The sequence below is a fragment of the Channa argus genome, chromosome 6, assembly GCF_033026475.1.
Source record: "Channa argus isolate prfri chromosome 6, Channa argus male v1.0, whole genome shotgun sequence".
NCBI lineage: Eukaryota > Metazoa > Chordata > Actinopteri > Anabantiformes > Channidae > Channa > Channa argus.
In genome coordinates this window covers 26,339,022-26,482,550 of record NC_090202.1, presented here as the reverse complement: position 1 = coordinate 26,482,550, position 143,529 = coordinate 26,339,022, and the positions used below count along the sequence as shown (strand labels likewise).

Sequence of the window (143,529 nt, the reverse complement as noted above, 5' to 3'; positions counted from 1 at the left end):
ATTCTGCAAACAACAAAACTCATCAAATTCAGTCACTGGCTGCATCTTTTGCAGTTAGTCCCACTTTGCACCTTCTTTCCTGCCAAGGCATCGATCTGACTAAAACACTGAATTATCTGTCACTATTTCCTAACAGCTCATAGGATGTTAAGTTGATGACTTCAGAAAGTACAAGATAAATTAATGTATGTTGTTATTCAGATTCAGCCAAACACTTTAATTGTTTATTTGATTACCATCTATTTTAACACTTCTCCTACCTCTTTTATTGAAGAAATGTATTCTGGCACTGGTTTTTGAGCTGGACTGGAAAAAAGAAAATTAAACGAAAAACAATCAGCAAAATTTCAGGACTGTTCCTTTTGGTTCAGATGAGCACAATAATAATAACCTTCAGCTGTTGTTAATGTCTCAGAAGTTCAATTCTACCAACCAGACCTGCAGAGTCAATTATAATGCAGCTTCCTAACCCTGTAATACAGAATGTACAGTAACCTTAAACTTCATTCATAAGTTCTTCCTCCTTTCTCTTGGGTTTGTGATTCTAAATAAGAACTACGTTGTCATTTTATTGTCTCTTTTTGCCTACACAAGATTTTGTGTCTAAAAACTGGAACTTTTTCAAAATCCAAACTCTGTACATCAGCAGGTTGATCCATGACTCACGCGGCAGTGTTGCCTGGCTCTGTTAGCACACGGAGGAGGAAAAATCCCTCCTGATTGGGCTCATAGGTGGAGGGGATGATGATATAACGACCCGGTGGAAGGGAGCCAACTAGAACCACCTCCCGACGAGAAGAGTACTCGGTGTAGAGGAGTGGGCGCAGTCCATTCAGGTCCTCAGGGGACAGGTATGTATTCTTAGGGTGGGCCTGCAGAAACAGCAGATAAATACATTAACACTGCAGGTTCCTGTACAGCAGGGGTGCTTAGTCCAGGTCCTCGAGAGCCACTGTAGGGGAAGACAAAGTGATTTGGAAGCATCCATCTTTTGATTGACTGAACACACCTGATGCAGGTAATCGACAGTTGGTAGTGAAGAAATAGTTAGAGAATTGGCTGCTGTCCAGCAGAAAGTACCTCTTTTTGCCTCTGCTGTACACTGACAACAGTATTGGCTGTGAAAGTGGCCCAACTGGCAGTGTTTGCTTTAACGTTTCTTTGCCCTTGGACAGACTTGAACCCTGGATCAGATTAAAAGCCTAATGCTCTGCTTTTGAGCCATCCAGGGTCTCAGAAACATTCTGCACATTCCCCTCACTCACATCATGTACGTGTGTTCTCCACCATATAGGTTGCAGTCGTTACAGCCCTTGTTCAATACTATATTAAGATCTTATCTTTTATCTCAGGTGTGAATGCTGGTGGTCAAAATTAATGTCATTTGCTTAACAGTCAAATTGTGCAATTTTCTGGATAACTCTTTAGATGTAACACGTATTCCCACAAACATCCCTCTCTCAGTGATGACATGAGGCATGATGAATTGAGATATGAATAAACTCATGAATTCTGGTCTGAGTGCCAGCATTACGCAGAGTCACAGATACGATATGAACCTGATCTACAACCACATATTTAAAAAAGAAAAAGAAATTTGGAAGCAAAAAAATTGCATTTTGGCAACTTCACCACATAATGTGACTGTATCCATTTTCATTAACTCATAACTTACAACATGTGCTCCTGTGTGTTGTGCTCTGTGTGTGTGTGTACCGGGTATACATGCAGGGCTATGGAAAGGATTATGCCTCTTCGACGCTGGTATTTCTGCATCAGAGCCAAAACGAAGGAGCACATCTTCTGAGAATCCGCTCTGCTGCTGTCCACCTCTGATAGTATGAAGTAGAACTGAGGATTCTGCCAGAACAATGCTGGAAACACACACACACACTTTTTTTATGACACCTTTCTTTATTAGGGAATGTATGAGTATGAATGTAAACAACTTCCTTATTCCATTCACCACATACACTTCAAATACATCAATAATAGTATTTAGACACACTAACTAATTTCGGATATACACAACATCCATACTGAAATTAATGTAAGGAAAAGTCTCTGTGTGTGTGTGTGTGTGTGAACATTCATCTGCTTATATCATCTTCTGTGTAAATGGCTCAGAGATATTTGTGCTTTGGGCTGAAGTTGACATATGCCAATATTTAAACTTTAATTCCACATTTGTTTCGCTCTTAGTGATCAATGTCAAATCCAGTTAGAACTCGATCTGGAACTACGGGTTTCAAACTTGTTTGTGATTTGGTTATGACAAGAAATGGTTTCATTTAAATTTCAAGCTTGAGCATCACATTAAATTGTTCAACATTTATATATTTGTGCTTAAATTTTGAATTATGTTTGAGTTTGTCACATAAGTGTAAAAATTTCAAGTGTGAAGCAATTTGCTAAATCGCCATAACTGGTGATCTGTGACTATGTGTTCTTATCCTCATCAATCTTGTTCAATAAGTCTCTGTCTGATCACATCGGCCTAACATTAAGCATAACTCAGACCACACCTACACAGAGAGGACAGGTTTGTGGAACCACATCTGTATGAGCAAACTTGTCTCAACTTGATGTGAGTTGTATGCAAATGTTAAAGCAACAAAGGATCTCTAACATTGTACAAACAAACCTCAGCACAAAGAGAAACTAACAATGAAAAGGAATCATGCTGTGAACGCTGTAGCTCAAAATAACAATGCAAGACCTGCAAGTAAAGATTGTGTGCAAATAAAGGTGCAGCTGCAGTCTGTCTGGACAATAAAGGGAGACAGTATAGTTAATAGGACTAAAAATGCAAGCAGATGTCAGAAAAGGGGGTTCTTACTCAAAACATTTTCGTCATGAAACATCATGCGTCTCACCTCCTTCGGGTGGACCTCCGGCTGAGATATTTGGCACCCAGTTCCCATTATGCATTACGCAGGACCACGGCATCACGCTGGAGCCTGGTTCACACTCAGTCAGGTGGCACACCTCCACAAGCTCAAAGTTCTGTCTGAAGTCAGACACCGACATCCTGATGGAGAGAGAAACAGATCATGGACCAGTCTTCCCAAAGGTGTCGAATACACTCCATAATTGAAATAACTTTGACTTCCATTTGCAAGACAAGTTTTGATATGGTGATATGTTCTTTCCAAGCCATTGGAAAAACATTCCAGCTCTAGCTCATGAAGAAATCTGTGTTGAAAAGATTATCAGGACCATCAGGTTTAGTAATAATCAGGTACAGAACTGAGACTCTGAGTCAGTCAATCAATATAATAACAGAGTCAGAAGTGAGCAGCATACAGCCGCTGGGTTTAGGCTGTTTTGTGTTGCCTTCTGTCACAATGTGACACCGTCTGCATTGTTTCCCTTTGTCAAAGCACGTTGTTTGCGTGATAAGCTGGTTGATCTGTGTTGGTTTTGTATCATGTTTGCAGAAGGCGGAGATTAAGACACCTGTCACAGAGACGCTCAGGTGCACCAGCACATCACATAACTCACCAGAACTCCCCGTCATCGCAGCTGACACTTTTCAGTCTTTTCTTCTCCTCGGCGCTCACGGTGTTCCACTCTGAACTGGGAAGTGGATCAGACCTTAAAGATAAGCAGTGAAGATACTCTCTGAGTATTGGTATTGATAAAAGCTATCAAATATTTTTGTATTCAACTTCATATTCTTGTCGTTATAAAGTGTTGTGTTTACGGACAGATGGCTTAAGTGTTTTTATTTTCATTTGGATTTTATAAACATTTTGACAAGCAGAAGAAATAAGAGGTCACTGATATGTGAAAACCTCAATTAAAATGGAAAGACTGAGAAAATTAAATTCAAATGTGCATCAACAGAGAAACACCTTCTATGTTATGGAGTTTCAGAGGGAGAAATAGCATTTAGTTTGCATGTTCAAGAAGCATGTTTAGTCAGATCAATTGAAAACCTGTCTAATTTGGCTCATAAATGTTCACACCCTTTAGTGTCACTCCAGGCCCCCTCCCACTCTGTGTTGCCCCAGGGGTTGAGGATTCGCACCAAATCCACATAGCCATTGTTTGTCTTCACCTGGCAGGAGAAAAGAAAAACTGAGTTTTAGCTTCTGCTCTTCCAGGGGCACTGCACAATTTGCTGCACCTGTGTGCACGTGTCTATACAACTTTCAGGATCGTTTGTGTACTTTTACCAATATCATCTATGGATGATGAGTTAAGCTCTGTGAGATATAAAGCATGTGAATGTATTCACTATATGTAGGGACAGTTACCCTATCTACTGCAGTCAGAGAGTAGGCATGTCTGAACAGGATCCCTTGGTTAGTCCTCTTCTCCAGATCCCCCTAAAGAGTGGAAGAAATGCAATCCATTCAAACTCAGGAGAGAAAAACAAAAGACATGACTCATCACAGTGAAGCATTAGTGGGAACATGCTCATGGTTTCCCAGCAAGTTTATTGCAAGTATACATTATTTGCTGTTAACCCCTTCACTGTACCTGGGAGTTGGCACAGTTGATGAGAGCTCCTTTTGACAGCAGGGGTCCCAGGTAGGCAGGCAGATCTTTGGGTAGCAAGCTGACGTGCAGCATCTCAGCCACCCCGCCCGTCATGTCAACCATGGCCTCGTGAGAAAAGCCCATGTCCAGTGCTCTGTAGCCGCCTTTCAACCTAGAACAGCAGAAGCTCATTTAACACTTGCTTCAAAATGTGACAGTAATTTCTACTTCACACAAACAGGTTCACTCACTTGGCGTAGGCCTTCTCCAGCAGCGAGCTCCAGAACTCATTCGTGTCATGGGAGCTGAGATAGATCAGCTTATTGTCCACAGTGGGCAACAAGTCGTCTACAATCACCTCTTCCCACTGCCCGTACTGCCAGAACTACACAAAGAGAAGGAGGTGTTTTTGATGCAGCGCTTTGACCAACTTTACCAAGCCTGTAGAAAGTATGACGTCCCTGTGAGCTTTACCGATTGTCTACAACCTGTCATCACAAACAAAATGTTGTCTGGAGGCTCATAAGCCTGTAACTACGAGTAAAGTATGAGTTCTTCTTAAGACTGGGAATTAAAAGTGGATTAGCAAAGGTCATGGTTCTGTTCCTGATAGACGTCAGTATTTAGGTATAGACATCAGGTATTTACCCTGAAGGTGAAGCAACCATTGTATCCATTCTGGAAGCTCTGTGCTTGAGGCACCACCTTGTTAAGGAGAGAGCGATTCATGGAGAGTGACGCAATAGCAGACAGAAACCAGCAGTCACCTAGAGAAAGGAGGTCGGAGACATAGGTCAGGGCACATGTCTGTCCAGATTGTCAGGAACCGTTAATAAGCCTCTGTCATCTACAGGCATCATCTTTCGACAAAATAGTTTCCAGTAACTCACAGTGCACCAGCCAGTTGATTCATGGCACAGAAAATATAACAGTAAGTAAAATAACTGACTAAAAGTTCAGAGTCGCCACAGCGGATCATTTGTCCGCATGTTGATTTGGCACAGTTTTTATGCCAAATGCTCTTCCTGACGCAACCCCTCGGGATTCAGTGCCTTGCCCAGGAACACTTTGACATGAGCGACCCTCCGACCCTATGGTCGGTAGGCAGCCACTCTACCAAGTGAGCCACTGCCAACCCCTCGAGTATTACTTCAAATTATTTGGTCAAGATCAAGTACTAACTGCATGCAGAGGAACTAACACCTATGATGAACTCATTTTAGATTTATGTAAACCACAAACAAACTTTCAAAGTTGAAAAATATGACAAAGGTCAAATGCTATTTGTTTTTTGAAAATCGAGTACAGGGCCACTGCATTTGTGACTTTGTAATGCAACTGTTCCCAGCTGGGCCTTGAACGCAGCGAGGCTGTAGAAATCTAGCGGAGGATACAGCACTATCTCAGTTTCCCTTGTGATTCACTTTGCAATTTCCACAGTGTTAACCAATCTCTTAAATGAATGTGTGGGACAAAAACATGATTACTACATTATAATGCTTTATGTGTAACTTTTTAGCTATTACATGTTATTTTTTGTAACTATAAAGTTAATGCTGTTAACTCATCAGTCTTGTGGGCAGGTATCCATTAGGTTTTGCAGGCTCATCAGGTCTTTAATATCCGTATTGTGTAACACTGCAGTAGCTGTCTACTTACACAGTTTTCCTTGGCAGATGTCCAGGCGTGTAGCTCCATCTACTATGAACTGAGGTGAAGAACAGATTTCCTAGAAACAGCAGGGAGGGTAAAAATTGGTTGGAATAGGGAGGGGGGCCGAGGCAGGGGAATATTATAGAAGAAATGAGGAAGGAAAGGGGGGAGGGAAACAGTCAGATGATGAGAAATTAAGCACCGTGCCAACGGGAGCAACAGCCTAATATTCAAATACAGCTATTAGATTGATGTGGCATAAACTTGGCACAATACTGCTTTGGTTCTTCAGAAGAAATGTTTGTAACATTGCACATTTTTGCAGTACGTTTCCATTAGTTTTTAAGGGCTTTAAACCAGTTTCCATCACCACAAACATGATTGTGATCAGTGAATTTTGTTTTCTGTGACGGTTGTGGGAGAATATCTTACACAATCACACAGGAAGAGCAACGTTTGTTTATTCTCTGTGCACTGTTGTCAAATGCATTTTTTTTGTGTGTGTATTTTTGTAGATGAACAATCAATAATCTTAATTTCCTTTTTTATTTTCTAACTGATATGCATCAGTTGGAGGTGAGGAAAGAAGCAACTTTCCGTGCAGTTACTGAAAAAAACGACATGAAGGAGGATGTCAGGTTGGTTTTAGTAAGGTCGACCTAGAGATTTTGAACTGGCAGCTGTAGATGTTCTGTTGCGGCTCACTGGGGCTTGATGAGCTTCTCTTGATTCCTTAGATCAGTCACTACAAGTCCCTACTTGATTCAACATAGCACAAAAACAACTTATATAACATGTTGTTATGAACCCAGGGAACTTTATATACGTGTTACATACGTATGCTTTCATATTACACGTCAAACAGGATCGATTTGCATACAGATGAGTTTGCTGGTTAATTAAGTGTCTAACGACAACACAACAAGAACCTTTAAACTGAGGAAAGTAATTAAAGAAACATAACAGGGGTCATTGCTAACTGAAGGTAACATAATCACACTGTTCATAACATAATAATAATGTGGTTACAAGAAGAGACTGACAGTGTGAAAATATACTATGTTAACTATTATGAGGTATCCAATGCTGTTTGCTTTGACTTTGTCATATAAAAATAAGTTAGTGTGTTAAATGTTCCATTAGCTGCCAAAAACGAACCCTCCACATCTTATTTATATTTGTTCAGATTAGTTAAGCATGTTTGCACAAAGTCGTCTACATACAAAACTCCAGTCATTGCAACAAGTACAGTGCAGTGAGTCATCCAGGGTGCAAACATTCACAGTGCAGTAAAATAATGAGAAACATGCCAGCTGAGGAGGAGAAAGAGTAGGACGTTCTCCATCGGTTCTGACAGAAAGCCTTCAAACGAACTTGAGAAAGTCTGTGACGAAAATGATTTTCTCCCTGAACATGCTGCGAAGATGGCAAAGAAAACTCCCTCTGCAGCTTCAATCATTACTTCCGCTAAGATTTAGTTACTTTAACCTGTGCTCCTGCAGATCTGTGCAGTGCCAGCAAGATAAATGTGTCACCTCGTCTAAACCAGAAAGTCCACGCCTTTGATAAATGGAGTCTAGCAAACCATGAAGATATTCTGATTTAGTTCAGTAGAAGAAGATAAGAAGCTGATGGTGTGTGTGATGCACTTTGCAGTTAAAAACAACAGTAATCACGTCTGGCATTGCAAGAACGTAAAATGTGTCTCCTGATGCCTGATGCCTTTTTCAAAGCTTCACTCTCTTTCTTTCCATTCGGTTGTCGTGCAGGAATTGGCCATTGTTTCTATGTCACGTAATTAAAAAATTACTGTCCAGAGGCAAAATACTGCAGTAGTCTTTCCAGCTTAAATAAAGGTGAACAAAAGAGGAGTTTCTCCTCTGGCACAAACCTGTAACTGTTAATAATAAACATTAAATGGTGTCTGACACACAGGAGGATCCGAGAGTGACTCACTGATGGTGATTTGTGGCGTTATGTCAGTTTTTAGAATAAACAGCTTCATGCTGTGTCTGTATTTACCTGCATTGTTTAACTATGACAACCTGCAATTACAAGTAGTCAAACAGGCATAAAGTGTGTAGATTACAATGTCGCTGCTACACTGCACACATTGTTAGTGTTACATTAGATAAATAAATCTGATAATGATCATCTTCCTTATACAGCCTAATCTGTAGACAATCACTTTGCCTACTTCAATGCTCATGATGCATCATATGTTATAAGTGCTTTACTGCTGTTTTACATGTTGGGCTGTGTAGTTTGCAAAGCTATTTCTAACTTTCAATGTTGTGCAGTAAAAAGTACAATTACTACATATGGATGCAGTAGAGTACTAGGAGTGCAGTACTTAATTACTTAACACCTCTGTCAAATGTTGCATGGATAAGCTCCACCCGGACCAGGAGCAACTGCCTGACGCTTCAGAGCATCTGAAAGATGCAAATATGCTGAATAAAACGCTTCTAGCTCCCCAGCAGGACAGTGGACTTCGCTCTGTGAGTTGGCTTTACCTTCGGTCGTTTCCACTTTACCGCCGGCTGCATCTCCAGCTCTCCCACAGGGAAGTAGTAGTCCACGTACAGTCCGTCACTGCCCACGGAGTTGACTTCCCTGTCCGCCGGAGGACCCCGGGCCCGCATGTCCCTCAGCCAGAGACGGGACTGCGAGCCCAGCAGCTCGTCGGAGCAGACCGAGTCCACGTCGTCATCCAGCGGAGGAAAGGAGCTGGAGGACAATCTCGAAGACCTCCTCATCTTTAATGTGGGTTCTACTGAAGTTCTAGTGCTCTATGGACTGAGCTTCATACTGCAGGATTAAATACAAAGAAGCCACGCCCTCTCTGACACAGGTAAACGCTCACCTGAGCGGAAGGTGTGTGTGGTTGGTGAATTCAGTCCTGCAGGATTTTCCTCGTCGTGCCAAGACCGAGTCATTAAAAACAAGACAAGCGACCTTACGAAGGTTTAATGAGTTCATGTAAGCACTTTTCTGAGAATCTAAGGAGCAGTGGAAAAAGTGATCAATAACTATAACAACAGCAACAATAATGATACTATATTATTATTAAGTACAAGTACTTCCTGTTAATTGCATATCATTGTGTTTTTAATATTTACTGTAAAACATTAAACAATTGAAAAACCGAGGTAAAAATATTTAAAAAATGTCTGGCTTCAGGTTTACCATCAGTTTAATTTATTAAGATGATTTCATATTAGGAGAAATAAAGTTGTGTTTCTGACTTTTCTCACACTGAACAAATGCTGGTTATCATTTTAAATTGGCAGTGATTTAAATTAAACCCCTTTTTCAACCATTTTGAAACGTGCCCCTCATTTTAACATTTTTCCTCATTGTTTATTGTTACAGACCACCACCATAATTCAACGTGAGGGATATGAACAAGGGAGTTTTACAAGTAATTTAATATCATGTGGCACAAGCCTGTAACTGTTAACAATACATCATGTCGGACTCACTGCTGGGTCTTTTTTGAAGATCTGTTGGCTTTTAGTATCAACAGTTTCTGCAGTGTTTAACTATGAAAACCTGCTCTTACAGATAGTTATGTGTTGGATCACAATATTGAGGTGTTTTATTGGAACGTTGCTGTTTCCTCGTTTCATAGAAATTACTGGACAATATTTAAGACATCCATTTTAAAAAGGAAACATTTCAGAAATCAAACCATTTCTCTCATGAACATATTTTGTTTTGTGCGGATGAAGGTGTCAGTGCTGATCAGTAATTAACAACCTCTAGAGATCTGAGCATGTTGATCCCATAATAAGAGGATTTCTCTGTGTAGAGCAATTGGAGCCTTTTGTCAGAACGACCTCTGGTCACGTACTGTAACAAACCTATTCCATCAGTTTTTTGCCTGATCCTGGACAAGTGCAGCTGTAACTCCACTAAGTAGTTGCTGACCTGAGTCATGTTCAGATCATCTGTTTCATCATCATCATCACCCTGACACCATCAGGATATTTCTTTTCTGGCAAGAACTTCACATTTCTGGAGAAAGGAGTCAACCACCTCTAATAAAACTCTCTGCTGATAAAGAAATAAACCTGATATATTGAAGAATGTTGAGAGAGCAGCAACACAAAAACAGCCAAACACAGACAAGGGCTGTAAATGATAAGTTATTTTTATTGAGAACAGAGTGATTTTGAAAAAAAGACCTGTTAAATCTGTGATGAACTGTGTGTGTGTGTGTGTGTGTGTGTGTGTGTGTGTGTGTGTGTGTGTGTGTGCGCTTGAATCACTGAGATGTAGCCATGATGCTGGACACACCTGTGAGGAGAAAAAACACAATATCAACAAATGACCAAAAACAGACTCGGTATGAGACCTGGCCAAACGTCTGTATGAGATATACTGAATAAAATCACGTCGACTGTTCAGAATCTTCAGCTACAAACTAGAGATGGACTGTGTGATGCACTTATTAGCATTAGGTTACAAACATTGCTAATATTCTTTGTTACTCTTAATCAATTAATTAGGCTAGAAAAATGCAAACGATTTATGGACAACACACAAACCCAAGGTGATGTAATCATATTGCTTCTTATTCGTTGGGTTTTTGTGGAAAAGCCACCGACATTTAATTTTGCACTTAGTTGTATTTTGACTGCTTCCTATGGAGAAAATCACTTCCTGTCACCCTTCAGCTGTTTTTGCCACAGCAACACGCTGACAAAGACAATAACACACAAACCACCTATTGGATAAAAACATTCTCCTCATTTTTTTTTTTGTTAGTTTAAACAGCAGCACTCACTCTCAAAGTCGATCTTCTCCACAATGTTCTTGGGCTTGATGCTCTCCTCCTGGTTATAGATGAAGATCTGTCCGTCCTCGTTTTCCGTCCAGCCGTATTTATTCATCCACACCTTCACCTGAGTGTCTGGAGGATCAGAGGGTAAGACGATCTGTAAGTTTTGTGACTGTGAGGAAAGTTTTTATTTGCTTTTCGGTTGAGATCTAATAGAAATACGGATTATTGGAGTTTTAAATCAGATAAGCTTTCCCACAGGGAAGGTTTTACTGGTGGAGGGAGATATTGAAGATTTAGTTGAGCTCTCTGGCAGGTTTGGATTTTTCTAGACTTGGGTCAAAGTTCTTACCGAGCGGGTCTCCCAGCATCTCAGCCAGTAACCGGTGCTCAATGGTCTGGTAGGTGATGCCCACTACATGGCAGATGACTGCAAAGGAAGACAAATTAAGTGGGCAACGTTCCATATTGGCGACGTTTAACTAAGCATTCTTTCAGCTGAGATTGTTTCCTAGTTTCTTCCAGAAAAATGAAACAATCCTCTTGTATTTACTGTAAGGACTAACTAAGACTATGGTGAGTCACCAGGTGATACTCACACTTGCGAACAGAGTCTTCGAAGCCAGCAATGCCATCGATGAGCTCTCTGTTCTCCTCAAGACTCGTCTATCAAGCAGGACAAACAAGATGTGATTATTAAGACAAAAAAGTTAAGCTGTTGCACAAATCTGGAAAAGCAGAAGAGTGAGACAGGTGTCAGAACAAGAATGACAGATGTTGAAATAAGGAACTAAGGATGCCCTGGGCTGATCAGCAGGGACTGCGTTCAATGATGGATTAGTATAAACCCTCTGCAAGTCTAGGTTCAAAGCAAATATCACCAAGTATCATCTTAGAGTGAGAAACATTTCAGTGGCCAAACACACACACACACACACACACACACCCCATAGTAGCCTATATTTTCAATAGCCAACTAATTTATTAATATCAGAAATGTGAACTCAAGCTGGGTGTGTAGCTGAAAATAATAACTGAGAGCTTAAGAAATCTTTATATAAACTCTAACAGGAAAAGGTTTAATTCAATAAATTCTGTCTTTGTCCACAAATTTGAACAAAGAAATCATTTCTGACCGAGATACAGCAGAAAAAGATGACTGGTGCAGATCTGAGAACGGTTTGGTCGAACACGTTGGCTGTGCCTAACCCATGAAATATAAGGAAATGATGTTGGATTTCCTTTAATTCCTCAGAGCACAAATAATATTACTCATCCATTTTCTGGCAACGCGAGGAGCAGCATGACCAGTATCAATTGTAGCAACATGCAAAGTAAAAAAAAAAAAAAGTCTGCAGATTATTGTAATAACTTGTCCAGAACAAAGGTCACACCCAGTGTACAATTGCATTTACACTCAAACCCTGTACATCAAATGAGCTGTTACTTAACTAATCACATCAAACATGTGTAGACCATAATGAATAAATACAGCTGAATTATTAAAGTAACACTTTCTTTTAACAGCACACGTAAAGCTTTCACAGCCTTTGTAGCTGTAATCTAACGAACACGTTGAGCTAAACAACGTTCTCCCTGGACCAAGAGGTGGAAAGGTAGAGAGACTTGTCTTTTTAACCTCTACTGTTACCTCGATTGCATTTCAGCTTCTACAAATCCTCAACTCATGTAAAAAGTTATGTATGTCTATATTTTCGTTCAGTTGGATTATTTCATCATCAGACATTTGTCTGATGTTATAAAAGTTATAAAAATAAACTGACTTGATTTTTCTGATCCTAACAGATGGTGACAAGACAGAGACAGAGGATGTCATACACACTGGCCTGATTGAGAAAGAATAATTTAGTAAATCTGTACATAACTACAGCCATGGTGTGTGTGTGTGTGTGTGTGTGTGTGTGTGTGTGTGTGGGTCTTACCCAGAAGCTCTGGAAGTGGCAGGTCTCCAGCAGGTTTCCCAGGTAGAGGATCTGTCTTATGGGGCGTTCCTCTTGCTGCGACACTGTAGTCAAGGAAAGGCCCCCTGACTCCCTGAGCCCCAGCCACCCACCCACCCCCCACATACACACACCTCTCCAAGTCCTTCTTCTGGCTCTCATACACCTCCAACCTTTCCACTTCTCCTTCCTGATAACCCCGACTTGAAAGGGTTCATCCTAAACCTACTGCAGATGTTTATGAACACGGTGCCATTAACCATTATGCCGTGATACTGCGACGCAGAACCTTACGCATGTTTGCACCAAAAGGATACATGTGTCTGGTCAATCATGCACTTGCAGAGAGTGAAGTCTGTGTGTGGCAGGTTGGTCAGAGCCTTCAGCAAAATCTGTGAGGTCACCTGAGTCTGGAAGTAGGCTGGATTAAACTGGTACCTGCAGAAACAGATTCAACAGTTAAACTCTTCTCTACTGAGCACTAGAAATCACGTACACGTCTTTCTTTAGTCAATATTTATAATATCAAAAAATACTAAGTGTGGCAGAAAACAGTGGGAAAATTTGACAGTAAAACTAAACACAAACATCCTAATATTTGGAACGCCACAAAAAGTCATTGAGATTAACGCGTTCGGTAAGAAGATCGTGTCAGCCAACAGGATGACACAACAGAACTCTTACGGACTATTCTGGTTACTGTGTGGGTTAACTATTCTATAGGTTTCTCATTATTTATCATTCAAGATATCATTCAACATTATTTGCCTACATCTGAATTGACGGTGACATCTGGTTCCCAAACAGTGACAGTGTGACTTACAGCTTCAGGACAGCCAGGTTGGCCTCCAGGTCGTAGGAATTCTCTCTAGCTTGTGTCTCCACATAGCGCTCCAACGTCGCAAGGTTTTCTGGGTTGTACCTGAGAGGACGGAAAAGGTCATCAGCTATGATGTTTCAGCAATGGATACAATTACTCTACATCGCAAGTTTTAGGTTTTCAGGACCCTAATTTAGTATATTTGGGTAAATTTTAAACAAAGCAGTTATTGCCAAGAATATGAAAATTATCTTAGGAAGTATAATAAGGGAACATTTTAATTTTGATGACTATTAACTTGCAGCAGATACAAATGTGTTAACTTTAATGTATGTCTGGAGAGAGATTTTTTTAGATGCCATATTTATTGTTGAATTGTTTTGTTGGTAAACTTTATATGCAAGAGAAAATTCTTTCCCACCGTAATAAAGGCCCTAGACACGGAGAACAATATGGAGTCAGGTAACTTTATTTATAACTGTATGTAGAAAATTGAACTGTGCAAGAGAAACATTCCAACAAGCTATACAACAAATGAAATTCAGACTCTCTGAAAGAACAATATAACTGAATGTCCTCAGCATATAAGTGATCATACACATGCTTCTGTTAATGCTGAATAATCTGAGCAAGAGGTGTCATATACAATACCAACAGAAAGTGACCTAAAACTGATCCCTGTGGAACTCCACATGACAGAGGCATTGAGTCAGACAGGATCTGGTTTACCAGAAAAAAGTTCTAATCGGCTACATACAAATAAAACCACTGAAATACAGAGCCAGACAAACCATAAACATTTTGGAGACAATTTATTAAATTTGCGTGGTCAGCTGTATCATATGCTGAGGTTAGATCCAGTAAAACCAACAGTGCGTACTGGCCCGAGTCCGCCACCACTAAAATGTCAGGTGACACTTTATGAAGGGCTGTCTCTGTTAAGTGCATTTTGCAGAAACCGGACTGAAACGTGTGCAGAAAAGTAGAAAGTTGTTGGGATACCAGATTTTTCTAAAATGTTTGACATGAAAGGCAATTTAGAAAAGGGCCTGTAGTTTGTAGAGTCAGAAGGATCCAGGTTAGGCTCTTTAAGAATGGGGTTCCCTACAGCCTGGTTAAAAAGGGAGGGGACCGTGCCAGGAGAAAGAGAAAAATGTATCACAATTACCACACGAGGACCAAGTGAATCAGTAGCATTTAAAAGTAAAGTGTTTGGAGCAATGTCAACAAGGCTGGAACAAGGTTTCATGTTTCTTTAATACAATCTTAATGCCCTGTAGGCCGACAGGAGAAAAGCAGGACCAAGTTTGGAGAAGAGAACCTCTAGGTGTGTGAGGAAGGACAAATAGTGTCCCTGATGTCCAAAGAAATGTTAAAAATTTGTTACAATCAGCTGATGACTATACAGGCACTAGCGGAGCTGAGCGGAGGACATTTTTTAACGGCATAAAACAGGACTTTAGGATTTTCTAATTTGCAGATATTACATTGGTAATAATCTGATTTGGCCTGTTTCATCATGACATTAAGAGATGTGATCAGCTCCTTAAGGTGTAATCTGTGTACTTCAAGTTTAGAGGGTTTCCACAAGCGCTCACAGATTCTCCTAAAGCTAAACATGCTGTCATTTAGCCAAGGACAGTGTTTCTGAGGAGAAATCAGGCCATGTTTAAAGTGGTGTCACATTATTTGAACACACAGTGATTATTTAATGACTCAGCATCAGTACAGACATTAAAAGAACTGGGATCAGATAAGGACAAAACGTATCAACAGCAGCTAGATTGTGATCACTTTGGATGGTGGAAAAAACACAACTGTGATCACTCACTTGAATATCTTCGATACAGGGCCAAAACACACAGGCCCAAACTGAATATCCAATGTATGGGGCTTTGTGTGTGTGTGGGACCAGAGACACGCTGTTTAAATCTAAAGGACTCATTAAAACATATTAATTCTACTGCCGTTGATGACACCGTGATAGTGTCATCCACGTGGATGTTAAAATCACCAAATAGTAACACAGACTCCAATTTGATAAGAGTGGATAAAAACCTCTGTCACATCAAAACACACGCGCAGGACCAGCAGGTCTGTAAATTTAAACATAATAAAAATACTTTGTGGTGCCAACTTCAGCCATTTGGTGTCCAAAAGAGCTGAAGGGGTGTTCGTCATAAGAGTGTTCATGTTTGCATAAGAGTGACAAAAACTCCTGAAGTTGACGAATCACGCAATAGAACTTTTGAACAGGCTTAGCGCTGCTGGCTATGAAGTGAACGTTAGCTCAATGCATTAGCAAACAGGCTAAGCTGCCGTTAGCTTATACACCGAGTTATCGATCACCACAGTCATCCGTACCTATCGATTCCTCGCAGGAGTTTCCCCACGTTCGCCCTCATCTGTTCGATAGACGACGACATTTGGTCCAAAGCGTTGCGGCAAACTTAAAGGTAAAAACCCAAATTAACTCCACACGTGGGCCTTCGAGTAAAAGCGGCACCGGGGCGAGGAAGAGAGAGGCCGGAAAAGAAACAACGACGCACCGGTGAACCGGAAAATGCACGGGCCCAGATCATCGAGGGACCACTGTTGCTGGGACAGCTTTGCTAACGTTTAAAAAATATATTTTTAATTCAAATGGACATGTGTTTTACATTGAATGGCACTCAATTGTTTTGGTTATTCAAAACGTATTCCCTCTGGCGCTCATTTTACTTTTTGTAATATGTTGCCGCTTCTACTCGGAGGCCCACCTTCAATGAGATTCAGTACGCTACACCGCCTCTTAGTGGTAATAAAGCGGAACTGCAACACTAAAAAAAGTAAAATTGGCGCCACTGCAGAGTACTGAGCATTACTAAATTTCCGGTAAGTACTTTCAAAATTCAAATATGATACTTTGACAAATAAACGCTGATGATTAAACTATGATTTCTTTTCTAAATGTGGCAAGTAGACACTAGGACTCAGACTGATTAAGAGAGAAAGGTGATCAGATGTGTGAGGCCTGCTGCTGCTCACTCTGCTGTTAAAAAGTTTAAACTTTTTATTTTCTTGTAGGTAAATACCCGAAGAATTGTTTTAAACCCATATCTTTAATGGGTCTGCTGTAACTTTTATAGGTCAACAAGCTGAGCAGTTTTACTACCTGTGTTAAGGTCTGTTGTTTGACCAACAACATATCATGTATGTTTCTTTCCTGATGTGTATTGTAACCGTGCTTTGCTTGCACTGACGGCTGTATTGTATACTGTGATGAATTTTGTATATTGTTGTATTATGTTTAGTTTTAAGTGGCAGCATTTAGTGGGAGTTCACTCACTTTTGCATGTTTTGTTGTTGTATGGTTGGTGGGGTCCTTATTTAATTTGATGCTTGTTTGTTATTTGGTTAATGCACATGGAGGATACTCCCAGCACCCCACCTGTGGCTGGTTGGTCTCCCAGCTGTAATGCGACTATCTGTTTTCTTCTTTTCTTTTAATTTTAAGATTTAATTCAGTTCTTTGTTTTTATTAAATAGACTGACTGACACAGACTGTTGTGGGGTCTTTGTTGAAGCCCCTGTGTTTGATGTACACACCTAATATGGACTGTGATCAGAAGGCTCCACTCTGCATTTTCCACTGGGAATATTACAGATATTCATTCTGACATAGAAACACACTGTAACATAATAACACAAGTGTTATTTTTTTCCCCCACATTTTTGTAAAAGATGTAATTTGCTTTTTTAAGGTTTTTAGTTTTTTGTATAAACTAAAGATTGAATATTAAAATGGTACACTAAAAATAAATACAGTTAAAGTGTCTTTACATCACATAATTGTTCTTTTAACCTCTAAACATATTTTAGTTTTTTGTCGCATTTTTGTACATTTCTAAGCACTTTACTTTGAAACTATGTACCGGACGTGTATGTTTCAGTCTCTGCATTAGCGTGCATTTGACTTATAGTCAAAAACTCATAGTCGCAGTTCCTCGTATTGGCCGCTAGAGGGTAGTAAACCACACTATTATATATGCACCAAATATATCTAGTTTTGCTTTATTGTAAGAATTAATATCTATGTCTCCATAAGGTCTATTACACAGAATAATGTGAACCTTTTATAACTGGAGCTAAAAAAATACTTAAAAGTATAGTAAATGTAATAGTAATAATTGCTGGAATGGTTTTCTCTTTATTAAAGATGCCTGTAGCCTAATTTTTGTGCCATACTTAAGTATACAGCTGTACACACAACTTATTAAAAAGTAAACAGTTGAGTTAAAGATGAAGAAACACTTTAAGATTTATGTACAATAGTGAGGGGAAAAAAACACTTTGTTCATGTACTCTTAGTATTAAGGGTATATAACTTTAAGGGTCTTTGAATTTGTAAAAAAAACTAATTGATAAAACTGGAACTGTCTTGGAAAAAACAAAACTTTAATAGTCTGATATGCGTTTTTTTTTTAAATAAGACAATAGCCAACACAATCACTGGCTGAGTTGAGAGGAAATATTCGTACGTTTCTTTAATGAACCGTTGATTCATAAGTGTGGTTGTTACAAATACAAATACAAAGCTCACTTGTGCAATGCACAACGCTCTCGAGAGGTCCAGCAAAATGTCCTTTTTATGTTTTTCTGTCTCTAAGGTTTTAATGTTTACGTTTTTCTTATTTATGTCGCTTTATTTTTGAAAGAGTTGCCCGGAAATGATCCAATGAGTTTTTGTTATTATTGACGATGAATTGACGAACGTAAACGCGTTGTAGTTCCTCGGTTTGTCCACCAGGGGGCGGTAAACACTCGGTCGCTTTCTCTTTAGCATTGGCATTGGTAGAAACCCAGCCTGCGTTAGGACGTAGCAGTTTGTCCACAGAAAGTCAAGATAAATCCACTACTGTGAGTCATTGAGAGTAAGTAGAGTTTTTTTTTAAAAGATTTATAATTTCTTACGGCGATTCTGAATAGCTAAGCATTTTCTGTCTGTGTGTTTGCACGACATCTCCAGGGGCTAATTGTGCCTTAAAAGAAGACAAACAGTTAGGTCCCAAAGTTTGAGACAACTGTGGATATGGGACATATATTAATCTCTAAATATTCATAAAAGTATGTGATAATACGCTTATTGAAGTTGCTTATTAGACCGGGATGAACTGTGTCTTTAGGATTTAAGTTGAGCTCTAGAGCCTTTTTGCTTGTACCATCAAATCTGCACAAACCTCTTATGGACTAGAAACCAGAGGACAACACAGGGAGAGAATTCAGAATATTCAGTTAATGCACCCAACGTTACTCAACAGTTACGGAAACGTTTGTGACTTTCTGCAACTGAAACGTTCAGCAAACGTTGTCCCACTAGATAACCAACCGACTTATGGCTAACGAACTAAGGCCATCGCAAATATCAAATTGACCACTGCTGTCAAGTGCTAGAAAAGCTGGAAAATTGACCTGAAAAGTGGTTAAATTTGAACTTTTATGAGGTGTATGAACCCTGACATCAGAACGGCTGAAAAATAAAAGCATCAGGTAGTATCAGTATAAGGTTTTGGACTGGTCTAGTTAAAGTCCAGACCTCAACCGAATTGAAATACTGCGGCGGGACCTTCAGAGAGCTGTGAAGGTCCCGCCACAGAAATCCAACACCCCAACACCTCAATGAACTGAAGCAAAGCTGGAAAGAAGAATGGGCCACAGTTCCTCAGCAACAATGTGAGACTGATAAAGTCATACGATTACTTCAAGTCAGTGCTTAAAGTAGGATCAACAAGCTGCTGAATCATGGGGGGTAATTGGTATTACCCACACGTTTGTTTCTGTTTGACTGAAAAAAGTTACATTTTGTTCTCCATATTGAGACTGTGCTTCCTGAATAATCAGACTTTGTATTTCCTCAAAAAAAAAACATAATACAAAATGAGGGGGTACTAACTTTTGCACCTGACTGTAACATGCAAACTGTAATGTACTATAGTAGTAGTATTTTATTCAAATTTGTTCTCACGTATACCCATCGATTTTCGCACCTAAATGATTGATGATTGCAACATATGAATAACAAAGTGTGTTAACATGGCAAGAAGTGAACTTTGCAGCATTTGCCACTTTGTCAGTCCATAAATATATTAGCAACCATTACACCATAACACCTACGCCTGCATTAACACAGAAATAAAATGACCTTTAACCATATTTTCTTTTGAGCTCTATCCAGTGCCTGCAACAGAGAAATCCTGTGTACTGCTCAAGACCACTTCAGCAGAAAGCTGCTTGCTGAAACAGGTCCGTTAAACGTGGGCTGACAGTTGGTGTTGCTGTGAAGGCAGATCGTCGTCCCTTGCATGGCAGTTTTCCCCTTCACTATTTCCACTCTGGGATCAGTAACGTTGTTAAATGGCATCTGAAGAAAATGCCCTGTTTACCGGAGCAAACCGTTTGCAGCCTTGAAGCTTAACGTGACATGTGATCAAAGCTAACATAGCACCAGTTTACCCCAATGGTTGTGGCATTTCACAAAACCATCCCACAGTTGATGGACGACACTGTTCGACCACAGGCTCAGCAAAGTGTTTTGTTTTGTTTTTTAATCAACAAAAGGTGTCAGAGCATAACTTGGCAGCATAATGCAGCAAACGACTAACATAATGTGACTTAATGTAGAACAACAGAACAGGGTCTGATATCATATTGGGCCACAATACCGGTATAACATAACCTAATGTGCCTTAGAGAAATGCACCGCATGACATAGTACGGCAAAGTATCATTATGTGACAAAACATGAATTTAGGTTAACATAACATTAGCGAGGGGACATCCTGACTCTTCTCCGTTCTCAGCCTCCATTTTGTTATTGGACTTAAAAAATGTTCATTGACATTAGGGTGTTGCAGCCGTTTCTTTCCCAACGCGGAACAACGTGGTGGGACTACGGCAAACTCTGGTTGCATTTGTTGATGCGTCCACGGTGGCACACGTGTTCCTTCCTTCAGGGCCTTAAATTGCACTGTTCATTTGAACATGCTCACATTTACACCTACAGATAAGTTGGAGACCCGGGGAGACACAGACTGCAAATTACTTTCAGTTTCGTGTACCTCATTCAGTTGTTAACCTAACCTAATAACCTTGCAGGTCCTGCTCCCTTGGCTCAGTTGAGGTTGAGGCAGTTATTTGTGGTTAACTGGCCTGTGTTGTGTGTCTGTCGCATGTGGGTGTTTGTGAGCCATGTGGTAAAAACAAGAGTGTAGGCAGAGAGCTGGTTCGGCTTCATAGCAGACGATAAATGTCAAATGATGAAGATGTTATTATGTGAGGGCAAGATATCTTCTTTTTTTTAGTTGGTTTTGCATTTAGCCATTTAACAAACACAGTAAAACACCCTCAGCGGCTTTATTATCCATTTAATGCGTATAGAGTTCATTCAGGAAGTTTTTAAAACCCCCTTCGCTTTTTAGAATGTGTCAAGGTGCAACCTGAAACTAAAGTTATTTAAATTCTTTTTTTCCCTTATTAATCTGCACCTCATAATGACAAAGGGAAACTGATTTTTATCAAAAATAAAAACATACTATGATATGTACATAAGTATTCAGACCCTTTAGTCACTACTTTGCTGGAGCACCTTTGGCAGAACTTTCTGCCTTGAATCCTTTTAGATATGATGTGACAAGATGTGCACACCTGCGTTGGGGATTTTCTGCTATTATTCTTTGCAAATCCTCTCCAGCTCATTCAGGTTGGACAGGGACTTCCTGTGGACAGCCATTCTCACGTCTCTCCAAAGATGTTCAACAGGGTTTGCAGGGTTTGCCATGTTGGAAGGAGAACCTTTGACCGTTTTCTAAGGTCCTGAGCACTGTGGAACAGGTTTTCATTGAGGATATCTTTGCACTTTATTCCATTCACCTCTTTCTCAACCCTGAACTGTCTCCCAGTCCCTGCTGCTTACAAACACCCCCACAGCATGATGCTGCTGCAACCCTGCTTCACTGTAGGGATGGGATTGGGCAGGTGATGAGCTGTGCCTCGTTTCCTTCGGACATAATGTTTAGAAGTGAGGCCAAAAAGTGCTGGTTTCATCACAGTCTGAGAGTCCTTCAGGTGCTTTTGTGCAAACTCCAAGCAGGCTTTCATCTTCCACTGAGGATAGGCTTCCACCTAGCTACTCTGCTTGACATTTAGCTCAGGCGCCTCCTATTTCGCTTGATCGTTGCTGCACTGCAGGTTCCACAGTGGCCTCCGTAACTCTCAAATGGAGTAAGTTTGGCACAACCCAGAATCTTCCAAAAGCTGGTCACCCAGCCAAACTGAACAATCGATGGGCCGGGGGAGAGGACAATAGGAAATGGCAATCAGGAAACAAAGTTCTAGAGGGACAACCATCATTACACGTGACAAGACGCGGTTCCACACAAGGGTTTACAACAGTTTGTTTACTCTTAGCACTTAAACTAGTGCTACCATAAGTTTCTGAACAAGTCTTGTCTTTGCTTTGCCCAGTCCCCCCAGTGCCCCCTCTGAAACAGATTTACTTCAGTCTTTACACTCTGCCAGGCTCTGCACAGCCATCCAGGTAGTCGAATTACAATAAACAAGAATGATGCAAAACTTAACTAATAAAGCAAAAATTGTGACTCTTCTCTGATTGGTCTGTAGAGTGAGCCTAACTCAAAGTGCATTTCGACCAATATGTCCAAGCACTGCTCAGTCTCCTCTCCACACTGAGAGAAGTGTTACAGCAGACATTTACTGGTCACTTCATTACACCTGTACAATCTGATACAAGCCAACATATAGCATCATCTGCCACGATAATTACTTTTACAAGATTATAATTTCTCAGTCTAAACTGTCAGAAAGGTGAAGATTCTGTTATGTGTTTATTTTTGAGGTCATAGTGGGTGGTGGTGCATTATCGGAAGTTAAGAGGTGGTTCTAATGTTTTGGCCACCCTGTTTAAAATGAGCGAGGGGCCAAAACATTATTACCTCCTCTTAACTGTGTGTAATCTGCATATCCATAATACTTTTCACTAACTATCTAATCAACTATGTTCATAGTCACATTTTTTTAGCATAATTATAGCATCAGGCCATCAAATGAACAAACTGCCGCGCTGCAAGAAGAAGAAGCCACAACGTTCAGTCCAGTGTCCTGCACCTGTTAGTAAAGTAGATATGCTGCTGATAAAGTTGTCTGAGCATGTTAACAGGATGTAATGGGTGCCCTTCATTTATCTGTGGGGAAATGCTTCTGAACAGGAAGCTGTCAGGGAGCTCCAAGCACGAGTGACTCTTCTTGCAGAACTGCAACACACACCCCCAACACACACACACACACACAGATACATTTATGTAGGTGTGCAGCTGAGAATGAAACTTACGCTAAAAACCCCAAACAGCTCAAGTGCAATTAATCAGCTACAGGCACCGCACACATAGACACAGACGTGTTTCCAACAAATGTGCTCAAGCGCACACAAACACACACACACACAACAGAGAAAAAAGACAGAGATGCTAGTGGTGCAGTTGTGAGGATCTTGACTTTTAAAAGTGTCTTACTCTTAAAAATGTTTAGTTTTGGTAGTTTAATCCTCACAAACACAAAACCAAGACTCACTCCAATGAAAACACAAAATCTGCAATTTACCGACATATAATTCACCCCCCCCCCCCCCCCCAAAAAAAAAGCTAGACGCTTAACACGCTTACACACCCAAAGCCAACAGGAAACTGGATTATGTAAATGAGCTGTTAAAAAAAATGTTTGAGAGAAACAAGAGGAAGGTGTGAGAGAGGGAGGGAGGGAGGATCGATAGACTGAGAAACAGAAACAGGAAGGTGTGTGTGTGTGTGAGAGAGAGAGAGAGCAGCTGAACGACTTACAACAAGTTAGACAGATAAAAAGAGACTTTTCTTGTAGCTCACGTCCTCTGAGAGTTTTTCAGTTTTGCTACCTGTAGATGTAGAAGCCACTGAGTTTGTGTTTGTGTGTGTGTGACAGAGAGTGTGTGTGTGCATGTGTGACATGTCTGAGAACACATATTAGCAACAAAAACTATTTCAAATGGATTTCCAACACAGGACAGCTCTGGATATCTCCACCAGGGACCCTGAGGAGGATTTTGATATCCTGCAGAGAGTTGGCGGAGGAACCTACGGAGAAGTTTACAAGGTCAGAATCCTGAACGGCTCTTTTTAGTGTCAGTCTGCCGCCAAATCGAACACTGATCAGTGTGAGTCTATGTCTATCACCAAGAGTCGAGCTTCTCAAATATCTTTCTCAAATATATGAATAATCTTTGACAGATTAGTGTGTCTGGGAACGGTTTGAGAGAAGAGAAGGTGCTTTATTTCAGGATATGACACAGTTCAACCAAATTACCTTCTGCACTATGAAGCAGGTGTTTACTACGCTGGCTGCCAGCATCGATTTTTAATCTTCGGAACAGGTCAAGCGTGTCTGACTTCTGCGTACTTTTCAAGTTACTCACTTATTTTTTTCCCTCCGCAGGCCAACCAAAAAAAAAGCACATGTATTCTGTTTGTCAGAGATGAATATGTTCATTTGTGCTCATTGGGAATTTCTTGTTGAGTTCAGAGGGAAATATAGGTGCGATTGACTTTAGTTTCATTGGAGTCACAGCTTGAGTACAAGCTAGAACTGTGCTGGAGGAAGTGGTTTTATGAGAAGTGAAAGTATTCTTCTCAATGCTGATAACTTTTTTGAGAATTTCACTCCAACTGAAACAGAAGTCTATCTGAACACCGTTGCTGATGTTGTCTTGTAGATTTTCTCTTCACATCCTGATTTGTTCCTTTGAGAGGTGTAGGACCAAGTTGAGGACCTAAAGTTTAAACTAAACAAAAAAACATTGGTTGGGCAGTGATGGTCTGCATGGTGACATGACCCTAAATGGACGCACTTTTACACAATGTCTTTTTTTTATATATAGTTGCAATTGTTTTCTAGTTGGTGTTTCTATTTATTTTTATCAAAACCAGAATGTTTTGCTTGGAAAAGTCCCTTGAAGAATAGATTTTATCACAAGCAGAAAGCCTTGTGTCAGACTCTTATGCAAATCTGTTGCCAACACTGGGGCCTATTGTTTGAAGAACAGTGATTATTCAGTGTCTGCTGGACCTTTTGACACCAACATTCATAAAAGAGAAAGATCTCGATCATGTATTTAATTTTAAGAAGCATGCATTTACCGGGAATAGTCTTTTGATATTGACTTTTTTTTTTTTTGGCCTGTAGAACCTTCGAAATCCTTTGCATGGTTTAAGATGAGATGTTGAAGATAAAATCATCAAAAGTAAATACACTAAATAAACTAAACTATATCATTTCAGCCATCAGTGAAAATGTGGAAGTTATGGACAGGACTCGTTGTTACACAGAAGCCTTGGTTAGTCCAGTTATATACTGTATACATCAGCGGAACATACTGCCCAACTTCCCACTTGCTGTGCCTTATCATGCAGATAATTCTTGTTTTATCTGCTGAGGTTTTGAGGTATCTGCCTCTGAAACTTCTGCTGCCTCCCCAACACGCTGGAAGTGAAGGGAATTCTGCTTGTTCTGCACAAATGGTTAAAAAAAAACATTGAAATCTTGAGTGAACCTTATCTTTCCAGGAACAATGTCAAATTCAAGAATCTCAGTGACACCAGTTTTCATTGAGACTTCGTGCAGCAGAAGGTTGAGAGAAAAACAAAGAAAATGACTGGATCCACTGTATCAGTGGGCTACACCCCCATCAGCTTTTACAAACTATGTCCCCCAAGTCTGATCTTTCAGATTTAAACAGCATTTCCAGGTAGTTTGAGATCCAATTTTCATAAATTGATGGTTGATTCTTTTATTTTGTCCCTGTTTACACAGAATGTAGCAAAAACAACAATTACACAATTGTCAGAAAAGAAAAACATCACAAACCTGAATTTAATTACATTATACTTTCGTACTGTTTAAGGCGCATTAGAAGCTACGCTTGGATTCTATTTACAATGATATATTTTAAACTTACTTAAAGTTTTCCTCAGTTATTATATATCAATTAAGTGACCCTGTGTCTGTTGTAGAAATTTCTTAACATTCTCTTGGCTTATCGAATGTCGCGTTGGGTCCCACGGTGAATAAACTAAAAATTGGCCTCCACAAACGCAAATTTAATCTGGTACATTATCAGAAAGTGTACATTGTCAGATGTAAATAATACATTGTTGTTCTCACTTTTGTTAATGTTAATTTGTCTGTGCCTTTATGTCAATGAAGGGTAAAGTAAGTGGGCAGCATTATCAGGATTTTCTCGAACTTTCCACAGAGCTACTCACACCTGAAACAAATAATGTATGGAAACGTTAAGCGTTAAGTTCTTACAGTCAAAGGTAAAATCATCAGAGTGACTGCTAAAACTGAACTACTCTGCTGAGTGTCCGTCTCTGACCAGCACAGATCCCTGAAAACAACTCCAAGACTCCGTTATAGGAATTTAAAGAATGAAATATTCATGTGACGCTTCCAGCTCACTTTACATTTACATTTACATTTAGTCATTTAGCAGACGCTGTTATCCAAAGCGACTTACAAGTGACGTACGAGGCAGCAAAAATCTAAGTCAAGGAGAAAACATCAAAGCAAAGTCCAATCAGAAAAGTGTTCACAGCTCACTTAGCCATGTTCTCTCTGCCTGCATATTGTAGCTTGTTTTGCATTTATTAGGGCACATTCACAACTCATCTCACTTTATCGGTTTAAAGTCAGCGGCAACTGACTTCGTGCAAGTGTAAAAGACGATCTCAAACAATAGCGGCGCTTACCATTTTCACATGCACCTGACTCACCATAGATGCTTTATAATTACTTCGAATCAGTGATGTGATGACAATTACAAAATGCACTTGCATTGTTCATAGCTTGGTGTCTTCTCATGAAACTGAAGGAACCCACACTAATTCAACATGCTGAATCAGCCGAAAAGCCAAGAATCTGACGAGTGCTGACAGTGAGGGACACACCACAAAAACTAGTCAGACCGAGACTAAACGAGAGCCAAGATCGATCCACAGCCTGCCGTTGGTCTTTGCTAACAGCGGCTGTGTTCTTGGTACAAATACTCGAGTGAAAGCCAAGACACAAACAATGTGCAGTGATATTGATGGTTACAGCATTTCAATCACCATAACACTGTGTGAGTGTTGTCAGGACAGTTTGTGGTGGTGGTGTCATTGTAAGTGGTGCATAGAAGTGCTGGATATCAATGCCACAGACAGTTCTGTCTGAATGATCTATTGGCCATGTGAGACATGAAGCCTGAATGTTTGTCTTTTGATTTTGTGTGTAGCGTTCCTTCAAATTCAGTTATTTATAATGACAAGTCAAATTTGGGAATTGTTTTAAAATGTACGGTGTTAACTTCCACAAAGTCTGTCTGTCCCACAATACTGCTCACATTTAATATTATGTAGAGCAGATCAATATATAACCTATTACCATGTTTCAAAAGATAATACCCATGTTTCGGTTTCTGGTAGAGTGGATGGTATTTACTGAAAGTTAATATGCTTCACAGCTGGAACATTCAGTTGCAGCGATGCAGACACATTTAATAATATGAGTCTCAGTAGTAGCTTCCCTTTTTTAACTGAAAGAATGGTCCTGCAGTATAACCAATGTTCTGTATATCCCCCAATTACATTTTTGTAAAGAAATACCTGGTTTAAGTTTTTAAAAGATAAAATATTAAAGGCACACTCCAAAACTACTTTCTCTCTGTAAGAAACTTAACTGCAGGTGGCAGTTCAAATCTCCTCTTAGTCCGTCTCCACTGTGCCTCCATGATGTCACCACGTGTTAAACTACTAGTCAATAAAAATATTGGACATTTGCAACTTATCTGTATTAAGGCTTTTCATCGTCATCTGACATACTCTGAACTATTGTGCTGCTATTCAACAGACTAAACACAGCAGGTTCATTGCAGATTAGCTGTAGCGTAAACACACTTTCTCCAAACAAGTCAGAAGACCCCTGTGTTCTGTTTTGCAGAGAGAAAAAGAGATTTGCACATTTCTTTACACATGGACACCCACAGACATATTGTATGCTCACACCCCCACATGCACATCAGTTTTTGGCTTACGTGCTGCTTCACTCAGTGTAGCGGAGGTCAGCCTGCAAATGCAGCGCTTTTGCACCATCTGCAGCAGTGAGAAAGTACGCCTTTTGTTTGTGTGTGTGTGTGTGTGTGTGTGTGTGTGTGTACGTACATATCCTTCTATAGTTTTATGGACAAACTTTAGTGCAACACTTCTGTTTGGGGTACGTTTCCAGATTGTAAGAACCTTTTGGCTGGTCCTCGCAGCTTCAGAGGAATTAAGGTATTCATTTTAGATTAGATTTAAGGTTCTGTATTTAGTTGTGATGTTTGGGGTTGGAGTGGTAGACAAAGATGTCTGCTACAATGTCTGGTATAAAGAAGAAATAAAACAAGAGAAACTCACAGTAGCTTTAATATCAAACACTCCTTGTCTCCTTTAGGAGCTTCAGCAAGAGTAGTGATCACCTACATATAGAATGTTGTGGAGAAGTTTGTGGCAGCTGCGCAGACGTGTGCAAAACTACAAGCCATTTCTTGTCTTCTTGTTTATTTCTATCTCACGTGTTCAGTTTATTGTAATCCATGAGATCTGAAGCTTTGAAAGCAACTCTCTGCAACAAGATACGTTTTGAGACATATTCATAGTAAAAGAAAAAAATTATATGAAAAATGAATAAATATGAATGCATGTTTGTCAGGAACACAGACAGTTAAACTTTATATACAATATGCAAAAACATTTTGTTGCTTATAAATAGTAGCAGCAACACATTATCTGAGGAACATCTTCTGACTCCTTGGGGTCTCAAATAAAGAGGGCTAGCACCCACTAGGTGAGCCAGGCAAAGGAGGATTGTGCTATCATTTTCAAACTGCCTATCTCAACTGTTATCTGTTAGAGGTCTATTTCACGGCCATCATAAGGAGACATACACGGACAGACACACATTCACACTTATATTCACACCTATGAGCAGTAGGTGTGAATGTAAGTGTGAATGGTTGTCAACCAGAAAACCATTCCCACCAACCATTCGCCCATCTAAGAAAAGAGATTACTTTTCTAAATCAAAATGTCCCTAAACTTTGGTTGGATACATTTATAAGTAAAATAATTTGAAATACATTAAAAACATCCAAACTGTCCGATGCTTCAACATTTTATCTGTCCTCAAACTAACTAAAACTAAAACTAACTAACTAACTTAACTAAAAATTGCAGAAAAGGGACATGTGTGGGGAAGCCCTGACAACCACACTTTTGTTGTGAATATGTGCTACATGCCTAGTGAGAGCTTACACATTGGCAGGGATAACTCAACAGTAGTAAACAAAATTGGACTGTAGTAAAAAAAAAAAAAAAAACGTAGGAAAATAATACATGGATTGGGCAAAATTGTAAATGCCAAAAAACAATGTTGTCTCTGTTTCTTTTTTTACTTCAAAGTTAAAAGTTTAAGGGGCTTAAAGAGTAAACAGGCTTAATTGCCAGCTTTTTGTAAGTCACTTTGGATAAAGGCATCTGCTAAATGACTAAATGTAAATGTAAAATACGACAGAAGAAGAAAAACAGGTGCTTTTGTTTCTATTTCACAGGGTTAATCATCACCCAAACATTTCTGCCTGCTTTGAAATCACACTTGTCTATCAAACTTCCTTTCTGCAACTATCCATTGTGTTGGAAATAGTACCTTGTTTTACTTGTTGGACAAGATTACACTGTAGGTGTGCTGCAAACAGTAGCCAAACATCTCATTATGAGCATTATATGTATTGTCTGTTGAACTTAAAGTTGAACTAAATCCAATTTGTTCCTTTCCTTAATACAAACTAAAGATTGGTAGCATGCACACGGTTTATACGGTTTTCTGAAGTCTCAAAACTACAGAATGTAACTTCCTAATATCTTAAGTAGAATTGTGCTCCACAACATATCATATTTTGGAGAGTTGTTGTGACCCAAATACTTGTGAGCAGGATGCAGCACAGAGATATTCTCCTCCTAAAATGTATGAGTAGTTGTCGGGGGAGGAAATGTCACCCTGCTGGTGGTGCAAGAGTCGGATAATCACCAAAGTTAGCCTCCAGGAATTCATCCTGCGAGGATCACGATTGTCTGCACAAGATGTTATGAAAATCCACCTAAAGGTGTTTTTCAGTCCTCCAAGCTCACGCCCACACAGCTCATTTCGCTCCACCTTCTCCTATGAGCAACAGGACCATTTGTTCAAATGGCGCCCCCACACCATATACTAAGGTGGCAGATATCATCTTTTACAATGGTGCCACACACGTATTTGTCTACTTCCCCTTTGCCCCTAAGCGTGCCTCCCTTAGGGGCAAAATCAGGAAGTAGTGGAAAAATGTCTAAAAAAATGATTTTCCTCATTATTGTTAAGTGTATTATCATAAAATAGAGACTAATATAAATCTATATTGCCTCACCTCTTTGGTATTGTCTAGCATTCATTGTTGACCTGTTTTCTTTTAGCACTGCATGTGTAGTTTCACACACACACGCAACGTTCAAATCAAATGTTTTTTGGTTTTTTCCTACAAGCTGACTGCTGGGACTACATGGGATAACTTTTATATCTTATAGTCATAATTTTATCTATCATCACTTTTCAACAGCAAGTTAGTTTTTAATTGACCTCTGTTTTGGCTTTGATAGGTTAACGTCAGTCACAAGGTTTTAAAGAAGCAGGATATTATAGGAATTTCTTACGTGTTTTTGTTCGCTCACCTGTAACTGAACTGTTTGTATTGTCTGTCCTCCTGTTAAGTCCCCACATATGAAACAGAGAGTGCAAAAGGTCGTAACCCACAGAAACCACGTGTCCCTGAGCAAATAATTCACTGTAGCATCATTCTCTAAGACGTGAACATCCACTAAATGTTAGTCAAATTGTGGAAGGGGAATCTTGACTTTCCATTATACACTGCATTCCAGCCCCAAGCCAGTTATACACATTCATCATGGTGCCTTCAGAGGAGATATGATCTAGTGTGCTGTTTTTTTTTAGGTAGCTGGTAACTTCCTCTGTGTGTCACCTTGTTATGCCTTTGCGTTGGAAAACAAAACTTTGTTTTTCTCACTGGTTGTCGACTCAAAAAATGCTAAGATTGACGTTTCCCTTACTTGACGTACAGTTGAAGAGATCTCACCTGTAACAGTTATTGGAGCCGAGTTTAGGAATTGACTCAGACTTGACAAAGCTGACTGCAGCTCTGCATCTGATCATGTTAGGATTTTTCCTCCTTTTACAGTAATACCTAGAATCTCTATCTGATGTGGCTTGTGCTACTAAGCTGCACTTGGGCTTGCTGTACAACATGGTGCAACTCTAGTTTCAGACCTGTATCCTCACAGAAGCTGTGGGCTGCACCTGGTGTGTGTGCAACCTCAGAGACAAAAAGAAGAAGTGAGATAAATGAGCAGCGGACTACATGCAGAATCTGCCTGCAAAGCCAAGTTAACTGTGTCAAGTTTCTGCTGAAAAAGTGTGGTTTTGTGTGCGCACATGTGTGTTTTACAATGAAATGTGTTCAAATTATGGTTGGCGTTGATTTATCTTTAACCAAAAAAAAAGAGGAAGAGAGATCATTCACAATCCAGAGAACATCAAAACAAATTGCAGCCAAATTCAATGTTATAAATGGCAAACCCATGTGGTTTTTGGTACTTTGTGAGGTCAAATATCTTTTACAAAATAACGATTCTCTAAATGACACACAGTCATATGAGATGTTAAATTATCAATTTACTATCTGCGTCCCATTTTGTTTCAGCGTGATGTGTTTAGCTAAAAATGTCCTTGGTGCAAAGAAAAACTTGCAAATAGTGCTTATCTTGAATCCTTTTTTTCTTTTTACAACAGAACTCTTTTGTCATATTGATTAACTTGAACTGTGTTAGATTTAGATGTTCTGCATTTAGAGTGTTAACTAAGTAAAAGTGCAAATGTATATGCTGACAACACGCCAAAAGTAAGTTTTGTGGAGAATGACTAATTTCACTTCAGTGAATAAGCTATTATTGGATTATAATTACTGATGCATTGACGTGTTCATTGCTTTAATGTTGCAGGTGGGGATGATGGAGCTGATTTAAAACAACCTTGCACAAACTAATTTTTAGGATCTTCTACTTTACTGCTCAAACTACTCCAGTACATAATAAATGTACTGGAGTAAGTACATTTGCCTGTGAAATGTGATGAAGTAACAGTAACAGAAAATGGCTGTGCTCTTTGAAATGTAAACACATAAATCTGACTTTTTACACATTTTATGTATAAAACAACAATGACATCTATGTCTAAGATTCTGGATTCACAGACATTATGTTGAGTAGATAAACTTTATTGTGGGTTCTAGTCTCTTTATGAGGTTTGTTAACAACAACAAAGAGTTAGAAATCACCATCTTAATCCTTTTTGCTGTATGTATTTTAATATGTGGCATGTTTTTATATTTCAGTCACCTTCTCCCTGTGACCTTTCATAACATAAGGTCAATGTCAGTGATTGATAAAAGAAGTTAGCAGCGTCCACTTCTTCATATACTTTTTTCTCCTTTCTGGCTTCTGTTGAGGTGAATTGTAGGCATCATCAGACCTGCTGGTTTGAATGGCTTGAAGTACTGTATCACGATGTATGTAGAGTTGTACGCATTGTGTGTATACGAATTCGGAGTCAACAAAAGGAAAGACCCCTGCCCAGTACTGATCAGACGAAACTAGTACACAAACATTAAGATGGAAGATGGAAATGTTAACGCTGAGTGTACACAGCTTCTGTTTGTGTGTGTGTAAGATTGTTTACTGACAGGGCGTGTTTCCTCTTAATGACCTCTCTGATGTCACACACACTGACATTCAGATGGACTCTTTTGTTTGAATGGAGTTTCCATTGTTTTTTTCTATTACTAACCTGTGAAACACTGAATGCTTTTGTTTGTACTAAACCCCTGTAAATACACACATCACACACACACACACAAACACACACTATAAGGTACTATACAGGCACATGTCAATTGCTCTGTGACAATAAACAGGAGGAAACATTCTCAAAAACATATTTCAAAGATGACATCAGATATTATTTAAGTCTTATTTTTATACTTACAGGAAACACATACACTGTTTCAGTAAAGTTTGAACTGATCACAAACTCTCTTGTACAAATGTCAGATATTTTCATCTCAGCTTTTGTTGAAGACCATATCCTTTAAAAATCTTGTCAGCTGACACCAGTGGGATGCTCAGCTTCTGCAGAATGTATTTGTACTAAAAGTAAAGGTTCACTGAAAGCTAAAAGTTTCTCTTTATTGTCAAACATTGCATGCATTTGAGCAAGAGGCTTAAGGCCAAAAGTCAGTGCACCTGAGTCACAAAATACATTTCAGGCCCAATATGACCACTGGAAGCACTGGGAGAATTCTTGCATTTCTGAGTAGCACAGGGCAGCTACAGTCACTCTGAAGTTTAGACCTTCCACCTTCCTGCCTGCTTCCAACCTGTATGGTCCCTGCTTGTCATCAGATGCAGCAGTCTCATCAGAATGCAGTGAAAGATGCTACTTTAGAGATGTTTTCATCCGACATGAAACCTTCAGTGCATTATATTGACCCAGTAGTTTATATTGGAACAGGTATATATGATAAAGGGCCAGTGGTGGCCTGAAGGTTAGAGAAGCGAGCTTGTGACCATTGCTGCAGAAGAAAAGTAGTGTCTCAGTGAAAGGCTCAGAACTCCAATCATAGTTGTTCAATGTGCTCCAGCATCACTGCAGGTGCTGCTGGAGTCAGAACCTATCTGTTTGCCTTCCTCACCCATTGAGTAATAGGTGCCATAAATTTCCACTTTGTTCTCAGTTGAATTATCCTTAAAAAATAACAGGCTAGAAACAGCACGGCTAGTGTTTAGTCCCTTTACTGTCTTCTTCTAAACCAAGTTGTTGCCTAAGGAAGACCGATAGACGTGTGTGTGTTTTTGTATCAAATTCAACAATGTTAAAATGCTTTGTTTTCTTGGTGGAGTACTTTAGAGCATGCAGTTCTTCACTCAGTTCAACTTGAGTGAAGAACTTGTAGTACTTGTGTTGGAGTTTACTTTTGGACTTGTTCTTGCTTTCTTATTTTGTTTGTGTGTTCTTCCAGCACTTCCAGCTCTCAGTGCTTGTTATATTCAATGATGGAATACAGTTTTATGTGCTGAGCTTTTGAGATATCCACAGAAATTATGATTCAGATCACATTTGCAAAACTCAAGAGTCAGTTGTTTTTCAAAGGGGGTAAATAATAAGAACTTGGTTTCTTACATTTAATTTGTCAAGTTGTGAGCACAACAAACTAAACTTTTATTCATGGACGTTATATTAGATAAGTGATGTTTGTGAAAGGGCAACGTTGGGCGTTGGTCTTGGTAAAAAAGGGCAGTATGTGCTAAAAATAAGAACATCTTACTTTAATGTAAGCCACTTGTTTATGACCAACCGCCACAGCGACCACAACACCTGACTTTCCACTCTGCTATTTCAACGTCAATCTCAAAGGAAGACTTGATGTTGAGCAACAGAACACCATAACAACCAACACCGCCAACGATAAATACCTCCAAGTGTCAGCTTCCATTACAGTTCAGCATTTGCCAGTGGGCTTAGCTTTCCGATAAAATGTATGTAGCGCTTGGTTAACGGTGACGTCCACCGTCTGGTTTCTAGTCAGGACTTTTCACTTCAGAACTTCAGAACTTTTCATTTAATTAGCATCTTATGACATTATACTATTAAAATGATAATGACATCCTGTTTATGTCATAACATTTCAAAACTGTTAGTTGTGATACAACTGTTCAGTGGCAAACAGCCATATGTACATATGTATGATATAGCAATTAATATTTTCACAATATTGCTCCTGGGCTGAGGATGATGCTTTGTTAACCTATTCCAATGATGTTCTTCTGTAATTTGCCCAAAGTATCCATCACATATCCTTTGTGTTGTGTTTTTAAAACTCCCTCTCAAACAGCAGAGTTTCCGTAGTTGCCGTTTACTACATGTCCCACCCTCACTGGCCGAGTACTCTTATGACTGTATTCTATTTCAGTAGCGTCTATATGTGAATGGGTATTTCCTTCAATGAGGTGGGTGGGCTGGCAGTTTTGTAATGAATGAGGTACAGATGGCTTTATGTGTTAAGTCATCTCGTCTGAACCCAGCGAGAAGAGCAGAACTGTCAGGACTGTAACATCTCTTTCTTATGGTTTTCTGCTGGTCCATAGACATCTGCCTTACCAACAGTAGCTCTGATGACCACAAATAAGAACAAAGATCGAGAACGAAGATCTACTTATACAGTCGTACCACCTGGTTTTCATGCCAGTGCTGCATGGAGCCACAGTGAGGTCACTGTCAACACAAGACAGAATGAGAACATTGAATAATTCTTAACGCTCAGTATGTGACTGTTTCTCACAGCAAGAGGTTTTTTAGCAGAGATTGAAAGCAGCAAGAAAAAGTAGGCGACGAGCCGACTGCGGACATGGAGGTAGTGACGCTTCTCTGTCTGACCATGAGTAGTTCACAGTGTTTCCACACCACCTTTAGTCCTGCCTCCGTACTATACACAAATTTTGCCTGATGGAAAATAAGAAGAGTCAAGAGTCGACTCAAGTCAAGCCAGTTCAGTTCTGTAGTGGAGAAAGGGGCAAAACTAAAGACCACAATTTTTCTATATCACAAAATGCATTATTAATTATAGTCATGATTTTATCTTTGCAAATATGTGCTGTGAGTAGGAGAATAATAACCATTATTTTCACCTATAATATACGAAATACAAAGAAATACAAAAAACAAGATTATAAACAAGACAGCATGTGGTATTCAGAACACAGCTGCAAAATAAATATCTTAAAAATAACTATTATTACAACAATAAAACTTTAACCAAACTTAAACAAACCAGTCATGCACAGCAAATGTACTGGCATTACAGTGTAACCTGCCCAACACTGTTGTTGAATCCCTTTTTATTTGAAAAATACAGTGTACAAAGGAACGTGAAATGAAAATAGGAGAATTGAAGAAGTTAAAAAAGAAGTAAAAATATTACAATGTCAGTAGCATTACTAAGAAAAAGAAAAATAGAATTGTGAAAGTAGATTTATCTCAGCCTGAGAGACAAGTCAAGAACTACCTAGTTTTTTATTTGCCATTGTTCATCTGTTATGTTGTTTTGCTGTTTCGTTTCTCTGCTGTGATCTCAAAATTAACCTCTTGGATTGTTGCCATGGCTTCTGATTAGTTTGTGAAAGAGGATGAAACGCTGTTGTCAGTCAACAATTAGACCTGAGTTTGCCCCATTGGCTGAGCTTTTCAATTCTCCAGACACGCGCAAACTACGCAAAGAAGAATGTGAACAATGACGCTGCCATTGTCCACACATATGCTTGGGTAAACAGCAAGTTATAGCTCGAACCCCGGGTGGCGCTCTATTAGTTTAAAAACATCCATTCATCCATCTAGTGTCTGTAACCAATTATCCTGTGTAGGATTGTGGGGGGACTCAAGTCGATCCCATCTATCATAGGGTGAGAGCTTCCATCCCGGACACGTCGCCAGTCTGTCTCAAGACCAACACAGAGAGACATGCACAAACAGACAACCCTTCATGTTCACATTCACACCTTTTAGAGTCCCCGAATAACCTAACAGGCATGTCTTCGGACTGTGGGAGGACACCGGAGAAAACATGGAAACTGTACACAGGAAGGCTACAGACGAGATTGAAGTACAGAATACTTCATAGTGTGAAGAATGTGTTTGGCCTTCCTTTGGTCTCTAGGGCAAAATAGTAGAAAATCTACTTAGACCCATTTAGAAATATGTAAGTGTAAAGGAAGTAACTTTATGTTTTCTGTTTATAAACCAGGTGACTAAGCAGAGAGAAGTTGCACCACCGTATGGTGTCAGACTTTAAAGGTCACTATGTGCGTTTACCATCTGAATGTGCATGTGACCATCTGCTATGAATATGTGTGTTTGTGTGCGTGTGTGTTAACTTAAGCTTCGTGTGTCTTTGTACATGTAATAGAAACAGAGTGGGGCGATGAACTGTTTGTTGCACTCCACTGATCTAGACGGTAAACATGCAAATGAAGCTCTGCCAGGAAGAAAGCACAACTGGGACATATCACATTAACACTGAATGACCACAAAAGTGTAGATATGTTGACATGTATGTTTGTTTTTGTGTTTTTAGGCACGTAACAAACAGAATGGAGAGCTGGCAGCTATCAAGGTTGTCAAGATGGAGCCAGGTGAAGATTATATATGAATGTGTACACGTCACATTGCACATCAGGCATCAGGCCACCTCACTTCCTGCTTTTAAATCTTCTCTTAAAACACATTTTTTCTCCCTGGCATTTAATGCTATTTGAGATATAGGCTTTTACTGTTTGTTTTTTTTAATGTGTGTGTGTTTTTATTTGTTATTAACTTTGTTTTATAGTTAAAACACAGAACATTGCACTTGTACTAATTGCTAAAAGGATAGAAAGAGAGAGTTTCATTAATCGTAGTGGCACAGCAACATCAGCCATACAAAGGAAAGATATAAACCATCAGACTGCACAAATAGCCATTGAAAACAAATTGCAGCTGCATTTGGTTACATTTCTGTTCAGTTTAATTACAATAACTGTTTGCGTAAGCAAAGCTGCACTACTGTGAAATATGCAGTTACCTTGCTACAATATACAAGTAAATTATGGCTGGTAAATCAAGTCACAAAGTTATTGTGCAAATCCATAGTATTATCATCCTCTTCATTATCATTTTCCACCGCTTATCTGAAGTTGAGTTGCGGTGGCAGCAGGCTCAGGAAGATGGGCTTGTGAACATAGGTGAGGGTTGGAATGTAGACTGACTCGTAAATTGAGAGCTTTGCCTTCAAGCTCAGCTCCCTCTTCACAAAACAGTGCAGTAAAGTGTCCACATTGCTGATGACACTGCATCCTCACGCCCTCATCCCATTTTACCCATATTCTTGAAGACCCTGAGATATTTAAACTCCTTCACCTTGTGAAAAGACTTACTCCCAACCCGAAGAGATGACTACACTGTAGCAGAGAAGCATAGCCACAGATTTAAAGGTACTGACCCTCATCCCAGCCACTTTAAACTCAGCCACAAACTGCTACAGTGCGTGCTGAAGGTCCCAGTCCAATACAGTCACCAGGACAACATCATCTGCAAAAAGCAGAGAAGCAGTCCTGAGGTCACCAGTGGTTTCTCAGATTTCCACCATCAGAGGCCCCGACAACCCTCTGACCACAGCTCGAAGCAGGCACTACCACAATAGAGAATTCGAACTTGGTCTATTTACACCATATTCGCAGCCTCCTCAGGGATGCAGGACAAATTCTTCTGGAGAATCTTTAGGACTTCATGAACCGGAGCCTCACCTAGACCATCCCAGTTCACCTTTACTACTTGCCTAGGAAGTACTAAAGCAACATAGCAATCATCCCACACTTTTAAATGCTGTTGTCAGACATGCAAGAAATGCTCAACTTATTAGTATCATGTTCCTATTTCTGCTATTTGGAGCCGCCAAATGTCCACAGGTTATAACTGCATGTTTATATTTAAAATATGAGCTTACTTCAGTCTCATTAATAATCTACAATGTAGATCTGTTTTATTTGAGAAAGCTATGAGACAAGTTTCTGGTTGTATGGATTGGGAGCATTTTTAATGTAAATTCATTTATTGTATTTAGCATCCCCAATTATAAGCAAGGACATCTATGACCTCATCGGCCCTAACATTTAACATTATGGTAGCATGTTTGCAGAGAAATTGTTCTCAAGTGTTTTTCCACACCCAGCTTAATATTTTTTTAACATATGTAGTTGAATTAAGGGATGGGCTGCTCATATTGTGCTTAACTAGGCAACATCTCATATCTAATTATGCTGCAGGACTGGTTTTGACTACATGTATACATGTCGACTGCACATGTCTTTATTTGTGATGTGGTGAGAGTAATAAATATGCATCTTCTCTCTGTGTCTGGTTCCACAGAGGATGATTTTTCTATCCTCCAGCAGGAAATTGTCATAGTAAAGAGCTGCAAACATCCCAACATAGTGGCATATTATGGCAGCTACATACGGTAAGATGTCTGTTTGTGTGTTTGTTCTGTATCTCGTATTCATTCCTATTACAGCAGGCAATGCTGACATTTTCTTTTTGTATCTGCAGAGGTGGTACACTGTGGATCTGCATGGAGTTCTGTGGCGGAGGCTCCCTGCAGGATATCTACCATGGTGAGGGAATGTGTAGTCATGTGTGTTTGTGGACCAACCATGATGAAACTATTGTTGGTTTATTTATCTTTGTTTGTTTGTTTGTTTTTGTTGACTGATATACAAAACACTTCTAGGGCATAATGTGCTAACACTTGACATCCTATTGTAAAAAAGAAAAAACATATTAGTAAAATAAAAACCTCTAAATGAGACAATATGGAATTCATCACGAAGCCTGCAAACATCTTGAAAACCTACGTAGAGTTACATCTTACTAGCTTTTGATAAAGGCTTAAGGAGGCTTTAAATATCAATTTTAGGACCCGAGTGACCCCCCCAAAGAAATTTATGTAAATGTAAAATGTAAATGACTTGTCGTTTTGTACTTAAAGTACTTTTTACAGCATGTATTTACTACTTCAACTTGAGTAAAGAATTTAAAATTGTACTTCTGCTTTTAGCCTTTTACTTACACTTAGTATTTTCTGCAAGTGTTGTTCAGTCTTTAGTTAAATTGAACTTAATAAGGTCATTTTTATTTATTTTTATAAAATAAATTTAACTTTCTATCTCCTCTGTTGATCAAATCATTCCATTTTATTTTAACAAGTAACTTGTGTTCCACAGTGACTGGTCCACTGTCTGAGCCACAGATAGCATACATCTGCAGGGAAATGCTACAGGTAAACCATTTATTTATTGATCATCTAAAACTCTACTGTTGAATCAAAGCCTACATCCGTCACTTGATCCTTGATTTTATTGAGTAAATTTATTTTCATCAGTTTTTATAACTTTTAATTTTGTTGATAAACTCACTTTTATAATGTTTGCTGTGTGTGTGTGTGTGTGTGTGTGTGTGTGTCAGGGTGTGGATTACCTGCATGCACAGAAGAAAATCCACAGAGACATTAAGGTGAGCATGTCAGACAGCAAAATTGGACTGTTCTTTTAAATTTTGTTTACTTGCATTTTGCATTTATATGTGGGAAAGTGCATTAGACTGCAGCAGAGGAAACCTTTAGATTGCTGTTGAAAAAACTGGGTCAGTGCAGCAGCAGAGAAAATATGTACACAGAAGCATAGCAAACACTGGGCTGAAGACTGGGTTAGACCTGCACATATTCCTCAGAAATGATAAAATACAAAATAAAATAATGTGTATACGTTTATTAAACCAGGTGATAGACAATATCTTTAATTCTACGTTTTAAAAATGTTGTGAAGGGAATCTGAATTTCTCTCTCAGACTTCTACAGCATTCGATAAAAGCGTATTTTAATTCACACTTACTGAAGCTATAGGAGTAGAAAATTAGCCAATGCTAAGAATACCACAACTGCTGATGCATAGTTCCGTATTGTATTGCTATCCTGTGTGGCTTCGGTTTTGTGAGTGTGTAAAGGAGATTCTTGGTATAACAAGATGTGCTAGTGTCTGTGTTGATGTTTATCTCGTTCCCTTTTGCTCACAGGGTGCCAACATCCTCCTCAACGATCAGGGGAAGGTCAAGCTGGGTAGGTGGATGTTTGCACCATCTGCTCTGCACTGCACCGGTTAGGTTAAGATGAGTCACTCACAAGTGTGACTGCTCAATTGTCATACCTCGTCAAAAATTGTTTTTATGTTAATGAGGTACAAAATGCGACTTCTGTTTTTTTTTTTTTTATTTTATTGGTGGAACATTTCTTTTCTGGTGTTTTTAACTTCCAACACTCCATTTACCATTCCAACATTTACAAGGAACCTCTTAGGTTGTGGTAATGCTTTGATGTGAATACTCCACAAAAAAAGAAAGACTGAAGAATACTGATTGGGTGATTGTGTTTTTTAATTCTGTTTTTGTCTTCACTGTTGTGTAGCTGACTTTGGAATCTCAGCTCAGATCACAGACACTCTGTCCCGGCGGAAGTCTTTCATTGGAACACCGTATTGGTAAGCTCATATCCCAAAGCTTTAAATGTTATCCCGTGGACCCTTGAAGCATAAAGTTATATACGCAATAGGTGCACGAAGCACATTTACATATAATTTACAGTCTGTAAACTGTAACGTTGCATTGGACTACGTTTGAGTCAGTACATTGCAAAACAAAGTACCAGCTTTTTTAGCTGATCTGAGACATTAAAATCACTCATTGTTCCCCTTCTGTCCTCAGGATGGCTCCAGAGGTGGCAGCTGTAGAGTTAAAAGGTGGTTACAATGAATTATGTGACATCTGGTCCGTGGGCATCACAGCTATAGAGCTGGCAGAGCTGCAGCCACCAATGTTTGATGTTCACCCTCTGCGGTAAATACTCACTGAAAGACACACATTTAAATGGACACTTACATAGCACTTTTATCCAAAGCGCTTTACAATGTTGCTTCTTATTCACCCGTTCACACACACTCACACACCAATGGTGGTGGCTGCCATGCAAGGTGCTCACTTGACCCGCCGGGAGCATCTTGGGGTTCAGTGTCTTGCCCAAAGACACTTTGCTTTTAGCTTTGTCAATCCTAATTTAGCATTAAGACTAACTAAACCAAATCACTGTTTTTGTATTGTGTCTCTCCTCTGTCTTGTCCTGTCTCTCCCTCTGTGCTGTCACTCTGCAGTGAGACAAACACAGCAAAAAACTAACAAAAACAGTGACTGTGTAGATCATATCTGTAAGCCATGCTTAAAAAATACGATGGAGGTGGCAGAGAAATCGGATTACTCATCTGCTGCATGTATATGCAGACCAGGTCTCTCTATCTCTTTCCCCGATTACTTGAACTAGCTGTTTTCTTCTGAGTAACTGGCTCCTTGAGTGCATGTAAAGCCACAGTCACTAAGACAGTCACTAAGATGTGGTTCACTGTCCCACACAAACATCGAATGTGTTAAACTGCCAAATGGGGGATGTAAAGGCTGCTTTGTAGGTGGCTAATATGTGGTGTCTAATAACAAACATGATGGCTGGGTGGGACAAAGGTCTACATAAAGAGACAATTGCGACTTTGTGGTGGTATGGAGGAACTCTCCACCGGTCCATCATAAATGAAGAAGCCTCTTCCTTGACCAGCGTACTAAATGTTACTGGATATTATAACTGTTCTTAATTACAGGCTGATCTTACAGTCTTCATTGATTGCAAAAAGGCCTGAAGAACTTGAAGAACCCTGATCAACTGTCTGGAAACGTTTAAACACATGTCACATGAAACCTCAAATGTTTCCTCTCACTGCATGGCTCCTCTCAGGCGCATGTAAACACACACATGCTTACAAATGATGTGTAGCATATACCACCCCATGCATACTAAGTAGTGTTGTTATATTTTATACAAACCATTGAGTGTTTCCACCACCCACACGTCCGGCGGTCGGATGCACATGCATGCAATCACTCACAGCTTCCTCACTTTGCTGAATAGAACACAAACCAGTTACAGCCCGGTCTTAAAGTCAAATCTATTAGCGAAAAGCAGACCCGTGCGTTCATGAGACACTCACGCTTATAAATACTATGCTCATTGACACGCTTTTTCTGCAGGGTCCTGTTTCTCATGTCGAAGAGTGGCTACCAGCCTCCTAAACTGAAGGACAAGTCTAAATGGTAAACAAATACCCATTACACGTTTATAACAAGCATTTCATTTCATCGTTCTATGACTGTCCATGTCCAGGTGGCTTCCACAGTATCAGTCAATCTGTGATAATAAACTCCGATGTCTTCCGAGTGTGTTCAATGTTATAAAATTCTTTTATTGTATCTCCCCCCCTGCAGGTCTTCTACATTCTATAACTTTGTCAAGGCCATGTTGGTGAGGAACCCGAAGAAAAGACCCAGTGCCTCCAAGATGCTCTCAGTCAGTACAAATCACACTTACTCCACTTCATATTTAAAGTGTAATTTCTGCATCAAGTGGCCGAGTTGCAGAATAAAGTCCTCATGATTTTGGTCTATGGCCACTCTTTTACAGTTCCTGTTAACCTGTACTGATTGTCCCTTTTGCTTCCCACACCTCTATGTCTCTTCTCCACCTTGTCTCCTCTCTGCAGCACCTGTTTTTGACCCAGCAGTCCCTGAACCAGGAGCTGACCCTGGACCTGCTGGAGAAGTATAGACATCCTGAGAAATTGAAGACATGTTTGATGACAGAAGATGAGGAAATGGAGGTCTTAACAAGATCCTTACTAAAACTTGAATTGATAAACTTAGATGTAGGTCTGTGGCCACTGTATAAGAAAAATTTGTTAATGATCGTCACTACGTTTCTCTCTCATTTGTGAACTTGGCAAAACAATCTCTTTCTGATTCGAATGTATTATTTTTTGCTTTGTGCTTTGGGTTGCTGCCCAGACACTTTCCCTCTCCTGCCTCAGATTTGTACTAATGATTATCCGTTTTTTTTTTTTTTCTTACTGATTAAAGGTGGCAGTTCCTGGATCTTTAAGGAGAATTCAGTCTATCAGTAAACACAACCGGGCAGAGAGGACTAACTCTGACTTTAGTTGTAAGTAAAAAAACATTTTAGATTTTCTATCATTTTATTCCTTTTTGCTCCTTTTATGATATATTTTATCCATTCTTCACAGCAAACTAGGACATTTGATTTCATATTAGCTGAAGAATAACATGCTTTAATTTACTCAATATGCAAATTTTTAATGAACTATTAGTTCACAAAAGTACAGAGAATAAAAAAATAACTATCTAACTTTAAACAAGCTTTAATGCTTGTTATGCAAAAACTGTATTCTTTGTAAATCCACTTACAAAGGATGATGTTGCTAATCACCTGTGGTGCCTCGTCTTTTTTTGACATTGCTCCAGTTCTCAGCATCTTTATTTGAGTTGTCAGACTTACTGAAGATGTTTGAATAATCTAGCTCTGCTACCTGCAATTCATTGGGCGATTATAGTGCTGGCGATTCTGTCATTGCTCTTATTTCTCTTAATATCAAATTGTGGATAGTGACAGAAATGTTAAGGTTTTCATTGTGTTAAATGTTTTTCCTTGTGTTTGCTTAGTGGAACAGATTTATACTCAGAGGCCAGTGAAGAAAGAATCACCCAATGTAACGGTAAGTATTTTTCACATTTAAGGCTCCTACGGGGACCTTTAGACATATGTACAAGTAAACACACATATCCATACATACAGTAATTACTTTGATCATATATAGATTTAAGATTCAAAGAACTTTATTCATCTGATAGGGAATTCGTTTTGCCTTGTTACAGCTGCTCTTCACAGGAAAAGTAAAAAATATGAAAAAATGGGTATACTGTATATTTAAATCAATTAGTATGCATGTGTGAAGATACATTATAGACACATGCAAAGGGGAAGTACATTTAGGACGTATTTCTACTTTATTTGAGAATTTATGTTTTAAGTAATATTTTGAATGCAGTACTTTTGCAATATGATATTGATACTGTTACTTAAATAATTATCTCAGTGCTTCTTGCACCACTTCACACATGTGTAATGACAGGGCACAGCTAGTGATGCATCCAGCCTGTCTGTTCGTTCATCAGTCATATCGATAACGAAGAATTGAAGAAGAAGAATTGCTGCATTTCAGCTCCTGTGCTGAAATGCAGCAGGGTGCTCTGCATTATGTCTTTAGGTTCCTTTAGAGTCAGGTTAAAAAAAGAATAAGACCCTCATGACATGAGTTTACATTCAAATGCTGACAAGTCAGTCATTGCAGTTTGTAAAAAGGTCAGAAGTGCTCATTTTAGGACATGCAAACAATAATAAAGACAAAGCCTTCCATTAAAATCCCCATGAAAATGTCCTATAAATGTCAAAAAAACACTGCAAGACTGCCCACTTTTTTCTTAATTGGATGATTTGTATCATAACATAACAAATGCACAATAGCTTGTGTGATTGTTCGAATCTTTCTTGTTTACCCGTAAAATATATCTGTAAACATGCATTAATTGACTGTAAACTCCTCCATAAAGTTGTTTTTTTTTTTTTTTAACAGTTAAGACCTTCACTGGAAATAACCTGCAATAGCAAGAGTTCTACAAGGTGTGTGAATGACAGACCACAGATATGGAGTTTCATTAAATATCACATTGAGATTAAAATAACTTAGCTTCTTTCTTCTCTTTCTCTCTTAGGACCCAGGACACAGATTCAGATGATGACTATGATGATGTGGACATGTAAGAATAGTGTCAACAGTGTCACCAAATAAGTGTTTAACTTTCATACAGCTACATGGTTTATTAGTGAAAATATTAAAAGTAATGTTTGGAGACTACATTTTACAGACACACATATTGGCATGGAATGTTCATATCTGTTCATTTGTTAAAAGCTATTGTTGGAGCTGGGTCAGAATTACATAATACTGTGTTTGACTTCCCAGTAGTTGCTTGAATGCAGTAAATTTCTCTCTCTCTTTTGTCCACCTCAGTCCTACAATGCAAGGCAGCAGGTGAGCTTGACAAACACAATTTAAATTTCTATTAATGTGTATTTGCATCATTTACACAAGAGACTGAATCAACACTCTGTCAACAGCGTCACAGTGCCAGCTGACGAAATCCCACCTCCACTTCCTCCAAAGGTGATTATTTAGCGCCTTCAGGAAACAGGAAACATTTACAATTTCCATTTACAATTGTATATTTACATTTATCACAGTGACAAGCTGTGTATTGTAGGAAAAAGCCTCATTAAAACAATCTGTTTGCATTAAAAATTATCATACAGTTATTTTTCAGTGCAACAGTTACTACTCTTCAGTTTTTATTATTATGATTTTCTCATTATTAGAATTTATTACTTACAGGCAAAGTTTGAAATGTGTGTTTGGAAATCTTTTTAGCACCACACTTAAAAACAAAACTTTGAGTCTCAAATGCAGAAGCTGATTTACTAAATCCTGTTTTATGTCGACATGATTCTGTGTGTGCAGCCTAAAGCACGGACCAGCTCAGAGGAAAGCGTAGCAGAAGATGATCGAACAAAGAAACCCTCCTCTCTGTATGCCCCTACCTGTCTCATCAGGACCTCTAGTGGGACTCATGTCCGACCTACCCCCCAACCAAGATCCTCACGACACTCGGGTGAGCTGTACTGAGGGGCACAGTCATAGCTATGGCTGAAAAACATTGTCTGGTTATGACTAATAATTATTGGGAAAATGTGATTATTATCTGCCTATTTGCTCAACTACAGGACAACAGAAATGACAGTTTGTGCACATTTTTGTAAGCGTATAGTGCAGTGAAAATGTTATTGTGTGTTTATGTGTGTGTGATGCAGACCCTGCCTCCTTACCTGCCCAGCTTAACGACAGCCTGTCCAACCTCATTCCTCCTGAGCTCCCGCCTAAATGCATACGCAGACGGAAAACCCCATCAAAGGTAGAACAGAAGATACATTTTGAAAAGGTTTTTCTACTAGTAGGACTAGTAGGGAGGGTCTTTTTCTGGCTTAATTTTATTTTTTAATTGTATAAAAAATATCCTCAGTATCCTTAATAATTGCTTTTAAAATGAGAACAGATGGGCTTCCACGCCATTCTGATACACGACAGGTGAAACAAAATTGAAATGTTCAGATTATGGTTAAAAGTTACAGAGGCTAATATTCCGCCGTAGATAGTTGATGAAAAAAAGCTGCATTATCTTTTCAGTTGTTTCTGGATTATTTACCTTTTCTCATCTTCTTAATTCATCATGAGGTATTTCGTTTTCTTTCACAGAGTCCAGCTGAGTGTCTCAGCCCCATCATGAAGAAACCTCCTGTGAGTTTCTCTTGCTTTTGCAGAGGTTCACCTCTCTACGTATGAGCGCATATGCTGCTGAGTCTCTGAGATGTCTGTGTGTGTGTGTGTGTGTGTGTGGGGGGGGGGGGGGGGGGGGAGGAATTGTGCAGTGAATTACCTAAGGGAAATTATCAACAATAGAAATTCACTGAGCTCCATAGTTATTATAATATGTTGTATGTAGGATGACAACGTTGGATCTTACATCTTGGATCTTGTGACAGCAGCATCAAAAATTCAAAAGCCAGAGCATGGAAAGCTAATATAGTGTAGTTTGAGGGTTTTTAAATATTAAATATACTAGACGTTTCTCCTTAGGATTTTCACTATTATACAATATGATATGGAAGTGAGGAAAATAATAAAAATTAAAAACTTAGACAACAAAACAAAATATGGTAGAAAATAAAGTACAGATGTACACATGTGATTATATACACATCGTTTTGGCAGCTGTAGCTATCGCACTCTGGAGGAACAAGTTGTCTACATAAACTTAAGCAGTAAGCAAGAGAAGTACTTGCCTAGATGCAGGAGCATACTACATGCTCTGCAGCACAGACGGGTTTCTAGAGTACAGTTTGATCTCTGTTATTGGTGAGCTGAAGGGCTAATATCTCAAATAAGTTTACAAGCGTCTGTTTCTCTGTGGGAAACCTGCCCCAGATTATCTCTTTTACCATGCATGTCAGGGTGTTTATCTGATCGAGCTATTGCACTTCATAGGAACCTGGAGGCTTAATGTCCAATGTGACGGGCTGTGTATTTTAAGCTCTGAGGAAGGCAAATTAATGTCAAACAACCGCTTCTGTTTGTGCTTATTTGTAGCAGTTATATATAGTCATTCTGGTGTGTGACTTCAAGTTGTGGTTTAAATAGAGATGACTGACTGAATATGTTTATATCCTTCACTTAATCTTCAGGTCTACTTTAAAAAGATCTTCCACGGCTGCCCTCTTAAAATAAACTGTTCCACGACGTGGGAAAACCCAGCAACCAAAGGTGGTACCATGGAGTAAACAAAACCGAGTGAATTCTCTCCTATCTTTCATGTTGTCAGTCTTCACTTCATCTGTCTGACCTGCCTGTCTGTCCCCTTAGACCACCATCTGATCCTGGGGTCAGAAGAAGGAATCTACACCTTGAATCTGAATGGCACCGAGGCCACTATGGAGCTGGTAGGATCTTTCTCTAATTTATTACAGCGCTACATCTTCAGTGTTTTAATGTGTTGCAAGCTTTGGGATGTGAGTAGATTGAAAGTAAGCCCCAAATTTTCTGGCAATAATCACTCTGATTTAGTTGGTAACATTGTTTTAGTCAGTCCTGAGGTTTTTGTTTTTTTCTTTATTGAAAGGAAGTAAAATTCAAAAGGTCTGTCAGATTAAAATAGTCAAGATCAGTAAAGTTTTCACAAACTTCGACTGTACTAGACAAACCATACTGATGCAACAGCAAGTGTAAACAGTGCTTTTGAAAGAGACACTTCAACAACTAAGACACAGTGAATGGATGGATGTCTCTTCTTTTTCTTTAGTTGTATCCTGGGAAGTGTACCTGGATCTACACCATTAATAACGTCCTCATGTCTGTATCAGGTAAATTAAACTGTGCTAAATACAAATTGGATCCACAGCTGTTTTGATCTAAAGATGTATTGCTGAATGCTTAGAATTCTCGGTGAAACTTCTAGTTAATATAACACATTGAGAAGCTGCTAACAAAGTAGTCGACATTTTTTCATTAACCGCTCAAAGGATTTTTAATTGACTTGTTCTGCTATAACTCTTAACGCATCTCCTGACTACGGCTACAGAAGCACACTTAAACATGGTGTGTATAATCAGTCCTTTAAATGCCTCTCAATGTCTCTCTAACTGTTTTGACTGTAAAGAATTTTTAGCAGTGCACACAGCTGCATGGCAGAAATCATCTTTGATGAGACAAAATGCTGAGTTTAGCAAGGACTGAAGGATAGAAACTGATCAAAATCTACATTAAAATACAAATGTGATTTAATTAATTGTCACATTCATTTGTCAGCAGGTGATCCAATCTACATATTGGTGATTGGGTCATACTGTAGCATTTGGCTTCACCCAGCCCTCCCTGTTTATACCCCGTGTACTGCAGATAATATTTGCATTAAATGAAGCCCCTCTCAACATTCCTACTACAAACTCAACAGGAGTCTGCAGTGAATTTGTTTAAAGCTGTCCAAAGTTGTTTTAGTGATCTAGGTAAGGATATCTAAAAGTTGAGTCATGGCAACTGGCAAAGGAACTTTTCTCAGAGTTGAACATATCTGAAGCATAAATCTTCTATGAAAAATATTTGGTAAAGTTTATAATCTTGCCTGCAAATTAAAAGACTCTATGACTCTAAAACATAAACAAACCATAAATTGTTAAAATAACACACATTTTCCGTGTTCACAGGTAAATCATCTCAGCTTCACTCCCATTCACTAAAGGAACTGTACGAACAAGCTCGGAAAGACCAGAGGAGTGTTGCTTTGCCGACTCACAGACTGTTGCCTAGGTAACACTGGTTTCTTTGTGCATTTCATTTTCAGTCATTGTCTATAACTTGTTTCATTTCAGTATTTGTCTCAAAAACATGTCAACATCAGCTCATGCCACTAAAAAAAGTGTTTTACCTCCAGGAAATATGCAGTAACATCTAAAATACCTGATACCAAAGGCTGCAAGACCTGCTCAGTTGGTAAGATAGTGAAATAATGTTTGATAATGTTAGTTTTGGCATTTCAACTACCGAAGGCAGATTAATGTGCAATAGAGTTAATACAGAGAGATAGACCCACTAAAACTTGCCTTCTGTCTTGATTGTTGTAGCTTCTAATATGCAGCAAAATTGTGTGTTCCTGTGCTGTGCCATGGAGTCCAGTGTGGTGCTGCTGCAGTGGTACGAACCCATGCACAAGTTCATGCTAATTAAGGTACGAATATAGAACTTAATACAAATCCCTCAGTTCTCAAAAAAGTCAAAATGTTGAACTAAACCTTGGTGTGAAACTCATATGTCCCACAAAGAAAAGTGTGTGTGTGCGTGTGTGTGTGTGTGTGTGTGTGTGTGTGTGTGTGTGTGTGTGTGTGTTGCGCGAGCCCGATGAGTATCATAAATGCTTAGGATCAGTCATGTTTGGATGTCAGTGCAGACTCGCAAGGCCAGGAGTAAAAGACGTAGTGTTTGTCAGTGTGCTTGGTTTTGCTGCAAAAGCTGAGACGTAACACAGACATATACAGCGACATAATGACATGGGCCTCTCTTCCACGGAACTAGCACCTAGCTCACCTCAGTCTAAAAGGACTATTAAAGGATCCACAAAACGTAAAAACAATAAGTTATTTATATATTATTGTATCAAAATCATAGGCGTTTCACTTTTAATGAAATTCACACATTGCATACATGCTGCATGTTGAAGGTAATATAATAAAAGAGGTGGTATGATGCCATAAGCTTATCTTTGTTATGTGTCTTTGACATTTTGCCATTTTATTGGACTGTTATCACTGACAGCAGCTCATAAAATAACTGCTGGCACTGAAATAAAGCACTTTATGTTCACTGTAAAATTTATGAGTTAGCTTTAGACCTTTGACCATAAAATGTTTATGGTTGTGAGAAGAGACTCACTGATGCCTTAGGTTACAGACCATGCTGTGTTAAAAGTTTGCAAGTGGGATTGAACAAAACACTTAACCTGTGTGCTTTGTCAGCTGCCATCTGTGAGATGAAAACCCAGCTTATAACATTTAAAAGGCATTTAAAGTATATTAAACTCTTGACTTACACACTTTTTCTCACCTGCAGCATTTCGACTTTCCCCTGCCTAACCCACTGCGTGTGTTTGAGATGGTGGTGGCACCCCAGCAGGATTATCCACTGGTTTGTATCGGTGTGTCTCGGGGGTCTAGCCCTAACCTGCCAGTCACTGTAGACTACATCAACCTCAACTCCAACACGTCCTGGTTCACCAACACTGGCCTGGGTATGTGGACACTACCTGATCACTGCTATTCTAGAAATAATTCCAAAATGCAGAGTAAACAGTGCTACAAACACCATGTCATGATATGAATTACAATCTAACTAATTTTATATCCTGTTGTTTTTGTTGTTGATGGCGGTGGTGTTGGTGTGTGTGCATGTGTTGGTTTTCTTACAGAGAAACCTTGCCCAGATGTTGTGCAAATAAACCAGCTGGACAGTAGCTCACTGCTTGTCCTCATAGAAAGTAAGCAATTCAAGTTTCTTTTATATCATGTATCATTTTAATTTATTTTAAACACAAATATGCTAAACAGCACAATTGTCAAAAAATAGAGTTCTTAGATCATGCTATGATGTGGTTATGTATGGATGGAATCTATACTAATGTGTTCATTATGTTCTATCTATATTTATGTTTTTATGCTGGTGATATTTCAACGCTAAGCTCCTCTCTTCTCCACAGACTCGGTATATATAGTCACTCTGAAAGGAGATTTGAAAAGCAACAGGCATGAAGCCACCTTGTCTCGTGATGTGGAATCTATAGGTGAGAACCTTTACGGACAAACCAGTGACAGTTAAAGCTGTGAATGACTAGAGCTCATCGACTTTATCTGTCTGCAGTTTATTTTGAGGACACACTGTTGGCAGTGTGGCGTCACGGCTGGCAGAGGAGAGGACAAGATTTCTCTGAGGTGCTGGAGGAAAGCACAGACCTCAGGAAGATCTTCCGACTGGTACAGTCAGACAGGTACAGCATGTCTGCCCTCACTGCTGATGTGTTACAACCTAATGATTTTTATCCCTGCTTTCTCTGTCCCGACATGGCCGAGTTTGTTGCCAACTAATGAGCCCACCTTGTGCTCATTGCAAACATCTGGAAAATATAACACCTAACTCCATTTGCAGCAAAGAGATTTTTTTTTTTAAAGAAAAAACTTTTGTAAGAAAGACCCACCAGTCCTATAAGAAGAGAGTACAGCCACATTAGCAGCTACGTGAGGCATTGCACCGAATTGAGCTACAGCGTGCTCACTTGCTTTTTTAGTGGAAATATGCCTCAGAGCATATCTATCTATGTAGGGCGGCTGTGAAGCCAGACTCATTAAACATCACTGGACACACTGCCGAGATTTTAATTTCTGAGCAAGGCTGAGCCTTCTAATCAATCAGAGAAGCAATATCTGCTTGATTATTATGCTTTGCAGCATTATAATTTGTTGTAATGTGATAACAGCAGAAGGGCTGTGCAGAGCAGGGGAAGGGAGAGCTGGGAGTGAGGAGTAATTATAAATTTAGTGTTTACCTAAAACCATAAACCAAACCATAATTTAGAATAAAATGTTGATATTAGATGAAAAGCCAAATACACACAAATACTTGTGTGTAGAGAATTTAATGCTAAGTCAATGGATACTTGTTGACCCATCATAGCACTGCAACCAAAGTCACAGGATCACCGAAGTCAGTGATCTGTGGATGTACAAGGTTTCATAGACACCCATATTTTACTAAATGTATGATGTATGTGGCCAAAAAGAACAATAATCATTTGCAATTTTTCTTACCTTTGTCTTAACTGGTTTTTCTGACATTTACATTTTTGCATTTTAACACTGTGCAACTGTGTAATTATAGTTCAACATATATGTAATCAAAATGACGGCTGTGTGTCTCCTCAATCAGAGGTGAATTAAACCGTTTACACTAAAGTTAATATTCCTCTTGTATGTGAAATCAATTTAATATCAGAATACATTTGATCTTAAACAGAATAATTATGACTCACTGTTACTGGTGTATCCTATAAATACACCCTCATTAACATTTTAATTGATTTTACTCATGTTTAAGCTGCTCTCTATCCGTGCTTGACATCCACTGACTTTTTTACTGCAGGATGGTTGTCTTGGAGACGCGTCAGATAGATGACCAGTCGGGGCTGTCCAACCTGTACGTTCTAGAAATTGCTGAGAACTACGTCATGTTGCCCTGACCCTCCTGCCTGCTGGCTTCAAGCATCACAGGAAAACCCCAACTCCACTTGTATTTGAGTGACCCAGAATTTAAAGCTTTCGAGTGGAATGGAACTGACAGATTCGACAGACATGGTTTCTGACACAGTATTTTGTTTACTAATGGAAGAAATGTCAGGAGGATGCATGTGATGGCAGGATGTTGAAAATTCATACTGAACTTAGACCACTGTTGTGTGTAGCCTTTATGCCCAAATCTAGGGTCTGCTCTTATTTATGCTCATTTCCACTTGGTTTGTGAGACCCAGATCAAACTCCGTAATCCCGGCATCTGAGAAAACCCTAAATTAACATTGAAGCACAGTCCTCCTCTCTGACACTAAAGAGGAGTATCTTCATTTTTTCCTGCACAGTATTGTTGGCCACAGCAGCAGTCGCCTGCAGGGACATTGGCTTTTCAAAGATGCCACATACAAGCAAAAGAGCTGGAGCATAACGACGCTGCTGGTTCCTCACAATGTGTGTTTTGTATCCTGAGTATGTATGTCAGTGTTGGCTCAAAGAGCCACACTTCTTGCTGGTGTTACACTGTAATAAAGTTAATTAACACAAGTTGATGTGAACTTTATTGATCTGGGATATGATTCGAGCAAATCAATCTGAATGTTAAGTAATCACTGTTAGTGTGTGTTCTAGGTCGCCTCTGGAACGATGTGGTGCTAATTTGTGCGTGTGCTCTATGATGGAGGTTATGTAAAAGATTGACCCTATATATAAAATATATAACCCTGTGCAGGATTTGTGCAGGTTTAGACATTATTCTGCAGAAATCTGTGCATGTTGGAGGTGCTGAATGTAAAATGAAGTAATTCATAATAAATTCATCCAATTCAGCCCTCTGAAGACAAGGAGATCAGGAGGGTGTTGGGAAACAACAGTTTTGGATGGATAACAAAGACAGAGGGTCAATACATGCATATTTCAAACCACCCCATTCCATTATCCTTGAATTTAATTAGATTTCCAGGGAAAGCATTTTTTAATATTTAAGAGCCCAATCTGAGGGCGACACTGTCAGATTTCTGCATTCCAAATGAAGCCATCGCTGTTGGAACTAATCTCTTTGCATACAAAGACGCTTGCTTTCTAATTCTTTGCGTTTTTTAAGATGCACCAGCAAAAGCAACGTTAGAGTGTCATTTTACTGTGAGTAACTACAGAGTAGTAAATAATTCCATATTATACAGGATCTGCAGGTGGGGTCCTGTAGCGAGGCATCGGGAGGTTATATGAGGAATAAATCAGTCCTCTCTACTCCCTGACACATGATCCGGAGTGCGCAGTGTCAGGCCGGGGCAGCAGCAGCAGCAGCATCTGACGCATCATCACGTACTCTACGCAGACGGGATGAACGGAGGCAGGACTGGGGCGAGGATGATGCTCACACCGGCACAGGAGGGCTTTCACTCTGCTTTTATTTACCAGGTAGCGGCGGTATGGTTGCCGGTCCCGGTGTAAAATGCACTGGATCAGACCGGGTGTGCTGGTCGGCCTAGCTGAGCTCAGCAGCTGCTGCTCGCCTTCGCCTCTCCTGTTTCTATTCTAGTACTTTTTTATTGCAGCGTTATTATTTCCAGGTCAAAATCGCAGTTTCCTGTGCGGCTTGTTTGTACTAAAAATGGCCGGAGATGGCGGCGCTCTGAAGGATATCAATGAGATTAAATCCCAGTTCCGGACCAGAGAGGGCTTCTACAAGCTGCTCACCCTCTCAGACTCGCAGCAGCGGGGCGGGCTGCCGCGGGGTCCGTCCGCCGGAGCCACGCTGGGCCCCGGGGCTGGACCGGGACCGATACCCGGCGGAGGGGTCGGTCTGCTGCAGGGGCCCGGGGCTGCCGCTGCCGCCGCTGCTGCTGCTGCCGCCGCCGCTGCCGCCGCCGCCGCCTCCTCCTCGTCCAATGCCGCAGCCAACTCCTCTCCGGGCGGCTTCCTGCCGCCAGTCCGGGTCTCTATGGTCAAGCTGCAGCCCGAAGACCCGAGCGAGGAGTCGGAGCGGGTGTGTTTCAACATCGGCAGGGAGCTGTATTTTTACACGTACACCAACATCAAGAAGGTGAGCCCGCTCCCCCTCCTCCGCTGGCCGGAGTCACATCGGACGGTCGGACTTAGCTTAGTGCGCTAGCTGCTAACGTGCTGCTGTTAGCTGGTATTTCGTCATCTTTTTAAACGGAGCCTGTCCAGCTGCTAGAGCTGCACATTACATTTCTATTTATCATATAATTCAAAATGGGGTGGCAGATTTATTGGCTGAATAGACCGTGAGTGGCGTATCATCCAGGGGACGCTACAGGAGGGCAGGAGTGTTACTATCCGAGCGGCTTGACAGCTCCCTGCCTTACTGGGTCTGCACTGAAAGGTTACTTCTTCTCTCTGCTGCATTTGATCAGAATATGAATCTGCACTAATCTTACTGTTTCTCATTTACGCAGATTTTAACAGTCCCTGCGAGACTGCTTGCCCCCTCACGGAGCAGATGATGTGTTATCATCAAAAATCTGAATTTTGAATATGCCACTGCCTTGGAAACGTTATTCTGTGTCATGGCAAGACTACTGAGTTGCAAAGTGAAATCAGACATTTTCAATCAGATATGCGTTAGTTTCTCCATGCAAAGCTTGTTTTTAGCATTTGAACCTAATTAAGTAGAACTGAATACATCACTAATGTCAGGGTCTGCACACATTCACATTCATGTTTTTGTCTTTTCTGGGTCACAATCACTTTACTTCTCAACGACACAACTACTTAAGTACAGTTAATTTGTCGGGACTCTCTTTGTTATTGATACAGGCGTGTGTCGATGGCTCAGTTGACTCATGCAGAACTCAGTAACACATCATGCCTGCAGGAAATCACATGCAAGTGGTTGTGTCAGACATACTGTCCTTTCAGCAGCGCTCGGGCAGCGTGACCTGCAGCAAATCGAGCCACAGTATGTAGGTGTTCCCATTCCTCATCATGTCAGGTTGTGAATTAACAGTGAAATCAGATGTGAAGTTCATCCTCTGAGGCGTTTACGTATGATCAGTAGGGTGCACAACACTTTTCCCCTGAGGCTGACTCTGATGGCTAAACTCAGTAGTGAATGCTGACCTGACACCTGGTGGAGATTGCTACACTCTGACTGATTACTGACAAACACTAACTGTATTTAACATAGAGTGGTCACAAATGGTTCATAACCAGCCTGCTTAATAAGGTCATTATTGGCGCTGATACCAATCTGATGCATATCTAATAGAGCTGACACTATTAGTCAAGGAATGATTAGGTGTCCAAGAGAACATTAACTGAGTGTTTCAGTCATTTGTAAGAAAAAAAGGCAAACAGTCTCAGCTTCAGCTTCTCCATTCTAAATATCGTACAGCTTCTCTTTTCTTTTGGAGTTTTGGTCAGACAGAACAAGACCTTTGAAACCACCCTTTATTTCTGGAACAGTGTGACAGGCAAGCTGGACTCTCTCTGATGTTTTTCAGACCAAATGAGCATCGATAATTGAGATTAAGGTTAGTTGCAGCCTGAATCCTTAATAATCAGATAGTAAATCGCCCATATTTTCCAGCAAACATTTATTTAGGAAATGTCAGGTCAAAGTGCTAAAGACGCCCACTGTTGTCTTGAATTCAGCTGAAAATGTTCTGTCAATCACATTCTGTACAACAGCATTTTAGTGACGAAGGACCCAAATACTTTGAGCTCTGCCGTTAACCTTAAGGTCTCCAGTAATCTGCAAATCGCTGATCATTGCTTCCTGGGATTCTCATCTACTGCCCTCGGTGACCTCCTGTGTGTTCCAGAAACACGTAAAATGCCACAGATAAAGCGCCTGCACCCTCTCTCCACACCACACATCTGTTTAACGGAGAGGTTCTCATCTGTTCACATCTGTAGCCTGTAGCAGTTAGCTTCAGATAAATTGGATTCAGTGGCTCGTCACTTGACATCAGCAGCACTTCAGGAAGGGATCTCTATTGACAGAAGGAAGATCAGCCTGTACCGACAAACATGAAATGATGTGAACCTATATCAGTCACTGCTGATATAGTGTTATGAATTGTGTTTTATCGGGATGAGTCTGTTTTTTTCCCAAGTATTTTGTTAGTGTCAGGCTACTCTGACATGTTAAATCCACTTCACATACTAAGGACTAATCCAGAATGGCCATAGCAAACCCTCAGTTCATGTGGGACCTGTTGGTACGAGTCTAGACATACTCCTGCAGCCATGTTGCTTCATTGTTGGGGGAATAACTCTTGTTTGATGTATTTTCTCCCAGTACGACTTTTGAACGTTGGTTCATAAAATAGATTTGCTCCTTCATCCTGGCCTCAAAATCTAATGTTTACTATTGATTTTTTTTTATTTTATTTTTTTGAAAAGATGAAAAACGTTTTTCTTTCAAACTTGTTTGTAGCTGTTATAAAAATCACATCAACATGAGTTTTATGATTTACGCGTGAAGACCATTTGTCAAAAACAGAACAAAACATAACACTGAATAATAAATGGGCACAGAAATGAAAAGAGAAATTGTCAGCAGATATTTGTAGCTCTGGTAAATTGTTTTAGTGTGGATTCTGGATTACAAATGAATATCGTGGGACAAATAACACCCCCGTGGACGACTCTGTTGTGATCCTTGTGGGTCATGGTTCTCTTTCTGTACCCAGGCTGTAGACCTCAGTAAGCCCATAGACAAGAGAATCTACAAAGGGACTCAGCCGACGTGTCATGACTTCAACCAGTACTCCGCCACAGCAGAAAGCGTAGCCCTCATTGTGGGTTTCTCAGCCGGACAGGTCCAGTATCTTGACCCCATCAAGAAGGAAACCAGTAAACTCTTCAACGAGGAGGTATTGTATTTGTCTGTGTATGTCTGCAAGTATTTGTTTTATTCTGTGTCGAGGGCAAAAGCCCAGCGTTTGTGTTGTCATGATTAAAGCCTGCTACAAGACATCAGAAGACAACATTTGTTATTCTTTGTGTTGATTTTGACCTAGTTTAGATCCTGTGATGCAACCTGGAAACTCAGACACCATCTTCAGCACTGTCCTTCTAACATGCTTTGTTGTTTTCACGTTCGTCTGCTGTGTCTCATGAGCTGGCTTTCTCTGTTTAATGGGATTCTCCTTAATGGCATTCCCAATTAAATTTGTGTGTACGTGTGCACTGCTGCATGCAGGCTTTACGAGATGGCTCTGCTGAATCTGTTCACCTCTCTGAAATTAGTTTCCGTTTCTTTTGCTTGCCACATCTTCCTCTGGTTTTCGGGTTTCCTCTCTCTGTAGCAGCTCAGTCTTGTTTCTGATCTCCATGCTTCTTTTCTGTGTTTTTATATAGTGTATTTAGTTTATATAGTTATAGTATGCATTTTTCTGGCACTGAGGCAATACTACACAAATGCACAAGAAACACACAAAAAACTTATTATAACTTATTAATATCTTTTTCTCTTACTTTATTCTTCTCTCACCCAATCTTCCCCCAATCTCCTTATCCACCTTTGCTTCTTCTTATTTCTCTTTTCTTCCACTTCCCCACCCTTCTTCCGTCCACCTTCTTCCGGTTTTCTAGAGGTTGATAGACAAATCCAAGGTGACGTGTCTGAAATGGCTGCCCAAGTCAGAGAACCTGTTCCTGGCCTCCCATGCTAGTGGCCACCTCTACCTCTACAACGTGGATCATCCATGTGGCACCACGGTCCCGCAGTACTCTCTGCTGCGGCAGGGTGAAGGATTTGCTGTCTATGCCTGCAAAACTAAGACGCCACGCAACCCTCTGCTGCGATGGGCTGTGGGTGAGGGGGGCCTCAACGAGTTTGCATTCTCTCCAGATGGTGTGCACGTGGCATGTGTTGGTCAGGACGGCTGCTTGCGCGTCTTCCACTTTGACTCAATGGAGCTGCAGGGCGTGATGAAGAGCTACTTTGGCGGGCTGTTGTGCGTGTCATGGAGCCCCGATGGCAAATATCTTGCCACAGGCGGCGAGGATGACCTGGTTACTGTCTGGTCATTTGCAGAAAGTCGTGTGGTAGCAAGGGGGCACGGACACAAGTCCTGGGTCAATGTGGTGGCGTTTGACCCCTTTACAACCTCCCTGGAGGATGATGAGCCTATGGAGCTTAGCGGCAGCGAGGAGGACCTCCATCAGGGGGCCCAAAATAACTCCATGCATTTTGGCCGGGTCCGAACAAGCAGCACTTTGTCACGTCTTTCTAGGCACAGTTCTAAAGGTGGCGGTTCTCCGTCAGTCACGTATCGGTTCGGCTCGGTGGGGCAGGACACCCAGTTCTGTCTGTGGGACCTGACCGATGATGTCTTGTACCCACGCCTGCCATTGTCCCGCGCCTTTACTAACACTTTTGGACCCTCGTTGTCCAACTCAGGCAGCGGGGGGGTTACCAGCACCTCAGGTGGTGGAGGAAGTGGAGGGGTTGAGGGGCACCATCACCCACCTAACACCAACACTGGCACCACCAACCCACCAACGCTCCCCTTACCGCTTCCTCGGTCCCTTTCACGCTCCAACTCTTTGCCCCACCCTGCTGTGGCAAACGCCTCCAAGGGCCAGGCTTCAGAGGGCAGTGGAGGCAGTGGAGGAGTGGGAGGGAGCAGTGGCGGAGGAAACACCACTCCATTTAGCATCGGCCGCTTTGCCACACTGTCGCTCCAGGAGCGCAAGTCGGACAAGTCTGGTGGCAGCAGTGGGGTGGAGAAGGAGCACAAGCGGTACCACAGCCTGGGCAACATTAGCAAAAGCAACGATAAGATCAACGTGGCACCGAGGAGCAACCGACTGGACGCTGCTAAGGTCCTGGGAACTACGCTGTGCCCACGCATGCATGAGGTGCCACTTCTGGAGCCGCTGGTGTGCAAGAAGATTGCACACGAGAGGCTGACAGTCCTGGTGTTCATGGACGACTGCATCATCACAGCCTGCCAAGAAGGTCTCATCTGTACCTGGGCTCGACCAGGGAAGGCGGTATGTTATTTTCACGATTCATTCGGTGATTTTCATATTATGCTTTTTTTATTTTTAGTTGTAAGTTAAATCTTGCAATGATAGGTGTCCTTATTACACAAAGCCAAAGCATCAGCTTAACGTTTGTACAAAAAGTCATACAAAAAACAAAATAATGTTTCTACTCTGTCGAGACTTTTCTTGAGGTCTCCAGCAGCTCCCAGACACTTTGTTTGGACCCTCCCAAAATGTTCCCAACACTCCTATGTATGTATATGTATGTATATATGAGACCCGCTCTCATATTACATCCATGATTCAGGATAGCTGTGAACTTTTCCACTGCTCTGTTTGACCGACCGGCAGGCGTAAATACACAGCCCGACCTGAACAGAGTGCATTATGGGTGAGGGAGGCCTTAAAGAGACGGGAGCTATAACAGTTTTATACGCAGCTGAAGAAGTACTCAATAAAAGCCTATTATAAAAAAAAAGAAAAAGCTGTTTTGGGAATTGAAAATCCAAGAGTATTTCATTATAGGTAGAAGAAAAATATTAACCTATAAATTATGCATGATATGGCCTCTTTATATTTCAGTAAATAATACAAAATGCTCACGCAGCGTGTCATCACTCAAGGTGACGACGTTTGCCAAAAAGTTTCAGACTAATCCAGAAATATAGAAATCATCAAATTCTCACATTTTAGAAGCTGAAATCAAGAAAGTTCAGCTCCATTACTTGCAAATGTCTTCAGCACTTCTCTTAATTGGTGTTAAATATGCTTCATTTATGATGATGCAGTCAAGCTTCTTAATGTGCAATGGTGTTTGATGTGTATGTGAAGGGTGATTCACATACACACACTTTGATGATTGATTACATAAAATTATTTTTACATTGCAGAATTCTCCTTGAATCAAATCCCATATTGTCAACTTAAAATAATTGAATAATTTCACCCATGGTCACACACCCCTTCTCCATTGGGGTTTTACTTACTTCAAAGCATTTATTATGAACTGGTAATTGGGCTTCTTAGTTTTAGTGCTTAGTTTGTACTATCGCTGAGTTTTTCGTTGTAGGTTAATTGTTGTTTTGCTTGAGTAGTTTGTTTTTCACTTGGTGGATACTTCAGACTCCAAACCTTCAAAAGCTGCATAACTGACTCAACAGCTGGAGATGATTTCACCTCTCCCCTCTTCAGCTTCAACACCTTTTTTATCTTGTTGCACTTGAAAGTGAAATATGGATTTACTTTCTCAGATTGTCTCTTGAGTTTAAATTTCCTTTATGTTTTGTCTTTCTGTTTTCTGCTCAGAACCTGACAGCACAGAACGGGAACTCTCCAAGCGGGACCGTGGTATAGCTGAAGGAGAAGCTTTGCACTCACCCCTCTCTCCATGTCCCTTTGTCCTCTGTTGTCTTTCCTCTGTCTTGACACCTTCTTCATTAACTCAAAAATGTCAGACTCGGGGCCAACAACCAGAGACAGAACCCAACCTACCACTGCAGTATTACACCTTGACTCAAACCGGTTTCCTATTAAATTTACTCCCACTGCGGCAACAGTTTGTTGGGAAAAACTTCCTGAGGCACCGGCTCGTGCAGTATGAAACCTACATTACTTTAAATTATTCATGAAGTTGATCTTTTTGGGAACAAGCTGGCTTAGACTGGGTTGTGGTGAAACGTGTCATGGTGAAACGCGTGTGGACGCCCCTTTTTTCCACTAAAGAAACAAATACCACAGGTTGCAGGGGTATTATAGTCAACAGTGGGCTTCCATCTTGGGTGTTTGGGGTTGGCCATGGACGGACTCCTAGGCACAGACAGGTAAAAAGGCCCCCCAAAACTGAAAGAGACAAAACAACTGAGGCCGTCTTATTGTTTTTGGATTATAATTTTTTAATTTATTTAGTCTCTCAAGGATGATTTTTGGTTGTCTTTTGTTTCTTTTTGGTTGTCTCTTTTGTCTCATCTCTCAGTCTCGTCTCCTTATGGTTATTTTGTGTCCTTTTTCTATCGGTTTGGAATCATTTTGGTTCTATTTTTCCTCAGTTTTTGTCATTCTGGGACCTTTTTTTTGTCTAGTTTTGATTGTCTTCTCTTTCTTTAGGATAATTGTGTCTTTTACATGTTTTTGATCTCCTTGGTTTATTTGGGATTTGTTCATTTTTGCTCATTCTTTTTTGTTTCTTTAGGAACAAAAACTTTAGGTCTCTCTGTTCTCAATTTTGTGCCTCTAACCTGGGCCCTGTGACTTTCAAACAAGAGATATAAGCACTCACTCGGAGCCCCAAGATGTCAGGGGGCCTCAGGATCTGTGCCCATAGGCTCATCCAGTAATCCAACCCTTCTCTGTTGCAACATGATAATGCTATTGTGCACATAGCCTTTTCCATTTTGGTGTGGAAGCTCCTTGATATCAACAATCACCTATAGCTGTTGTTGGTGTTGGTATGTTCAGGTGTCCACATGCCTTTGGCCATTATGTGTTTCAAACTTGAACCTTGATTCCCATCTCTCCTACAAAGGCAACTATTTATAGTTTTTGAAATCCACATTCCACCCTGTCCATTATAAAGCTTCTTCTGTAATGGAACATTTGGGTTGTTTCTTAGATTAGTGTCACCTGCCAAAAAACACAGACAAGTTACCACACTCTAGATTGTATGTTTCATTTGTTGAAAAAAAAAAAATGCTAAATGTCAGAATTCTGGTGTTTTCGTGGTTGCTTTCAGGAAGAGTTTCCCGCCTAATGCCACTCTGGGACAAAATTTTCTTCCCTGTGTTTTACCCTGAAGCAACAAGGAATGAACAGGAGGCATTTGTTCTTCAGCCCGTCCTCATCCAAGCTCCCATTTTTCCCAAATGCAAAAGACACTGCAAAGGCCACGGCTATTGTATTTATGTTATTTATTTTATCACAAGACTGTGTAGTAATTTATACTGTAAATACTGGAAATACTCTATAAATTCAAAAAGGACAAACGTGTATGAAAATAATGACTTGAAAGCAAGACAATGAAGAAAAAGAGGAAAGCTGAAGAATATTCATATATGAAGAGACTTCTATTGTACATAGCAATTGCAGTTAAAAGTTGAATGTCAGCTGTTTTAGGGAAGTTGAAGATGTCAGTGTGTTTGTGTGTGTATGTGTGAGAGAGAGAGACAGTGTGTGTGTAAATGTGTCTAAGAGAGAGAGAGTGTGTGTGTGTGATACAGTTTCTCCAGTTTGTCTCTGAAGATGAGCTGGGTTTAATCTGTCAACAGAGGTGAAAGCATTTTGGGTCCAGTGTGACTTTTTAGAGACTGACACGTGTTGAGCACAGAGAGCAATCTTCGCAGTGACGGCAGGCTGTACATTTCAGCTGACTGTCCAAGCTAAAGGTCAGAACGATACTAATTCTGCTAATCATCACATGTGGACAAACGGCATCTTCATGAATAACTTGCTCACGAACAAAAACACACTCTTGCACATTGAGAAACGTAAAAAACAGCTTAACACTCACATGCACGCACACAAACAAAGCCCTTATGGTTTAGCATCATATACAGTAAACTGTTATTTAGACTCCATTCCTGTTACACCTGAATTGCCTCTTGCAAGAATTTGCACATACAATAAATCCACTGTCCATCCTGAGCTGCTGTGGCTGACATTAGGAGGTGTCGTTGTCTTGTTTGGTTTGATTTTTTTTGCAGAAACATCTCCCATAAACTCACTTTTCACTGGATGAGTTTTGGTACAGAGGGTCTAATTGGTAAACTTGAGATTTAGATTTTTTTCCCGTTGATTGACTCTGCAGGGTTGGTATTGATCAGACTAAATCTGATTTCAGTCCTGCTTATTGAAAATGTGTTCGCATTTATAGCATTATTTTAGTAAGTGGAAGAAACCCAAATATAATGCAACCATAGTTCACCTAATATTTCAGTTGATTTGGACTTTAATAAACCTTTTTTTTGGATTATTTGTGGCTAAAAGGTAAAAGTAAAAAAAAAAAACATTGCTCCTGGCACCTTTGTTTTACTGTACATGATACAAAGATTACCAGATTTTTCTGACATAATAAACTTGACAGGAAATTAAAAAGGACTCTACAGACTTGATGTCAATTTTTCTTTAAATGTCTTTATCCACTCTGACACTGTGTTCATGTCAGTTGATCTCTATTCAGGAAAATGTATTACTGGGCTCTGACCACTCGGAAGTGACCAGCACATCTGTCAATTACAGCAGCATGTGAGTTAAAGATTTGTTAGCAGCAAACTATAGCAGTGTGTGTCTGTCTGCTGCAGATAGAAATAAACTATTAGGTGGACTGTGCAGACATTAATGGGTCCTCATTCCTGTTTGCCAGTTTGTACATTAGGTCCAAATCTTGATTTTTAGGCATCAATAAGCTGAACTGAAAAAGCTGGTTATATACAGCAAATCATTTTTGCTGTCGCTTTTACATATTTAATACTGGTTGAATTAGGTTCCAGTTCTCAATTTCCAACCCTAATAATGAATGCGCCTGCATGTCAAACCATTTCTTCCCTTTTACAAACCATCAGCCAGAGAGAAGGGGGACTGAGGTGTGTCTGAACAGGATGTCTCTTGTTTTTTCCCTTTTACCTCACCTGTTATTTTGGGCCAAAACAAGTTACTGCCTCTTGTTTTGACAGCGCAGTACGTCAGTGGTATTTTTATCTACCTTTGTGTGTTTTTTATTTCTGTGTGTGTGTTTTTGTGCGTGGGTGAGTTATAGAGTTACCTGTCTGACAATACATCCTATAAAAAGCAGACTAAGGACTGTGGGAGCCAAGGTTATGTCCTTGGAGCAACAAGCAAACCACCTGATTTCTTGCACTGTGTTTGAGCTGATATAGGGTATTGTTGCAGCCTGCTTACTTGTCTTGGTTGTTATGGCAACCACATGTCTGCCAAATATTGTGAATGAGCTCATGGGCTTTGGGGCCGATATCAGTGTTAAGGCTAAATGAATGCTTCATCACGATGCCTATAGGCTAAGAGCAAAAAGCAAGATCTGCTCTCGTCAGACTCCTCCTAATGTAAAAATTGTTCATCTCAACCTTTTCCTCAAATACTGACGTTAAACACATTTTCTTAAACAGGTTGTGCAGCTTAATCCTGGTCACATTTGTTTTGTGTGGATGCAAACATATTCCTGATCTCTGACAGTCCTCTGTGTCCCTGTGCTTCATCTTGTTTTATGTTCTGCAAATGAGCACAGTTCTCCTCTTTAGCTCTATTCCAAAGGATGGATGTGTAGTTCTGTTTAGACACTGGTGACACTTTCTACTGCAATGTCTGAAGAAAGTCTTACTGAGGGAAATATGTGGCTTCTGGTTCACTTGCACAAAAACTTGCATTTTGCTGCACAGATTGTTTGAAGGAATCTGAAAGTGACTTTCAGTCTTCTGCTTGAGATGTGTGTGGACTTGGATCACAGTTTAGGACAAAAAACTACCGTAAAATACAAGGAACTGGAGAGCACTATCTGAACTTTCAGGTTTAAGCATCTCTTAACATTTTTAAGTCCTGTACAATTTTATCACTGGAAAAACAAGAGGTTTAAGACAAATCACTCTCATGCTCCTGAAGTGAAGGGCTAAAAAAGAAGTGAATGTGAAGAGATTGTTCTGCATAAATCTTTGTCACACTTAACAATTATTAATCGAGCTGCAGGAAAACCATGAAGGCCTAAGACAACAGGCATAAACAACTAAAAAACACATTGGACCAGAAAACTGATGCCTGTAAATCCAACATTTACTTGGATGTTTTACTTAAAAATACATTTAAAAAAACCCCATTATTAGGCATGTTCTCCTCTGTGTGTCAACAGGTGTCACTAATTGTCACCAGTCAAACTTTGTTCCTAGTTAAAAGACAGCCTGGGGTAAAGTGGCTTAAATTGTTTTTTTTTCTACAGATAATGCTGTAGACTAGCATCAGGTAGGTTTTGAAACAGGGCGCAGTTGTGCAGCTCTGCTAGGGGGCAGAACACAAACACAGGTTGCAGATGTAACAGGAAGATGATCGTGAAGACAGTGAGTGATGAAGTACTTTCCTGCAGTTGAATATTTCAAACAAAGCTCCGACCATATTTGACAAATGGATAACCACATTTAGTTCCAATTTACAAGCAAAGAAAAATGTTTGGTTCGACTGGTTCTGGTTTTACTGTATAGTGTAGGGATTGCATGATCTGACCTTAAAAAGTGGTTTTAAGCAGAGGAACAACTGTGGCTCCCCTAAGCTCCATGTTGCAACTTGAGTAAAGGCAAAAATTTGCCTCTCCCCTCTACAAATTGCTGTGTCCAATCTGTCTACAAGCAGAAAGTATAACACATGCGGCTTGAGCACTGTAGCCAACCCAGTGCTCATAAATACCTCGGGCTGCCACAGTACAGTGAAAACAAAAAGCTCGGCCACTCTTTTCCTTTTGATGCCTCGTTCTCCCTAGAAATAACTCAAACCTTCATCACTGAGGCAACAAATATCACTCCACATGTGTCAACCATCTTGTGTTGCCTTTTTATTTGTCATTTCAGATTGAAGCAAGACAAAAAGGCACCGGCTGCACTTTCACACATACACACAGCGACACACACACTTCCTGCCTGTTGTGGTGTAAGTTATACCGGGAGAAGGACAACACTGTATCCAGTTGGTATATGGAGAACTGTTATTAAATCATTAAACCCAAAACCATCATCTCATGTGTTTGTTTCTGAGCACTGAGCTGCTGATGGACTGAGAGCCTCATGTATTTATTTATTATTTTAAATAATATTAGGATGGTGATTAATACAGAAAATCAATATGATGGAGGTCCCTTCATGACCAAACCTTGAATCTAATCTCTGTCAGCAAGTTTTCAGCATCTCTAATGTTAAAAATACTTTTACTCAGCATTTTAGTGGAGAGCTTTGATTCAAATACTGCCTGAAATTTACCAGCACAACACATATTTCATCTAAAATTATGTGTCTGTGTTATAAACATGCAAAAATGAGTATAAGTCGACTTCCATGTTCTTTAAAAACAAATGAAATTCAGTTTACACAAGAGCAACGTATTTCACAAACCATAGTGAAAGCAGACTGAAGCTTTTTATCCATTTTTAAAGCTTCATTATTTTCCATGTAATATATAAACAAACAAGTAGAAACTTGACTAAAACGTGTGCTCACATATAAGGTTTAAATCTCAAACAAGTTGTTAGTAAGTTGGTAGTTGTTGGTAACTCTGAAGGACAGTGTACAGACAGTATAAAGACAACAGACAGAAAACCAAATAAAAGCTTCACATTAAAAACTAAACAGTCACATTTAGTACTGCTGAACCTAAAAGCAACAAATCTGTAACAGTAGAAAAATGGACATAAATTGGGGATTAGAAAGTTGTCTTTAAAAATGTAAAGTGCATTTGGTTTGTAAAGGAGGAATTAATGATTGTTATTAATTATCCCAGCACCTTGGAGCCATCAGGTGTTTTCAGTCCTGAACAGAAACGTCTTTTTCTCTCGGTTTGAGAAAGAGCAGTTCAAAGTTTCTGTGAACCTTTGCAGACAAAAACGACCCAGACCCACACTCTCCTTGGTCCGTCCCTGTTAACCTCCACGTTTATAACCCGTGAACGTCCCGCCGCCGACGTGATTCGGGGCGTGGCGTCAACGCGACTGCGTCGCTCCGTCCGCGTTGCAAGTTTGCCGCATCAAGTCAGTGTCCAAACCGGAAGTTTACATATTTCGCAAAATAAAGGAGCGTGTTTTCAGATGACCCACTGTCACCGTAGGGCTTACAAAAGGTTCATGTGATGTGACAAAACAAGTTAATGTTTCCATCATCAATGCCATGCTAATCAATAGCAAACTGGAAATTCTGTAAATGCTATAAATTTATTTAGACTACATTTAAAAAAAATGTTTTACAAAATTCTTTACAGATGTAAAAGAAAAGTACGCGTTTGTATAAAATAAAATACCAAAATAATAAGAATTTTTAAAAAACTAAATGCAGTTCAGAAAGAGTTTATCATTAAGAAGAAGTGTTAATCTACAGGAAGCAACTTCTCTGTGGATAAACTTGCTACAAAGAAAATATCTTTACAGCATATCAAACAAATAGCAAAGGTGAGAGTAGAAAAAAGGAACGGTAAAAATAAAATAGCAATACAAAAAAGTATCAGTAAATATCAAATAGCAATAGAAAAATGACAAAATTAAAAATCTCATTGTAGTATTCTAAAATTAATCAGAAGTGTACAATTTATTTAAAAAAAAAAGAAGAAGAATTGTAGGGATATTTTTGCTGACAACGTTCTCACCTTTTCGAGGGTCAAGAGTTCAGTAAGACCTTTATTTTGAACAGCGAGGGCGGAAGTCGCGTTACTTTACAGCTGCGCTGGGTGCGAGAATAAACAACATTAAAAGCTGAATCGTTGCTCAGCGGTCAGTCTCAACATGGAGGCGAAGGAGGAAACTGTCTTGGTCAAACGGTAAGAATAGCGGGTTGAAGCGACAAATTGTTTATTTAAAACACTTTAAATTCGAGCTGCTGTGTGATATTGTGTGTGTTCACTACAACTCCCCGACACCAGACTCCGTCTCCATTGATCGTTATCGAGACGGTGGGAAACGGTTCCGACTGTGAACACAATGCAGGCGCCCGACACTCGTCCCTGCCGAGAGTAAATTTTATCCTAAAGAGAGTGGTAGTCGCCTTGGAAGTAGCATTATGCAGCACGGGAGACCTTTTAATTGCACCAAATTCTCGTTGTGATGATGGTGAAAGCCTATTGATAAGTAAACACAGCTAATGTGTGTCAGTCCGAGATCCAAGATGGAGGAGTCTGGATCAGCAGCTGAGAGAGCGCAAAGCGTGAGGTGGATGCAGTTTGTTTTTAGCATTACCTGTGAGAAGATGCGGCCAGAAACATGGCACATGACGGCGAAACTCATCTTAAAAGATCAGAATCAGGCTATTTGGTATTTGCTCAACTGTGTAGGAAATATGCAAACAATTAAAGTCCTGTGTGAGCAGGACGGCTCGTTTTTGATTGGATGTCCTGTAAATTTGCTTGGAGATAATAATTGTGTTTTGTTCATAAATACTTCCTGTTTGTTTCAGTTACTTGAGATGAAAACATTGTGTGTATGAAGTACAAGTTACAAGAAAACGAGATGTAGAATTGCAGCTAATTATCATTTAGATAAATCTGATAAATTTAGTTAATCGTTTAGGCTATAAAATGTCACAATGTAATGGAAAATGGTCAGTCAGCTGTGGGGAAAAAGACATTCTTAAGTACAACTTAAAGTACTTCCGCTTTGGTATTTTCATTTCATGCTACATGTGAGAAGGAAACTTGGCCTTTTTACTCTAAAACTAACTTATTGTTGGAGTAGCAAGTTAAAAAAATGCTATAAATATAAAATTCTAACCTTGATAAATACATAAACATAACCTTCAAGTGACAAGCCATGATCAACTTGAGGGTCTTTGTTACAGGCTTGAGATGTTTCTGACTCATCCTTTCAACAGATCAAATGGTTTCATTTATGTAACAGTTCGATGCCAGACGAGGTGAAATGGTCCAGTGTTCAACAAAAAGTAAACGGAGAAAAGTATAAAAATAATAACAAGTTTTTGCAGAAGAATGTTTGTTTTTCCTGTCCCAGATTTCCTCCTCACATTTATTTTTAATTTCTGTGTTTGTGTTGATGCATTTACAACCGGACAGTGTAGCACACTGTGTTTGACCTTTTGCAAGTACTTTAATCTTAATGCATAAGTACATTTCCTGATGGTATTTATGTACTTTTGCTTAACTAGGATCTTGAATTGTGTAATTCTGCAGCACTCTGGTCACAGGTTCCAAACCCCCAAACTGACGTCCCTGCATGTTTTGCTGATCTGAAATGAATAGAGTTAACTAATGTTCACCTTTAAAAATGACTTCAATGATGAATCGACCGATAACTGCAGCTTCAGTGTCTGTGACAAGTTACACAATGTTTTGAATCTTTGAAGTACAAATTATTTTTACTGGCGCAAAATGATGCATAACTATTAGTGTGTCAGTTTACTGCCACTATGTAGACAACCAGTGTTTTTTTGTTTTTTACAGGATGTGTGAACAAGGTTATTTTTAAAAAAATCTTTATTGTTACTTCCTTTTGGTCTTTATTTTTTCTAGCTCACACTGAATGTCTAAAGCCTGTTAGTAAATTCAAAAGTGTTATGATACAAATATATTGCAGTCATTGGAATCCAGAAGCCAGTATCTCCAGCCAGTAATGCTGAAGATGTGAGGCCAGAAGTGTGTCTTTCTTTGTGTGTGTGTGGTTGTCGGTGAGTGTGTGTTGGATTGTGTTCCATCACCGTAGAGTCGACAGAAAACCGCCTGCCTTGTTTAGGTGAACAGTATGTTCTAGCACAACATCACCGCGATCTAATTTGTTAAACAGAGTTTATTACGCATGCAAAAAGGGGTGTGTGATATCTGGAATGTGTGTTTGTTTTTTTTTTTTGGGGGGGGGGGGGGGGGGGTCACTCTGTTGCCTGGCACTTCTCTTTCTCTCTCTCTTCCTCACCCACTTTTTCTTTTTGTCTGTTCAGCTCATTTCACTTTAAGACCTTGTGACACACTTAAGATCTCTTACACCTCCCTCCCCCTCTGGTTGAGGACTGCAGGGGACATTGTGTTCTCTGTATATTTGTCTCTCATGCACACACACCTACTACACAGATTTGCCATGTGCTCAAATGCCCTAATTTGGCTTGTGTGTGTGTGTTTTTCATCTCGTACACACTCCCACAGGATTGCTACTGCTTACATTCAGTAACCATCCACACACACACAAAGGATTTGGTGTTTGGAGCACGACCAGGCCTTTATATGCCTTCCACACAGAAACACACTCTCACATTGAGCAATAAGGACCAGTGTTCTCTCAGGCCAAGGACACTGTGTTCTCTGAAGCTCCACCCAGCTGGCAGGCTTCCCTTTGCTATGTGAGAGTGACTGCTGTACTTCTTTAACAGATGAGGATTATTATTATTATTATTATTATTATTATGATTATTTTTAGCAGCAGTATTATTTACAGAAGTAGGAGTACTATTAAAGAAAGGAACATCAGCAGCAGCAGTATTGTTAGCAGTTCTAGTAGTAGTAGTAGTAGCAGTGGTTTGTTGTACAGATAGTAAATCGTCTTGAGGCTTGACGTTCTCCCGGCGTTTTTTTTTATCATGTTTCCTCAGTGTTTTCTTTTTTATTCATAGTTGAGTGTGATGCTCCCTTCTGACTGCATTGTCTCTCTGCATACAACTGTGTTATGCATTGATTGTTTGGGTGTATGCTGAAGGATGTCTGTACACTTCTCCCCTTTGTGGTGCTCAATGTGGTTGGTTTGTTAGACTGATACACCAAACTCCAAATATACAACAACAAAGATATTTGCAGATCAGCTTTCTGTCTTTACTTCTCTAATCATCCTCAGTCTCCTCATGATGTAGCCACTGTGAAACACAGCTGCGTCTTTCTGTACATTTGGTTCCTTATTTACAGTTAACAGAAGTAACACTGTTAACAGAAGTAACATATTATTCAAATGAATGTAAAACTTGAGAAATAAGAACAGTAGCATTGACAGTGCTGCGAATGGCCACAACTGTTTAAAACAACTGTTCGTGTAAAAATCACTATTCTGGCTTTGTACAACTTAGTTGAGTAAATATTTCTAAAACATCAGAAATATACCATCATTGTTCTGTGAACACAGACTGTAGTTTATGTGTGTACTACACAGGAATACAGATTTACGACCAGTCCCTAATCAGTAGTTGGCCGTTGATGGAGCCGTAGTTGGATGGATGATAATGTCATCGTTTTTTTCATATAACATCTCATGGGACTCACATTTACATATAACATCAGAGTAACTTCCACTCCCATCTGTCACTATTCAATTACTGGCCAGAGAAAAATATAAAGCATTTAATGACTTCAAAACACGCATCATATTTACATCACAGGAGCAACACGTGCGTTGAATGTTATTGATGTTGCTGGAAAGACCTGCTGAGCTGGGAAATGCGTCTCGAGGATGTACAAACACTGATTCACCCTCTGCATCAGTCCAGCACATCTTAACATTTATTGCCACTTAAAAATGCTTTTATAGCTAAACACACTGTAAACATTTGTAGTATATGTTATTTTAAATGTTAACAGTGCAGCCACAGCCCTGATCTCTGCTGAGCCCAGCTTGCTTTAACCCATCCTCATGTAGTGTTAGCAAGCTTAACCAGACTGACAGCAACAGCTTTATTCTGCAGTGCTGTAGTGAGAACAGGAAGCCACACTTCTACTTATCTAATACTATGTAATTAAATACTGAGATGTACAGCAGTTACACCGCACATCCTTGTCCTCTGCATTGTTGGTTCCTTTTTAATTGATTTAAATTTTAAGAGAAATCAGTTAATCAATAATGCCCATGTTTTTGTCTTTATAGAAAAACACTATTCATGGCTCAGAACATGAGATGATCCAGTGGCTGAAATTTAAACTTCAACGTCCTTAGAAGAAGAAAACAAACATAAGAGTCTCAATGGGTTAAATAGATGTGTGCTTCTTTGTGATCTTGTTAACCATTTAATGGCCTCTTTCACATCTGTGTGTGTGTTACAAGTTCACGATGAAAAACCCTTTGTTATAAGCGGAATCCCTGTGGTCAGGCCCCTGTTAATGAAGTCTGTGGAATTATGTGAAATGATGACAGTTTGATTTCAGACAGTGCAGAGTCTGTTGAACCACCCTCAGCAGCAGCTTGAAGTGGGTTGGCATCGGTTTTACCTCAAATGACTCCGCTCAGGATGAAGACTGATATTATCTAAGCTTTAGGTGGAGATGTGTGTTGTGTTTTTTTTTTTTGTTTTTTTTAATGGTGTGTCTGGTGTGTAATTTTGTGTGTGTACAATGTGGTTATATCTCCATTTGTGCTCTGTCATCGTGTGTGTTCCTCTTCTCTGGGCATAGCAGTAGGTTCTGGTGGATTTGTAAACAGTGAGTTATGCAAGATGCGTTACATTCTCGTTACAAATTTTGTGTGAAAACAGAAAACGTCTATTGTTTCATATTATACTCATATTCCACTCTGTGGTAGTACAAGGCAGCTTTTTTCCTCCTGGTGCAGATGCAGCAGCGTTGCAACACAAACGCACACAAAGGAAAGTGAAGGTGACACTGAACTGAGTAGTTCAGAACAGGAGACGGTGCATGCAACAGTCTTCAAGCAAACGATTGAATTTACTCACTTGTACCGGGGGGGAGAAACTAATTCAGCGGCCTCTGTGCTCTGACAGCGCCACACCTGTACCCACATCCGACTATCACCACTATTACTTATGCAAAATCCTGTTACACGGTATAGAGATATTGTTTGGAAGAAAGCCACAAAAGTAAGCAGTACATTTTGTGGCTTTGTTAATTGAAAATTTGCACATGTGTTCTGAGCTAAAAAATGGTCAAATTTGAGTAGATACTTTTTGGTCAAATGTATAATCAAAATTCTAATTCTAAGGAAAAAAATCAGCCTCCCTAACAGGTGTTTTCATTAAATCTACAGAAAATATTCTCTATCAAGATAAATCTCATTATCAGGCTGTGAAACTTTGGTCATATAACACAGCCCTAGAGAGGGGAGAAGCAAAGCAATTTAGGATTCAAATTGTCTGACTGTATTCCATAATTAACAGGGACTTGCTAAAAATTCATTGTTATCGTAATGTACAGATTTGCATTTGGGTCAACAATCTGTAAAACATGTTTAGAGATTAACTTTGGTCATTTTCTATTTTCAGCAATCTCCATACAGACACTAATACCAACAGTGGATTGCATGGAGTCACAAGTAGCAGCTGTCAGTCTGCAGATTTCATTAGCTTGTTGGTTTTTTTTTTTGTTTTGTTTTTTACCACCGACTTCTTTTGTTTTAAAAAAAAAAAAACACTCCACTAGTCGTTGATCGATAAATTGTTAAAAAAAAAAGTTAAATGCTCTGAATCACCATAACATTGTACAAATTATGCCCTATTGAGTCCCTCTAGGATTTGGGGGCCTATTTGTGATTGTTGCATCCTAAAACACCTGATTTCACAACAGCTTTTAAATAAAAATTGTGATGCACTTTGCCCTGTTTTCATGATGTTTCAATTCAGTAGTGATTGTCTTTAATAATTGATGCAATCGCAACATGTCAAATTCCTGAAAGGACGGGCTTGTGCTCTGAACCAGGGTGGAGAACTGTGGAAGAGCTGCAGGTGGGCTTCACTCCCTGAAAACGGATTTAAGCCTGAATGTTGGGATTAAATCCACTTTAGTGTTTTTTCTGCAAACAGAGAATTTGGTTCAGGGAGATGCATGCAGGAAAAAACAGGCCTGACCAAGGCAAACATGTAACGTGTACAAGCAAGTAAGTAGGGAACAAAACAACTTGGAAGCACAGAATCAGGGTGTGACCAACTATGGAAGAGTGTCCTTAGGATTGTGGGGGTTGGGTGTTCTGCTTCTTGGGTGGGGTATGTGAGGGTCACACACACTGATGACCCACTTATTAGAACAATGGGAAACTTTCTTTAAGTTTGATGTATTCGAGATGGCTGCTTCATTTAAATCCACAAAAACACGGTTGCAAAATGTTCAGGTTGTTGATGTAAATGCTGCACTTCTGGCTGAGACACGCACTAAATCTCTGTTTAGAAATCAGGAATCGCTTCGACAAAAGTGTATGTTGCGTTATCGCAGACAGGAAAGCAAAGAAGGTCTAAGATGTGGTCAAAGTGATAGTCTTTACTCTAAATGTGCCTCAAGTCTCCCAACAGCAAAAGTTAACATTTCCAAGATAAAAAACAGTCCAAAGGTCTAAATCCACTTCTCTTTTACTCTGATGGGGTTGGGCCTGGGGGGTCAGGGTAGGGTAAGAGAGGCTATCTTGATTCTCATCACATTCTCTTTACTACTTTTAAAAGAGAATATAATGGATCGGCTGCTTTTCATTTGATCAAACGGTGCAGTGGTTATAAAATAATACGCTTGTGTGTCGTCACAGCTTGGTTCTCCTGAATGGAGGTTTCTCTCTTCTGGATCTCTCCTGTGTTTGTGTGTCTCCAGTTACACATGAGGAACTAGTTCTGTGATCAGTGACAGATGAGGGACAGATAAGTCAGCTGTCATTAATTACAGGCATTTGCTGTGGGGTGTATACATCCCCAGTGAATTCCAGGCCTCTGTTAATGATCAGCAGAAATGGACGTGAGGTTCTGTCTAAGTGCATTCAGTTATTTCTGTTCAGGTGGCAAAGTGTGGCATTTGGTTTTTAGGATGTGTAAAACAGTAAGGTGAGGGGCAGCTCAGGCTAAAACGACAAGAGTCAGAGACACAGGTTGTTGCACAGAAGCTCCCATCCTCTCCTCATATTTCAAGCGATCATTGAAAACTTAACTATGATTAAAAACGAGTAAGCTGAGCACCACCTACAGGCTTTATACTATACCATGTCATACAGCAGCACAGGAGAAGGCCAAGACTGTAGGTACTTGTAGGTAGTTGCCACTGTAGCATCACTTTAAAGTGATTATATTTTAATGGTTTAGAGTAAATGTAGTCATATGCCGTATTTACAGCTAATGGAAGTTCAGATGCCTCTTATCAACCATCCTGCATGCATAATCCAGTAAACAATGAACATTACCATGTTTCCCTCGCACGAAGAAATATCTAATCTGTAATAGACATTTTTGGTTGTTTTTTTTTTTAATAGATAAATGTGACTAGCAACATAATGTATCTAGTGGCTTTTTTTTTTTTTTTTGGTGACCAACTTTAAGTACATTTTAGAAGAAAGTTGCTAAAATTTGTCAGTTCATGTTCTGTGGCTATGACAGGTTTGGATTCCATTGAAACTTTCATTGAATATATTTGGTAACAATGGTAAAGATTAATCCACTGGGAAAGAAATGGGCAGAAGAATCACTAATAAAAAAAATCATTTTTAGTTGGCCCTTAGTCTTATCCTAAAACTAACTTTCAGGCTAAGCAAAAGAGGAGGAAGGGGTATGTTTAAAAGTTTCTTCTTTGTGTGTTTTAACCAAACATAACAGATAATTCAAGAACACACATTGTCGATAAGATAAAGTGATACAAAAACACTGCATTCATGCATGACATGCAGTTAAAAAAAACATGCTAATGCAGAGGAAAATGAAAACCAAATGTTTTTGTAACTGTCATTTAAAATAATTGTCTTGGTGATACAGTAGATTCCTCTGCATTGAAGGTCCACCCAGGGTTTGTAGTCATGTTGTCCCATGCACAACAGGCGTGACTCTATTGTTGTCCATGCCAAACAAGGTCCTGGCAGATTTGGCGACTGTGACTCTGAAAACAAGGTTAAGTGTTCCTTGCAGCAAGGAATTTCTTGGCTGCAGTAAGAAGATTAGTGTGACGCTCACAGCCACACACTGAGCATGTGTTTCACTGCTAATGTGCATGAAGATGTCGTAATACCACGGTTCTCCTCTGTGTTATTTCCTCAGTGGGGGTGGGGGGGGGAGAAGGAAATCTGGAAACCTAAACAAACTGTCATAAGAGATAAACTGTCCTCTGATGATGATTGTTTCACAGTCTCTGGTAATCTCACGTCAATAATCACTGGCAACTGATGCGGTCATGCTGGATGAGAGTGGGGTGGGTGTATCAGGCTTTATGTCAGAACATTATGTGCTGCTCTCGGAGTACTGAAAGCCAGAGCTGACACACTGACTACACCACTGCATGGGCTTGGTTTTCACTGCACTGATCAACATTTCACTTCTAACAGGTTCAGCAAGTGATACAAGAGAGTTCTGAGTGCTCCGGACTTTTCATTTCCTTCCCCCAGGCTAATTTTTCACTTATTTGATGTTGGGACCAAGAAAAAAAACAAGACCATTCTTAAGGTGTGATGCATTATTTTTAGATGTTTGCATTTGTCTCAAAATAATGTATAGGAGTAAGTATATGATCTTCTCATACCATATGAATATGCAAAGTATATATTGTATTGTTCATGTTGGATCGTGTGCGGCATGAAACCTTCAGCTGTTGACTCGGTGAAGTCACACCTCAGTTAGTTTTGACCTGACATTCAGCTGTATCTTCAGTTGTGTCCCTGTTGCGCTGTTTAATACTTTAATTTGAGTCCACTTTGATTTGTTGCTGAGTCGGCCTGAGTGCGCTCACAGTGGCGATGTACTGAATCTTTAATTCCCTGGAAATCTGAGCTTTGCACAAGTTGTAAAGGAGCAAATTCGGGTTTCCTTTCTCTGTCTAATTGGATGTTGCATTTTCAGCCGCTGCTCTGAGCACGGTGTGTGTTTGATAGTGAGACAGGAATAAAAGCCTGCTTTTGTCTTGTCAGCACATGTTTTTTCGGTAGAGGCCACACCAGAGCAGGACAGACTGGGATAGATTTGGACAAACGAAAGAAAGAGGGACGGGTGGGGTTGAGGTTTAACAGATGCTGAAATAAATAACATTCTGTTCTCTTTTTTGTTTTGGACATTTTGCCTTTATTTTTTGCAGTGAAAAACGTCCAAGGAATGTTTACAGAGGCAAACTCTCTTCACGCCTGACATGAATCTCTGATGGTTGCTCTTTGAGATAATACATGAAAAGAAACAATAAAAACTCATTAGTAGACAGTATTGTGTTCCTGTGGTACCATTCTTTGTCCATATAGATAAACAGATGTTATCATGCAGCTTTAAACATCATTTTGTCAGCAGTTAGTGATACAGAACAGTGCATATAAGTAGGTGCTTTTACAAGATTGTGATCAGGAGTTCCTTCCTTTTTAATCACTTTGAATAACAAATGCAGTTTTGTTTTTTGGGGTTTTTTTTCTAACTGAATAAAGACATTTTGTATTCAGCAGAGAAACAGAAAACATGGCGATGCTGCAGCTGAAAGGGAGATGTTGTTTATCAGGAACTTTGGTTGCACACCTCAGAATAAATGTTTAAAGCTAATAAGATGTGAAGTGAACTTTGCCTGTTGATCTTGGACTCCACTCTGCCATCTTTTTCTTCACCCCCTTGCCTCCCCCACTCTCCCACATCCCCTCAGTTTTCTTCCTCCTCTCTCTTTGATTTCATCCCTGGTAATTATGTCCCTCCATTGTCCCTTTTTGTCCTCATGCAGGACAAGTTCGGACCAGAGGAAGTTGCGTTCTCGTGATGCAGCCAGATGCAGGCGGAGTCAGGAAACAGAGGTGTTTTATGAGCTTGCGCGCACTTTGCCACTTCCCCGCAGAGTCTCCACTCACCTGGACAAAGCCGCCATCATGAGAATCACCCTGAGCTTCCTGCGGATGCGTCACCTCCTATGGCCCAGTAAGGACCTTAGAGAGATCCTGAGACAGAACTTGTTTTATCATGTTGAATTTTAGGTCAAATCTTCTCGGTTTTTCTCGCAAATATTAAATGTGTTGCTATTAAACCTGTAGAGTGAGTCATTGTCACAGAGGATGAATCCTGTTTGATGATTCTCATCTAGTGCCACAAGCAGCTCAAAACTTTTATTTGCACAAGCAAAATCTAAAGACATTCCTACCAGCCTCAGGTGTGTCATCTGAAAAACCTTGGTGCAGGTACCGGGCACGGACAAAGGGAGGTTGGTGGCAGGGAGGGCATCCAGCGTAAAAACACGTGCAACATCAATGTGCAGAACATGTTACGCTGTGCCGACCCCTGAAGGGACAAGCCGAATGCCGTTGGTCTTGGTACATTTAAACCACTAATACTGAAGTGTTTTGCTCATGTTAAAGTAGAAATTAAACTTGGATTCTAAGTGACTTTGCTGGACTGGATGATTAATCTACTTTATTCCTATAATAACTGAGATCTAAAGACATTGGAAATATCAACCCCAAGGATACATTTACTGAAGACAAATTGATAATATTCTGCAGTGAAAATGGTTTTGATCTGGTGGGGTTCAAGTCAGGCTTAATCTAAATGTAAGAAGAAATGTAAAAAGAAATTTGTGGACCTAAATGGGAAAAAACCTGTATCAAAGTGATACAGGTCGAAATCATCAATCGTTAGGTCTCTCTCTCCATCACCATTTCCCCTTCACAACTGACTTCCTTTCAGTGTGAAATCAGTCGGGCATCACAGGCAGCATGATTGGAATAGCAGCTCCTCACACTGGGATGTGAGTCTTCTCAGTGCTGTTTTGTTTTTCCACATATGACAGCAAAGTAATGAACTTGTCAATAATAAAAGAACAATGCTGAAATTACATTATTCCAGCAACAAATGCTCTTGTTTTCCTGACAACTGTAAATTAGTTATTTCAACAACAGTTTCTGCAGCTTTTTTATACCATGGGATTTGAGTTCTTTACACGATCAGTAAAACGAGCAATATATGTGAAAATCTCCCTTTTTGACAATAGGTGAAAATCAGAGAGAAGAGTCTAAAGAGGAAGAAGTAGTCGAGGAAGATGAAGATCCTATGGACAGTTTCTATCCTCAGGCACTGGCAGGCTTCATCATGGTGATGACTGAGGATGGAGACATGATCTACCTGACAGAAAACGTCAGCAAGCACATCGGAATCACACAGGTACAGCGTGACATCCACATCACAACAGACAGGAAAGTGCGATAATGAATTTTTCGGATCATTTGCCACCAGTATGTCGACATGTCTGAGCCTATCGAGGCTTTTGCCTCTTTAGGTACACTTTAGAGCACTTGTTTCACAGCTTTACATTTTGTAATTATGCATTAACAAACACTCTAAGTTTTACCATTGGCTCTATGTGGCGCTCTTTTATCTGAGTTATTGTCATAAGTCCCTGGGACAGTACTTCACCTCTTCTGGGTAACTTAAGCAGGATGGACAAACATCCCATAAATCTATTTTTAGCTGGAGATCGAGTTCATCACTGAAACACAACTAGGTTATGAAATGAAATGTATTCTGCTGCTGCGTATGAAAGGTTGTAATGATGTAACTCTGCAGTGGATTGAGTATCGGCAAAGACGCACATGACAAAATCTGCACAATTTCATTTGTCTGGTGCATTTAAATCAATCAAAACAAAGTAAAAATGTTAACTAATTTAATAAAGTGGATATAAACTTATACAGCATCAGTCATGCTGAATACATGAAATGCATGTGCAAAATGCAGAATAACTGACTTGGTTACAATGTCTTAATATGGATGGATGTTCCGACTTCTCTCCACAGCTGGAGCTGCTGGGACAAAGTATTTATGACTTCATTCACCCCTGTGATCAAGAGGAGTTGAGAGACCTGCTGGCTCCACGTCCAGGTCAGACACACTGTTACAAAGAATTTAAAAAAGCAGAGACGTTTAAAAATTCTGTGGATAAAATTAAATAATTGCTGTTTTTATCAGTTTGGTCATGTGAAGGGGGGGTGAGATGTTTCTGTTTTTTGTATTGCAGTCCTCTCTCTAGTTTTTAATGCACTGTGGTGCTTTAAGATTATGATGTGGAAACCATCAGCGTCTAGTTCTTATCCACTATCTTTGTCAGACAGATCAGATTTTGCAGTAACTAGCTTCTCTTTGCAAATTGCAGTCTGTCTTTAGCTTTTAGTCAAAAATTTATACATAAACATTAACATTTTGTTTTTAGGCCTGAGTAAGAAATCACAGACACAGCTGCAGAGTGAAAGAAACTTCTTCCTGCGAATGAAGAGCACACTGACCAGCAGGGGGCGCACTGTCAACCTCAAGTCTGCCACCTGGAAGGTATACACATGCACTCGCACACACACACATGTTCTTATCTCTGTGTTAATCAATAGCAGATAGCACTGCCTAGTCAAGAGATTCCTCTGAGGACAAGGAGAGACACACACACACACACACACACACACACACACACACACACACACACACACACACACACACACACACACACACACACACACACACACAGGGCAGGGGTCCAGACTGAAAGAGATAAGAATAGTGTAGCTGAGATGATCTCTGGCAGGTGGCCCTGTGCTCTTCACACAGCATGCACAGTGTGCATGGTTCAGTCCCACTTGTTTACTATGAAACACACATGTCCACACACATTAAACACATACACATTCTGTGTAATAGATTTTCTGATTCCTACACACACATTTCAGAGAAGCAGAGCTGTAGACTGGAGCATGGAACTCGTGTCAGAAGTGAATTCTTGACCTACTTGGCTCAGCTTCCTAAATAAATCAATGGCTTGTTCCTTCAAGGGTCGGAACATGTTCCGCTGTTTTATTTGACATGAATATTTGTGAATGCACTTCCTTATGCAACCCCCCCCTATTTTTATCTAGCCTCGAAACCAGCACCAAGTTGGCCCTCGGTAGCTAGGCGGGGCCACACCTGGTGAGGTAGGATTCAAATCCGCAGGCTTCTGCATCCCAACCCAATGCCGTACCGCCAATCCACCAGGCCCCCTGACTCAGCGTCCTAAAAAACTTCACTTAAAAGTGAAAGTATTTTTAAAAGACAACAATAGTTTTAAATTTCAGCCTAGTGAAATTCTTACAAAATAAAGAAATTTAATTCAATTAAACTGTATTCATATAGCGCCAATTCACAGCAAAGTCATCTTAAGGCACTTTACAGAATGAAGTCAAGACTATAAAGAAAAGAAAAGAGCAACAAACCATCAGGCAGGTTGGTAGGAACAGTAGCTGCACACTAGAAAACACACAGCTCCAAAGCCGTGGACACCTGCAGAAAGGGAGACAGAGAAGGAGACAGACAACTAAGGGAGATAACACACAAAAGTAATCTATAATTCACTGAAATATAAAAGTAGTGCAACCATAAATATATATTTAATGGTTTTGTAAAACATCAGTCTTAAGGTTTCTTGTCCCCAAGCCACGGGCCTGTTTTTCACTGCCACAGGGTTTAAACAATAAATCAGCTTCTTTGAAAGTTTTTGGGGAAAAAAAAAAAAAGATGCAAAACGTGTTTTTATTTTGGAATTGGTATTGAAATGCAAACTAAAATGTGGAAAAACAATCATGTGCTAAGCTCTCATCTCCGTCTATCCAGGTTCTCCACTGCACAGGACATATGCGTCCCTTTGGTGATGGCTCCACGTCGCCCTCTGCAGCCAGAGTAATGACTCTGCTGTGTGAGCCTGTCCCTCACCCTTCCAGCGTGGAGTTCCCTCTGGACACTCACACCCTACTCACCCGCCACAGCATGGACCTGCGCTTCACACACTGCGAGGGCAGGTAGGAGGAACAGTGTCCTCACCTGGACCTAAACTCACACCTCCTCACTGAAACAGAATAAATGCTCTGCACCTATATAGTGCTTTTCTAGCTATTGGCGCTCAAGACGCTTTACACTGCTTGTTATTCAGCCATTCGCACACACACTCACACACCGATGGGGGGAGCTGCTATGCAGCTGGCCAACGCTCACAAGGAGCAACTAAGTTGGGGTTCAGTGTCTTGCTCAAGGAAACTTCAACATGTGACTGGAGGAGGTGTGGATTGACCCAACAGCAGAAATGTGACATAGGGAATGAAAGCTATTCTACCTTGATTTTGTAATTTATTTATTTTCCTTTCTCGTGTTTCCAGGGTGAAAGAGTTGTTGGGATACCAACCTGCCGATCTGATTGGTCACTCAGCCTATGAATTTCATCACGCACTTGACTCTGATCATATCAACAAAAGTCTGCACACGTGTGAGTAAACGTGCGCGTGTTTGTCAAACCAACAGTGATCAGAAATTTGACTATTTCAGCTCTTTCACCATATTTGCATGTCTGGGATGGAGTGTGATAAGATGGTATCAGTAGTTGAAGGTTAAAACATGAGTCATTGGTTTTTATGCTGCACAAATGTTAGAACTCTGCAAACATCTCTTTTCTGTTCTTTGGCCCTGTCCCATGTAGTGCTGTCCAAAGGTCAGGTGAGCACCAGCCTCTACCGTTTCCTGGCAAACAACGGCGGCTTTGTCTGGGCAGAGACCCAAGCGACCGTCCTCTACAGCAGTAAGACGTCGCAGCCTGAAGCCATTGTCTGCCTCAACTTTATACTCAGGTACTAGAATCATTAGACAAATGAAAAGTAAACATTGTGGTGAAAGCTGCTGCAAACTACAAGTTTCTTACATTTATTTTTGTTTTCTCTTTTCTCATTCACCTCCATCTCTTCTTTTTTTTTTTTCTTCCTCTTTAGTGCCGTGGAGCAGCCCGATGTCATTTTCTCTGTTGAGCAAATCGACTGTGAACGTGTGCCTAAAGCTGAACCCCAGTCACCAGCTAATACACCAGAGGATTGTGGGATTACTGACAAGTGTGACTCTGAGCCTGAAAGTGAGCGTGTTGCCGACTCCAGTCAGGCTGAGGACGGATCTTCGAACCCCAGTGACAAAGCAGATGTCTCCTTGAAGCAGAAGGAGAAGTCGGACGACCTTCTCCAGTTGGCACCCGAGGCTGGAGACACCATTGTACCCCTTACAGGTCAGACACAATCATATGCACCTGAGCACCAGTGATGGACGTTTATGCAAAGAAATTTAGTTCATTGCTTGTCTAAAACAGGAACTAGCTACTGTCATTAGCATCACTTTGTACTAGAAGCACTAACAAGCATTCAACATCAAGGCCACTGGAATTTCACTTTCTTCTACAAGACAAATCCTGGACCTGAGCAGAGGGGTGTTTCAAACTAAATGATAACGGTAGCATAATATGCAGAGATAGATATTTTATTCATCCAAATGGGAAATTCACTAGAGGGTTTGATGTTTACTATGGTTTTCATTTTAAAGCTACAGTGTGGAACTGTTGGGCATCAGGCTAACTTTAGCATGAGACCTGACATCTGCCCACCCTGTGTGTTAAAGCCTGTGGCATCTCATAGATTCATGCAAGGTATCATTTCGCACTAGTATGTGAAGCACAGGGTTTGGCCTTTCCTGTTGGGTGAGAAGGGTCATTGCTCAGTAAAAAACAGAGGTACATATCTCTGCACTCCTGCCAGTGCTGGTTCGAATCTGTCACTGGAGGATTTGACAACATTTTATCCAAAACACTGACAACTGCTTTTTTTTGTTTTTTGTTTTTTTTTTTAAAGGAGAAAGATGATGTGCCTGTCTAGTGTTAAAAAAAATTAATCTGAAAATTGCATAAACTGATGGGAGAGCATGTGGTGTAAAAATGTACTTGTATTAAACACGTCTGAAAAATGTTACAGACAGAATATTTAGAATTTCTAAAATGGAGCAAAAGGTACATTGGTTTAAAAAAAAAAAGCTAACGTGACAAATCAAACTACTGATTATAATAAAACAAATCATTGGGAATAAACAACTTATTTTTTGTAAATGTACTATTAAAGATCTACATATCTGCACAAAGTTCCATTCAATTTAGATTGGTTAGATTTATTGTATCTTTTAGGTTTAATTACTTGTCTGTTAAACAGTTGTGTATTTTCCCCCTCTCATCTCAGGTTTTGTTGAGCTGTCATTTGCTAGTCCGCCCAGTCCAAACATGCTGCCGGACCACCCTCAGGATCTGTGCACACCACAGCTGCGTCGGCTCCTCGCACCCATCTTCGAACCCATTACACCACCATCATCATCATCTTCAGCTTTCTCTCCAGAGCCACTGCTGGTAAAAATGGGCTTGGAATGATCATATACACTGAAAGTATCGGGCTCTATGTCTTATTTAACCCTTCACCAATTATCTGCCACAGAGCTCCTGTGAGGAAGAGGAGAAGGAGGATGAGGAGGTGGTAATGGACACCAGCGAAGTGGAAAAGTTCTTTGCTGTCTGGCCAAAAGATAGTCAGCAGAAGGGACAGACGCTGGTATAAGCCTGTTCTCTTGAATGTTCATCTATGTGCTCTTGTATCTTCAGTGCCTACTAATTAAGGTTTTAGCTTTTCCACACAAGAAAATGAGGTGAAAATCTGCTTTAAATATTCTATACCACACATTTCATGCCACCACTTGGAGCACACACTGTAAATTCTAACACTGGAAGACCTGTGTGCAATACAGAACCTTCTGAGCAGCAAGTTTGTTTCGGTGACCCTGAAAGCTCAAAGTTCTGCAATTTGAGAAAAACACAAGTAAATAAACAAAAACAACTTCACCTATTTTATAACACGGGTGCAGCATTAAGAAACGTGCCGTTTTTTAAGATTTGCTTTTGTTTTGTCTATTTGCATGTCTTCTCAAATTGCAGTGCTTTGAGCTTTCAGGGCCACCATAGTTTCTGCCACAACATTTAGTGGGAAAATTCGATTATTTGGCATCTTAATTACAGTTTTATAGCTAAAAATACTTAATACATTTTGAGTAAATGCCAATGGAAAAGCTCAGGTTGTGTCATTTCTGCTCAGGTTGTGTCATTTCTGTATTTCTCAGTTTGTGTGCATATGTGGAAGTCTAGACGTTTTTTTTTTTTCCCCTCTTTCTCCCTGACTTTGATGTCTGTTTTCTTAGGACATGGATGGGATGGATCTGGACACGTTGGCTCCTTACATCTCCATGGATGACGACTTCGAACTGACTTTCCTCAACAATATACCAGAAGAAGCCAAGAAGCCTTTGTCGCCCTCATGCGAACCATCGGCTGTGACACCTACTGTCACCGTGAGCAGGAAACGGTAAGAGATTCTCGGCAGTGTTGGGGGGGAAGAAAAAAGGTTAAATTATTAGTTTGATCAAACATAGATGTTGATCAGTCACATTTCACAGTCTTAAAAGAAGCCTTGATGAAAAGCAGGACATAGATGAAAACAGGAGCTGTAAAAGTATAAAACAAAATACTTAACGGTTAATCCTTAAGAAGTCCTAGGGACATTTTGGGCCATTCAGTTTATTTTCAAGCCATTTTGGCCATGTTAAATGAACATAGCTCAAATTTGCCAGAGGGTATTAATTTTTACAAAAAACCTTTTAGAATTGTTGTCTCAGTTCCTTAAATTAGCCTAAAATGCCTAAGCTACACAAAAACCAATCCATTTGAATCTGACTGCAAAGTGTCAACCACTGACCCATCTCCCAGCCTAATAATAAAACAAATAAAAATTATGTAAATTAATTTAAATAATTCATTGGGAAGGTGACATTTTTTGTGATTAGGTTAAAGGAGTTATCAGCAAGTTTCAGCCACTTTGGGCACTTATTTTGTTTCCATGTGACATTATACTTTTACTTCTCTGTCTGACAGCTGTAGTTACTTTGCAAATGCAAAGTATAAGCGGACAGCTTTGGCCATGTTGTGGAAAATGCAAAGTTTACAGGACATGAAATGTTACTCTTATCCTGATGGGGGCGCCAGAGGAAAACTTGTCAGCTAAATTGATTAAATCCCAGAGACATCAGGACATTATCCTAAATTGAGTCTTAATAAGTACTTATTCACATCTGTACTTAACTTTTAATGAGGGTTTGGCAAAGAAGGTTCTACAAGGTTCAAACAAGTGTGACTTCATTTTGTCCTTTAGGAGCCATAAACCAGATGAAGAGATACCGTCTAAGGTGATGATTCGGGAGAGACAGAAACATGATGCTTCCTCAATAGAAGACGAGCTTCTTCTCGGCCACAGATTACTGGTGAGGAAGAGGAGAAAGTAAAAGGAAAAAATGTTTGTGCTCCAAAGAATTAAACAAATCGTTTCTCTTGCTCTCTCTGAAAATTGTCCAACTTTACTGTTCAGGGCTGTCTGCAGGAAACTGACCAAGCAGATCTGATCCTGGACCCAGACCCAGGTCCAGGGGGGCGAAGTCAGCTGCTCACAGATAGAGACCCTATTTTGGGAGGTGAACAGGGTCTCTGTGATACTGCAGGTGGGATTAAATCCAATAAACCAGGGTTGGATTGGCTGTGTTAGTTTAGTAGATTGTGCTCCAGCTACCTGATGTTATACAAACACTAGATTTAATCCTCACATCTATTTCTTTATCAATTTATAGATTCATGCGAGTTCTCATCTCGATTATGCCTGGAGCACAATTTGATCAACAATTAAATTAGGTAGACAGTTGTTGAGTTAATAGGAGGCTACATTGTCTACGTTGACTTAGGTGTAGCTGTAAATGCCTCTTTGCTTTGGAATCCATATAGACTAAGAATAAATTCTCCTCTGAAATGAAGCTTCTTTGGAAAACCACCCTATATGACCTCAATAATAAACACGGTGGAATTATGACCCCAGTTTCAACATAAATGAGAAATTAACCTTGTAAAGTGAAATTCATGGCTGCAGTTTTAGATTTCATTAGATCGTACAGGTGGCGTTCCTAATGAAGTGGCTGTTGATGTGTGTGTATAGGTCTCAGTTTCCGCTTTGGACACTGGCCCTGAATGTTTTCACTCTAATCAAGTATTACGTTTCAGCCTCTAAGCTTCAGACCATTGTGAAAGTTCAGATTATTCAGAATATGTTCTCCCTCATTTCTGTGTAGTGGAAAATGCTTTAAATTGTTTGTACAACTGTGAATTTGTGTCTCTGTCTCCCACAGCTCTGATGAGGGACGTGTTCATACCTCGCCCGCCTGACCTGTCACCACCTCTCTCGCCCATGACTTGATGGAGCTACTGTCAATCAAGAGTTGGGGCAACTTCCGCTCTCGAAGCGAGGAAGTCGCCGCCGGGTCTGTCTGCACAAAACACAGCAAACTGAGCGCACACATGCAAATGCAACACATCACACATGAAAAGACGCACAAATGCTCTGTAACCATGCTGTAAGGTGAAACATGACACGTCTCTGCTAATAGCTGAGCCGGGACAGCCAGTTACCGGTGTGTTTTCTCATCAATCTCTCACTGTGACGCAAGAGCAGAGGTCATGTGGGCAGGAAAAGTCAGACTGCCGTCCACTTTCAATATTCTACTCCACTGTTTTCCTTCTAAATTTACACATCAGCACTGATTTTATGTGAGAAAACATTATGATCAGTCTTGTACGGAAACAGCAAGTGGTGCTAATGTGTTTTTTTTTTATTTTCATAGTGTATGTGAAAGATTCAAAATCCTACATGGGTTAAACAATGCGGCAAATCTGGAAGCATATTACTCAGTGCAGCTAAAGTAAAGTTCTTAGCTTTCTAATTTATCACATTTTAATATGTCCAAGTGGTTTTTAATCATTTACACATGTAAAGCCTGTGCATGATCACCCACAATGCTCTGCTTTGACTTTGAGCCAAAAACTGTGGAGGAGGAGGAGGAGTTCTTAATCGAACACGATCTCACTGCCGTTTTCTCTGTACAGTTACCCCAGCAACCAAGCGACTATCAGTGGCATCGTTTATTTCAGTGGCATCTTTTTACGGTTTTTTTATACACTTGTTACTAAACTTTTTTTTTTTTTAATTAATGGATCTACAAGTCAGTTCTCAAATGGGACTTTTATTACTGTTGTCCACAAGTCCTGAGTCAACAATCTGAATATTACTCATGGAATTAGTTTGAGTCTACCTTAGGTGCCAGAAGGACGGGTTTACCATGTCTACCACTCCATATGAGCTTAATGTGAAGCAATCAGACAGAAAAAGTTCAGGTTATGGTAAAGTCATTTAATGTGACGCTGCTGTGGACTAAAACCAATGAAGCAGTTTGATTTGTCCTGTTTTTAAATGTGTAATCTGATTATTTAGTAATGTTAATGAAACGGTAGTCAGCTTGTCGTGTACTCAGTAGAAATGTAATTAAACACTATTGTACCTGTCATGCATTTATTTGGGTTTTATGACTTGTAACAAGCTGAAAAGTAGATGAGTGTAGTAGTTTTTTGTTGCAATGTTTCAAATCTGTCCTGTCCCAATGCAATTCAGTGCAAAACTGCGATTTGTTTCAGAAAGTCTTCCAAAGCTGTCTGTGCCTTTAATCGCCCAGGAGAACATGTTTCATTGAAGGCTGTTTTTTTTTTTTTCCCCCCCTTCTCTTTTTACTGTATCCTGAGCATTCTTAATTTTAATAAAGCTGTGGAAACAAAAGCAGAAGCTGCTGTGTGGTCTTTGTGCTGACGAACAGAACATTTACCTCGTTCAGGGAGGAGCAGTTCCGTCTCCAGGTCTCCAGTCAGTAAGTTTGTCGAGCAACTCAAACTTGTTTTCGTGATGTATCGGGTGTGATCTCTTCGCTGCAGGAAAAACATTCAGAAAATCAGATTGTGATCATGTGCACGTAGGTGTTAGGTTTGAAATTAAGTATATTTTCTTCTACATTGTAATCAGACTAAGTACAAAAAGAAGGAAGTACTTACTTCACTATTTATTTGAAATGTGTAGTTAGTCTAAATAATTGTTGGCCCCTCGTGAGTTGCACCATTGGATAAAGTATTCAAAACCTTTAAGTACTAACGTCACAGCGTAAAAGTGCCTAAACGTTGTGCATTGGAAGTCTTAAGAGTAAGAGGTCAAATAGACTACAAGCAATGATGAAAATGATTAAAATGAAGATTTGGGAAACCTCAAATATTTGGCTTAAATTATTTTCTTTCATGTACATTCTACCACAAAACACAAAGCTCTTTTATACTGCATGTTGTATTAAAGCCCCTCATTTTTATCTATTTGTTTTCCCTCCTAAATATCAAAAACCTAAAATACCGCTAATGAAATGTACTACTGTAAAGGTACTTTGAGGACTAAAGAGGTAAAATGATCCAAAATGACAAATCTCCCACTAATCATTTCATGACCTCATGTTTACAGAAATATTGCTTTCAATAGTAGAGTTATACAGGGTACATTTATTCAAATACTGTACTTGAGTGCAGTTTAGAGGTACTTGACCTTTTGTGGAGCAACTCCATTTCATATTACTTTCATATTTACAGTACTGCAATATGATACAGAGGGATTTATTCTGTTTTCTCCACTACATTTATTAAATAGCTTCAGTTACTTCTTACAAATCTAAAATTGTTAAAGATAATTACAAACTAATAAATGTCAGTACACAAAGAGGTTAAATCAGCTCCACCTTTACTCTAAGTTTTAAACTAATAGTTCACTGATTAACATTTAACACATCTGATGACCTTAAAAGTCATCAACCCCCCAAATGAAAAACCTTTCAAGTGAACCTCGAAGTCTCTGCAACTTAACTGGAGGGACAGATTGGGTATTTACTCGTTTACTGTTTTAAAGGTGGTTTCCAGCGTTGTCTAACACTCAGTTGTTTGATTTGGTTGAGATCTGTTGTCTCCAAAGGTCATAGTCCTAAAATTCTTAAGGGCTCTTTTTGTCCTGTACGTTGTGTTTCTCCACTAATTTATTCAGGTGTTCCTCTAATTTGTTTGTGTTGGGACTGAATTGTCTGAAAGTTTAAGAAGTTCAATGTTGTATTACTGCACATATACAGCGCTGGGAATTATTCAACCTGCTCTTGATTTCTTCTCATTTTGTGTGAATCTCACTGTTACAATTGTTTCACATCCTCAAAAGAAATTAACAAAACTAAACAACCTGAGCAAATACTAAAAGGTTTCAAGTCATGTTCTGTTCACAGAAAAAAAAAAAAAAAAAAGTCATGGAACAACTTAAAACAAATTGAAAACCATCAGTCTGGGCCGAGTTACAAAGTTATTTCAAAGGTTCTGGATGTCGACAGACCCACAGTAGCGACTATATACTATTAGAGAAGAACCGAACAATAACGAACCTTCCTAGAACTGGTCCGCCTTCAAAAACTAGTCCAAGAGACCAGCAGTGACTCATCCAGGACGTTTTTAGATTCAAGGAAAACCTCAAAGGACCTACAGGCCTCAACTCATGAGTCCACTATCTGAAAGACACCGAGCAGACACGTGGAGCTAAAAACCACTGCTGGTCCAGAGGAAACGTTAAGATTCTACCACAGCACTTTTGGATGATCCTCAAAATTGACCAATAAGTCAAAAGAGGAACTTTTCAGTACTTCTGGTGCAAACAAGCAGAATTCCACAGGAAGCATCAGGACCAGAGGGAATGAGCTCATCAGTCTGTGGGCTGTAACGAGCCAGCGACTTTAAAGACAATGATGCTGAGCAAAAGACCACGTTGTCCTCAGCACAGAAAGAATCAAAGTTCCGTAGCTGTAGGTTCACATGGGTGAGTGAGGTACTGGATCAAGGCTTCAGTCATTTAACAGTTGTATGTCGCGTTTGCTCGGGTTGCAGTTTTTTTTTTTTTACTTTTGCTTCAGCTTGAGATACACAGTAACAGAAGTGTTGTGTAATCCCAGACTTTCGGATCAAGTTCCCGTTTGCTTATTCGTGTTCCTGGGTTTCTTTCTTTTCCCTCTCAACTTGGGTCCAAGTATTTGTGGAACAACCTGATTTTCTAATGAACCCTGGAACTTTTTAAATACTTTAAAACTAAATGTAGCCGCTGTGCAGTACTTACAGCTTGTACTTGTATGTACAGTTACTGCACAGACAGGGCTCCGTTCTCCATCGATGTACTTTACCACAGTGGTGGTTGTGTCCTAAACAGATTTACGATAACGCAAGTGTGGGACAACCTGTCCAGTTTGTTCTTTGCAGTAACAGTCACTGTTTCCCGTCTTAGGCAATTTAATCCTTCACAGGATAATACAACTAAATGCAGTATAAGACTTTAGCAGCTGCTCTGCTGGGAAAAAAAAAAAAAAAAAAAAAAAAATCAGATTATAGGATTTGAAACATAACAGTGAAACAGCGTATACGGTCGTTGAAATCAGCTCAGCTTTGACCTGCTGAAACACATTACAACATTTTCAACGCACAACGTTTTCCTGTGTCAGTATTTCTACACTGTGTACTCCACTCTTTACTGTAAAGTACATGATGAGAACTTCTTCACATGATCGCAGTGGTAACAATGATGCTCAGAGGGTCACATGATGAATGTGAGGACCGAAAGGTTCCGACAACTGTTTACCTTCGTCTAGTTTTACTGGTTTGATGAAGAATTACAAAATGTACCAATTCAGGCCTTAAATCTTGACGTAAAGTAAACACTGGAAACCACAGTCACACACACACACACTCACACTCACACACGCGAGAAACTTTGTTTGACTTTGAGTCAAAAACCACAGGATTAATTAAATAAAAACACTTTTTTTAATTGCTTTAAATTCCGTTTTTCATTGAAAAGTGACTGCTCATCTAAGTACTTATGTACTGTTTTGAGGTACTTGTGCTTTACTAAAGTATTAACGTTTGATATTACTTTTACTGCCCTGCCTTTGTTTTACAGCCTTATTTACACATAAATACATATAAAAAAAAATAAATGAGGGTGTGTGAATGTGGACAAGCCCCCGTCAAGGGTTCAGTCAGCTTCTTCACCAGCTGCTGATTTTTGTAATTAAATGTAATTAATTTTTAAAAAATTAAAACCCGAAATCATGTAATAAAAATTCTTATTTTGATTCATTACAAAAAACTTCTCTGCCTCTTCTGAAAGTTTGTGAAACAAATGTGGAGTAGACCTGCTCAGTAACGCTTAAAATACTTCAGTTTTCTTTGTGGAGTACGGATATTTTGCACTTTGAATGCATTTTCAACATGTACATGAGTAATGTTGTAGTAGTGGATTACTTCAGGTAAGTACTTTCGAGTATTGAGTTTGTGTACTTCTACCACTGGTAAATGCAGTAGAAGTTTGCAGTAGCGTTTGTGGAAAAGAAGCAGAAAATTGAAATATGTACAGTAAGTACTGTATTGTAACAGTAAGTTGTATTTTGTGTAATCTTTTCTTCATCAATGACCCGTCATCCATTCATCTGTGATCACACCTGACCGTTTACTGTAAACTGCTTCGACTCTTCTCCTTTTCATTTCCTGAAAACTCAGCTTCTCCTTCTCCTTTTTGGTCAAACTGGACAGACTCGTCCAACGTCCAACACACCCAGGACTGTAACTGAGTCACACTGTTGACCCAGCAACCAGCCTCTTCGGGGCTCCAAGGAAAAACATAAATAAATCACTCCGGACCGATTCAGGATGTTTACGGGAAAGTTTACAGGATGCACGCTCCTGTTTCTTGGGAGGAATCCTCTAATTCACAGGATGTGATGTGACAACAGGGAGGACAAAGAAACAGGACGCCAAACAAGACTTCACAATGGGTTACAAAGGAAAATTTACAACCTAGAGACATAAAAGAGGTCAAGGTCGTCATGCTTTGTGGTCGTATTGTCCGCGGTCAATTTTTCATTTATCAGCTGTTTGACGTCATTTTATGTCGTCTCTTTAAAGCAGTTTTGTCTGATTGAGATTATTCTTCATCTCTTTTGAAAGATTTTTCCATCCTGAAAATTTAAAACCACTTCTCTAATCATAAAAAAAGAACGCAACGCTCACATCTTACTGAATGATGTGTGTTTCACGGGGGATTCAGGGGCCCGAGGCGTCAGAGGGTCTTTGGTTCTGTGCCCATTAGGCCTGTTCATTAATCCACCTATGCATCATCTTTAAGGATGCTATAAAACAAATTTAATCCCAGGTTAATGCTGAGTAATGCACTGTACAATTTTTACTACACTATGTCTATGTTCTGCTGCTTTACATTTTGTACTACACAGTATTTTTGATCATTCCAGGTCCTCGAGGATGACAGTCCTGCTTGTTTCCCTAACGCTCCCTGCCCTGCTGGCTGACCAGACACACCTGATCCAGGTGTGAACTCAGATACACCCATTTTGAAAGAACCCAGATTGTTTTAGGATTTTTTATTATTATTCTAGTGCAGCAATCCTCTCTTCTATCACACCCTTTAAGACTGAGGTTGATTTTGTTTCTAAGAACTTGAAATAATCTACCACTGCACTGCCATCATATAAAACTAAACATCTCAATGTTATTAAAGTTATTCTGCATAATAAATACTTCTAATGATACTTAAACTGCAGGACTTGGACCTGTGATAATGTAATTTTATTACTCTCACTCAAGGGTCTAAATACTTTTATCCCTGGAAATAAACTTGGTTCTGTTTAAATGCAGCTGATCACGGCTCTAATAAGAAAGTAAATAAAACATTGTGTACATTTATTAACTAAAAGGCTGAACTGCATTTTGTTGTTTTTACACATAACATGGATTAAAATATGAAAGAAGGGTTTAGGAGGAATCCAGGCTCCAGGCTTTAAAACACAAATGCATGATTTCTACGAGTTGTTTGAGAAACAGATTTAAGATTAAAACAATCATTAACTTTACTGTGTGTGTGTGTGTGTGTGTGTGTGTGTGTGTGTGTACTGACCTGCAGCATGTGGGAGGGAAGGGTCAATCACATCAGGGATGACTTTGTTTCATGTGAAAACATGTGTGTATCAGCAGGACTTGATACGCAGCACAATGACTCCACGTTTTAAAATGTGCAGACAAACTGTGAAGGGACAAGTTGCAGTGAGGCTGATGTTTCCATTGTTAAATATATAAGTATGCACAGGGAAACTCAGGTCTTTTCTAATATCATGACTTTAACGACAGCGCTCAGATTCTTTGTATTGTTGAGAAAAGGAAGAGTTTGTTCATTCAGCAGCTGCTGGAGTCTGTAAAATAAAAATAAAACACCTGTTACCTCTGTTGGAGTATTTCAGTCCTACTCTGCACTGCTGAACACATCCAGTGAATCCTGCAGCACTGACAAACACAGGTGATGCTAATCACAGTCAATTAACCCACAGACACATCAGGACGTCAGATAAAGAAACATGTCGACATTTATTCATCATAGAATTCTGTGCAATGATACAATGTACAAATAGCCATTCTGTAAATATTATAATCCATATATATATATATATATATTAATTTTGATATTCTTTCGCCACAAAATGAAACATAAAATACATTCAAAGTCTGTGGAGGCGTCAGTTGCTGTGCAAAAGTCAGAGGGTGGGAACCAGGGTGTTGCAGGTTGGGTAAAAGCACTTATGTGTCTCCACTGATGGAAGGAAAAATACATGTGAAACAATTTCACACAGAAACATTCGTCTTACTGTAGATACGAAGGAACAGAAACACTTGTTCATTCCACACTGAACGAGCGCAGGAGAAACACTGAAATAATATCAGCTGTACACGAAATGATTTGTTGAAAGTAACACAAATTAACATGCTGCTGTTCGAGTTGAGTTTCACAAAGTCAGTATATATACCCCGAGTGTGTGTTTGTGTGTGTGTGCACACACGGGCTGCAAATCAATATGTGCACCAGTAACACTCAGAGTAGAGATGCTGCACGCACGACTGAGATGGAAATGGAGTCGGTTGCCATGGAAACGCGTGTGTCCCTGCAACAGCACGACACTGACTTCACGGAGGCAGCTTTGATTAGCCCCGTCACTGACGGGAAGGATGGACAACGTCTCCAGAACGACACTGAAAACACACACAGGCACTTACACGTTTGGATCACTGCTGTCCTGAAATCCTCTTTACAGCATTTTCTTATTTACATTCTCATAGAAATATTGTCTATCATCGCACAAAGAACAAGGCCGTTTTTATCCTGAAGAGACCGAGCAGACAAACCTGTGCACAAAAACTCCTTCCTCCGTCACATACATTCAAACAATACACTTTTTACAATCAATATTTCTTTAAGGTCTCTTCAGCCGCAGCTTTGTAACCTGGCAACCAATCAGAGCTTATCAGCGTCATCTAAGATCATAGCAGGTGATAGGACAGGGTCCTGATGCTGGTGAGTTGCAGCCAACCAGGAAAAGTGCAGGCAGCACAGGAGTGTGCAGCAGAGCTGTCAATCAAACTGGGCAAACAGCTGCAGCTGTGCTAGAAGTTTAGTCCCGTGTGAAACCGGCTCTCTGTCAATCAAGTGTCCTTGTCACCCGAAAGCGCAACATGTAGCTGTCGCACGTCCCCGTCACTCGTCCGGTCTCTGTGATGTGTGGACTGGACCTCCTCATATGGGGGAGGAGGGTTGTCCGGGCTTTGCCCGGACAGTAGGGGCTGATGGCTTCCGTCCGCCTGATTGTTGAGAGGCGACTGCTGGTGACCGGGAGCCTCCTGAGACAACAGGAGCTGGGTGGGTCCAGGTGCTGAGCAGGCAGGGAGGCGCTGCCCCCAGCTGCCGTACACGGCCTCCTCGTAGGAGGGAAGAGGGACAGGAAGTCCGTCCACCATCAGGTCCAGCTGGTCTGAGGAGCGACGGCTGCTGGGACAGAGAGGAAGACAGAGATTGTTGGTGAATGTCGGCAGGTGCAGACAGTGAATCAGCTGAGCCCTGAATGGCTATAAAACACCTGCTGCAGTCACACCTTTTCTTCTGGGTTCTGCCTCATTGATCCTTTCTCCTCATGATTAGCATTTGTCGTTGGAGTTGTGTGACAGTGTGTTTGCATGTGATGTAATGTGGGAGTTTCATATGAGCCTCAGCAAGGAGTAAGTTCCTCAACAAACATCTGTGATTCACTAGTCAGAAGAGAAACTAACAAAAGCTTGTGCCACCACCTCAAACACAACCAGCGCCGAAGTCCTTTAACTGGGCACAAAAATACCAAGCTACGTTAACATCGCTCGACCTTGGCTTCTTCTAAATCTATGCAGGAAATTACCTTCCACTTACCCGTGTGATTGACAGGGGAAGAGGCGGGATTTGACTACCAGGCAGGCAGTGGTAGTGAGCAGAAAGATGGAGACGCCCACCGCCGTGGTGGCCATGCTGGGCATCGTCTCGTCCTGCACATTGTCTACATTTCTTTGGACTTTAGGACTTTCTGCAGAGGAGACAGACGAAAGTACAAATTCAACTACAGGTGCTGAAAAAAAACGTCCCAGCTGCCTCTCTGAACGAAAGAAGCCTTGTTTCCTGCTGTCAGCATCGATATAATATCTGGACACAGTGACTCCCAAACACACAAGAAACAATTCTGCAAAAAAAGCAAATGTACCAGCACAAATGTTGGACATTGCTGCTCCTATTTTTGCAGAATGAGGAGGTTTTTTTTTTAGTAACTGTAGAAACATGTTTTTCACTATTTCTTTAATGCTTAATAGGTTGAATAGTTAATTAATAATCTCTGAAGAAAATCATTAATTGCAGCAGCGGAGAAAAACAAAATCATATTTGGTTAATAATTGTCCTCTTTAAATGAAGATGTGGGCCTGCAGCACTTATTAGGTGATCGTGGAGGGAAGCTGAAGCTGTGACAATCACCTGTGCTGCACCTCTGTGGGAAAAACCCCAGTTGTGAGTGTTTGTGCTTAAAAAGAACCAGTTATCAGAAACATTGTGCATGAGAGGGAGAATTTTATCAAGTTGAGTGGTTTCAGCATAAAAGCAGCTTTCCATGAGGCGGAGACAGCGTCAACACAGAGGAAACATTTAGGGTTATTATGGTGGCTTTGCCCGCTTCCTCTTTCTGCGCTCTGACTTCCTGTCCCAGCGCGTTTGACTGAATGATGATGAGAGGAAGTCGTAACTGGTCTGAGGAAAATAGAGCTGCTAGTTCTGCAGAGAGTGTGAATGTGTTGGTGTGTTTTTGTTAAGTAGGTCAAAAGACACATGCGCTGCTGCTGCTGCTGTGATGCTGAGATGCTGAGATGAGTCCTGGGGCCACTTGGCCCAAATCTTCAGCCACTTCTCCTCCTGTTCTTTTTGAGAATCAGAGGAGAACATTTCTCTGGGAGTCGAAGTCATAAAGTTGACTCGTAAGGCTCTAAACTAATGCTGTGATGATTCGTGACTGGACATAAAGGGAGGAACAGAATAAAGAGGCTTTCTGTGCAGGAAGCACTCGTTTTTGTTTTTTTTTTTGTTAGTTTTGCAGGAACTGACGATTCTTAAAACCTTTTAAACAATTGAGTCAAAACGGTGTCAGCAACCACCGAATCACACACAGTCAGGTTGTTATTGCTGCCATTAGCCTGTGCAATGGCCAAAATGGATCTATAATCAATAATGATTGCTCCTTTTGGAAGTTTCAGAAGGGATTTGACACGTTTTATAAAGGAGGGCAGGGTGACCTCTGAACGTCTCTTCCTCAGTTAGTGTCCCTATGTCAAAAAACAGCTTCTGTGAGCTTCTTCTTCCTTCTTGACAATGCTGGTCACGTTTTTCTAAGTCTAGCTTTGCTGGTTAATTTGTGATGAAACGAATCAAACCAGGGGAAGAAAAAGCAGCAAAGCTAAATCCAAAATATTTCGAGATGCAGTGGTTGTTCCTTAGGATTTGGTGGATTCAACCTGCAGAGAACTTCTGCATCTCAGTTATTAGGAAAGTGAAGTCAGTGTTTGTTCTTTACCTTTGTCAGAGACGCAGGCAGGTATCGGGGGCAGCCACCTCCCGTGGTGACACCTGGCCATGTGGACCTTGTTGCTGATGTGAAATCCAGGTTCACAGAAGAAATAGATGGAGCTCTTCTGGGGGAAACCTCGACACGGAGACGGATCGCAGCGGAAGCCTCCATGTTCGGACACCAGAGGGTGAGTGCAGTTGTTCAGTCTGCCTGTAGAAACACAAAACTCTGTAATGAGGTGATATTCGCTGCCTCGATTTTTCACAGCTATTAGTGCCATTAGTGAATTTACATTTCTCCTCCAACTGTGTGCTCCACATACAGTCATTGGATTTTACTAGGTCACAAAACACAGCAGTGATCATTGTTACCGTACACAAATGCTGACAAGGGTAAAAGGCTCTGTGTGAGTGTGTGTGTGTGTGTGTGTGTGTGTGTGTGTATGTGTGGGAGGGGGAGGGGGGTCAGGCTTACTGTTGTGTGTTTTCTGTTAATTTTGCATTTTTGCATTTCCAGCAACTTCCTGCTCATTCACTGAAACAACAGTCTAAGCCAGTGGACCCTTTGCCACAGTTACCCACTTCCTCTGTTTCATCATCTCCAAACAGAAAAAGTCTGCATCAACAAAATTACGCTTCCCCCAAACCCCACTGGCTCCTTAAGCCGAAACATCTGAGGAGTAAGTCAAGTGCGAGGCCAAGGATGAAAAATCACTGGCTTTCCTGCAAACAAAGCTACGTGGAGAACTCACTAATACTTTTCACCAACTTCACCGACAGTGGAGTGAAAGCAGTCAGGATTCAAACTATTTTGATCACAACAGACACGAGTAACCGTGAGCTTATGATGAGAAGATGAAGAAGCAGATAGTTAGTTTCCAACCTCTGAAGCACAGTGACAAACACTGTCTAAAGTTCACTTGGAGTTTCACAATTAGTCCCGATGACATATAATAAAACTGGTGACCTCAAAGCCAAACCACTGCTCAACATCCAACTGGGTCGTATTTACAAAGAAAAGCATTTGCTTTTGGGGCGATGAAGCCTTTGAAGTTCTTTCAGTATCTCACTACTGTGGGTTCAGACTCACATTTCTCAATGAAGCAATTAGAAACACACACATTTCAAAGGCTTCGATCATTGATAACATGCGGAGGATGAGCTGTGGAGAGCGTTCAGGTCTCCTACTTTTGATTTGTGTTCGTGGCATCCAGATATTTTAAAATATGATATATTTGAATATTATGACTATTCTTAATGGTTTAAAATCTGTTTCCAGGCATCAGTCAGTGTGATTTCATGAAGTCAAACTCTTCAGTTTTCATTTGAATTCTGTGTCTTCTGAGAGTTTTGAAAGGGAAAAAGATAGTAATGTAATGACTAGATAAACCCACACAGAGGGAGGTCTGGGTGCTGTGCTGGGGGTCAGAGGTCGTACCTGCAACGAGAAGGGGTGAGGACACCAGGAGGAGGAGTCCACAGCACAGACTGACGCGTCCGCCCGGCCATGGATACAGGACTGAAGCAGACATCAAACAGGACTTCCTGGTAACAAAAGAAATGAAGAGTCAGAAAATGTCTCCACACAGGAACTCGCACCTCTGTCATCATAAACAGTAACTGCCCAAAATATATATATAAGCTCACATTTGCCAAGGAAGAGAATTTGTTTGTCTAAATTTGTTGCCAGCCGTGAATCAGCCATTTATTTTTTGTTTTCCTGTTACAAGTCACCACAGCAGATCCTGTGGTTTTGTGTTTGGCTGATTTTAACACAGGACATCCCCGGCCCAGTTTTTGCCATCCATGGCATCAGCTTGTGACACTTTGGAGTATGAGCATGTGGAGTCAGGCCTAAAACCGCCAACCCCGTGGCCTGTCCAGCATCTTGTCCTGCTGTTGTGTCGGTAACACACCACACACCTCAGCTGGCTGCTCCTGATCATAACAACGCAGCTGCAACGTGACCCCGTCTGTGCCTCCAAAGCTACAGCTAAACATTCATTTAACGAAGACGGTTAGTCAGAACGTCACCACACGTTCTTATGTTTTTAAAATTTGAAAGTAAATTCATCCATATTCCTAATTGGCTTTACCTAAAGGATAGAGTCTGCCTCCATACGAGTGATAAAAAAAATAAATAAAGGGAATATTGTTCAGATTTGAACAATATTGAAAAATAGTCCTTTAGTATAAAATTCTGTCTCTGTGTTTTCCTTTTTGCAGTGGTGGAAATTTATTTCTAAAAATGCTAAAAACCTTGGAAGAGATCAACTTAATGTGACTAATTGTGAAGGTTGAGGCTAAAAAAAAATACTAAAAATCTCCTCATTAACATTTTAAAACATTTTTGAGTTCCTGACACAGGAAGCATACTTGCATTAACAGGATGTTCCGTTGTTCATATATTATTGTTTGAAGACATTTTAGGAAAATTAATCAACAATGTGTCAGTGCAACATCTCTTTCTCACCAGTTTCTTAGATAAAATACATAAACAATGTAAAACCTTAAAATGAGCTTGTGCCTCTGACAGATCAGTGTAAACCTGGCCTGACTTCAACCTCTCAGACGACCAATATTGAAAGTGTCACCTTGAACTGTTCACCAATTCATCACTGACCAGACCAACCGACCCAACACCCTGCAGCAAAAGTTTCTACAGGCTGAAACAGAAAACCGCCACCACGACGACCCAAACTCTTTCTCCAGATGACTCGTAGCACGCTGGTCCCAGACGTGCACTTCCTGTGATGAGCTAGAGAGCCAGCCTAAATGCCACAGTGTTTTGGCTGCGTGCAAATGTGAGTGCGCGTGTCTGTGTGTGTAGGTGTGCTCTGCAGCACTGTTTGGTGCTTTCATGTCAAGACACAAGCCAGTCATTTCGGGAGCAGTGCGGGAAGGCCCCCTGCTCCAGTGTGCCAGTCACGCTCAGATGGGCACACACACACACACACACACACACACACACAGCTTACTGTTATGTCTGACCACATCCTGTGTGGGAGGTTTGCATCTTAGTCATCATCTGTGATATTAGAACTTCTGCTGTGATGTTTATCAAGTTGGAGACAGCAGGAGAAAACTAAAATGGCTCTCCAGCGTCTCCAGTCTTTACAAACCCTCTGCAGCGTCTGAATCAAATGTGCTGTAGCTGCTCGTTTTCACTCTGAGCACATTTCAGAACCTCTACGAACGTCGTTTCGGTCAAGAATTAAATGTCAGTTTTCGGTGTCAGCTGGTGCAGTCTGGCCCGGCCGAATGAATCTTAGAGCTGTGCGGCAGCTGACTTGACACGGTGGAGGACTCGATGTCCCCCTTCGTTACGGCTGCAGATTCAGACACAAAACTGGTGCAGGTCTACACATAAAACAGACTAATCTCTATTCTGAAGTTGCCTCTGTAGGACAGAGCAAAGGTTCTGCAACTACAGAACCGCTCAGGATCTCACAGACCACATTTGGAGGGTTGGAGAACTGCAGCTGGAGTTCGTGGCTCCTGCATTAACGCTGTTTTGCTAACAAAGACCAAGACGTCATTCAGGCCAGGACATTGTTGTGGTCTACTTGAGATCTTGCAGATACAGCTTTGAGAACTATTTATGCACAGATATGATCTGATATGATCTAAAACCAGTCACTAGGGAGCTCAATTAAAACAAGACAAAAAAAAAACTAAACACACTTCTTCATTTATGTAATGTGGTAGAAGATCTAACGTGACAGATTTATGTGAGGAATGAAGTGTAGTTTTTGACCAACACTAAACAGTGTTTGCTGTGCATGGATCACTGCAAACGCTACAGAGCTGGCACAGCTACATGGAGGAAGTCACTAATATCCAAAACGAAAAAAAATGTGCACAGCTGGGACCCAGTTGGTTGAAGTCCAGTTAGTTAGTTTGCCAAATTCTGTCTTTAATTCATCTTGTGTTAGCACAAAATCTGATCCCATTTTGGCTCACATTTTCGCAGACATAGGGTCCACAAACTTTCAAGCACTTTCAAGCCGTACAATCCTTCCTCTCGTTATGTCAAACAGACTAAACTCCAAACATGAGTTGCAGTGATCAGATCTTCGTGCTCCCTTTATGACTCATGTGGATCTAAATTCAAACGCAGCTTTAGCGCAGGAAGCTGATGTCATGGAAGCTCAGACTGGTGCTCTGCGCACGCTCATACTGGTGATTCAGATCGAGGTGACTAACGTTACGCTATGTTCAACAATGTGAGCTACCATAAACACGTAATGCCGGCTTCCGCTTTCCTGGAAATATTTTCTGGAACACTCGGGAAGTGATGCAGCCATTAGTTTGGCACAAGCAGAGGAAGAGTTAGAAAAGGAAAAAAGTCACCCTTTGTTACAATCACCTGATGCCCGAGAGCGAGGCCACAAAACTGACAACCCAAAGAGTCCACTGCACGTCTACGCTGACACATTTACAGTAGTTAGTCTTCACCCACTGACCCAAATATGGGCATCCAGTTGATGGACTTTGGTGGCTCTGCTCTACTGGTTTACAATAATTCAGCACGCGTGAGGTCAACAGGCTCAAACAGCATGACATCAAGGTTTAACGTCCTTCACCTACAACACACACGCTGTTTTCACGCTCGCCAACAGCTCAGTTCCCAATTGTTCTGATTTGTACAACTGCTGTTAAAACATTACATTGGAAGGCTTTTCATGCAGCACTATTTGAAATAAGTGTGTGGGTGTGTATTTTATGTTGCACAAGAATCAAATGTTTGTAACAAAGGGAACAGTTTTCACTTTAACAGACACTGGGTTTAAATGAGGTAAGAGGCAAAAGAAAGTATTTTTACACACACAGCAGAGAGGAAGGAAGAAGAAATTTCTCCAAAATGTGTTTCACACGGACCCAGCCTTGAGCACTTCCTCTTGACTGAATTTAATGAGATACAAGTGGATTTAATTCACCTGGAGGCAGCGTGTGGTGACCCCCACCTGCTCTGCATGGGTTTGTGATGCTCCAGAAAAAAGCAGCAGTGGAAATGCTGATGCTGCAGCAGGGTTGAGGGGTGAACAGGTTCAACATAAAGGTTTTGTAACTCAGTGTATAAAAAAACTAATTTACAACTAATAAACATTAAATAAAGTTAATAATGTCCTAAATGATCTCAATCATCGGGAATGTCAACAATGCACCTAATGTTATCTGTGTGTCAAGTGTAGGTCTCACACACACCCACACACACACACTGATTTGTGTTTTCATCCATCCAAGCTAAACTACATTTTCATCAGGCTGTAACTATTTCCAAATTCTCCTGAGCTTTTAAATGGGTTAGGGTTGACTGTTGACTGGTTGTATGAAATTATCCAAAACAAAAATTGAAAAAAAAAAAAAAAACATCCATCACAAATTCTCAGAGAACGGTTCTGTCCAATAAACAGCTCAAAAACCAAATCTACTGTAGCTCATTTATAATTATATAAAACACAGGGAAGCAGCAAATGTTCCCACTGCAGACGCAGAACGCTCAAGGATCCTGAAAACAGTAATAACAAATATAAATTAATTAAAAAAAACCGCAATAATCTCGCCGTGGAACCGTTTAACGTGTCTGAATCACGACAGGTTATTATGTAAAAATGAAGCATCGATCAGGTCCGTCTGATTATTGATGATCGGCCTCTCATCATCCCGATAATCACTGCTGTCAGCGAAAATAATCCACTCGTTATAAAACAGGCCCAGACATGAAGCACCAACATTCAAAGTGCCAATAATCGATAGTCATTAATATTTAATCACCGGCTAAACCTAACCCCCCCACACACACATACACACACTGTCAATAGACCAAACCCAAGCCGCCCGAACGGCACCCACGTCCCACCTGAGAGCTGTAAATAAGGCAGCTGCGGTGTGATCCGGCTCCGAGGCTCTGAGGAGGACGCTCGGGCTGCGGAGGCGAGTCTCGTTTTTATTCACAGGACGCAGAGCCCAGACGGATCCGACCTGCGATCAGCTGATGGTCTCTGCTGCTGCTCAGCAACAAGTGGGATCTGTTCTGCCGCTGCCTCCCTGACTCATCGATCAGCTGTGATGATACACACACACACACACACGCGCAGGCTTCCTATTGGCTGCTGCAGACCGCCAAACACCTCCCAGCCGCGCCTCTACGTCACATTCTGGAAACACACATACACACAACAATGCTACTGTTTTAGACGCCCTCTAACCACTTAGTTCCTCTCCGTTTCCAAGTACAGACACACACACACACACACACGTTTTCCTTCTATCTTTCTGAGGACACACATTCCCCTCACCCTGACCCTCACACTAAGTCTACGTCTGACATTACAACCTGGTCCGAGCTTAAAAAAAAAAAACACTGAAGGTTTGAGGACTGAGGTTGACATGTCCCCACGGTTTGGACAAGATGTGCACACAGCAAATCCGGAAAAGGAAATTGTGGCCAGTTTCAACATAAAAGCACATAGTGAAGACAATTAGGAAACGGTTTAAAATTCCAAACCCAGGGGAATCTTTGAAAACTCATGAACTCCCAATCTGTCCCGAAGCTGGAGTATCTGGTTGCAGGCAAACATGGTGGACTGAGGATGAAGGTGGTTAGGAGATGAGCACCTGAAACGTTAAAAGTCCAACGCATGCGAATAGCGATGACCAACGTTAAAACAAATGCTGCAAAGAGTCACGTCCAGCAGGTCTAAGGAGAGATCTGCCAGCCCAGATAATCCACATGCTTATCTTTTCTTTCTTTCTCGTCAATTAAAATTTTCTTATCAGATGTCGCTTTTCCTACTTCACTTCCTTTTTTTCCTCCCCCATATCAGCTCTAAGAAACAAGCTGCAGATAGCGCAGGTGACAGAAACAGGAAACGTGAAATAAACACCTGACTCTCGCCGTTAGACAGTCAAAACTAAAAATGAGAAAACCTCAATTCTGGCTCATTTTCAACACTACTGGAATTCAGCAGCCTAAAGAGTCACCATAGCAACAACAAGCAAGTCCCAGTTGTGTCCGTCCCCTTTAAGTGCACGCCTGGAAACACTGACATGACAGTTGTTTCCATGAGGAGCAGCAAAAAATGTATTTAGCATTGTTTTATGTGTATTGTGTGTATTTGTGTTTTTTCGAAATGAAACTTAAGCTAAAATGAGACTCAGTCCACTCTGCTCCAGCATGCTCTTCTGCCTTCTGCTACACTCTGCTACGTTCTGCACACATTTTAGCTTTTAGCCCTCATTAAATTACAATAAATGAGAATGCTGCAAAAATCCAGCTGAAACCACTGAAATTCTCTGACTGGTCAGAAGAATGAGCCTCGCCGTAAAACGTTTAGAAACATTACTGAGTCGGACTTCACAGGAAGCTCCTCTCCACATTAGGAGCATTTTTCATGTGACGTGCACCTATTGTGAAAATTGTATATTCTCTAAATAAATATGCAAAATATTCAAAACTGAAATATAAGATGCATTTTTACTAAAAGCCGCTAATAAAAAAGCAAAAGAAGCAGGCACAGCTTTCCTGGGGTGGACAAAATGCCACTGTTTGGAGGGTCCCACCCTTCAGGCCACCTGTTTACAGTAAAAGCTCTGCTGAAGAACTGAAGCCAGCAAAGCTCGACCTGCTGCTCAGTTATCTCCACTGGCACGACAGCTTGGCGGAAGTGCAGCTGCACTGACTCTGCTACAATACAAGTTCCTTCAGGGTTTTTTTACAGACAGCTAAACTGTGGTGTTATCAAGTCAGCCGGCACCCTGTGGGCACTTTATCAAGCACGTCTATCAGTTAGGTAGCTGTGAAGGATGACTTTCAATCTAGGCCTTCTAATGACAACACTGCAGCCGTATTTGGTAAAACAGAAACAATGCTGCCTCATTTCTCTGTGCTCGGTGGCTCCTATCAGAAAGAAAACCGCTGCTGGTTATTAGTGTGTTCGTTTGCTCTGTAAACACCAGGGGCTGCATAGGAAAATACCCAGCGCCAGGATGAGATCGACTCTCATTCTTAAAATTTCGATACCCTCTTTACACTCGTGTACTTCCTCCGCTTGCCCTGCTGCAGGCAATTCAAAGTGATTTCTAAATCTCCAGCCCAGTTGAGTCGTGGCGTTGTTAGTTCTCCAGACTCCCCAGCCTGCATCAATCACCCAGACACACAAATACCCCACAACAGACCTCAACCCAACAGTGCCGTTAGTAAGAATATTAACAAGCAGGCTCCTCAAATTTCAGATAAAACAATTCATAATCCAACATGTTTCAGTTAGGTTAAAATATAATAAGACCATACAATTGATCATTTATTTGTCACTGAAGCCTGGCTAGGTGCTGGTGTAGCACCAACCCTATGTGGCGTCTGTCTTCCTGACTGCACCTTCTACCACAGCTGCAGACAGAGAAGGAAATGTGGGGGAACAGTCACCATTTCCACAGAAACTCTGAACCTATTCCGAGTACAAAAACCATAAATATGACTTTTTAACTTCTGTTTTTAGCTGTGACAATTTACAGAGCCCCCAAACACTGTCTTTTCAGGTTTAACTTTCAAACGTTAACTGGAAATAGGGCCGTTGTATTTTAACAGGAGGTTTTAATATTCGCATTGATAACGAGGCCAACATCAAAGTGAAGTTATTCAACATATTAAAGAATGTCGACTTGGCTCTGCCAGAACATCACTGTCCAACATATAAAACTGTGCACTGCAGTCGTCCACACCGTGAGATGGTAAAAAAAAAAACTGTGGTTTACTTCAGTCTGACATGAGCATCGGCCAAACACACAGTCCCATTACAGAGACATCCAGTGGACAGTGTGGAGGACAGTATTGTCCTGGTTGATGCTGAAACATTCAGAAAGATTAAAAACTCCCCACAGCTGTTAAAAGTGCACTTGTTAAACGCGTTTTGAAAAAGCCGCAGTAGATATAGAACAATTTCCAGTTTCCCAATTAAAATGAAATTTCTGAATAATTTATATACAGCTAGCAGTTTTTTTTTTTTTTAATATATACACGAGATAGAAAGGTTTCACTGTAGTTTTCCTACTCATCACAGTATAGAAACAACCTTTGGTCATAGTACTTAATTATTTCTAATGTAGATAACAAGCTTTCGGTTTTAGTCCTGTAACTTGAACACTTACTGGAACTGTTTTTAACTGGTTTTACTATAATCTGTAAAACAAATGGCTGTAATTTAAACTTGTGAAAACATTCAAAATTGAAAAAAAAAAAATTCAGTTTCTCAGGGATCAACATTATGAACACTACTTCTTAAAGTACTGTTTGTTACCTCTAGCTTGTGTCATCAGAAGACACTCGGCTTTATGTCCCTGTGTCCCATTGATGCTCTCTTAAAATGTATTTCGGACATTAGTGCCTAAATACATTCAGTGTATGAAGCAGTCCGTGTTCTCAGATCCTCAGGCTCGAGTTTGAATTATTATTATTATTATTAAGCCTAGAGTCCAGTATAATAGTTTTCATTTTGTTTAATATTTTGTGACCTGAAACATGGCGTTATGTTTAATATATTTAATATCAGTATATGAAATGTTACAGAATAAATGCAAATGTGTTCATGTTAATGTGCAAATAAATTAATGTTTTAAATTCTGAGCAAAGCTTAGCCCGAAGTTTGACAATAAAAACTGGACATACTTGTGGCTTTAACTTGAATTTTTGACCCATTGTTCACGCATGTCACAACTGTTTTGAGCGTGTGATGAGTGTTAGAGCTGCACAGACCTGCTAGAGTGGCAACTTTCATCCAAGAACATAACACATCAGACACCAAAAGTGACCTTTACAAAAATTGTATTTGCAAAACAAAGTAAACTTTGCAAAGTGAAGCATGTTTTTACATTACCAGTGAAATTTACAAAAAAAAAAAAAAAAAACAAAAACAAGAAGATGGTGCAGTTGTTAGAATCAGATGTCTGACAAAACATCCTGATCAACAAAAATCAACTTTTCAACACAAGGTTAATCAAAGAGGATCATACCAGTCTGTCAGAGGAAGAATATGATTCTTTTTTATTTAGGCCGGTTGGTCAGTAGTGGCTGAAGTGTTTGGTGACAACAGAAATTGGCATCAGCAAACATGTCCACTGTGGAAACACAGGCGAGTCCTGCAGTGGTTTTTCCAAGAAGCAGCAGGTCAACCTAAAAAGTGAGGCACTGAACCACGAGCAGCAGCACTGGAGCTGCTCATTGGCTACTTGAAAGAAAATCAACAGAAAACTGACAAGCTTCCTGGAAAACCCTTTGGACTAAACTTGGTCTCTTTTAGAAGATGCAGCTGAAGCGGGAAGAGCGGCGACTCTTAGGCACCCAGTGACCACAATAAAAAACAGTCTCTGCAAGTTGAAAACACGGAGGAATGTTAAGTGAGCGCTGTTCCTCTAAAACATACAAAGGTGAGATGAGAAGAGTAGAGCATCATGGGAGTCTCCTTTCACCGTCACTAACAGTCGTAGTGTCAAGTCAGAATCATAATCAAGTAGTGATTAGAAAGGTTAAGGCATGAACTCATGAATATATGCACACGCACGCACACACACACCAACAGTAGAATCTAGTCCATGAAAATGTAGGTACAGTCTACATAACAAACATCAGTCCACCTGCAGAAAGAACAGATCTGGGATTTTCACATTTATAACCAAAACACAACTGATCACAATGTGGAACAAGGCCGGAACAACAATAAAGTGTAACATCACAGAAAGCATCTGTTTACACCTGGACAAACAGCAGGTAAGTGAAAGACAAAAATAGGTGATCAGAGCAATTCATTTCCAATGTGTGTTAGGGCCACTGATGGGAAAATAATCACAAATTTGATTTTGAAATATTTAAAAACAATTCTATAATTTGGCCAATAAACATAATTTTCAAGTAAAAAAACAAAAAACAAATTTAGGGCTACAAGATTTCAATACAGTCAAATAAGTAACAGGGACCAATACGCTCTGTTACACAAGGACATTCATGAAGTTATAAACTGTAATCTCAACTAACCTAATCCAAATATAAAAGCAGCACTTTGTCGTGGAAGCAGCCTACTTTATTTTGACTTTTCCGTCCGTGTTTTTTTTTTTTAACTTTTTCCAACTGAAAACATTGCAACCTTTCCCTCAAAAGGCTGCAACCTATTCTTTCGTGATTGACATAATTCCGATTTTCTTGTCTTTTGTCCTAACAGTGGAGTTGAATTCAATTCACTTTTAGCAGAGTCTAAGATTTCAACACAAAGTCTATTTTGTTGTCATCAATTTGTCCAGTCTGAGAAACATCTGAGATCCGTATCGTCAGGAAACACGCTCTCAAATCAGACAACAGCAAAATTAAAGTGTCTTATTTTACTCCTGATTGTCATTCAAACAAAAACGAAACATCACAGCACATTTTGAAATCCAGCTTCTTCCGCTTCTGATCCATCTGTAGTGTAGAAGTTTGTGATCAATCTTTTTAAACCACACTTATCCGTGTTTTTCCATCAGGTTAATCTGTGCCGCCGCTCATCACACACATCTGGAGTAGTTACAGTGCACCTACATACACAGAACATCAGCACACCAACGTAAAACGTCACATCATTGATGCTAAAATAGTGAAACGCCCCTTTGTGTAACACAATACACATCAACAGCAGCAAAACCACAGCCTTCAAAACAATCATTTAGTTCAAGCAACACATCTCTCATCTTCAGAAACTTTATGAAGGAAGATTTTTTTCCCAGCCTATAGTGTGAGATTGCAGCCATACCATAATAAAATGCGAACTGAGCAACTATATATCGTTTAACCACCCACCACACGTCTCCGTGTACTTCTGTCTAGATGGGAGCTTTGTATTTTTGTGGAGACGTCCTGTATTCATAACAGGAGGTTGAAGGAAAATATAGTTCCAATATGTTCATTTTCAAGCTGCGCCAGATTGCTGGGAAATATTCTGGGCTCAGAATCAAAAACCTAATCTTAATCGAGTTAGATCTGGTCTGATGAGCCGTCTCTGCAGCAGCTGAACTGAAAGACAGAGAAGGAATGGAAACAGGAACCTAAGCCTGGAGACCAGAAGCTAACTGCAGGCCCAGTTTGTCTTTATCTCCACAAGTCATTTCCTTGCCTCTTTAACAGAGCAATGGTCTTATCTTTAATTTCACTTTCTGCATTGATTATGTTTGTTGCTGCAAGGTACAGTGTGAGACTACAGATGAACATGCCACCGAGGGCAGAGGTGGGTGTATGTTAATCAGACCTCGGCCAAAACCGAACTGCAATTAGTTCGGTGATTTCATTATGTTTGACTGGATGTGGGAAAACCTCCTAACAAGTTACAACAGACTTATTCCCCTTCACACTAAAAGCAGTTTTCTGCCATGATAACACAGCATTTTCTGTTAATGACAGTATCAACAAAAACATGATAGTTGGAGTTAATCTGTAGAGAAATTGGCTCTCGTCTACAAACATTAAACCCAGGGTCTGACCATTCCTTTAGCTTATGTGTGTGTGTTTGTGTGTGTGTATTATTAGCGATTATTACTCACTAGTGTTCAGAGCGAATTATGATTAAAGTGTTTCCTGCCCTCATACTGTAAGTTTCTCATATCTGTCTAATGATCCTCTTACACAGAACCCACACACACGCCCAACTTGAATGCAAACACTACAATTAACCACAGATCTGACATCTCACACTCACACATTAAAAGCAAGAGCAACACAGATAAAACAATCTAAACCAAACCGCCTTTTTCCTGATCTCTGGCTGCGTAGTGTAGAGTTTTTCTCACTAGATGACGCACAGCAAATGTTTGCTCCCTAAAAGCTTTCACAGGAGGAGGTGGATTCAGGAGAACATGCATTGACTAAGCAATCAAACATTAATCGACTCAACTGCACAAGCAGCGAAGTAAAGGAACCCGACCATTTACTGACAACAGCCAGTGTTTGCTTATAAAAAAAAAAAAAAGCTGATAAAGAGTGAAAAGAGTGTAGTGGTCACCGGAGAAGCAACTCATTTGTGACAAGAACAAAATAATGTGTGAACATTTAGTCTTCTATATTAACTGAAATGTATATACATAAAGAATAAAATCCCAACCATTTAAAGGAAAAAAAAAAACTAAAACATTGGGGTGATGATTATGGATTTTAGATGGGATTTTAGACCCATTCAGTTTTAATGGCACATGCTCACATACTTTTCCTGTTTTTGTCTGGTCGTCTGCCTTAACATCTTAACCTCCGCGTCAAAAAGTCATACATAGCCTAGTGTCTATTATTTGTGCTGGATTAGCAGAGTGCAAGCTTCTATCTCTTGTCGACAGTGCTTCAAAATCATCACATCTCACTCTAGAGCAAATCATAATAATATTAATCACAAAATAGAGATAGTAGAACATCAAAACTAATATTTCTCTCTATGTTCATTGTACTTACACAGTAAAATATGGAAGAAAAAAAAACATTTGTTAGAAAACCACAACTCCAGTGTTTATCTTTTGACTTAGTGTTTGTTTGTTTACAACAGGAAGCTAGTGATTATAAGGTTACAAAATAAAAGTCCATCTGACTCGATTCCGAGTCAAGAATTCCTCCCTCAGTAGTGTAGTTCTGGGTGTATTGAGGATGGAGCCTGGAATCTGTCTGGTCCTGGTCCTCTAGACAGTCCAATAGTGAGATTAAAATGTTGCTGTCTATATCTAAAATTACGTATTAGGCTCTTGGGTCCTTCAAAGTCCTTCAAAGCATCTGATTCGTGTGCAAAACCTTCACACTTAAAATCCAGGTAAGGTCCAAATGGAAAAATACAACCAACTACAGTCCTTAAAACATTCCAGGTCAAGCCCTTCAATTTAAAAAAGTGTTTAGATAGAATCAGCTTAAAATTGTTCAACAGGCAAGTTGTGGCTTCTTTGTGGTCTTTACTCCACTCTAAACTGCAAGTGAGAGCTCACACACACATTTGAGCCATAAAACGCCACCATTAACAGTGTTAACACACATATGTACATGTACAAACACACACACACACTTATTGCCTCTAACATGGGAAAAATGCTCCCCACAGTTCAGTGATTCACAGAAGCAGAATAATCCTGCACACCCAGTTTACACTCTGCAGCTCATGGTCTTCCAGAGAGTTTAGCTCCAGGTGCAGACCTCTCAAACATGACCTCTGACCTCCGTAGGCCACCCGGCTGTGTACAGGAGTATTCTGTTCCATCTGAACCTGCACACACTCCACCTCCCAGGAGTCTGGAGGTCTTGGTGTTGAATGCCTCATCTCATCCTATTCTGCCTCATCAGAGGAACAATGCAGGACGGCGGACCCGCCTTTGACAAGAACGGATGTTTGAGAAGCTCACTGGCTGGGGCCCTCTGAGCCGGGTCTCGCACCAACATCCTGTCCAGGAAACCTTTGAGCAGAGGGGACACCTGGGAGAAGGAGAGAACACAGAGGGAGAAAACACCCAGAGTCATGAAAAGGCATGTGTAGGTTGGTAACAGTGTGTAAACCCCATGTTCACAATCGACCAGTTGGTTATGCTTAAACAACTGCAAAAGTCTGAACAGTATGCACATGAACAGATAGACACCAGGTCATTATTGTATAGTGAAAAGCGAAAACTTGTTTTGAAATATTTTCAGAAACTAAAATAAAATACATTTTCCAAAGAAAGTGTAAAACTAAAGGGTACATTTTAGTTTTACATTTTCTTTTGAAAATGTATTTTATTGTAGTGGTTGGACTGTACATCAAACCTTCATCAAATCAATCTTAGGTTCATTTCTAAAGTCACCATTGAAGGTAACACAAAGGGCTGTAATCAAGTTATTACCTCACAGTCTTCTTCCTTTAGAAGCTTAATGTTATATCAAACAGAGAAATTTATTGCATTTGATATTACTGTTTTAGCCAACAGCGATGATAACATCTGCAGGTAACACAAGATCCAGATGTGCATCCCTGACATTTGCTAATGGCAATTTCTGTTGTACCTTGTGTAGGTTTTTCAGTTTTGGAGGCAAGTTGTCTCGAATCATCTTCATGGCTTTTAGCGGTGGCTCGTTGAAATACGGTGGCTCCCCATCAACCATCTCTATGACCATGATACCCAGAGACCAAATGTCCACCTGGAAACAGTGAGAACATAGAGTTAACAAGTGTAAGAAACATGCTTGTTTAAATGTTTAGTAGGATCCTGAGTTACCTCTGGTCCATAAGGAAGTCTAGATATGAGCTCTGGTGCCATCCAGTATGGCGTTCCCACTAGGGACTTCCTTCTTTGCACTTCCTTAGAGACTTGGGCACAAAAACCAAAGTCTGATAGCTTCACCTGGAGACAGACAAAAGACATGGAAGTGAAAACTGAAGACAGGAAACAAACAAACAAAATTAAGTTACAGGAATGTTACCGTAACTTTTCACATAAAGTACACAACATAATCATAACACAGATGTTCATCACACAAGGTTTTGTGATGAAAAAATAGAACACTGTAGCCAGTATATTTATATATTTTAAATATCTGAAAATGCAGCACAAGTGATCTGACAGTATAGAGTTTAATACTTTCTGCACAATACATTTGACACAAAATCTTTCAGCTGCATAAAAATAAACATTATATTTGAATATCTGGGGCACAGCTTCTTATGCTTCAATAGTTATGGTAGTCAGCCCCCAGCCATGACAGTCCTCTTTCTGAGAAATTCTGTGCATGGCTGGGTATCTAGACAGAGAACCAGAGTTTGATGTTGCTCAGTGGGTCAAGCGCTGTCTTCAGATGGCTCAGAAAGAGAAATGAAAGAGTCTTTCTGTAGTTCTAACTCAAGCAGAGTAAGAACACTTCTCTAGTAAAGCCATGAGCTGATCTCACATCAGTTTCTTAATCTCCCAGGTAAAGATTTATTATGATAATAAAAAAAAATTAAATAAAAAAATCAGATCAGTCTGGTAAATGTCATAAAGTCAGTGGGCTGTTAACATATACATATACTCTGATATTTCATACTACAGTTAAATATCAGGGAGGTTTATAATTCTCTTTTCAATAGGTACCTTAAGGCTGATTAAAATTTGATATCCTCTGCTACTATGAGGTCTGTCTACGTGGTGAATAAGATGTATTTCATCAGTGGTTGCTACCTAATATTGAGAAGTGCAAGTTGTAGGAGAAATGGACAAAACACTGAATCCAGTTAAAGCTGCAGTGCAGTCGACTTAACAGTCCACAAAATAGGTAAATGTGATGTAATGAATTTACTTAAATTTTGTTCTCTTACAATTTGTTTGTGAAAGCAGCTTGATTTAACATGTTTTTACAACCTAAAGCACGTTACATGTGCACATGATCAGTGGTACCCCCCACCTCATTTTAAGCCAAATTAAAAAAATATATAAAAAAAATAAAAAACTACCAACAACCCTTTGGGTGATGTTCTCATATTAGAATTCTATGTTTGGGTTATACCAGATGTAACAATCAGCTGCACTCTCTCATCTGCCCAGAATCAAAAATGTGTTTAGGTGTTTAAGTTAGTGCCATTTAGCAGAGGTTCTCAAATGCCCCCCCTTTTATCAGTGACCTTTCTTTTAACAGTGTCTTTAGTGGAGTCGTGTCCACTTGTTTTCTGGCTGAGTTGAAGATATTACTGTGCAAGCATTTCGCTTTGAGGTAATGATTCTGATTAAGGTTCTTTGGATTCTCAATCCCTGGCAGTGTGTGTGAATGTTGCATGCAGACCCTTTAACCACCATCATATAGGTTTTATGTAAGTAATGTGTAGAATGAACAGGGATGGCAGTATTCAGACTAAGGTATTTTAAGTGCAGCTAAACCCAATTTGTATTTAGGTTTGGTAGATACCAAACTTATTATTTTCCTACACAGGCCCAGTTGTTGATGGATAATCTCTTTGCTTCAATAAATAAACAGTAGACCAGAAACCATTTAGCATGACGGAGTCCAACATTTTCTCACACAACTGGGCACCACCCACATTTGCATTTAGACACACCAAACACACTGCCCCACTGACGAGAAGCGCTTCAGGCATGACAGAGTCTGCTTCCCTTGCCAGGCTTAACCACAAGCAACATAACAAAATCAGCCTGACAGCAAAACACCACAGTCCTTCCTGCCAACAGTGACCACTTACAGGTCTTTCAGAATCAAACTGCGAAATGCCAGTTCAATATAAAGTGATGCAAACCTGACCCTGAACCTAACATATTTAACAATGCACACTCAGCTAGAACTAATGTTCATTCATCATCACAAGTAACAAAAATGGTCAAGGAGTGTATAACACAACAGTTATAGTAAAATAGTGAAAATTATAATGGTGCAAATGTTTGCATCCCCTTTTTCAACTAAAAAGAAATGAATTTTAAAACATTTCTGATGAATAACAATTGCAATAGCTTATTGTCCATTGTGCAATATCATGCAACATTATATAATGAAAAAAAAATCTTTATTTTACTCTAGATGCTCAAAAAAGGAGACAAATCACAAATAAGCACAAATAAAATGGTATGAGCAGTGTGAAGACTTCAAACATTTAGAATTAAACAGACAATGGAATTATTGTTTATTTTTAAATGATGTTGCATAACATTCGGCCCTGTGCTTGTCAACCAAATTGTGCAGCCTTATAAATATAAAATGACACCATGTCTGCTACTAAAATGACATATTTTAAATCGGTTAAAAAATAAACCTGTTAATGTGACATGCAAAACCAAACCTGTAAAAAGCAATTCACACCAATAATAGATCATCGAAAATAGTCAAACAATACTTTATTACTTTAAACCACTCTACTGAGATCACAAAGCAGAATGAAACAGAGTGTCCTCTTAGAAACTCATTAGCAGGAAGATTAGCAGCATTGCCTGCAGGTGCCTTCTCTGCCTCATAGAGCACAGAAATGTAGAACAACTTATGTGTGACTGTGGAGCCCTGCTGGCCGTGCATACTGCAAGGGGCCAAGACGACTGTTGAAACCACAGTTTAAAGACATCAAAGCACACTCACTCATCAGCTGTCTTCAAGGGGCCTGTGGTTTACACATTAGCTCATCTTTGCATCAAATGTGTGACAAGCACATAAAGTGCACTTGTTGCAGGCACAGGACAGTAATTACAACACAACCACACATTAAATTATTTTTAAAACAATTGAACGAACTAAATGTGGGTAAGGCAGTTGACCATGGACCACAGGGTCAGTGGTTCAATCCCCCCTCCTGGCTACATGTCGAAGTGTCCTTGGGCAAGACACGGAACCTAAAGTGGCTCCTGGTGGGTCAGGTGAGCACCTTGCATGGCAGCCACCACCATTGGTGTGTGTGTGAATGGGAATCAACATTGTAAAGCGCTTTGGATAAAAGCGCTATATAAGCGACTATTTACCACTTTATCATTAAGTCTAATGGCAGCTAAGATCATTTACACTATTCATGGCATGATCTGAGTGAAAGACAAACCCAACTGGTAATGAATGAACAAGTATAATTAGAAAATGGGGTTTAATGATTGCTACCCACAGCGAACCTACAACAATAACATGTTATGGCATCACCTGTGTCTGCATATGCACTTGCTGACTGAAGGTGAGTAAATCAGTAATAGGAAATTGCATGCAGGACTCGACATTACTTAGTTTGTCCTCCTACGCCTAATCATTTAGATATGGGTCATCTTCATGACGTGCCCAAGGTGGACACATGCAACGTTTAGCAGGATGCGTCCTAAACATTCAGCATCAGCTTTGTCCAAAAATTCTGAAACCCTGTCTTATGAAAAAACACACACACATTTCAAACAGGGAACAGTACACAGCAAAATCTAACACCCTGTGCATTTTATCTTTCATTTGGAAATTAAAACTTATTCTAAAAGCTTACAAGTAACAGACTATGTATGCGTTTATTGACTGTAAAGCTGGCTTCTCTTTTTCCCCTGGTACTGCTCAGTGACCATATTGGTTTCATTTTCTGTAGAAAGCAGAAACTTGCCTGTCAACAGGCAGGAAGTGATTTGGCATCTGCCTCAGTTCTACAGTCGTGGTTAACAGAAGCATTTTGGTTCCTCTTTTCTGCCAACGCTTTCTTTTTAGTCTCATAAAAGTGGGTCACATATTCTAAGTGGCGGCAGTGCTGCACTGACTTTGTGCGTCCTGTGAGACAAACTCTGAGCAGGAGTGTGCGAGGAGAACTTCTGTCCATCATGTGCACACGTAAAGCCATAGAAGGAAAAACACGGATGTGGGTGGTAAACATAATAACTAAGGTCAATCTTTATGATTAATACATAAAAATAGGAGTGCCAGTACTCTGTCCTGGTATTGTACATGCTGGGATGACTTACAGAAACTTGAAACAGAAGCATAATTAATGTATTTAATGACACCTCTGCTTGTCCTATTATAGCGGAAATATAATGTGAAAATGGCTGACTCTGCCTTATTTTTTTTTTATATAAAATGCTGCCGCAGCCACAGTGTTGTGGTTTGACATAAAAAGCACATCTGCTGCTGTTCCTCCTACATTAATCGCTTAATTAATCTTATGTAAAACACACACACTCTTTGCTTGGGACTCGAGAGGTCACAAACAAATTCACTGGTTCTGCACTGCAAACTTTAAAAAAAGGGTTTAAAGTAAAGAAACAAAAATCTATAGATCAGTTTTCAAGCTTTAACTCATCTTATTCATGCTCTATGCTTTTTGTTTAAAAAAGATATGCAAAGACTACTTAAGTAGAGTGTGGTACATACTCGGCCATCATGCGTGAGGAGGATGGAGTCACTTTTAATGTCTCTGTGAATCACACCCTGTATATGGAGGACAGACAGCGCCTTCAGGACAGACAGACACACTGTAGCAATCTGTTCCTCATTCATCCTGAAGAGAGAAAGAAACACCAGTGATATATCACTTTGGATTTTATACTACCTGTTTTATTTTTTAGTATTTAGCCACACATTTATACTACCTGTTTTTTTTTTTAGTATTTAGCCACAATGACGACATGTGACACCCACATATTTAAATAAAATACTTTCTTTAACAGCAAGTCTGTTTCCAAGTTTGCAAAAAAGTTGCAAAATCTGTCATACAATCAATGCATTGCTTGCTGCTGTGAGATGGTACAGTCCACTGTGAAGTACCATCTCTGTAAGAAACACTATGTAGCACTGCCCCCTTATGGAAAGAAAAGGACTTGACAGGAAGAAAAAAGGAGCAGAAATTAAAAGGTTTAAATCACATGCAGGTATTCACTTTACACAGCCACCACAGCCAAATCCTTAAAAGTTGAAATAAGTTAATACCACATCTAAATGTCTTCCTCTCTCTCACCTGGTATGCGTTACAATGTCAGTGAGAGCACCTCCCTCCAGGAACTCCATGACGACCCACAGTTCATCTCCCACTAGGTAACTGTTGTACATCTCCACCACATTTTCATGGTGGTAGTCCCGCATGATTACCACCTGCAGTTGCCATAGAAACACATGGACTCAGAAAGGGTATACATCATTACTATTTAGAATAAAAAAAAATGGCAAATTGACCTTAGCAGTAAAGAGACATGTATGGTGTATAATGTATCCACAAGGTCAAAGCTGCATCAGTGAACAACTATAAAAGTGTCTGACAAAGGGAAGTCATGTTTAATTACCGATAATTTGATTCAAATGTCTAAAATGTGAAGTGTCAATTAGCAGCTAATGTGACCCATGAATTCATTTCAAACATCTTATTAGAACTGACAGCAGGTTGGACCTGTTCTATGAGATATGCCTGAGTCATTTTTGGCTAAAGGCTACAGAAGCGGAGACAGGTTTTTATCACTCGTTTTGGTGCTGTGCATTCTTTAGGAGTGAACTCTACAGTCAGGCTCGTAAATATCTGAACAATGATATGTTTATTAGCATTTGGCCTCTGTACACGACCACACTAAATTTGAAGTTAAACACTCAAGATGTGAACTATGTCAAGACTTTCAGCTTTAATTCAATGGGTTTGATAAAAGTGTGGCATTAACTATTCTTACTTCATTAAACAGGAGTTCTCTGCGCTGTTGCTTCCTCAGGTCCATCTTCTTCACGGCAACCAGTTTCCCTGTAGTCTTTACTGTAGCAATGCACACAATCCCTGTGGACCCCTCCCCTATTTTAATGTAGTGATCCAGGTAGGTCCTTGGATCACCAGGATCCACCACCATCTGTAGTGCCGCTCTGAACTGCTCATGTGAAACCCTCTGGGGCTCCCTCTGAGGTGAGTGGCCCTGTGGTGGAGCGCCTGATGTCGGTGGCCCAGAGGGCACTGGAGGCCGTGGTGCTGGAACCTTGGGGTGAGGGGTGTGTGGATGTTGGGTCGCCTCAGGGGTTAAGCTGGGGTGGGAAGTGTGATGGGGGTGTGGGTGGCTGAGAGGGGGCTTGGAGCTAGAGGAACCTCGGGTGGAGCCACTGGAGGGGCCATTTTGAGGAGAGGATTCATGGTGTCGCACCTGCTGGAAGGAGTAATATAAAATAGGTATAATAAAACAGCAGGTTTGGAGGTTGGAACAGCAATAAGTTGTTTATGAATAACCCTTCCTATTGAATATTTCCTGAATATATCAGGGAAATCCGTTAGTAAACTGCCAGGTCTGTCTTTGTCTAATGCAATTACTATGCTGTCCACTTATATCTGAAATTTCCTTTAACTGCAAGAAAGTAGTACAGTTACAGCAGTGTACATGATAAGGGGAAAATTATAGGAAAATACACTACATCTCAAAAACAAAACCCAAAAGAGTTTTAATTTTCTTGTCATTACTTGATTCTGCAAATCAGTTTGGTGCAAAGTAGCTCTGTTGTCGAAAAACTGCTGACATCGTCATGAAACAACTAACAGCTTTCACAGGAGAGAACCAGGATGGATGTGGCTAAATTTGTCCTGGAGGGGTGGGGGGGGGGAGAATAAAGACATAACTGCTATCATCCATTAGCCAATGGCTCCACCTTCTTTTCTTTCTGGGCTACTCTCCTCTCCTTTTGCCTGCCTACCTGCCCTGTAGGACTGCGTCCACCTTCGCTGTCTGTTCGTGGGTAGGTGTTGAATGGCCGTGTGCCCTGTTGGGTAGTTTTTATCACTCCCTCTGTGACCGGCAGGTTTGGGGTCCGGATATTCGGCCCAGAGAGAGGCCTCTTGTCCCTGGGAGACTGAGGGCTACCATCTCGTACTACGTAGCTAGACTTTGGCCTGTGATCACCTGATTGATCCCTTTGACCCACATGTTCCTGAAAAGATGCAGAATGGGGTAAGAGATGCAGGGGCTAGAGGGATGTTTAACGAACAAAACAACAAGAAAGGAATGGATAGAATAAGGCTGTAGAATAAGAATAGAATAAGGCTCAAAATTAACAACCACAGTCCCAAATTAAGCATAGTTACATAGTTACATTACTAATAGTCTAATATAGTCTTTCAGTACCTTGAATAATAAGCATAAACATTAAATTCTGCTTGTTATTCTCTGTGGTTGTCTAAATAAAAAACTTAAAATTATATCACAAGTTTTCCTTACTATAACCTTCTTCCCCTATTAATAACTATTTGGTAAAAATATGCATCCATGCAAAACTATACTGTAAATTCAAACCTTCTGATTGACATTCTCTGATGTTTTTGAATTTTTAAATTGATATTCAGCACATTTCTTGATCACTTTGTACAATTACATCATACATTTTAGTGTGATTTGCTCTGCTTAAGAGTACAGCAGTTCAATGTCTACATTGTGCTCTGGCTGCCTTAGGAAAAATAACCTGTCTGCAGAGCTGGAATGTTAACTGTATAAGCAGGAGCATAACAAATGCTTATACAAGCTACAGTAGAATATGATATTAGGAATGATTAATTAGCTGTCATCAGCACGCTTAATTCTTAGTCCCTACCTTGCCCCGGTCTCGATGTTCTCTGTCTCTGTGAGGGGGAGGGGGTGGGCCTGAGTCTGGTCGGTCCCTGTGTGCTCTGCTGGGCTCCTGGCCTCTTGGCTGCTGTTGGGGCCGACCATGGACTCCCTCATCTCTCTGGGGAGGATGGACTGCTCGCTGAGCCTGCCGAGGATCACCCCCAGTCTGGTGGTCTGGTCTTGTTCGGTCTCTGAAATGCGAAGCAAGGAATGGATAAGCCCACATATTGGTTGTGGAACAGTTCACAGGCTTGTACTGGCAAAATCTCTGCTATGTTTTTTCACCAACATGTGCAGCATCCAAACACCTGTACACTCAAGGCACAAGCAGAAGCATAAATATACAATAACCGAATGTTTAAAAATCTTAAAATTTAATTGCTTGCCTTTCTTGTTTGTCCGAGTGTGAGTAGTGTCTGTGATGAGGATCTCCGTTCTCCTGCCCTCCTCCTCCTCCTGAAGAGCTAGAGTCCCTCCGAGGCTGAATGGGAGGACTGCCTCGTCGCAGGGAGTTGGACCGTGTCACAGACATGGTGTCAAACTCATCCAACAGCCACGTCAGAGATCCGTCCACTGCCATCTTGTTGCCCCGCACAATATTCTGAATAAAAACAGGCTGTTTTTAAATGTGCTGTCACATCTGCGTCTTAGAAATCTACTATCTGTTAATAGAATTTACACTCATCCCACCTTGCGTGGCTCTACAGTAGTGATGACATTTACATCGATGAAGGGTTTGGGCCTTTTGGCAGTGTCTTCGATGAGTGACTGCCATTGCCGCGGCAAGCCGACAAACTTCTGTTCCTCCTCATCAAAGTCTGTATGTACGCGATGCTCAAAATTAGATGGAGCGGAGATCTGGATACGAGACTTCTTCTTTTTGGTGAACATGATGGCGGCTGAGGCAAATGCAGCCTAGCATCAGAACTGCAGGTAGGAAGGAGAAAAGACAGGAAAGGTTAGTAGGAAAGACTGAAAATAAAAATGCAAATGTAGAACTGACATACTGTATGTAAAACATAATAAACATGAATTCCCACAAGCTTGCAGACAGGCTACTTCAGAGTCCCTATTCACAAAACCTATATCTACATTTTTAAAATGCTTCTTTTTGTTTGTATTTTCCAGCAAATAAATTACCACCCAACTGGCTTATTCCAGATCACTAAGTACTTGTGGCTTTGCAGCATTAAACCAGGTAAGACCCTTAGCTGAAGGTAATCAACAACAAGTTCTCAGCATCACTCTAAACACTTAAGATTATATCAGTAAAATTGCTCTTCTATACTATTTCTTAATAGATGTAAACAACCTAGCCATCCTGAAGGGGGATGATTCCCTTGTCACCTGTAACAAGTCCATTGACACTCTGTGGACAGCTGCATTAGACTCAATGCCTTTGCTTTGGAGATGTTTTAAGATCAGTGACAATGACAAAAGCAAAGCAGCTGCAAACTCTGCTCAAGTCTTAAAATCAAGTTGCTAAGTCATTCTAATATTTCAAGACAAATCTAAATGTTTAATATTTAAGACTGACAACATCTGAGAAAGATATACAGCGGCTTGAACACTGATGTTTTCCTACTACATTGTAGACTAGCAGTCTCTGCCAGTGTGGTCAAAATATTCAGTGCACTGATGAGGGTTTTGCTGTTCAGCAGGTCATACTATAAGCACAACAGTTATTGGTACTTGGTATCAGCACATACTCAATTGTAAGTACTTGTGCTTAGTCTGGTAAATGGTAGCAGGACAGACCTGCTGGCTTTAGTTTCAACATTAAAATGTTCAGCACAGCACTCTCAAATTCAGCTGTTCATTTGATCAATCAATTACATGAATGTGCATCATCATAGAAGTCTTCGGTTATCAGTAATATCCCTGAAATCTGCTCCTACTGCAGCCGGCTGAAATAAAAAGGTGCAAAAACATCGTCTGAAGCACTTCTCACCACTTTTGGCTTAGGTTGAAATTGTCTTCTTCTCAACCTTGCTGCTTTGTCAGTGGGTATCAAAAGAGACGTGCCCAGTAGTCAAACAGAGGTTTGTTAGTGATCAGTGTTAGAAGCAGAAACAGGCCCTGCTGGACAGTTCAGCAGAGGGGGGCAGAAGGAGTGGTGGGGAAACTGGTCTGTAGATTCTGTCTTGACTTTATAAAAAAAACAAAACACCATGTCCACCTAAGTCCATTTGCTCTTGCAAAGAACAAAAAACAAGGGAAATTAAAAAACAAGGCAGTAAAAAGGAGTGAAGATGTGAGGATTAAAAGGACAGAAGGATGGAGGGCGGGTGAGCTGAGTGAGGGCAAACTGGGCGGGTCGTAAGTAAGAGGGCATGAGTCATGTTTCTGGGCTCACAGTCTGCAGTGTTAATAAAGCCTTTCACAGCAGGAGTGTTTGAAGTGTAGCAGCACCCGCCCAGGAAAACAGGGAGAACAGTGAGGTTCCCAGCCAACAAGGCAGCACAGACGTGAAACAACACAACTCTGGGTCAAATAAGACAAAGACATTTAGGTACATTAAAAACACGGACAATCACATTTGCACAACTGCAGATACATATGGAATATTTTTTATATATTTTTGAGTGCAAAACAAGTAGCTCTGTACAAAACATCCTGAACCAGTCCACTAACAACAGTTTGTGGATTTATGGGGTCATACAAAGTTGCAAAAGACAAAGAACACATCAAACAGTGATTGAAAAAGAAACCTCTTCATATCCTCAAATGCGGTGTGTTTATATCACAGCTAAATTACCAGTTTTGCTTGTGAAAGACTTTGTATTAGTGCTGCTATCCTAGGTTTTACAACTTTTTCCACTTACCAAACATACTCACCCATCAACTGTTTATTATGTTTTGTGTTTGACAGACAATGGAAATCATAAAGGAAAAGTTAATTCATGCAGTAGCAGACTGTACTTGGGTCCACTTTACGATTAGACAGTTAATGCACATTATTTCCATGAAAAAACAGGCTTCAACCTCACCCAACTACACACTGTGGATTTTGTTGCTTTTAGCAAAATGATCTCATAACAGCAAGGTTACAACATTGGTGATAAATTCCTCTTTACAGCCATAATGAGTTTGGTGACAAGAGGGAAAAGTTGAGTAAATCACTGCAGAAGCCTATCATTAGTGTTCGACCGAGGCAGCAATACTATCAATCAATGCAACTCCACAATACAGATGAGAACTGGTTCTGTCTTAAGAAACAATGATATTAATGAGGATGGAGATGGTACATAAAAAAAGTTTCCATTATGCCTATAGAGTACAATAAGATAAACCAGTAAGTGTATGCTACCCATTATTAAACATGCCGTAATAACTTTAGTTAGAACTTCTTATGGCATAGGGAGCTTCAACAAACCACAAATCACTACAAAAACTGTCATGTGGGGATTGAGAAAGACACTGAGGGCTGCATATTCACAGACAGCGGTCTGGCTGCGAATCATGGAGTATGGTGGCTTTCAAATGCTGGGCGTTTTACTACAGCTAGCTATATCTAAAAGTCTGACTTAAAAGGCTGTGGGGGAAAGACAGGATTTTACTGCCACGGCTCAGAGCTGAGAAACTACACAGACTCATTGAAATGACGGCGAAGTGTCATAGCGAAAAACACAGAACAGCTCTGAGGTGGCTTGATTTGATAAAGGTCTTTATAAGCAAGTAAATAGATAGCAAGCACAAAAAAGAAAGACTATAGTACGAAACATAAACATGTGGGTGGAGATGGAAAGCTTTATATCTGGACATGTAATTCAGTGGAGTTCACAAAAATGAAAGCACAGGAAAATAACAGAAAATTATACAAGCAAGACTACAGGTTTGGATACCACCCATTCAGCCAAGCACACTATTAAAATGGGACATTGTGAAGAAGTGCATTTAATACCATGTTTATCATTCATGCCTGAGGATTATGAAAACTTTTGGTTTTGTATAAAATGGAAATTAATTACACAGTAAAAGAATCACACATACACAAATACATTTGTAATTCTACTTTCCCACATGTACCAGCCAATCACTGACATTTACAGAGTCACACAGGTGTTGAAGGAACATGTGACCTCCAGGCATATGGTCTAGACAAGCTATATACAGCTGCAGCAGGTGTATAGTCACCCCGAGGTCAGGCAGCCACAGGGGGCTCAATGTCCCCATCCCCACTCTGTATCCTGATCACCATAAAACAGAAACCACTGTGTGAGAAAGTGTCAGGAGTATGTAACCAACAGGTGTGGGATCCTCCTGATCACTACAATATGTTTGGATTTTTTCATTACATTCAAAAATAAAAACATTCAGATAAAATAATAATAATAATGATAATAAAAAAGTCCAGTGGTGCACACAGAAAAGACATGAGCTTACTCGTGAATTATGGTCTGTGGCCCAAACTAAACTCCCTTCCACTGGGATGATTACAGATTCCTGAATGCTCAGTTAAAGACTTTTAGGACCTGTTAAGGTGCCACGTCAACTGAAGTGTCATGTGTAAATGTTACATAAAATAAACTGTTCCTGTAAGTTTTAAATATTTTCCTACGTGTGTATTTACTGAACATTATTGTTACATGTTTTATGATACAAGCCGACAGAGAAGGTTTCAAAAATGACAGCGCACTCACTGATCACAAGTTTAAATATAAATTGAGTACTGCATATAATGTCTCTTGACCTGAAGTTAAAACAGTATAACAGCTTTACTACTGCACTCTTCCACCCACTCCAGTTAATGCACCACACAGAGTAAACCAGGAAGCATAAAAGGGCCCCTCCTATCATACAGCAGAACTCTCCATGTACACAGTCACTGTAGTTATAGCTTTTCTGCAGTTTCCCCTCCCTTACTCTTCCATCATCATGTCTCACTTAATCTACCCATGCCACCCTTAATCTAGCTCTCTATATTTATAATTCCCCCAATTTATCTGTCCACCCCCCGCTTTACTAGTCTTCCCCCCTTCTCCTTTGTTTCTCCCCCACCCCACCCCTCTCTCTCATTGCTCGACTGCCACATGTGTATGCCTGGCTGAACAGTGAGAAAGCCTGTCCGGTCAGTGGGCCAGATCCAGGCTGATGAGCTCTGGATGAAGCTGCTGTCCTCCAGCATGATTCCAGTGTTGTACATGGGTGGTCTGGACTTGGAAAGACACCATTAATCACATCATTACTTTTTAGCTGTAATGATACAGCAGAGTATGAACAGGAACCAGATCCAAATTTATAAGGGTATTGATTTTGTCAGGAATCACACACTTTGTTTCTGTTTATTGATCACCAGATACAGCTCTAAACCTAAAACACATGTGTAGTGATATATCAGTACTGTGCACAGGAGCACAGCTTGCAACTTGATTTGCTTCTGGGGAAGCACAAATGCCTTGGCCTTCTTTAGAGTGGAACAGTTGTTTGGTTTCACAGCCATGAGTTTCACCAACAGGTGTGTCAAGTGGCCTCTTGCAAACAGAGGCACCCTAGATTTACCCTTTAAAAATCTCAAGTCATGTTAGGTTAGCTTGTTAGATTATCTGCCCAAATAATCCTATAGTGTGGGGGCTAAACACACAATCTCAATGCTCCCCACAGGCTCTGAGTCTCCTTGATCTCAAATAGACTTTAAAGGTAAGAACAAGCGCTGGAACATGAGAGATTGCATCCACTTGTTTTTTTGTGCACTTTTGTTTCTTAGTATAAAACAGCACACACCAGACATGCTAGTTGACCATGACAGGCTGCACTCATCTATTCTGTAAGATCGCGAGTCCGTGAAAGCACATTTGGTTTAAACACCAGTTATGTGGTTTTGGCACTTGACACAATTCTTCTAGTGCGCGGATTCTTGAGATTGAAATATTATATATCGATTAAAGCCGTCTTTGGTCTCCCACGATTTTAAAATCAGTTAAGATTTAACAATCCTCTAATATGCAACAGGCTTAACAAGACTCAGTCCCATAACAACAGAAAAACACAAGACACACTTCCCAGAATACACAAATGTAGCAAACTAAATTACAGACTATGTAAACAATTACTTTGGAGCAACATATAATCTCAACAAACCACATAAACTGCATGATAAAAAAATAAAAAATAAAACAGTGAACACATGCATTTTAGGTTAATTGGTGAATCTAGCTTGCTGAGGTGTGAATGTGGGTATGAATGGTTGTCTGTGTATGACTCTGTGTTGTCCCTTAAAAAAGGCTGATGACTTGTCCTGGGATAGACTCCAGGCCCCCTGCAACCCTAAACAGGTTAAGTGGTTAAGATAACAGATGGATTGATGTATGCTGTGTCTCTTATTTATATGAGGAATTTATCCTGTTCCTATTCCTGGAGCTTGTAAAACACTCCTCTTAACACTAAGGATTCTCTTATTAATCCTTATACGCCTCTGTAGACACCTCTCATTGTAAAGTAGTCCAGAACATGGCCAACACTGTAACAAACAAATTGAGCTTGTATCCCTTCACGGTTTTCTGTCTGTTGCTTCACTGAGACATAACTTGCATAACTCTCTACTTAAGAAGAAATTAACAACACTTAGCAGTTGAGAGAGCCAATGTAAGCACACTTCCAAAAACCAAAATAAATTATCATGTCACCAGATGATTCATTCCAGAGAAGGTTTGGAGCCTGTTAGCTTATTACACCAAACCCATGACAAAAAGCAAAATCTATCAAGGGCTAAAACAATTCCTTGAGAAATTAAATTCATTGCTGACATTTACAAAGCATTTATTCCATACAACTACATTCAGTTCAGTTTTTTTCCCACAAATGATTTTAAGTGATGCCGTAAATTGTAAAATTGAGAAAGAGAACTACAATAGTAATGGGCAAAGGGAAAAGGCAGGCCAGAAAAAATGACAAATAATCTAGGATCAGCTCAAGCCAAGTAACAAAAAACAAGGTCTCTATTAACGTTGCTGTAGTTGCTGAGACTGTCAAACTGCAACAGAATCGATGTTTCTGTTACACGTAGCCACAGTAACATCATTATGCATTTACATCATTCATTTCTTTAAAAAAGTAATTTTTAGTTTTGCTGCTGAGGAAAATGTTATCAAAACCCGATGTGGAAGTGATTATTCATGCTGTTATGTCTTCTCGCCTTGAATATTGTAATTCTGTTTTTAACTTGTTGTAATAAGTCAACTTTAAATAGACTTCAGATTGTTCGAATTGCTGCAGCGAGGCCCTTTACAGGAACCTCTACAACAGCTCATACCATTTTAAATACACTGGTTGCCTGTTAAATCTAGAATTGATTTTAAAATCTTCGGCTAAATTGTAGCACTACACGAACAGGCTCCTAAGTGCATCCCTGACCAAAGCGTACTCTACGTTCCTCAAGTCAGATCATCCTGATGGTTCTCAAGACCCGTTTGAAAACTCGGCTGTAGCCCCCAGACTCTAGAACGCACTGTGACTGCGTATGGCTGAATCAGTTGATTGTTTCAAAAAGCAGCTGAAGACACTCTTATCTTAGAAAGGATTTTAGTTGACCGATCTTGTAGGTTTTAACTATTTGATTTTGTTTCTGTGTTATTTTATTCTATATCACTGCTTCTTGTAAAGGCTAAACTCTACCCAGCACTACAGGAACTCAATGAATCCTGAATAATGAAGTTCTCTGGACTTTATCCATTGTGATCTGTGAGAATGCAAATGTCTGAGTGAGATTATCCGGACTTTATCCTGGGAGCCCCTTAGTACAAAGTCTGTATTTTTTTCCGGAGTCCATGTGTGGAGCACATGCAGCAGAATTATTATATGAATGAAGGGGTATGTTGACAACATATTTATCAGGTAACTCCCATGGCATCGCTCCCAGTGTTGCTCAATATGTCTCGGTCACAGAAGGCAATGACTGCACCTCTCAATAAGAACATACATTCTGGAGCATATTTCCAGTGGGGAAAAAAATTATCAAAAGAAATTATATAGTGTGGCTTAACAGTTGCTAACTAGGTCCTTGTCTAATGCTAAACAGATGTTCTTGGATCTTGGGGGAGTTTAATTAATGCATAGAAACCCTCTTGTTTTCATACAGGGCCACAAGGAATGATGAATTCAAAAGTTTTACAACTGAACACATCAAAAGTTGAGGCAAGAGCCTCGAAATGATGGCTGGTAAACTGCCAATGTGACTGGTAGTACAAAGTTACCAGCCAAGTCAAAATGCATTACAAATACCTGTCAGGCAGCAATTACTGATACTTGATTTTGCTTAGTTTTACTTTGATGAACACCACTTCATAGGATCATCAAAGAAATAACAACACATTAGTATTAGATTAGCATAAACCCATCAATGAGTCAGAACAGAGAGAAATTGAAAAAGATTTAAAAAGTGAGATACCAAAAAACAGACAGCAGTATTGACGTTTCCATTGTTTCTGAGGTGCTCTTACATTAGCTTGCTGGTGCTGAATCAGGGGCGATAATAGCCCTTTCTCTCAGTACCCACCATCTCTCTCACTGTTTCCCATATTTATAAAGCGCTGTGCAAACACACTACACAGTGTGACCTTGGAGCTACTGAATACAGTATTAGCTATCAGCAGTGTGCTGGTTTAACTGTCTCAGCTTCACCATAACACAGAGTAGGACGGTTATTATAGTCAATGAGCTAGTTAAGATAAACATGTGTAAAACGAGTTGAAGAAGTGCCCAAGATGTGAAATGGCATTGAACAGCTGATAGCCATTTTAGGTTAAGGTTTTGGAATCTCACGTGTAACAGGAGGCAAAACACATTTCATTAAAGCACAATAAACACAGAAGGACACCTAGGTAAAAACAGATCATACACTTACAGATGATCCAGATCCACATCCAGAGTCCTGCCTCTTAAATTTTGTCCACACCATAGATGTTAGGGCCATGTTTCACTATGCTAGAACCTGGATATTTTTTGACTATCATTTATTATCACTGTGTTGGACATTCAGACATAATGGCATATGAGCGTCTCCCCTCATAACTGAAGAGGTAAAATATGAAATGTGTTTGATATTTACATTCTGAAGGAGTGCTTATAATTGAATAGTCTGGAAAGACCAGTACAAAATCTGGAAGGACCAGTCTGAAACCAACACACTCATGACAACTACTCTGTGTGTGTGTGTGTGTGTATGTGTGTGTGTGTGTGTGTGTGTGTCTTCAAATATGAACTATAGTTTATATTGTGGAATATACATAAATGCATGTCAGTGCGATTACAGTCCTTGAGGTGACCTGAAATATCAGTGGTGCTACCATAAAATACAGAGCACTACAATATTTTATGAATATTTTTGAATAACTTGACTGGACCAGCTATTTAATATTTTAAATGATGGAGCAATTGTTGCCCAATTCTTGGAGCTTCTACTGCTTTGTGCTTCCCTTTCTCAGGCATACACACTGTCTACTGGATCTCAATATATAAGATTAAACTGTGTGTTTATGATAATACAAGCAAATGTTCTTCATATTTCTGCTGCCGCTTTGACATTTAAATTCCCCTGTTTGGGATCAATAAAGTTTCTGGTGTTATTAATACATAAATTGTTTTTTTTTTTTAAAAGAACATTCACATTTAGCTTTGTAAAACACTTTATAGTACCTAAGTAGTTTGTACATTCATTGCTTCATTGAAAAATTGCTTGTGAAACTTGACAGATTTCTATAATTTCCCAACTTTATATTGGATCCAAAATCAGACATGTAAAGCCAATCTTACATTCTACAATTCCAACTATACCTTACAAATGTCTAAACTATAGATTGTTCTTTATTCATCCAAGCTTCAACTAACAAATATTATCAAGCAGACAAATTATAGAGTACAGGCAATGTTCTCCTCTATATGCTTATGGCACATTAGGAAGTCAAAACTACTCCCTTATGTTAAATAACTATAATGATAAAATGTATGAGACTAACTTCCTGTACATAAGCACACAAACACCCAACTTCCTGATGAATTTAAACTCAAAGACACCAGTTCACAGTAAACCTAAATCTGTTCTCCTCTCCAAGTGTCGCCAGCACTTGTGCAAAGATAGACAGATTACAGGGACAAGTGGAGACTAGCAGCTGTCTTGAGAGCCCCAAATATTGAACAGTCAGTAAGAGGTTTGAATGGCAAGAGTTGGGCAGAGAAGATGGGAGAAGAGTTGAAAGACAGTCAGATCCTAGCTTTCCAGCAGGGCTGTGTGTGTGAAACACATACCCCCCACCCCCCTTTTTTTTTGCTACTTGGTTGCTGGCTATCCCCATTCATACAAGGCAAACAATAAAGTTATTATGCTTTTTTCTGACTCACAGTTAATCCATGCTGTGGGGTTTGAACAATCGAAGTTTGTTTTTGTGGCTCCAGATTAACCGAGAAACAGAGCAGCAAGCTGTAACTCACAACTCTAGTTAACTTGCTTTACACACGACGAAGGTAGCACTTAAAATACAATACAGCTGTAAACGTCTGTGGAAAACTACCAATTTATTGCGGGGGATACTCACTTGAACTCCAGGTGCTCTTTTAGCCAACAGCAACACACTGTCCACCTGATCTCATGTCGGATTGGCAGATGAGGGCGAGATAAACACGCGCGCGCACACACACACACACTGACTCCCTAAAGCAACAAAGTTGCTTCCGCGAAGAAATTAAACTCAGTTCCACCGTCGGAAGCGTCGTTAAATCTTCATAAAAAAAAAAACAGCGAAACGGTCACGGTTACGGAAAACGAACGTGTGCGGTAAAAAAACATAAACACACAAAAACAGGACACACGAGTGTTGTAGCTCTGCGCTGTAAATCCAAAGTGTGTCGCATTCCTATGGTTTCAGCAAAGCGCGGCCCAGTATCATGACGTCACCGAGGGAGACAGAGCGCGAGAGAGAAGGAGGTTATCATGAATTTATTAGCGGCATCACGGCCCGTTTATTAAAGTTAGGAATAAAACACACTTCCCCGTCTACCTTAGTACTTCCTTTCGATCACACATATTGAATCTGTCCTCACACGTTTGAAATGTACTTAAACGCGGTAGCTAAGTTCAAGTCAGGGGTCCTATGAATGTTCTCAAATTCAGCTTCTTAATGAAAGACATACTTTGGTTCTTGAGTAACTTTGCAAGGCTTTAGAATAAAATTGTATGTGAAATCAGGATGGAATAAAAGGTCAATATAACATCAAATTTAAAATGCCCATTGTCTATAGCTCTCTTTAAGATCATTTAATAAAAAATATAGAATTTCATGTTTTCTCCCGGTGTAATTTAAAAGCAAAGACAAACTAAACAAGGGCAGCTACCACCACTTATCTGAGGTTTCTGTCAGTTGTTGATGAAGATCAGCACCTTAGCGACATGAGTGATCACATGAGCCGTTTTATGTGACTGCAGAAGAGTGTGGCCAACTTAGCAACAGTATCACTAGATATAGTAACTTTTTAGACCCATTTAGCCACTTTTTCCAAGAATGGTGACTGGCGACAACTTCATTGTCAGTTGATCATTAAATAATAAAGACTGGCGACCTGTCCAGGCTGTACCCAGCCCGGTTACAGCTGAAATGGGGTCCAGCACCCCACATCCCCGAACAAGGTAAGCGGTTAAAGATAATGGATGGCTATATAATTTTATATAAAAGCTTCAATAAACAGCCCCTGGAATACCCTAAATTCAAATGTTAAGTCAATATTTGCATTGACTGAGGTATTATTTACTCTATGAAACATCAAGTGAGCCAGGAATGGATGACTAAACATTCTTATTTGTTGCATTTTCAGGTGCATGACGTTAACGAAAAGGACATAGATGGATATTATTTTCAAAGATGAAAGTCATTTTTAGCTTTTGTCACATGACAGTATATCTCAAATTGGCATAACAGACATTGGCAGTACGGCTTAAATGATTGGTATTTATAGCTGATCAAGGCAGCCACCTGTGAAATGCCACAACTGTCTGCTAATATTAACAGATCCATCACCAAAGATTCAAAAACACCAAGTCAAGGCTGAATGACAAAGCACATCGTTATAATTGCAACAGAACTTTGGGCTCCACTAGCCAAGGAACTATGTCAGCATTGCCGATTCCATCACTTACTTAACAGCTGCTTGTTGGGGAAAGGGAATTGATTTTTGTCTTTGTGTCCTGCTTTATTGATCATGGTGTAAGGAGTGTTGCCAGTCAAAACAGCACATATGCATTAACGGTTTTAACACCCAGCAAATTAAAACAGGCATATAAACACTTTTTTCAGAGGGATTGAAAGATATTTATTGTATTGACCACTAACAATAATTTCACACATCTATTTTTCTACTTCTTTGCTTATCGTGATTGGTTTTCTAAAAAGATAAACACATCTGATACATTTAAAAGATAAGTTCTTTATTGCACCCAGCTGTGTATATCGTGAAACACGTCAGCTTGTTTCATTATCTATCAACTACTATCTGACAAACTACATGGTGCCAGCTTCAATGAGGAAAAGGCTTACGAGCATTTCTTTGAGGGTAAAAATACATGAGGAACAGGTCCACTCAACGTATCAGAGACAGAAACACACACACACAAACCTGCCAATCCCAAGGCCGAGTTCAAAGAAAACACGCAGTGTTGCAGCCCATGACGGCTGATTTCCAGAGGCAGGTTGTGGAATGTGGAAAGGTCAATGATAAAAACGGTTGAGAGCGCTATGTAGAGCACACACGAGGTAAATTACACAAACTCCAGCACACACATATACACACACACAGGGAACACCCCCTTCAGACCTTTGCTAGCTCTGGGCTTACTAACTCATACACAGAAATAAGTTTATAAACGTCACAGGAAGGTGTTCATGAGGTACCTACAACATCAGGATTGAATAGGATAGTATACTGCAGGTCTCACAAATACACCAAAAAACATTTAAAAAGACAGATCTGGGACACAACCAATACATAAACAAGAATGGCATCAGAAAATCACAAGATGTTTTGTCCTACTTCAAATGCACAGAGATGCAGGCAACACGCGTAAACACGCAAGCAACAAGTGCAGCAATTACTGTTGGTAAAACCCTTAATATTTCATCTGAATATACAAATAATCTTAAATCCATACATAACAATATATGCTAATAATAATAATCTATCATTTTAAATGTAAAATATGGCATCAAAGTCATATTCTACTGTGCTTAACTACACCTGATAATCTATTCAGCCAATCCTATCATAAAGTTGGTGTCCCATAAATGTAGGCTACTATTGTACAATCTTTAAAGTATTCCAAAGTGCAGGAAGGTGTGGTTAACTGCACAGGACGTGTCAATTATTTTCAGCAGCAAACATACAAAAATACTTGCAACGAGACAGGAGCACCTTGAAGTTTATGCAGCACTGAGGTGATGTTTAGGTGCAAGCTTGCTCCTCATTTAAACTTTTGGGGCACAATAACAATAAAGATATTCCCGCACAATTTAATATATAGAATGTAATAACACAGCCCAAACATCTATCGACCCTGAATAGGAAAGCTGTATTTGTTTACTGCTTACTGTCGTACTATGTTAGTGTGATGTTAAATATCAGAACATAGTGCAAAACACAAGTCGGTGTTACATTCAGAGTAGCACCATCATTACACAGTGATGGCATGTTATTGAAAATGGAGGCAATGAGGTGATGTTATTCCAAAGAAGACAAACATCATTTCAACCTCCCCTGTCATTAGTGGACCCAGTCATCGTTCCATCATCTGGTCTCAGCTTTACTGTCTGCAAGAAGTTCTAATACAGCAGGGTAGTAAATGTTGTTTAGAGTAGAGTGAAATGGTAAGAAACAGATCAGATTGTAAATATCTCTGCCTGTAAACGTCAGGCAAGAAAACTGGAGAATGAACACTGGACAATTTGATGTTAAAAACATTCCAGTTATATTCAGCAGTGCCTGCTGAAGTTCCGTGTTGGTCTTGGTTAAATAATGGGTTAATAGTTTGTAACAGTCCCTTAAATTGGTAAATGATAATTGATCCACCTGCTTAAATGTAGGCTCCTGAGGGAAAAAACGGACTATTTAACCTACAAACAGAGCAACAAGAATAATGCATGTGTCATCAAGACTATTCCAGTGTTATGGGAATGCTAAAAACAAAAACTAAAAGAAAGACAATCCGTTTTCCCCCTTGTTCCGCCTCCCACTGTGACATAATGACATTCTCTAGCTTTACAACTCTAGTACACATGAAGTGAAAGGCGGCCAGCATCCAGAACCCTCTTTTCCCTTTGTATTGTGCTTGGTGCAGGCCCAAGCTTGATTTTTCAGCTCAAATTAAAGCAAGTGTACAAGCTAACACAAGAAGAAAACTCCTCACACTATTCAAAGAAACACACACACAGGAACAATATGGTTCAGGGTGAGCAAGAAGTACTATTACATAAAGCTCCACTGGTTGATATGCAGTGGTCTTTAAAGCTGCAAAATTATTTTCATTACAGGTTAATATGAACATTGTTTTCAATCAGTCAATTAAATATATCTTATATTCCCTGTTCCGGGCAGTTTACAAATAAAAAGCTGATTAGCAAAGAGTTGTATGTATTTCTTGGCTAATAAATAAAATAATAATTACCAAAAGATGACGTCTCCATTAACTAACAATGAATGTCCATAGTCACATGCTGGGTTCTAAAAATGACAGAAATCTTGAAACCTAGTTGACTATTGGCATTTTATGCATGTATTATTTATCTAATTCTCAGAGACACTGAACTTCAAACTGCTGAATATCAACATAGCAGGTACAATTATGCAAGTCACACAATAAACAGCTGTACCCTACTTAATGTGAAACACTGTATTTTTCTGGAGCCATTTATTTTGGAGAACTGTGTTGGGTTTGCTTTGCTTTATAGGAGTTAATATTGTGGTCTGTAGTTAAACACAAAAAGTGATGTTGGCTTGAAAAAGGGTGGTGGTCTAGAGGGCTGTGTTGACATTTGCTGCTGCAGTCATTCCAAAGAGGATTTTATTTCCTTAAGGCAATAAACCTGGGCCTTAATCCCAGTTCCAGGGAAGAATCAAAACCCAGGGTCTGTCACGATGCTTAGCATGTTTTTTGTTTTTCTTCTGCCCTCACTTTTCCCCACCCAGGGCTTATTTAATCCATTCCCAGTCAGCCATGGCTTGATCCTCTGTCTCCAGACAGAGTTTTTTTGAGGGGCTGAATGGATCAGGCAATGTCATGGATCATTTTTAATAAGTCAGTGAGCAACTGTGGCTTCTTTCTGTTGTTTCCTCAGAAACAGCATTTTAGTATGAATGGTCTCTAGACAAAAAATGAATTTAAAAAACGACTTAAGCAGATAATAAATAAAACACAGTGAGAAACACTGAACATTCACACTCCTGCTTTTTTCTCCATCATTCCTCTGATATGAGGTGGAGTTTTTACTTTCTGAGCTCCACTGCTGTTCTCTCTTGCACCTAGTCGTTTAGGTGAATTTGGCCCAGTGTTGGTTGAGCTCCCTCCCCCGTCATTCTCTCTGCTCCCCACAGAGACCCAGACCTAACTACCCGGTGCAAACTGATAATCTGATAAAAACTGAAATCTCCTTCTTTCTCTTAACTGTCATCCATATCACTCGACTCCATTTATCTCACACACACAGGCCATCCCCCCTTTAATTTTTAAGGCAATGCTATGTTTTTTCTGTCTTTGTAAAACCTGATACCAGAAGAAAATTTTTCTGCTTGGTTATCCACTACAGCATAAACTAAATTAGCAAGTACACAACGAGGAAAGAACAAAATGGGACAAAACTGCAGCCACAAATACAAATCATAAAAAACTGATGATCACTGAATTACTTACATGTTCATGTGATTTAACAGCCAGACGAATTATAAATGACCAAGACAAATGTGTTGAAATGACTCATGCTGTATAACCAGTCAATAAGAAAGCTTTCTGGCAATCACAGAAGATGCCTAAACAGCAGCTGTGTTTGCATCTCTCTTCATTGAACTCTCAGGTCAACTCACATCAAACCAACAACAACATCCCTCCTGCCATCAGCTTCAGCCCTTGTTGACACATGTCTATCAACAGTCAGCTACAGCTCTCGATAGTGTCTGCTTTCGTGACTTGCCTACTGTGATGTGCCATAAATGCCTGAAACCTGGGTTTCTAATGGGGAAGGATGAAAACACTAAACCTCTGATGGGTATTTTTAACTTCGAGATGTGTGCTGTTGTTCAACTGTTCAACATATCACCCCCTTTGTCCAACATATAGCTCAATTGTATCATTGAATTTCAGTTATGCAATATTATTCACTTTGGATAACCATATTTCAAAAACTGGGTTGTTTTGACAAAATTCAGCAGACAACAGCTGAGAGGTTTATTAAGTAGAAAATAAAGTCTGTTGCAATTCACATAATTAGAGTTAAACATCCACAGTTGATAAAGCCTGAGAAACTGATAGCCTCCATCCAACATTGCCAGGGCCACCTAACTTTTCTTTTGTAAAAAATAAAAACATGCAACTCTTGTGTAATCGCATGTGTTCATATCTTTTGGGAGGTATATTATGATTTTATCCCATGACAACCTTGTGGAGAAATAAAAAAGAAAGAAGTACACAGAGACATGCAATAGGAAATGTAAAATTTGGCTTATTTAAAAGTCTTCACTGTCTTTGTTAAACCACGTTAAGCGTTTTTGACAGCTTTATGGTTAAGTTGTTTGTTTGTTTTTTAACTGAACTGTGGAGCAGTGTCCTGGGCCAACACTCTGGCATTTCTGACAGCTACTACGACGTCACTACACTTTAGGATGATGCTGCTTATTTAATTTATGTAAGAGTCAATAAAATAAGCCAACCAATTCCATCTCTAAGAGACATTGTTGCTCACAGTCCCTAACATAGCTGCAAATTTCACAGTAACATGCACAATCAGTAGTAGATAAGGATAGTTTGTTGATCTACAAATGCTTCTTTTGTCTTCCGACCTGTGGCTGTAGGTGATTTCCCAACCCGACTCCCAGTTGCTTCCTGATAGAGTTTTCCTCTCTAAAAAACCTGCATAGCATGGTGTGAAGTTGGGGGTTGGATTTGATAAGAGTGTTCACTACTGTGGTATGGGGTGTATGTGAGAGAAGAGTGACCCCTCCATATAGCTCTGGCATTCCAGGAATGTGTAGTGTGCCTAGCAAAAAGCACACAACCTTGCTGAGTAGGTAACACAGATAAAATGTCTTACTCAGTAAGTCTCAGGTGTAACACACAGTTACATTTGCCAGGTGATGAAAAAGCATGAGGAAGAAAATGAGATGAGGCCACGTTGGTTTAAGGCCAAAACATAAATCACAGACCTGAACCATGTTTATCTTGGCGACAACGATGTGATAATTACTGCACACCTCAAAGTGCCGACCTAAATATCACACATATTCTTTTCTAAGGACTTAAAGAAACAGGTTCCACGCTTACCATGTTGCACGAAACATAAACATTTAAAATAATATCATGCCATGACGTATATGTGTGTTTCTAGATAAAGTATTTGAATTGTCTTTATTAAGGATATTTCTCCTCTTAGGTGAAGAATGTGCACTACATTTACATTTAGTCATTTAGCAGACGCTTTTATCCAAAGCGACTTACAAGTGAGGTAAGAGGCACCAAAAATCTAAGTCAAGGAGAAAACATCAAAGCAAAGTCCCATCAGAAAAGTGTTCACAGTTCGCGAGATGCAAGTGCGAGAAAGAGCAGAAAGGATTTGTTTTTTAGAGAGAGAGAAAGAGATTTAAGTGCATAGGAAGATGCGGAAGAGTTCTGTTTTCAGCAGTTTTTTGAAAATTGGGAGAGAGTCTGCTGAGCGTGCAGAGTTTGGTAGCTCGTTCCACCATCATGGGATCATTGCACTATTTACAGTCAACTAACTGGAGGAGTAGAACTGTATGTTTGAACATAGTTATTTGTTCCAACAAATCTGAGTGTGATCGATCAAGTCTTTGCGTTGGCTGAAGCAATGATATGTCCTTATTAATCAAGTCTGTCCCAGATAGTAAGCTCTGTTAACTTCCACATTCCATAGTACTACAGATACTTTTAACAGCCAGTTAAGTGGGTGTCAGTTTTTTTTAATAACCGATGTTTAACCTGAAATTAAAAAAACTAAACAAATGACCACTATACTATTTTCTAAACCTACTGTTCCCATTATGTGGCCAGTCCCCAGGAGAACACTGCAACTTCAGTACTGGCACCACGAATGAATCACAGCTCAGCTGACCACAGTTAAAAACCCCGTTATCCTGTTAGTCATTCGGTCAATGGAAGGCCGACACAGACGATCCAATTTCTGCTTCGCAGGTTTAGATAAAAGTTCAGAATAGTTGTGATTAAACGTAAACATGCACTGCATCACTAATGAAGCTGAACTGACTCGGTTTTTAAATAACCTACAGCTGGCAGACAGGTAAGACGAACCCGCCTTTGGCTGTTAAGTTGTCCATCCAGGTTCGGGTTTGGTTTTTTTTTTTTTTGGAAAGAAACAGCTCCTACGAAAACTAGCCTTGGTAATACTCAGTGTCCAGAGATGGAGCTTTAAGTGTTCAACTTTCCCAGGTGAGTCATCGAGCCCTTGTACTACAACTTCACAACAACCGTTTTTTTATATGACTGTAAGGTATTCAACAAAAAAGACACACAGACCAGATCGATGGAGAGAACTGTGGTGTCCTCAAACACAGACTGGCCAGACTGGAGAGCAGCTAACGTTAGCCACGGTTAGCAACTAAACAGGGAGCAGAGACGCGCCACAAGCTCGTGCACAACACGCTTTAACTACGATTACAAGAACCAAATGTACTTACTCGGGTAGATACTGTGAGAAAATCCTTTTCTGCTGCCGCCACCGTATGGAAATAAACGTTCCTCTATTTAAAAGAACAGAAGCCCCAACTTTGAGTAAACTGTGTGACATTAGCCGAAGTCTCACTTTCCCGACGCCATGTTGAACGGGGGGAAAACTACATCCGGGAAACTGCAGCCGAGTACTATGGCAACCGAGTTAGCAACGGACCCGCTGTGGAGATGGTGCAATGCCACAGGTGGTAAGTAACTGAGTACATTTACTCAAGTATTGTACTTTTACCTAACGTTTGCTTTACCAAACTGCAGTTCAGAGGCTAGATGTTGTACTTCTTAACTCCTCCGTTGTCCTTCATTTTACAAAGAAAATTGACCGCCAAACATCGTTGTTAGTGTACTAATCTACTAATTATATTAGGGGTCAACCAAGAGACACTGCTGCATGATCTTAAATTGAAAAACTCCCCATTCAAAAAGTGAAAATTACAAACCTTTTTATTTTCCAAAAAACAACACCCTTTGTCTTCCCACTAAACATTGCAGTTCGTTTTTGAAATGTCTGTCAACAAAAAACAACAAAACACGCACAAAATGCAGTACATACAAATATGCAATTAGTAATAAAAACATTTAAATGTAATATATTATGTTTAAATACATGTGTAACTTTTACATTTATTTATAAATGCATTACATGTATTTCTGCATTTATTTATTGACCTATCTGTGTCAATTTTGCCCCACACATTTAGCAGGACAGAGGCTTATAAAGAGGTTAAAAAGATGGGGGTCTGTATGTGCCTGGGGATCATTTTCTATGTAATCGATTATTGTGAGAAGTTGACCCATCTAACCCACTCCCACAGACACTCCCACAGCTGATTTGCAGTACACTGCTGACATTTTGATCTTTATTTGACCACAGGGCAATTTCTTCTCTATGCTAGATGGGCAACTGGCTAATGGCCGATGTACTGACGCTTCAAAACTGGGCACCAGAAAACAGAAAATGGAGATGTAGAGGTGTGATTTCCAAACCTCAGACATGTGATTGTGGTTGTTTAAGTGCATCCAATTAATTTAATGTCTTGTCCAAAATAATTGTGTAGACACTGAACCCCTAACAGCCCATTCCCCTCCCCAGATGTGCCCGGTAGAAATTGGGGAGGCGTAAAAACTGTGCCAAATCAACATGCGGACAATGATCCGCTGTGGCGACCCTGAACTCACGGGATAAGCTGAAAGGACAAAAATTAATTTAAAAAAATAAAGAGAAGTCCTAAACATAGGATCTGTCATAACAAGCCATGATAAAAGTCAGTTAGTGCAAACAGAGCTGCAGATAGAAAAGAAGATTTTCAGCCTCAGCATACAGCAAACAGGGCCAAGGAATAAAATGTTCTGAGTGGAAAAAAGAACGAATGAATTCATGTGACTGTTTGATTTGGTTTAAAGTCTGCAGAAAGCACAAATTTAAGTTTTAATGAGAAATGTAATGCAGAAATTTCTGAAACACTTCATCGTTTATCCCTTATGTTAGTGGGCAAAAACAACCCAATGACACTTTCTCCCCCACTTTTCTCCCAGATGTAGGCCAGCAGAGATGCTGCAGTTTTATCGACTGTTCACCAATTGCAGGTTCAGCCAATCAATACTGTAATGACCAGTGTAAAATAACGTTGCCTCGAGTGGTCTTTTGTGATTTCACACAGAAATGTCACACAGATTGGGAAACGATAATCACGTTTGCAAGTTTTTTGCCTTAATAAATAAAGCTGCTGCACTGTAGACAGCAGTAACTAAGTACTATTATTGAAGAACTGTTAAGATTCATCCTATGTTACTTTAATAATTGTAACCCTTAACACTTGTGCTATTTACTATACATGTTTGATAGATTAGGAAACCAAGTACAAGTAACAATACATGCACATTGGAAATCTTGTGCAGAAAAAAAGGTTCCAAATGTATAATAGGTATCAATACTAAGTACATGGAGTACTAATACTCCATGGTACGTAAAAAAATATATATATAATAGCAGCTATTACAGTGTAAGGAAAGCAGTGTGAAGTATTTCTCTATGTAGATTATTGAACAAGAGTAAATTATTGTAAGTCATTTTACATTTTAAATAAAAAGCACCATTTAGTGCTAGACACTACTACAATATCTACTATTATCCAAGTTAGCTTAAACAATTCAATACTATGATTCGGCAATTTTCTGCACATTCTTAGTTTTAACCAGTAGATTTTGCTACAAATCCTTGCAGCCATGCACATAAATGACGTCAAGGGAGAACAGTTACTTTTAACTGAGTATTGCAGCACTGTCCTCTAGTGACCAAACACACACACTGCTGTGTGTGTGATCTGATCTGTCGAGCTATCGAGACGATATGAGTTCCAATCAGCATCTAACTATTGATTACTGTAAGTACTGCATTTTTATTGTTAAGCCAGGCAGAAAATGACTTCACATGTTTGACCAAATGCAAAATCAAGAATCAGTGGTTAGCATTGATACAGCACTCAGCCATAACATTAAGATCAGCTGGTGGTTTTAATACAACCATATGGTATTTTTTCATCATATTATGAACTAATAAATGCAGATGTATCATGAAGGGGTTTTAAATAGTGTTTAAAATATTCTTAGTGGAGTACTTGTACTTTAAATACATGTAGATAATCTGCTTAGTAATTTTCCTAAGTGGAGTATTTTTCAAGGCCAATACTCACACTTTTACTTGACTGTTGCAGGTTTGTGTACTTCTACCATGTGGCACATTTTGCTGTGTATGGGACTGTAGCTGCAGACTGCTCTGAGTGATCATGCTGACCCTCCTCCTCCTCATTTTCTTCTGTTTATTTCTTCTGGAATATCTGTGGGCTGTACATCACTTACCTGTTAACTCTGCCTTTGGACAATGTACGTGCAGTGAGTTCTAATAATATTTAGTGTTGTGGATGTTAAGTTTCTAGAGACTCCAGCGTGTGTCCGTCACTTGCTTCTTTTAAAGGGGATGAGAGCGACTGGTTTGATCAGCTGTTGTTGAAGCTCTGACTCTGCCTGCTCCTAATGCCTTCCTCCTGTTAATAATATATGCCACCTCTCTTTGTGCGTGGCTGCCCCCTCTAGATGTTGGTGCTGATGGTCATGAAAATTGCATTAAGATAGTTGAATACACCCAGAATGGCTTCACTTGGGGTGATGGCACTTGGTGTGTAGATGGCACCATGCTGCATGAAAATATGGTCTAAAGTGTTGCAGATAACAGTTAAAACAACAACACTTAAGCTTAAATTTCATGCCACTGTGTTTTATCAATGGAAACATCGAAACATGTATGGATCTCCATAATCTTTTCATTTACTAGT

The 143,529-nt window shown here is 40.0% G+C and overlaps 6 protein-coding genes and 1 long non-coding RNA gene across 19 annotated transcripts in view; 2 read left to right on the top strand and 5 right to left on the bottom strand.

Annotated features, from left to right (window-relative positions):
• zgc:85932 (uncharacterized protein LOC405875 homolog) overlaps positions 1–8,962 on the bottom strand; it is a 17,678-nt gene extending 8,716 nt beyond the window's left edge. For both annotated transcript variants that reach the window (XM_067508589.1, XM_067508590.1), the window contains exons 1-12: positions 8,658–8,962; positions 6,148–6,217; positions 5,137–5,255; positions 4,740–4,873; positions 4,489–4,660; positions 4,263–4,334; positions 3,972–4,063; positions 3,505–3,597; positions 2,877–3,031; positions 1,717–1,874; positions 667–872; positions 261–306 (exon numbers count right to left, since the gene is read on the bottom strand). In XM_067508589.1, the coding sequence (XP_067364690.1) occupies positions 261–306; positions 667–872; positions 1,717–1,874; positions 2,877–3,031; positions 3,505–3,597; positions 3,972–4,063; positions 4,263–4,334; positions 4,489–4,660; positions 4,740–4,873; positions 5,137–5,255; positions 6,148–6,217; positions 8,658–8,900 (1,560 nt within the window). In that variant the 5' untranslated portion in view covers positions 8,901–8,962. The remainder of the gene's footprint in view (positions 1–260; positions 307–666; positions 873–1,716; positions 1,875–2,876; positions 3,032–3,504; positions 3,598–3,971; positions 4,064–4,262; positions 4,335–4,488; positions 4,661–4,739; positions 4,874–5,136; positions 5,256–6,147; positions 6,218–8,657) is intronic.
• Positions 8,963–10,276: 1,314 nt separating this feature from the next.
• eif3k (eukaryotic translation initiation factor 3, subunit K) lies at positions 10,277–16,255 on the bottom strand. Of its 2 annotated transcripts, none has more exons than XM_067508591.1 (8): positions 16,073–16,255; positions 13,712–13,810; positions 13,206–13,326; positions 12,871–12,948; positions 11,527–11,593; positions 11,280–11,357; positions 10,934–11,059; positions 10,277–10,443 (listed from the first exon to the last, which is right to left on the bottom strand). In XM_067508591.1, exons 1-8 carry the CDS (start codon positions 16,132–16,134, stop codon positions 10,412–10,414), a joined length of 663 nt encoding a protein of 220 aa, XP_067364692.1. In that variant the 5' UTR covers positions 16,135–16,255; the 3' UTR covers positions 10,277–10,411. The 2 variants fall into 2 exon arrangements, with proteins under 2 accessions (XP_067364692.1, XP_067364693.1); XM_067508592.1 differs by having other exon boundaries at positions 12,871–12,945.
• A 7,293-nt stretch (positions 16,256–23,548) lies between these two features.
• Positions 23,549–53,525, top strand: LOC137129005 (mitogen-activated protein kinase kinase kinase kinase 5-like). 2 transcript variants are annotated; one of them, XM_067507763.1, is made up of 32 exons: positions 23,549–23,887; positions 37,092–37,149; positions 38,921–39,011; positions 39,101–39,165; positions 39,775–39,830; positions 40,016–40,063; positions 40,622–40,664; positions 41,010–41,082; positions 41,306–41,437; positions 42,671–42,733; positions 42,905–42,986; positions 43,180–43,341; positions 43,553–43,634; positions 44,153–44,205; positions 45,124–45,170; positions 45,263–45,307; positions 45,562–45,582; positions 45,669–45,714; positions 46,066–46,216; positions 46,416–46,516; positions 46,858–46,899; positions 47,844–47,922; positions 48,022–48,098; positions 48,458–48,518; positions 49,359–49,461; positions 49,586–49,644; positions 49,776–49,879; positions 50,758–50,935; positions 51,113–51,181; positions 51,401–51,484; positions 51,562–51,688; positions 52,837–53,525. In XM_067507763.1, the coding sequence occupies exons 1-32, from the start codon at positions 23,780–23,782 to the stop codon at positions 52,931–52,933; spliced, it is 2,607 nt and encodes an 868-aa protein (XP_067363864.1). In that variant the 5' UTR covers positions 23,549–23,779; the 3' UTR covers positions 52,934–53,525. The 2 variants fall into 2 exon arrangements, with proteins under 2 accessions (XP_067363864.1, XP_067363865.1); XM_067507764.1 differs by having other exon boundaries at positions 23,550–23,887; positions 43,180–43,296.
• Positions 53,526–53,772: 247 nt separating this feature from the next.
• hif1al (hypoxia inducible factor 1 subunit alpha, like) lies at positions 53,773–89,022 on the top strand. 3 transcript variants are annotated; one of them, XM_067507768.1, is made up of 15 exons: positions 68,306–68,450; positions 78,201–78,391; positions 79,458–79,627; positions 80,260–80,344; positions 80,673–80,788; positions 82,097–82,281; positions 82,636–82,742; positions 82,953–83,100; positions 83,239–83,522; positions 84,517–84,680; positions 84,766–84,879; positions 85,520–85,683; positions 86,527–86,635; positions 86,740–86,869; positions 87,545–89,022. In XM_067507768.1, exons 1-15 carry the CDS (start codon positions 68,416–68,418, stop codon positions 87,610–87,612), a joined length of 2,070 nt encoding a protein of 689 aa, XP_067363869.1. In that variant the 5' UTR covers positions 68,306–68,415; the 3' UTR covers positions 87,613–89,022. The 3 variants fall into 3 exon arrangements, 2 of the variants coding, with proteins under 2 accessions (XP_067363869.1, XP_067363868.1); XM_067507767.1 differs by lacking the exon at positions 68,306–68,450 and adding an exon at positions 76,758–76,957; XR_010914669.1 differs by lacking the exons at positions 78,201–78,391; positions 79,458–79,627; positions 80,260–80,344; ... (9 more) ...; positions 86,740–86,869; positions 87,545–89,022 and adding exons at positions 53,773–55,023; positions 57,641–57,823; positions 58,545–59,951; positions 72,475–73,295 and having other exon boundaries at positions 61,251–68,450.
• Positions 88,599–90,912, bottom strand: LOC137129008 (uncharacterized). Its single transcript, XR_010914670.1, has 2 exons — positions 90,695–90,912; positions 88,599–89,168 (listed from the first exon to the last, which is right to left on the bottom strand). It is a non-coding gene; the product is annotated as an uncharacterized lncRNA (long non-coding RNA).
• A 3,791-nt stretch (positions 90,913–94,703) lies between these two features.
• On the bottom strand, positions 94,704–104,796 carry zgc:152863 (uncharacterized protein LOC562658 homolog). 4 transcript variants are annotated; one of them, XM_067507772.1, is made up of 5 exons: positions 104,774–104,796; positions 99,701–99,807; positions 98,270–98,473; positions 96,592–96,742; positions 94,704–96,180 (listed from the first exon to the last, which is right to left on the bottom strand). In XM_067507772.1, exons 2-5 carry the CDS (start codon positions 99,792–99,794, stop codon positions 95,838–95,840), a joined length of 792 nt encoding a protein of 263 aa, XP_067363873.1. In that variant the 5' UTR covers positions 99,795–99,807; positions 104,774–104,796; the 3' UTR covers positions 94,704–95,837. The 4 variants fall into 4 exon arrangements, with proteins under 4 accessions (XP_067363873.1, XP_067363872.1, XP_067363870.1 ...); XM_067507771.1 differs by lacking the exon at positions 104,774–104,796 and adding an exon at positions 104,126–104,588; XM_067507769.1 differs by lacking the exon at positions 104,774–104,796 and adding an exon at positions 103,203–103,564.
• A 5,323-nt stretch (positions 104,797–110,119) lies between these two features.
• Positions 110,120–140,291, bottom strand: pak4 (p21 protein (Cdc42/Rac)-activated kinase 4). Of its 5 annotated transcripts, none has more exons than XM_067507625.1 (11): positions 140,149–140,291; positions 121,945–122,181; positions 121,641–121,870; positions 121,238–121,445; positions 120,347–120,580; positions 119,350–119,808; positions 118,653–118,786; positions 118,070–118,196; positions 113,494–113,619; positions 113,282–113,416; positions 110,120–112,717 (listed from the first exon to the last, which is right to left on the bottom strand). In XM_067507625.1, the coding sequence occupies exons 2-11, from the start codon at positions 122,143–122,145 to the stop codon at positions 112,562–112,564; spliced, it is 2,010 nt and encodes a 669-aa protein (XP_067363726.1). In that variant the 5' UTR covers positions 122,146–122,181; positions 140,149–140,291; the 3' UTR covers positions 110,120–112,561. The 5 variants fall into 5 exon arrangements, with proteins under 5 accessions (XP_067363726.1, XP_067363729.1, XP_067363730.1 ...); XM_067507628.1 differs by having other exon boundaries at positions 119,350–119,805; XM_067507629.1 differs by having other exon boundaries at positions 121,641–121,855.
• Between the last annotated feature and the right edge of the window lie 3,238 nt (positions 140,292–143,529).

What these genes read in the sequence shown, in the direction of transcription:
- hif1al (XM_067507767.1), top strand. Translation starts at nt 76,920, where the DNA reads ATGTTGGGACCAAGAAAAAAAACAAGACCATTCTTAAG. An exon ending in CAACAAAAGTCTGCACACGT is followed by an intron (nt 82,743 to 82,952) that starts GTGAGTAAACGT and finishes TGTCCCATGTAG; the next exon opens with TGCTGTCCAAAGGTCAGGTG. An exon ending in GGGTCTCTGTGATACTGCAG is followed by an intron (nt 86,870 to 87,544) that starts GTGGGATTAAAT and finishes TGTCTCCCACAG; the next exon opens with CTCTGATGAGGGACGTGTTC.
- eif3k (XM_067508591.1), bottom strand. Translation starts at nt 16,134, where the DNA reads ATGTCGTCGTCTATCGAACAGATGAGGGCGAACGTGGGGAAACTCCTG. An exon ending in CTCCTGCGAGGAATCGATAG is followed by an intron (nt 13,811 to 16,072) that starts GTACGGATGACT and finishes CCGTCCTCTCAG; the next exon opens with GTACAACCCAGAAAACCTTG. An exon ending in GCCACTTCCAGAGCTTCTGG is followed by an intron (nt 11,594 to 12,870) that starts GTAAGACCCACA and finishes CCTGCTTGATAG; the next exon opens with ACGAGTCTTGAGGAGAACAG.
- zgc:152863 (XM_067507769.1), bottom strand. Translation starts at nt 103,372, where the DNA reads ATGTTTATTAGTTGTAAATTAGTTTTTTTATACACTGAGTTACAAAAC. An exon ending in CTCACCCCTTCTCGTTGCAG is followed by an intron (nt 98,474 to 99,700) that starts GTACGACCTCTG and finishes GTGTTTCTACAG; the next exon opens with GCAGACTGAACAACTGCACT. An exon ending in TTCCCCTGTCAATCACACGG is followed by an intron (nt 96,181 to 96,591) that starts GTAAGTGGAAGG and finishes TCTCTGTCCCAG; the next exon opens with CAGCCGTCGCTCCTCAGACC.
- LOC137129005 (XM_067507763.1), top strand. Translation starts at nt 23,780, where the DNA reads ATGGATTTCCAACACAGGACAGCTCTGGATATCTCCACCAGGGACCCT. An exon ending in TTGAATTGATAAACTTAGAT is followed by an intron (nt 43,342 to 43,552) that starts GTAGGTCTGTGG and finishes TACTGATTAAAG; the next exon opens with GTGGCAGTTCCTGGATCTTT. An exon ending in GACGGAAAACCCCATCAAAG is followed by an intron (nt 46,517 to 46,857) that starts GTAGAACAGAAG and finishes TTTCTTTCACAG; the next exon opens with AGTCCAGCTGAGTGTCTCAG.
- pak4 (XM_067507625.1), bottom strand. Translation starts at nt 122,145, where the DNA reads ATGTTCACCAAAAAGAAGAAGTCTCGTATCCAGATCTCCGCTCCATCT. An exon ending in CTACTGTAGAGCCACGCAAG is followed by an intron (nt 121,871 to 121,944) that starts GTGGGATGAGTG and finishes ATTTAAAAACAG; the next exon opens with CCTGTTTTTATTCAGAATAT. An exon ending in GACGCAGTCCTACAGGGCAG is followed by an intron (nt 119,809 to 120,346) that starts GTAGGCAGGCAA and finishes TACTCCTTCCAG; the next exon opens with CAGGTGCGACACCATGAATC.